Here is a 144,179-nt window from a genome sequence, read left to right on the forward strand (position 1 = left end):
CAGCCTCTATAATCGTAACGGTGGCCAATTTACCATTTCAACTTTGTTGATATATTCAAATTATAGAGTTAAATTCGACTGAGTTTAATTCGCATATTCTATTTGAAATATGATCCACAGGCCCATTTGTACATATTTCGAAAATATTTAGCGATTTTTATCTTTCATCTTGATTTTTTAGCTAAAACGTTCGGTAGTATGCACCTATCGCTTTTTTCGTCGGAAACAAGTTCTTTAATTAATATTCTTTCACTGGAGCTTGTTTTTCGGAAAGGATGATTTTTAAAAATTTACTGCGCGTTGTGTTTGCTTTCTTGGTTTCTCCAAAATTTTGACTTTTCACAGACACGTGTTACACATAAGTGTCGATGGGTTTAATCTATACTGAATGAATTTTTGGCTAAAAATTTTTAATACGTGTAAAGAAATTTTATTGCAAAATTTTCACTTATTCGGAGCTCCGCTTTTAGGGTTGGCTAAATCTATATATTAGAATTATTTTAAAAATGTACCAACAATAGTTAGATTAAGCACCGCGAAAACGGCGAACGCTGAACGTCGGCTAGCCGTTTGTCGCCCGTTCCGTCCGCGATGTTCGTCTGTTTAAGCTTCCCGACGACACGGCAGAACAAATGTTCTCGGTCGCCATTCACTGCGACTAGAAATAATGGATACAAAGAAGTAATGTATTTTCCGCTTGAACTTGAACTGTGTTAGCTTTACAAGCAGTTCATATAGAAGTAAGATGATAAACGAAGCTTAGCTATAAAAGCAGGCGATCAAAATGTAGAAATAGTCGGTAAAAATGGGCTGCAAATACTCACATTTTCGTGTTCCCTACAAACGGGAAAAATGTGCTCCTCGAGTAGAAACGGCGGCCGGCAAAAGGCAAACGCGGGAAATGTCAAGTCCCTCTCTGCCGTTCGCGGGAAAAAAATACGTGGTGCTTAATCTCTCTAATTTCAAAAAAGGCGCCGCTATTTTGAAACCAACTCTGTATTCTGGTGGCACAGGCAGACGCCCCGGAATTCATCTCAGATGGTGGGAAACACACAATTCACAAATGACTGCTACCTTGGTAATTGCCTCCCTGTTTAAGTTTAGGACGCCCTTGGGTTTGAAATGATACGATTTGAGTGCGGCCATGTTTTGGGCTGAAGGACGTTACGTCATGGTAAGTGGCCAGGAAGCTAAGCAATTTTAAAACTACTAGCGCCGTTGCCTTATTTAGCGCAACTTAAAACTATTTCCGCAAAGTCAGGTCAGTCTTTGGAATCTCAAACAACAACACAAGTATTACGATTTGCATTTGGTTTTCGGTAAAGGCAACAAAATATTTTGCGGTGTCTAGAGCTTATGAGCGATTCAGTCCCTTTGGTTCACCATTTCTTGGATGATACAGTTCTTATCACGACCATTCCAATAAAGCTACACGGTGGCAAAATATCACAGAGGCAAAACCACTCTATTGACAGTTTATTGCAAATGTTTTCTAATGATATTTTATGCACAGGGTGCACGTCTATTGAATTCAAAGTTATGATCACTTCATATTCGCATGCTTGGTTTAAGGGTGATTGCATGTAATGCAGATGGTCGAAACGGCTTTAACTCTCTTGTTCACACCGCTAAAGCCTACTAGTGACATCTTGACTAAAGTTATCACTTAAGATGGTTAACCGATAACCGTAAAACGGCCAAGAAACTAGCCGTAAGGCGTAAAAATTGACAAGCTTTAACCATGAGTCGTGAAAAAAGTTAACAATAAAAAAAAAGGCTCCGGTGACCACAATGGAAAGATACTATCTGCCAGGCGTAAAATGGCCAAAATTTTAACCTTTAGCTGTAAAAGCCATCAATCGATTGAGACCCTCTTATTGCCTCTCAGGTGCAGGATTTTGAGAGGGGAACCACAGACGACCTGTCCCTAACGCAGATTTTTTCAGCTGAGGCATCCTTTTCATCTTTTTCCCCTAGTTTACAATCCTCTCTAAGTCTTGTTGTACCGGAAATTGTCGTTTCTATAGAAACATAATTTATGCATGACTTCCACTAACATGGCTCGAAAGTCTTGGAATACTAGCGATTAAAAAATCTGTTTAAATGATACACACATTTAATTATGTACAAAGTAAGGTGGATGTTAAACCGAACTGAAAATGCTGAACAGTTGGAAAAAAGTGTAGAATAAACTGCCTCAAAAAAAATTATGGCAATGAAACAGATATCATTTAGCCAAAAGCTAATGGGAATTTCTTTGAATGACTTATACTGCTTGTGTCGATGGTTAGTTTTGTTTTTAATTGCGTTTACATGCATATGTACCTATTCTATTCGTAATTCATGTCGAAGCATACTGGCGGATCCTGCAGAGTTTCCCTGCAATCCGCGACGGTTTTTTTTTTATGGAAAATCCTTTGTCACATCATCTACGCAAGCAAATTTTCGCCGTTAAAAATTTTCCCGTACAAGTCCTTTTTTAAAATCTGTCAAACCAGACTCTGGGACTGGCCAATGAAAAGCTAGCCCCAGCTTCCATTTAAGCTACTTGAGGAAAATTGCAAGCGCTGATGTGCCAGGATTTTTAGTGTCTTCAATAGTTCACAAGTTGACAGTTCACACCCTTTAACATTGATAGCAAACCTATGTCTGGAGTTGCCGTTTTGTCGCAATGATCAATTTTTTCGCAGATAATATTTTAACAAAATAAGTTGCGTGTTCTTCAGTAAATGGTGAGAGACCTATAAATATTTCTTCACTTCTTAGTGAGATGGATCCTCGGGGGATATCCTCCCTGTGTTTTTATTCTTATTCTTCTTGAGATACAATACGACACCAATGACGAGAGCGATAAACACAAGGCCGCCTATTACACCGCCCACAATAGCCCCTGTCATGCTTTTATCCTCTTTTTCTTTTATTGTCGCTGCAAAACAAGAACGTTAAAATGTTTAAGGTCGGATAAGGAAAATCGGAGAACTTCGTTCGCTTGTAAACAAGAGACAATTATTCTCAGTAGCGCCCTCTAAGATAATTGTAGCCTACAGGAGTACCCTGGCAAACCCATCTGATGATCTGATACGCACGTTGCTAAAGGAGTTGTCTTCAGTTAAAATTCGTTTCTGGATTTTCTTCCGGTCTGTAATTCGATAAGTACGCGACCTAGAAGCTGTTTACATGAAGGTGGCGAGATTACATGACACCTGACGCGCTTACAAATGTAATATGAAATGTTATAAGGACAGGTTCGTTACCCCTCCTAGGCGGATTAAATCACCCACCTGGGGTCTCCCGCCACCATACAAACATGCCCTTAGCATTGTAAAGCATTGTAATTTATTTCCCTAACTACAAGGTTATTGACACCCCATTATGACAGGGGAATTGGAGAAGAGGGTGAATGAGATCCTTGCGAGGAACTTGAAATGACTTGTGTGTGAGAATTTTATTGTTAGGGGGGAGGAGAGAGCAGAAACCTTTTTTACCTTTAACAGTTGGTGCTGCCGTAGTGGTGGCGTTAGTCGCGTTAGTCGCGTTAGTCGCGTTACTTGCATCATGGGACGGAGCAAAGAATGTCGCGTGGGTTGACTGACACTCTAATGTGTTATTTCCTACATCGACGGCAGTCATTCCATCTTTGTCCCAGGCTTTTGTACTCTTTTTGAAGAAGTTGCAGCCATTTCGTTTACCGACCGGCGGGGCCGACACGGTAAATTTCAGGACAAGAGGTTGTGAAAGGCCCTTAACTGGAAGAGGGTTTTTTGAAACTGGGTCTTTTAAGTCAATGCCAAGAACCTGTAAGACACCAAAGTAAGCATGAAGTTAAAATGGGTAAACTAAATAGAAAAGAACTCGGCCATAAGTGATGGTGGCGTCCTCGTTGGAACGTATATCGATTAAGTGTCCTAATAAAGAATTTCGAAAACAAATTAATTACAATATTATTGTCATGATAAATCAATTTAGAGCACGAAGGAAGTATTCGTTGATGACCGAAAGCGCAGGAAACGCGAGGGACTAAGTCACAGTTGGGTTTAGCTTTTGCATCATGGACAAAGCCGCGGCAAGCAGTGAGTTTCAGCGTGGTAATCTATCAATACTGAACTGATTACGACCTAAAAGCATGACGTATAGCTTCACCTGAGTGTGATCAATATCAACTTGGTTATCCTGCCTCTCTTTATCTACTGCAATCAAATCCTTCTTGTACTGGACCACTTTCAGGACCACTCCCTGGCACGTTTTACCTCCATGACACTTTCTTGGACCACTGAAAAGGCCCACGAGGGCTGGGCCAGGATCGAAACTGGGAGCATTAGGTCTGCTGTTTGCCTTCACTACAGTCTTCAAGTTTGTTAACTGCACCTTAACTGATCCCAGTTTTTCATTGTATATTTCCTTTCCCTCGTTAAGGAAAAGATTATTTACCAAATTATCCGCCAGAGAATCAAACGCTGCTTCCACGTTCTGTAAGCGAAAGTAATGAAAGATCAAAACATGTATCTTTCAATAAGCAAAACAGAGGAAAGTATCGAAGCGAGAAACCATCGCCAGATTCGAGAGAAGTCTTATATGATCTACTAGGAACCTTTCGCATGAAACGCTGTTTGCAAGATTCAATAAGAAAAGATGGGAACCTTAAGAAATTCCATGGATCACTTCATATCAGAAGAACACCATGTTATCCAAGGAGTTTCAAACGCTTATTACCAAGCTTTTCTTAAAGCTTATATTTCCTGCTAAACCTAACGTGCGTCAAAAGAGGAATTTCCGTAAGTTGGCCTGTGTGGCTTGTGGAATAATGAAGAGAAAAATTAAAAAAGGTGGAATCCCTACTCAGACGGTGAAGGAAGCTCAGAGTGTACAAGTTGATTTAGTGATCCTGTCATCGCGTGCTCTGGTTAATTTTTTGCTTCGATCAGTGGCTAATAACACCACCCTGCCAAGCAAACCCTGACTAGGTTCTCGTGGATGTACATTCAATAAGGTTTTATAGTTCTGAATTTGCTTCACAATTACCATTCCCCCCCCCCCTCCCCTCTTAATTTTGGAGAGTTTAAAGATGCCATGTTGGAGTATCCTGACCTACCTCTTGTAAGCTGGTGTCATTTTCTACAGAATCGCCAGCAAGGTCGCCGATAAAATCGAGAAATTTATTTGCTTTTTCGATGGGAAGAGGTTTGTCGCCAAATCCATCCAAAATCTTCACTGCCGCAAGAGCCACGCCGGAACTAAAATACATTAAAAAGGGAAGGATAGATTAAATGAGCTTTTCTATGGTCCACTTTAAGGGTTGTGGCGCTCAATTTTATAGCTTATAGCTTACACATTCAAGTCTCCTTCAAAGCCGTTCTCAGACTCGTCACACAACGCTCCTCCCCCCGAATGCCGTTTGCGAAGGAGACCAACATATTCGAGACGTTTTAAGAAGGGCCTCTCTACTCTTTAGAGAGAAAATGAAAATCCTGATTTTTATAATGTTGAAATAAAAAATGCAAATGCTTTGATCGTGTCAATTAAGGTGGATGCCAAATTCTAACGTTGGGATGTTTGAGGTTATATAGCTTCTGCAAATTCGCTTAGCAAAGGCTACCAGGAGTCTTGGATTACAAAGCTTCCCCTTAAATGTGCCACTCCTTTGCTGTTACAACGTTTACTGACTCCCAACTTATGCTCCAACTTCAGAAACTAAAGTTCCATTACTACTACCAAAATGTTTAGCGCTTATGTTCTCATTGGGTTGTCTTTTCTTAACCTTCGGAGCTGACATCACACCCATGCTCTTTGCGAGATAGAGGCACATATGACCATCTATAAACAATCAGAAGCACTAACAGCTAATTTAAAGATAACCTCCAAGATTAAGTAAACATTTACAGATGCATTGCGCTAATACAAAGTCCAAAAGCTATACAAAGTCCAAAAGCTACATGGAAATAAATTGCTCAAAACTAAAGAAACATCAAATTTTAGAATATATCAACAAGAATCCACAAAATCTATATATTTATTTATTTATTTGAGGATTTGTACCAAGTACTGGAGCAGAAACAATAGGACATGGGTCCCCTACGAGGTTTAAGCTCCAACAAAACCCACCCATCCCACCCCAGAGGAGGACATCCATCACATAGTAATCTCGTGGGTGGGAAGTTAACGTCTCCTACCCCTAACCCTGCAGGAGACGTGACCTCCATTTATTCGTCTCTATCCGAGAAGACTAGAATATCTAAATGTCTTCATTTAAACCATGCGACACCATTTGAACGAACATTTGCGACTTTTGGAATCTTGATCATACTGTGTACACTGTTTATCCTTCATAGATAATCCCCGGATGGTTTACCTGTTGCTGGCAGCTTTTGCGTCTGTTTGGACGATAGCAGTCAACATAGGAGCCGCATTATCCTGGTCAATTGTGGTGGTGTCCAAGATTAGTAAAATAGCTCCTTGTGCTTTTCGAGAGATGTTACGCTTCAGATCATCTGAAAAAATTGAGAAATAGAATTCAAAGTTCATACAATGGTTCAGATAATTGGTTCATACACCATCGCTTGGTTTATACGCCATCACTCATTCGCTCACCTGATGTGTTAGTGGAGTCGTCCAAGACAGTCCCTGTTATGCTGATCAATGCTCCCATGGCTTTATCTGTGTCTCCACTCAGTAACTTATCGTCAATAGCATTTTCAAACAAGTTATCCAAAGCAGCTGGATCTAGATCCGCCGGATCCGGCGGGGCAGAAGTGATATTGAACGTTTTGATAGCGTACGATCCGAACTTATCCTCAATCACACAGCATAAGGGAAGGATATTGTTTGGACCAGATCCTGGTGGAACGATGTCTTCCTTTTCTGGTGTAGTAGACGGAGGCCCATACGTCTCGCAGATATCTTGACTGATTAGTCCACCAAATGAATATCGGAGTGGGCCGGCGTCTGAATCAGTTATCCATTGCTTTGCTATAAGTTTGAAAACAAGAACGTAGTTAACCATGTAAGTGAACAAACTCCAACTAACCTCTACTTTCAACACACCACTGCGAAAACTTCAAAACTAGTTTCGTCTACCACCTCGTCAGTTGATAACAAAGTTTAGTTAGATACAATGAATATATGAAGTTCATATATTTGAACCGCGGTATTAAATAAGTATGATGCACGATCCTTCGCAGTAGATAGCGCTATTTATGCAATACTTTATGCAATACAATATTTATGCAAATTTAATACCGCAGTTCAAATATATGAACTTCATACATTCATTGTATCTGATTTATCATCACGGGCTTATTACGAATCAACTTAACGGCCTGCTCCCAGTTGGCTTGTTAGCTCAAGTGGTAGAGCGCTGCACTAGTATCACAGAGGTCAGTGGTTCGAATCCCGTACAGGCCTGATTTTTTTCAGGTCTGATTTTCGCTATTGCATAAATAGCGCTATCTACTGCGAAGGATCGTGCAGTAGATAGATCGTAAATTTTAGTTAGTTGGAGTTTGTTCACTTACATGGTTAATATGGCGTTAAGTAATACTTTCTGGGCTTCGATAAGTAGAATTTCACAACGAAGAACGTAGGTAATGATAAGAAAGTCGCACGGTTTGATTGTCTGGGTGTGTTTCTTCCTGAGGAACTGACTTTTTGGGTGTTGTTCCTCCTGACAAAGTGCGTTTTCGTAGGTAGTGCTGGAGGATTCGACCACTCGAGTGGACGTCATTAGCAAGTTCCGGGTTGTTTTTGGTTCAACAGGTATAGGTCATGTCCATGGGAGCCTGTTAGTTTTTCCTCGATAGTAATGGCTCAAAATTTTAAGTAATATTCCTCAAGTGTAACAAGGCAGTTAAAGTTAGGTGCAAGTAGTTGTTGAGCCCTCTTGAGAGTGCCCAGTCTGTCCTAGGTTTTAGTAAGACAGCATCTCAAGGCCAGTCACTAAATACGCTGACTTCTTTTTACTGCTCCCACGCGAACTTTGAGGAAGAAAAAAAATTCAAAGGGATCATACTGCACGATTGTGCTTTTCGTCACTCACCTGTCATAGTTACGACATCCAGCGCTTGCACAGCAGTCGGGAAAACTTCGAACGAACCGGAACTAGGCCCAGTTCTCACCTCTACCACTACAAATGCTGCACCCTCGTTACTTCCGTCGCTCACTGTCAACTTACATCGATATCTACTGCCCGGTTTTAGAACATACTGAGGGAGGACCATCATTGCAAAGGATATACTTCCACTGATATATTCTTCATCGAGTGTGTATTTGGTCAAGTCAACAGTGGAGAAACCTGAAAGATAAACAGAAGAGAGTTCTTGACTCTACTTCTGAATGCAATGAAATCCTGACTCTGGATTTTGTACAGCAAAACACTGATTCGCTTCGCTTAGAACGTACCTTGTGCCTGAGGGCAAGTCCATTCCACCTTACCAGGCTGGACGCTTGAGTTGTAGTATCCATCTAGTATTACTCTGTCACTTGCTTTGACCTTCATCTGCGCTAAATCCACCCACACAGCTGGCGGATTTCCCTCTACCACGGTCAGCGTTATAGAGGCAGAGGCTGATCGTGATGCTTTTGTTACAGTCACACTGGCAAATAAGAGTAAAGAAATTTTTAGTAAACGACCATCAATTATAAAGTAAAGATGGGAAAAGTTTGCTCTCGGACCTTCATGGCCACAACGCCGCAGCTGATCATCGATTTCGTAGCAGAATGCGATTAGAATTATTGCCATTTCCCGGGCCCTCTTGGACTTCGTTTCGTTTCCCGACAGTTCTCTGGTACTGATCTACATTCTTGGGTGGATAGAAGCGATGTGATAATAAAGTGTCTTGCAGGAAAGTAAACCATGTTTCACCCAGGACTGGAGTGGCACCTCTCAAATGGAGTCTTGAGAACTGTTATCCCTTACCGAACAATTTGTTTCTAACCGTCAAGAAAATAGGGTGGTGCTTTACAGAGCTATTGATTGCGCTTGATATTGTGCCAATCAATTTATGATTCAACAGACAAGTAGAAAAACTTGTGCAAAAGATTATTTCAAATCTTTTCATGGTGTTACTAAGAAAGCTGAAATTGAGATAGCGAAATATCATTGTATTTGAGAGTTACTTGACTGGTTATGCACAAGATCTTTTCATATCTATGGTGTTGAAGCTATACACCCGGTGAGAATGAAAGCTACGCGAGAAGAAACCCCTTTTCCTCTGTTCATGTCAAACAAAGCATCAACATTAGTTCTCTTACTTAAGGTATAAAATCACTTTTGCGAAAATGTTATATGCCATTCATGTAATCTTATTTTAGGTATCCTAGGATATCCTTAGGAAATTTACCGAGGGAAATGTCGGTTAAATGCGGTGTCCCGAGGTGAAAAGGTTATTAACCACGGCAATAGTGCTTCGTACAAGTGTGCAATTTATTTATGTCCAGGCAACTGACCACCCATCCCCTTTTTGTTTCCCTAACACTATATTCGTAGGTAATCCTAAATTAGTAGGAAACGAAGTTCACAGTTGCTGTTTTTGTCAGGTCGTAATCATTATCTTCAAAGGTCATTTGCATTAAATGAGTGCATAGGTTCTAGAGATATGAAGAAGGGAGTGATTTCTGGTTTACTACTGGCATTACTGGTTAGCTCAATTGGGAGAGCGCCGGACTGCTGTGCGGGAGGTCGAGAGTTCAATACCGGCCGGACCAACACTCAGGGTCTTAAAATTAACTGAGAAGAATATGCTTCCTTTCTTTAACATCAAGAAATGGTTAGATATTCTAGTCTTCTCGGATAGGGACGAATAAATGGAGGTCCCGTCTCCTGCAGGGTTAGGGGCAGGAGACGTTAATTTCCCACGCACGAGATTACTGTGTGATGGATGTCCTCCCCTGGGGTGGGATGGGTGGGTAACAGGACCCCCGTTGATACCAGTGTTCACTACACTGAAGGGGCTATCCTGTATAAATATAGATGTCTGTCTGTCTGTCTGTCCTGTATAAATATAGATGTCTGTCTGTCATTAAGTGGGAAGTGGTGGAAACAAGGGAGGTCATATTTGGTACCTTTTCAAACTGATCTTGACCATAACTCAGCCATGTGGTTCCTTCGAGCAGGAAATAGTAACTCGAATCCTACTATGTACCGCTTTTTAGACTCCCGCAACGGAATTACTAAGCTCCTAGTTTTATTCGAGAGACTTTTTAATAATGCTAATGTTGAAGCTGATTGTTACCCATACCTGATTACATAAGATTTTCCTGCTGCAAAGCTTCGGCTCTGCACTGCCGTTACACATGGAGAATCAGCACGTAATATAATAAATTTGTCTACAACTGAGCGGCAGGGAGCCACACCATCTGCACAGCTCCACGTGCAGCTAAAAGAATTTCCGTCAGTATCGTCAAGGTCATCAGGATCCACTGTCAATGTCTTGGCATCGAGTTCTACCGACCCACCGTCGTGACCTATCTGTCGATCACCTGAAAAAGGGAGGTAATGATCTAGTTTATGAACGACCCACTGCAATAGCTTATCCTACTTTGTTAGGTAATCCACAGTATTCTGTCAGGTTTTTTCGAACAAACATCTTGACTTTTATGCTTCTAGATGGAGAGAAGAACTTTAAGCAGAAAGAGTCTCGCACTATGACAAGAACCCCTCTTTGTTATCAACTGAATTTGTCACCAGATGTTTCGCATTCAAACCCTTGGCTATGCCTAGTGAGTATCCACACTTAGATATAATTCCAACTAAGAATGTGCGAACAGACATTAAGAAAATGACATCAGGAAAGAAGATCCACGAAATAGCCCTTACCTCCAGTTATATATGGTTCGAGAGGAGTAGCCAAAGCCTTGATGACCACGCTTACGGAACTCTTAACATTTGCATCGTAGCTCATACTTCCAGTCACGTTGAATGTGCAATTGACGTCCGCTGTCAGTACCCCCACGCTTAACCTGAGAGAGGGCTTATTTTTCGTGTTCTGAAACGAAGTACTGTTTCGCACCTTTTGTTCTGCATTTACGTTGGTACATGTTACCATCCATGAAAAGGTCATTCTAGTATTATTGACACACGGTGCTACCTGCAGAGTATAGATTCTTTTCTCAAAGGTTGATAAAGAGAATACTTAATACACTGTCCCTTACACTGCAACCTAGATCGAGTAATGAAAATCTAGACGATTATTACAGACCTCCAAGTGGACCAATGTGGCACCACCTCATCTAATAATATCCTTGGGATTTTAATTAAAGAAGGGGGACTCCTGTTCCTGAAAAGAATTCCTCAGAAGCTTATATGAATCCATTAGAGTCAAGGTTTCTACTGCGTGGATGTGTTTGTGGAAAAAAGAAAAACGTCATTAGCTGTTACTTAGACCTGGTGATGGAACGCATGATTATGTAATTGTGTTATTAGGAGAGGGCAAAAGAAGGAGCAGGGAGGAGACGCATAGGATGGGGAGGGAAATGTAGAGAAAAGGAAGAAAAAGGGATGGATAGGGAGGAAAAAAGGAAGAAAGAGAAAAAAGATGGGGCAAGGATTGACTGCAGTCGTAGTAAACATCATGAAATTACTTACAATTGCATTTGTTTTGATAGAAAACTCCTCCGATACATAAACCTTCCCATCTATTAGATCGATGCTTGAACTCAGCGTTAAGGCCGGGACGGGATCAGAATTTTTAGTAACTGAATGAGTTGTTTCTTCAAAACCTGACAGGTTAAGAAAGTTTGCCGCTTTAAGCTTAAACGCGTATGTTTTCCCCGATTCAAGTAATTTTCCATTGATCTTCACGCTATCATCATTTGTGAGGACGCTTTCAATGTCTGTTACGTCACCGCCATTAAGAGACGTCACGGACCAATTAAAGATAAGTGGCCGGCCACCACTTCCATAGGATTGGGATCCAGAGAGAGAGAGATTTCCACAGGAGGAAAGAACTTCAGGACCTTGTAAAAAAGAGCCAGTCAGATGCATCAATTCGCAAAAAACGCTAGAAACACTCTTTCCTATCAATATTAGATGGAATTACGAAAATAACAACCAATACAATATTATATCCTTGGTAGTAAACCTCTTTGTCATCATTCGCTGTAAGCTCTACCTTAACATCACTACTAAATTTACCTGTGATCACGGGTGTGGGTCTCAAGGGATCATCAGGTCCCTGGACTGGGACTGAACCAATGTAAAACTCACTGTATGTTTCTCCGTCTGCTTGGAAAACGTTATCCTTAAACACCAAACTGTCGCCAGTAGAAACATTTCCGCCGGCTCCGAGGAGAATAGTTACTTCTCGCCAGCTGCTTAAGTAGCATTTTGCACCAACTCCAAAAATAGCAACTGTTGCTGCATTAAAGAAATTTTCGCAAGTTTCATCGTCATTGGCAATGTCAGTACTGATGTCGAAAAGAACCAGTATCGAGGCGGCTGAGTTACTGAACTTCACAGTGGTGACGTTGGGAGCGCGTGCATAGGCAGTCAGAATAGCGCTACCAACGGTTACGAGTCCGCCATCCATGGAAAGAGACACAGTGAACCGGACAGAGGTAACAGCTGCTTGTGTCTACGAATTAAAGGAAGGTTAAGGTATACAGTTTGACAGAGTAAAATGTGTTATTTATTATTTGTTATTATTGGTGTTCAGGAATCACCAGAGTACTCCTTTGATTTCAAGCATTGCGTCATGTAATGACAATCATGGCTTATCTAACCAAATATGTCGATGTGCGATGATTCTTTTAATAACACTAGTTTCACTAATGAGCATGGCCAAACATGCTAATTATTACTTTGAATGTCTTTTTCATGAGGTTTGTTAAATCGGGTATTAGATCTCATTATCCGCAGGAAAAGATGCAAGGCAATCAATCACAGATGACCACCCTTGGTCAGGTTCTTTGAGGAAGCAGAAGAAAACTTCTTTGCGAGTCAAAATATTCCTCAGTTATCCTTCTAAACAACCATGCTACATCAAAACAACTGATTTTAACCCATCTTCCCTTTCCGGCATAAACACTTACTTTGCATTTAAGATGAGTTTCGTTTACAAAGATGAGATCTTTGCTTTCGTGGGAATCAAAATAACACACGGTCTCTTTCCAATCAAAGAAGCCGTCGCCAATCAGCGTCACGTAATCCGGTAAGTCATCCTTGGGAATTTCGTATGGCGTGACATTCCTCAAAGTGAGATTTGAGCTATTGTAGTAATATACTGGAACTGACTCGTTGACTTTCACTTGCAGTGCACCATTATGGATAAGTATCACTGAGAGGTTGTATTCACCCGCTGTGTAATTGGTCCAGGGTTGAAAAACGCAGCGAGCATGCGTGAGATTTCTTTCGGTGGCTTGAAGGATAATTTTAAGGACATAAGAAACAATTAGTGACAAAAACTCCTGAGGAAGGAAAGTGAATCACTATGCTCGTATTATGTCATCTTAACTTTAAGGGGTTCATAATTGTGGTTGGAGACCCAAGGAGACACAAGGCGCTATCAACCTTTTTCTCTCCAGGCAAGGACCAGGAAGTGAATTTCTCTTGGCAGAAGTTAAACATTTCCAAGCGTAAATGCAATTTACATATATTCTTTCAGTCAGAAGATTAACTTTCCGACTCAATTCCATGACATCATCATAAAAGGCGCCATATTTACGTCTCGTGCGTAAATTTAGAACCGTGTTTCTTTTTATCTTGGCCGTTATCACTTAAGAATAAAGGCTGATAGTTTCGAAAGAAACTGTTTGGGCTGCGTCGGTGGGAGTAAAGAAATAATTTGGATATATCAACAAAGTTGAAAGGGTAAATTGGCCACCGTAACGATTACAAAAGCTGACATTTCGAGTGTTAGCCCTTCGTCGGAGCGAATAGAGGAATTGTGGGTTGTGCGTGCTTTTAAAGGAAGAAAATGGAGCTACGTTATCACTTAAGTTTTTCATTTCCAAGTGAGCGTATGCATTGACAGGAGGAAAGAGCATACAAGAATTTACCCTGGTTTCAACATATAGCGAAATTGTGTGATCGATGAAATCATGTGTTGTATAGGAACTTTTATTAGTTTTAAGCAAACTTCGATTTATTTAGAAGGCAGAGACAATGAACTTTGTTTAAGAGAAGCCTGGTTGGCATTAGGTACCTGTGGTATTGACAACCTCTTCTCCGCTTTCTGGATTGTATAAGGCACACACAGTCTTGTTTCCTGCATCTAATCCAGCACCAATTACCCAGACATTAGGTTGGCTGCTCGCAATGGTTTGTGGAATAGATCTCGCAAGTGCCGTGCACGTTGATCCGTTTCCTCCGCACTTGCCGCAAGCATCGTACACGAGACCGCTGTTTGGTACATCGTCGCATCCTAAGCATGTCGAGTTGGTCCCATTACACACACCTGTTTAAGTTTGGAGGAAATCAAGAGAAGAGGCGAAAAGAGAATATACTTCGTTTCATCAACCCATTAAAATAGCTCATTTGCTAGTTGTGCGCTTTGTTTAGAAGCCTCCGAACAGGAGCGAGGATGCTAAAGTTGACTTCGTGTATTACAAACTTGCCGTCGCCTGCATGTAAATTACCTTTCGTTTTATTTTTGATTCATTTTGAAGGGAATGCTAACCCTCCTTCTAAGTGTTAGTTACGTTTCGCATGAATATATGCTACTCAACAGTCGGGAGATCCGTATTGGGAAAAACTTTGCCCGAAGTCATGGATACCGCCCTCAGCCTACGGCCTTGGGTAGTACTCAAGACAGAGGGCACAGTTTTCCCCCAATATGGGCCGAACTATGCTGGTGAATGACATTTTTATTTTTTTCTAACTCATAAAAAAATGATTGCCAAAAGAACACGAATGATTTAGGGCTACAATTACGAGGTTAATTAAGGGAAAAATACTCCATAAACTTGACAATTTTTTAACGAGTGGATGATAAAGAAAACGCGCTATTCAAAATAAAGAGAAAACTTCCAACGAAACTTTTTTATTTGTAAAGGTAACTTAAAAGGCTTCCGAGCAAAATTTGAAACAGTTCTTGTTAAGTAACTGTCATGATGTGACAGCTGTCGATTAAGGAGAATAAAATCGTATGTACGGTTTTGAATAAACAATAGTACTGGTGTGAGAAACACACACGAGTTAAATGACCATGCGCCGATCTTCTCGTAAAAAAAAAAACAACACTCAGAGGTCTTACGGAAAGTATTGTTCACGTCCAACGACGATTAATCTTCGAAGATTTACCACTGTTTCGTTTTAAAACGTCACGGAAAGTCAAATTGTAACGGTGAATGCCAATGTGTGTTTTGGAGTTGTCAGTCTGCTTGTTTGTTTTCTGCAATGGTGTGTGTAAAATCTCTTTCTTCCGCCGAAAAGTTGCAGTGAGACTCTTTTCAGCTAGACACAAAGGGATTAAATGCGACTTTTAATCATCGAATTCCTTCAATTTCTGTTGTAAAATTTACGGTAGAAATGTCCAAATTCAAGGGACTTGCAAAGGATAGGCGAAGTGTGTTTAAAGAACTCAAAACTTCGCTTAATGTTTCATGTTTCACAAACGAACAAGTTGTGTTGAAGAATTCAGATATTAACGAATGAGAGTCATATCGACTAGCATAACTGTTGACTGCAATTGCCTCTCTGAATTACTTTTTGTGAAGGATTATTAGATAACAAATTGTTTTAAGGCCGCGTTTTAATCTTTTAAAACCAATTTAGTACTACAAAATTTATTTCGTAATAAATTTTTTCGGAAAAACTAAAGTGATTTGAGAGCGAGAGAGAAGAAAGAATTAATGTTATTTATCGTCAAAAAGTCATGACGAGGTCTATGATTAAAAATTCTGCTCAGCCGGCAAAGTAAGATAAATTTGTGAAAAATTGCAACGAAGCTTGAGATGTTCTGCAAAGTGACTCAAGAGAAACGGATACCCCCCGCTATGAGCAGGCCGGATGGGAGAATACTGCCGCTCTCGGAACCAATCAGATCGCAGGATCTGTAGAGTACCGCCCGCTCACGAACTGAGAAAAAAAGATGCACAATACTTTTACTTGATAATAACGAGTTATCGTTTACCGGTTCCAACTGCATACATTATATTACATTTATATGGCGCAGACTTCTATGTGGATATATTCAGTCGCGCTTAACAGTATCGTAAGGTTGAGATCGGACGGCAGCATTTTTATCATCATACATTTTTATCAGCACACTACAAGTCTTCATCAGGCGCCTGATGAAGACTAGCAGAATGCAGTTGATACGTCGCGATTCACATTATGAGTGACCACATCGCAAGACAAACGATGATACTTTATTATTAATGTACTTTACCACGATGACCAAGCACAACCTTTTTAAAAAAATTACTTTTCCTTAATCACAGGGAGCCCATACAAGCGGCGTGTCTGGTCGTTTGTTCGAAATATAAAGGAATGTGTGGGAAAATATTGAAGAAGGAGACAAGGGTATTCGATTCGGAAGCCGGGCGATTCTAATTTCTAGGTGAAAATCGGCTTCGCGCTGGAGCGGTCGAAAAGGAGCTTTCCACCCTCGTCTCCTTCTTATACAGTAAAGTGACAGTCAACGCAAAATCTACCAAATCGATCAAATTCGCCATTTAGAACCACAGAAACGACAATACACCGCAAGTGAAGTAGGTTTATATTTATTTTTGAGCCTTAACATAGACATTCCTTGATATAAGTTTACGATATTACGACTCTTCAATATTCTCCCATACACTTCTTTATATTTCGAACAAACGACCAGACACGCCGCTTGTGTGAGAACCCTGTGCCTTAATACGTCACTATCCAACCATTTTCCTTACGCAGGAAGACGTGGCAGGTTTTTTTTTAAGGAGAGAAACAAAACTTGTAACGAGCTACAAGAACGTAACTCTAGAAACAAAGAAACGGCTATGTAGAAAACTAAAAGCCCAAAATAAATGGACAATGTGACGAAACTAAGATAAAATAAACCTAAAATAGATGTACAGGAACTTACTTTAGTCTAGCTCCTAGAGGAGATAACAGCATGCACGGTAGCAAGAAAACTTTTGGTAGATAGCTGTAGCTCGTAGCCGATCGCAACTATCTCACTGAATACACTCACGTAAACCTGAAACCTAAAACCTAACACGTGTAGGAAAACGGAAAGAGTCCCTACGGAACGAGCTAAATTACGTGATGTATTGACCAGTGAACGAAACGTCATGTAAAACTATTAGCAGGTACCAACACGTAACGAGTAAACGAAATATACAAAAACGCGTTTAAACCTAACAAAACTTACCCTATCTTTGTTTCGAATAGCTTTTTAAAATTTAAAACGGCGAAACAACTCAAAAAAAGTCGAGTCACGCTGATTTTATCAGAAGACTGAAGTTGATCTCAAGCTAAGGAGCGATAGTTATGTTTAATCATTCTCTCAGCACACCGAACCTTATCCTCGCATTACACTTCAAAAGGAGAGACAGAGAGTTATGACAAGGTAGGTAACATACCACATGCGTCGATCAAGTAGTTCGCTATCTTCCCCGTATTGCCACCAGTACACACATTGCAGTCGTCGAGGGTTGCATTCCCGTGACAGTCACCGCGACAATCCTTAAAAACGTTTTTTTCGCCAGGCAAGAGGCATTCATTGCATGTATCGTTGGAAATGTTAGCACCACCACCGCAGACACCGATACAGTCCACTACAGCGCCACCACCACAATCACCTAAAAAAAAAGAAAAAAGAAACACTTCATTTCCACCTGGCATTTTTATAATGAAAGAATACTGATGCAGAAAAAACTTCGACTGGCTGGATGCGAATTACGAACTTGGCGTTCAGTTCGGGTTTACTGAGATAATCCAAATTGCTAGCTTAGCGCTTAGACAACTCTGCCACGAATCCGGCAAGCGAATGAATGAAACAAAGAAAACCACCGCGAAGATTGTTAGAAACAAATATATGGAAAAAACTTTGCAAGATAGGCGTGGAAGACCACCAATCAAACGTAGGCTATACAGACAGACATACAGACATCTATATTTATACAGGATAGCCCCTTCAGTGTAGTAAACACTGGTATCAACGGGGGTCCTGTTACCCACCTAACCCACCCCAGGGAGGACATCCATCACACAGTAATCTCGTGCGTGGGAAATTAACGTCTCCTACCCCAACCCTGCAGAAGACGGGACCTCCATTTATTCGTCCCTATCCGAGAAGACTAGAATATCTAACCATTTCTTGATGTTAAAGAAAGGAAGCATATTCTTCTCAGTTAATTTTAAGACCCTGAGTGTTGGTCCGGCCGGTATTGAACTCTCGACCTCCCGCACAGCAGTCCGGTGCTCTCCCAATTGAGCTAACCAGGCGGCGGTCGATACATAACCTATCGTCATGAAGACGTATAATCATAAGACGTGTAATATGGAATAAAGTTTTGAATTACATAGGCAGCCTATAGGTTGGTATAACAAAATGAATAGATGTGGCACTGTGTAATATGCTTACTGCATCTTATGCAAAAAAATCTTCCACTGGCTGAATGCGAAACAGTTCGTTATTCATCACGAACTTTGCGTTCAGTTCGGATTTAAATAATCCAAACTGCGAGATTAGCGCATAGAAAACTCTGCCACGAAGCCGCTAAGCGAATGAATGAAACAAAGAAAACCACCGTGACGATTTTTATATACAAATAAAGGAAAAAAAACTTTGTAAGAGGTATGGATGAGGATTTCAATTGGGTTAACCGTCAATCTTCAAATGGCCAATATTTATTGCCAACCGTCAAAAATGCACCAATTTTACCGTCAATCGTCAAATGTCTCAGATATCCTTAATTAAGAACTAAACGATTGCCTTAATTGGGATCAAGTTCTGTTATTTATAACTAAAAGCCTTGATATATCATAAAAATACATTTATGCAAGTCCTTTTAAAAACTTCTAGTCGCGAGTAAAACTGGTTAGCGACAGAACTGACTACCGGTGTGGGAACACTTCCGGTGTCTTAAAACGAAGTGAGATCGACAGGATGCTAGAAATTATCGCCCTATTACCTCCCTTATAGCTGTCGACAAGATATTTGAACTCCTGTTGAGCAATCAGGTGACAAGCCATTATGAAGAAACTTTGTACTACAGAATGACAGCTTACAGAAAAAGACAGTTGCTAGACAACCTTGCTTATGCTGATTGAGGACCGGAAACAGGCTCTTGATAGTTAGCAACTGGTATCAGTACTATCTACAGATATGAGTAAGGCCTTTGATTCTCTCAACCACTCTCTGACGTTGAAGAAACTAGAGGCTTATGGATATGGAGGACGATCATTTAACGTTATACGATTATTTTTTGCGGACAGACTAAACCGAGTAAAAATGTGTGATGCTACTAGCGACTGCATAAAGATGGAACGGGGATGCCCTCAAGGATCGTCTTTCGGTCCCTTACTATGGAACATCTACCAGAACGATATGTCAGCTCATGTCAAAGACGTAAATTTAACAATGTATGCTGATGACCATCAAATGTACGTCAAAGGAAGGGAACATGAAATAGTACGATGCAGAATGAAAACACAGGGCCAGAAAGCACTGTCATGGCATTCGAAAACTTTTCTACTGGCCAATCCAGACAAGTTTCAGTCTCTAAACATCAATCCACGAAAACTCGATAAAGATAAGAGCGACAAAATGCTGAGTAAAACGATCTAGCTAATGCAAACACAGAACCAATCAAACTACTAGGAGTTCATATAGATGAAAATCTCAACTTTACTGAACATGTTAGCAAATTATGTACCAAGGTAAGCCAGAAAGTTGGAGTACTCTCACGTCTTCGGAACTTAATACCCTGCAAGGCCAAGCTACTATTGTATAAATCTTTTATATTGCCATATTTAACTTACTGCCATCTAACCTGAAATTTTTGCAAATCATCGGACAAAAGAAAGTTAGAACGATTACAAGAACGAGCCCTAAGGGTTATTTATAAATCCCACTCTGCTACGTATGAAGAACTCCTAAGGGGTGCTGATATACCCTCTTTATATAATGGACGGCTTCAGGATATCACAGTACTTATGTACGAAGTCAAACATGGTCTTGTACCCGACTGCGTTTCTGAATTATTTGTTCGCAAAGGCTCTACACATTCGCTACGGAATAGTGACTTTGTATTACCACTTTTTGAAACTATTTGCTATGGCAAGCCCTCTGTCAGATATCTCGGGCCGTTTTTGAGGTCAAAACTCACTTAAAATCAAAAGGATTCGCCAAGTTTACGTGTTTTCATAAACAAAAGAAGAAAACTGAACCTAGACGAGATTGTAATTAATCGCAGCATTGCTGTAATCTTTGTAGTCAATAGGATTGTCTTAGCTTTCTAAGCTTTAAATTTTATTCATTTTCGTGTAAATATATAATTTTTGTAAGTGTATTTTAATTATAGTGTCCCCAATTAGTCTTCTCAGGCTAAACACATTGACACTTAAATAAAGGTCTTACTTACTTACTTTATTAATAAAAGGTGTCATAAATGAACAGTTCTTTACAAATGCGTCATCATGAAAAATTACAGCCAAATTCGCGCGTCTAGTTTATTTTACAGGCGACATTTCCAAAAATTAACCGTCATAACCGTCAAATGACCTAAAAATTAACCGTCAACTGTCAAAAGGGCTTATTTTCAACTATTAACCTCGACTTAACCCCCTCCCCTCCTATTGAGACCGTTATGGATGACCACCCATCAAATGTAGGTTATACATAGCCTATCGTCATGAATATGTATGATTACAAAACGTGTAATATGGGATAAAGTTATAAATTACATAGGAGGCCTAAAGGTTGGTATAACAAAATAAATAGTTGTGGCACTGTTTGATATGCTTATTGCATCATGTATCACTGTACTCTTGGACCGCGCTACCAGTGAATAAAACAAAAAAAAAAAGCACCGTGAAGATTGTTACATACATCAACTATAGTAGAAAAGATGCAAGATAAGCATGGAAGACCACTCATCACACCTAGTTCAAATGTAGCTTATCGTCTTGAAGAAGTATAATCTCAAGATGTGTGGTTTGGTATAAAGGTATAAATTACAGAGGCAGCTGACAGGTTGGCGTAACATATTGTATATTGATGGCACCTTTTGCTACACTTAATGCAGCACCTACCTTTGCAGTCAAGTTTCCCTGGACAATTTGTTGGTGGAATGGATGATGTTGAAACATAAGACGTTTTAGAGATGCTATGGGTATCTGAAAATTGACCAAAAAAAGCATCGTTAAGATCTACTCAAATGACATAAAAGCTGTATAATCTACAGAATGTAAAGCTCATCTTCATTAATGAAGAGTTTAGGAGCAGGAATTCCAAACTAGAATTAATAATAAGTTTTACTCACGGTTCATGCACTCAATCTCCACCCAACAAGACACATTGGGACAATAAAAAGGCTCAGACACTGCAGAACTCGGTGCGGGCCATGGAGTCGAAGAGTAGCTCATTGGCGTGAAGTTTGCGCTCTGCGTGTACGTCATACTGGAACCTGATGGGGAGGTCCTGACGTGAGATGATACACTCATGGACCCTGAAGACATGCTGTTATGAACGGGGGAGGGCATTGACGCCATGTTGTACATCGCGGAAGAGGAGTTTAATGTCATGTTGTACTTCATGGAAGAAGTGGCATATTCTTTAATAAAAGAAATTAATTGTTAACGCTTTCACATGGTGGATATTACACGCTTCTATTGTGAGGAGAACGGCATTGCTTAATACAGTCTCCAATCATAACTTAATACACAATTTTCCATTTATGAACAATTTTCTCGCGCTCCTCTTCTATGCTGCATTCGCAATATTGTTTTACGTATCGGTTAATCCTCCAATTTCATTATCTCAACTGTTTACGGTTTTCTATAAATTTTAAGAACCTCGTTATGTGTAAATGTCTCAGTCCATTAGAGTTTTTTAACACCAAATACAGTAAAATGTTACTTTCTTAAACTCTCTCCCTAAGGCAACAGGTCCACTTTGTAACAACAGTTGGCATTTCTTTTCCATAAATAACTCACTTAAAACAAATCATTTTGGTCGAATTATTAAGAGAAAAACTAAATTTGGATTCTATCGTTGTCTTTCAGTTGTATTTCTCCACTACTCACCAGCGGAATAGTTGCATTTGCATACATGGTAACAGTGTGGTGGCAGCATAGGCGAAGAGGAAACTGGGACAGAGTTGCTCATGACGTGGGACATTGTACTTGTAACATTCATAATGTCAGCAGTGTAATATTCATTGACCGACCCATTGACTGACCAATGGATTGAATCAGTGACCGTAGAAAAGTTTCCTTTAGCCATGGAGTAACTCGCTGAAAATAAGGACAAGTTTATCAGTTTAGATAGAGTTCTCCAGATTTCTATTCTTCAGAGGAATCCTGCGGGAACTCATACACCTCATACTCAGTCCTTACGTGGAGTCATACACCTCATAAAAAGAAGGATTTGTTGAATTGTTACTCGTTTTCCCACCCTTTTGTGGTCTTCCTCTGGAGACCGCGGGCTTCGATACTTTTTTTTTTTTTCCTGTAGCAGCCATCTTAGATTTGTTATGTTTAGAGCTCGAAATAAATAGTTTTATTTGAAGACTTATTCCTGCTTATTCAAACGTTCTGCTATTGAGTATACACCTCATGGCCGTGACTTGAAATTTCTGACTAGGGCGCAGGAGAAACAATGACGCGAGAGCTAAAGTCTCTTCGCTTGAGCTCATGGAGTTTGGCACTCTCCCCAGTCCCCAGAGTCGTTCAGAATTTTCAATCAAGGAGGCGTGGGTCTTGCAAATGACTGGAGAACTAAAATGATCTACGAAAGGACGATTTTCCTTGTATTTGCTTTGCTTTTGTTTGTCATTTCGTGAAGACGAACCTTTTGGTAGCGAAAATTTCGAAAGATAATATAAAATAAAGGAAGAGACTGAAAGATATGACAAAAATTTCTTCGAATATTTTTGCCCCACTGCCAGCCACGGCTGAATGCTAACCAGTTCGTTACTAATTACGAAATTGCCGTTCAGTTCGGTTTTAAATGATCCAAATTGCGAGTTTAGCGCGTAGAAAACTGCCACGAAGCTGCCAAGCGAATGAATCAAACACAGAAAACCACCGAGAAGATTGTTATATACAAATAATGGAAAAAAACTTTGCAAAAGAGGCATGGATGAGGGTCTCAACGCCGGGTAAAACCGTCAACCATCAAATCACCAAAATATTAATTGTCAACCGTCCAAAGCGCAATATTTTCTGCTTTTCCTACACTTAATGTAGCACCTACCATCGCAAACAAGTTCCCCTGGACAATTTGTGGGTGGAATGGATGATGTTGATACATAAGACGTCTTCTAAAGAGAAGCTTTGAATATATGAAAAAAGTTGAAATGGTAAATTGGCCACCGTTACGATTATAAAAGCTGAGGTTTCGAACGCTGGCCCTTCGTCGGAGCGAATAGAGGAATTGTGGGTTGTGTGCACTTTTAAAGGCAGAAAATGGAGTTACGTTTTTGGTGAGAACATGGCAACGAGAAAAACACGAATAAATTTGTGGAATGAAAAGCGTTCGTTAATACTTGTGGAATTTAAACTGCCGGTTTGAAAGATGAGCTTTTTTTCAAGAGTTTTACGGCTTTCCGTGCTACCTAAGTGTAAGGAAAGACCGCAGATTGCCATATGTTGCTTAGAATGATTAGGTAAATTGAAGTGTCTAGCGACTGGTTTCGATGTGTCCTTGTCATTCCTCTCCACATCGCGAAGTTGTTCTCGGAATCGATCACCAAGTCTTCTGCCTGTTTCGCCGATGTAAATTTTTTTGCAATAAGTGCAAATTATGCAATATATTACATTGGCGGGGTTCCACGTATGTTGATCGGTGATTTTAATGGATCGTTTGGGTTCCGATAGTTTTTCAGTGTTGTGAATGAAAGGACACGTTTTGCATCATGCACGAGCGCATTTAAAAGTGTCTTTTTGGTAGTTAGTCTGAAAAGAACTTCTGACCAAAAAATTGCCTATGTTTTTGTCGCGTTTCAATGAAATGAGCGGAGGCTGCGAAAAGATAGTGCTTGTCTCTGGATCGTTTTGAAGTAATTGAAAGTTTTTAAGAATGATGGATTTAGCTGAGTGGTTGTGAGGGTGAAACGTGAGAGTGAATGGAATGCGGTTGGAATCTTCCTTTTATGACGTTTGTAGTGCTGAATGTCGATCAATAAATTGGGCGCGGTGGTAGCCCGCTTGAACGACAGAATCGGGGTAACCACGTTTATCGAAAAACTGGCACATTGACTCTGGTTTGTGTTGGAAATCAGAGTCATCACTACAGAAACGACAAAGTCTTAGAAACTGAGATGGATGCAATTACGAATACAACAAGTAATTATGCTAGTCGGCAGGTTTGTAATACACACTATTCCATAAACCGTTGCCTTCAGTGGAAACTTTGATGTCTAAAAAGGATAAAGAATTATCAGAAATTTCCCAGGTATATTTCAGATTAGAGATGCTATGGTTATCTGAAAATTAACCAAAAAGGCATCGTTAAGATCTACTCAAATGAAATAAAAGCTATATAACCTACAGAATGTAAAGCTCATTTTCATTCCTGAAGAGTTTAGAGGCAGGAATTCCAAACTATAATTATAATAAGTTTTACTCACGGTTCATGCACTTAATCTCCACCCAACAAGGCACATTTGGACAATAAAAAGGCTCAGACACTGAAGAACTCGGTGCGAGCCATGGAGTCGAAGAGTAGCTCACTGGCGTGATGTTTGCGCTCTGCGTGTACGCCATACCTGAACCAGTTGGGGAGGGGTTCACGTGAAGTGATACACTCATGGACCCTGAAGACATGTTGTAATGAACTGGGGAGGGCATTGACGGCATGTTGTACATCTTGGAAGAAGTGGCATATCCTTCAATAAAAGAAATTAATTGTTAATACTTTCGCATGGTGGATATTACACGCTTCTATTGTCAGGAGAACGGCATTGCTTAATACAGTCTCCAACACAACTTAATATACAATTTTCCATTTATTAAGAGTTTTTTCGCGCTCCTCTTGTCTGCTGCATTCGCAATATTGTTTTACTTATCGGTTAATCCTCCAATTTCTTTATCTCAACTGTTTACGGTTTTCTATGAATTTTAAGAACCTCGTTATGTGTAAATATCTCAGTCCATTAGAGTTTTTTTAACATCAAATACAGTAAAATGTTACTTTCTTAAACTCTCTCCCTAAGGCAACAGGTCCACTTTGTAACAACAGTTGGCATTTCTTTTCCATAAATAACTCACTTAAAACAAATCATTTTGGTCGAATTATTAGGAGAAAAACTAAATTTGGATTCTATCGTTGTCTTTCAGTTGTATTTCTCCACTACTCACCAGCGGAATAGTTGCATTTGCATACATGGTAACAGTGTGGTGGCAGCATAGGCGAAGAGGAGACTGGGACAGAGTTGCTCATGACGTGGGACATTGTACTTGTAACATTCATAATGTCAGCAGTGTAATATTCATTGACCGACCCATTGACTGACCAATGGATTGAATCAGTGACCGTAGAAAAGTTTCCTTTAGCCATGGAGTAACTCGCTGAAAATAAGGACAAGTTTATCAGTTTAGATAGAGTTCTCCAGATTTCTATTCTTAAGTGGAATCCTGCGTGAACTCATACACCTCATACACAGTCCTCAGTTACGTGGAGTCATACACCTCATAAAAAGAAGGATTTGTTGAAGTATCACTCGTTTTCCCACCCTTTTGTGGTCTGCCGCTGGAGAACGCGGGTGTCGATACTTTTTTTTTTTTTCTGTAGCGGCCATCTTAGATTTGTTATGTTTTGAGCTCGAAATAAATAATTTTATGTGACGACTTATTCCTGCTTATTCAAACGTTCTGCTATTGAGTATACACCTCATGGCCGTAACTTAAAATTTTTGACTAGGGGGCAGGAGAAACAATGAAGCGAGAGCTATAATTTCTTCGCCGGAGCTCTTGGAGTTTGGCACTCTCCCCAGTCCCCAGATTCGCCCAGAATTTTCAATCAAGGAGGCGTGGGTCTTGCAAATGATTGGAAAACTAAAATGAATTACGAAAGGATGATTTTCCTTGTATTTGCTTTGCTTTTGTTTTTCATTTCGTGAAGACGAACCTTTTGGTAGCGAAGAGTTCGAAAGATAATATAAAATAAAGGAAGAGACTGAAAGATATGACAAAAATTTTTTCGAATATTTTTGCTCCACCGCCAGCCACAGCCTTGCACCTTACGGCTGCAAAGGATTATTTGCCCAGGAAATAGCGTGGGACATTGTATTATGTATTGGATATGTTCGTTTCTCGAAAGTCCCGCATTCCCGCAATAACTTTACGGAATAAATGTGAGTCTTATCTCCGCCCCAGTCCATCCCACTTTCTTTTGTGCGAGATCTTTATTTTTTGAGTTTCATATCTGTTAAAATCTCAACATAGAAAGAAAATCTGCTTTTCGAGCCCTTTAAAGCAGTTTTTCTATAAACGAACATTTGAACACTGGGTTTTTTTAACGCCCTGTGTTGTCATTTTATAAGGATTTAGTTTGAGCACTAATTGGAAGACACTTCTTGAAGACGATTTCAAATTTGTTTATGAGCCACGTTGCCGTACTAGCCACCTGCAAAACGGATTCCCTGGATGTCCTTTATTTCCTGGTGAGATTTGATGGAAGCCTCGAACATAATCATTCAAACGCGTTAAAAATTAATATGCTACAAAACTGTATTTTATTCGAAGTATTTTTCATTCTTCGCTGGGCATTACAGTTCATTCTTTATAATTCGCTCTATAATTTTGATCGTTTTCGTCAGAAAATGTAGTCAGCACAGCGCTTTTCCATGTGATGGATCAGAGTTCCGTGGTTACTTTGACTTGTCAAGAGGGTGCTTCTCAGAATACTTCGCATATTTTAAAGTATTACCACCTCATAAATTTTCTGTTTCTTTGTTTTCTTCTGAAACGATAACAAAGTCATAAGAAGGCGGTCTAAGAATGGTCGTCATGTGACAACTTCTGGAGCCAAATTATAGCGGCAATTAGAGAAGCAACCACGGTGTAATAAAAATGGGAATACCTTTTGAACAAGAACCGATTACTTGCTGGAGCACCGCGTGGTAGATTCAAGGGTGATGCTTCTTCGAATTAATTCATTACTTTGGAGAACTTAGTTTCATTACATACTGTTTGTCGGCACAATTTTCCCCTTGAAATTAGGATTATTTCAACCTCTAGTGAATTCACAGCTGGCCTTTCATTTCTTTCATTATTGCTTAGGAGGTAGTAAAAGCCCATTTATTGTGCAAGCTATCGTCAATCCAAGTTTAAGTTTCATCATGGCAAAGCATCAAATTCATTTCATTTCTTTGCTTTATGCGAGGAGAAGTGGTAGTTTAAAGTCTGGTTGAAATTTTTCTGTCGTCCATTTTAATTGGTATTATCCACGAGCTTAGCTGGATTGAAACCGAGAGCAAGGAAATACTTTCTTTAAAGATTTATGCAAGAAAATAAGAGAAAACGCTCACAATTTCAAGGTGGCAGTATAGAGTTGGGTGACAATTCAGAAACGTTCTATTAATAAACTCCACAATACTCCTCCGAAAGCAGTATAGAAAAGATTTGTAAATTCCAAGTGTCTAAAACAGATTTCGAAGCGAATTAAATGAATGCCGATATCTCTTGTATTTTCAGCGACGGTTTTATGTGACACCTATTTGTCAGAAGCTAGCGGATTTGGTTCGAACTGGAGAGCTTTTCATCGCGACATAACGTTTGCCTCTCGCTATAGTTTTCTTCGCATTACTTATTGATATGCTATCCATATTCATTAAAAATTCTGCGTTGCCAAGGTAGCCAAAATGTTGCCAAACCTTTATTGAGATTTGTATAAATATGAAAGCGAATTTGTCAAACTATAGTTTAAATAAGGTCAGCAATTTTCAATGTTTGTACAAACATATCTTATCAAACCATTGAGTACTTCAGCATTTTACCCATAGATGATGACACAAAAATTGTCAGACGCGTGCATCATGAAACTTTTGCTCTTGACATGACATGAAATGATGATTAAATTCTGTCCACGTACCACGTATCTGTCTAATTGAGTGAAAAATCATGGTATGGATGCAAAATATCTTACCACGGGCCAATTTTTTTTAACACTTAATTCATTTCCAATAGTGTGAGCGAAATGTTGAAATTTGAAAAAGGACTTTTGCGAAAGGCGAGGGCATCCTAACTGTAGTAAATGATTCAAATTACCTAGCAGTTGTAAGAACTTGGTCAAGTGTATCTTGTACTGTTCTTTGTTTTGTTTTGATTTGGCATTTTTTGCCAATCGACTAATATGTCGTGTTCACTTTTGGTTACAGCCCTCGCTGAAGTATTGTGTAATTCTATTAAGTAGACTGAGTGCTGAAACTGCTTCGCTGCGCCGATTTCACAGATGCCTTGTTTTGAGTGCTTTCCACATTTAATTTCACGATCCATTAGTTTCTTATGGCACTGATTAAACAGAATTTTAAATCAGCGTAATTTCGTTACTCAATTCCTTCCTATCAATCAATTTCTGACTTTTTGAACAAGAACCGATTGCTTGCTGGAGCACCGCATGAAGATTCAAGAGCGATGCTTCTTCGAATTGACTCGGTACTTTAGAGAACTTAGTTTCATAACACACTGTTTGTCAGCACAATTTTTCCTTAGAAATTAGGATTATTTCAACCCTAGTGAATTCACAGCTGGCCTTTCATTTCTTTCATTATTGCTTAGGGTATAGTAAAAGCCAATTTAGTGTGCAAGCTCTCGTCAATCCAAGTTTGAGTTTCATCAAGGTAAAGCATCAAATCATTATTTCACTTTTTTGGTCTCTGTGAGGAGAAGTGGTAGTTTAAAGTCTGGTTGAGAATCTTGTCGTCCATTTTAATTGGTATTGTCCGCGAGCTTGGGTAGGTTGAAACCGAGTGCAAGGAAATTTTCTTTAAAGACTTATGCAATAAAATAAGAGAAACGATCACAATTTCAAGGTGGCAGCACAGAGTTGGGTGACAATTCAAAAACGTTGTATTAATGAACTCTACAATGACTCCTTCTCTGAAAGCACTGAAGAAAAGATTTGTGAATTCCAAATTTACGTCTAAAACAGATTTCAAAGCGAATTAAATGAATGCCGATATCTCTTGCATTTCAAGTGACGGTTTTAGGGATCACCTATTTGTTAGAAACTAGCGGATTTGGTTCAAACTAGAGAGCTTTTCATCCCGACATAACGTTTGCCTCTCGCTATAGTTTCCTTCGCATTATTTACTGATATGCTATCCCTATTCATAAAAAATTCTGCGTAAGAAAAACTTTGGCGTTGCCAAGGTAGTCCAAATGTTGCCAAGCCTTTATTGAGATTTGTGCAAATATAAAAGCGAATCTGCCAAACTTTAATTTGAATAAAACCAACAATTTTCAATGTTTGTACAAACAGATCTTATCAAAACATTGAATACTTCAGCATTTTACCCATAGATGATGACAGAAAAATTGTCAGACAGTCGCTTGCGTTATGAAACTTTTGTTCTTGACATGACATGAAATGATTATTAAATTCTGTCCACGTACCACGTATCTGTCTAATTGAGTAAAAATTAAAATCATGGTATGGATGCAAAATATCTTACCAAGGGCCAATTCCTTTTAACACTTAGGAGCGACTTTCTATAAATACCACGGTAGGTGTGCAAGATGGAAAAATTGAAATCTCCCAAACTTTGTCACATTAAAGCCCTTACTCAGTTCCTTGTGACTGATATTTTCCAAAAAAATTATTTTTTTTAAATTTTCACCTCTGAGAGGCCCTTAAACCTCCGAAAACTGTTTTGGATATATCAACAAAGTTGAAATGGTAAATTGGCCACAGTAACGATTACAAAAGCTGACGTTTCGAGTGTTAGCCCTTCGTCGGAGCGAATACAGGAATTGTGCCGGGTTGCGCGTGCTTTTAAAGGCAGGAAATGGAGCTACGTTATTGGTGGGAACATGGCAACGAGAAAAACACGAATAAATTAGTGGAATGAAAAGCGTTCGTTGATACTTGTGGGATTTAGACCGCCGGTTTGAAAGATGAGCTTTTGTTCAAGAGTTTTACGGCTTTCAGTGCTACTTTCAGTGCAAAGTGTAAGGAAAGACCGCAGATGGCCATGTGTTGCTTAGAATGGTTAGGTAAATTAAAATGTCTAGAGACTGGTTTCGATGTGTCCCTGTCATTCCTTTCCACGTCGCGAAGGTGTTTTCGGAATCGGTCACCTAGTCTTCTGCCTGTTTCGCCGATGTATATCTTTTTGCAATAAGTGCAAGTTATGCAATAGATTACATTGGCGGAGGCGCACGTGAAGTGATCGGGGATCTTAATGAATCGTTTGGGTCCCGATATTTTCTAAGTGTGAAAAATGTGCTTCGCATCCTTGCGCGGTGAAAAGAAACGGAATCAAATACCATGACTTTTCTGATTTCAAGGGCAAGATTCTACAGTATGACTCTTTCTCATAGTTAAATTTTAGAATGTTACAATTTTACATTTTACATTTTAGTAGTATTTAGAATTATACTTGTAACTCGAAGATACTAGCTTATTCTTTAGCTACTCCAAATTCGAGATTAAATAAAGGATATGTATGTATGTATGTATGTATGACTATAGTGATATAAGATGATTTTATAACCCTTTCTTTGTATGATAACGTTGTTGTAATTTCAAAAGATTCCAATCTGAATTTTTAATGTTTTTTCAAAATCACCCTCTAAAGCAGTTTCATCGCGACTATCACTTTTGCCATTTTTCAACGGCAAAAAACCCTTCCTGGTACATGGCTTTCATGCAAATGCTATTCTAGAGAAAGAGCAATCCTTTTTATTTCAAGTTATGAAATAAAATTTAGGGGCAATTCAAACGGCAAGTTTTGAGAACTGAAAACATCAACGGTACTTGCGTGAAATTTACAACTTTTGAACATGCAATTGCAATGAAGAATACAAGCAATACAAGAGTGAACTTGGACAGCAGTTTAAATACTTCAAGAATTCGATCCTTTTCCACCAGTTCAAAAACGAAGCAAACGATTATGACTCCGTAGTGGCAATTATCTAACAGGAAAAACATTTTTATTGCGCGAAATTGAGCTGTAAACCTTTTGACAGCACTTCCCGTATCTAAATATGAAAAGTATTCGTCAAAATGTTCGCATTTCGTCTGAAAGAAATCGTACAAGCAATGATGGAAGAATAGGACAAGCATTTACTCACTTCATATGCATATATTGTTGAAAAACATCAAAATCCCTCAGCTAAACTGAATTGCGTGACATCCTCTTTGACTAAACCTAGGTAGGAGGGTGGGGGTGGGGGTGGAGGGGGTTTGGGCTTGGGCTTGGGCCTGGGTCAAAAGCAGATAAAAACATTCCCTAGTAAATCCCGTAATCGCTAAAAAAAAAAAAAAAAAAAAAAATTGAAAAAAAGGAAGCTGTGTAGGGTTTTCGAAGAAAGAAAAACAAACAAAATCAATCTTGGGACAGGAGCCGATTTCTTGTTGGGAATTAAAATAGTGACGATGATTTATCTTAACGCAACCCTCGTGCGGACACGAAAACAGCGCTAAGGTTTCGGTCCTTTTCCATCTCATGGGTTTTGGCTTATGGACCGTTTGAGATACTTCTATGTATAAAGGCTGATAGTTGCGAAAGAAACTGTTTGGGGCAGCGTCGGTGGGGGTAACGAAATAATTTGGATATATCAACAAAGTTGAAATGGTAAATTGGCCACAGTAAAGATTACAAAAGCTGACGTTTCGAGCGTTAGCTCTTCGTCGGAGTGAATCTTCGTCCTTCGCTCCGACGAAGGGCTAACGCTCGAAACGTCAACTTTTGTAATCGTTACGTTTACGGTGGCCAATTTACCATTTCAACTTTGTTGATATATCCAAAATACTTCTATGAAGTCCCCTGAGGGAAACTGGCACTCAAAGCTGAGCGGCTGTGAATAATCTGGATCTAAAAGACCAAATGAAAATGTAATAAAATGACACAAGTTTCGGTTCCGCAAATGGATAGTGTTTTCTTTTTCTTGGTTTTTGTGTTTGTTGTTTAGGGTTAATTCACACGAAGGATAAGTAATAGGTGGTAAACTAGACTGTAGAGTATGAGTATAACTTCAATAAGAGAAAAAGAGTTTCTTTTCTTGTGTACTGTTTTTCTTTTCTTCTAAAACAATTTAATGCCGTGGACACAGCGTGACGGCAGCATAGAGCGGTGTACTCAACATTTTTAAAGCGTCACTATTCTTTGGAAAATCACCTATTGTATGGATAATGCGTGTTTCTACCAGTCAGAGAAAGTAATATGGACAAGGTCAAAGTATTATACCATGATAAACTACTCTGTGAGGCGAACAACCAGCCATCCGTGAAGGCTGTGTCAAGCCGATTCCTGGTAACAACTGAGGTACTTCCACAAGGGTGAGCTTTAAGATCCTCTAGAAAGGCAACGAGGTTTAGTGATTCCTAGCGACAGTAGCTAGACGCCAAATTTAAAGTAGGGCAAGCAACAGGAGTGAAACTTTATCCAGTGGATGTTGCACGTGACTTGGAAACCAGGAAGGGGAAAAATTGTTCACAGTAAGTGAATTTTTGACCGAACTGGAAATTCAGTCATACTTTTCAAGACGAGCTTCTAAACTCCGGCATTCTCATTCGGACGATCCAGAATCTGATCAAGACGAAATTATGACCGCTAAAGAGGAAATCGCGCACGAAAATGTTCGCGCAGTTGTGTTAGATGAGGTAGGACTAAGCATGCAATTGTTTTCGACACTTTCAACTTATGTGACACGCACAAGGCAGGTAAACTGCGACAGCTAACTGTTTCCATGCTGCATTCCATTCGCAAACATTTTGACAATAAGGTGATGAACATCAAAGGACGACGCAAAGCTTGTCGCGTTGTCAACGCAGTGTTCAACCAAACACGAAGACTATGCAAATCAATGTGTTTTTTTATCTTCGGTGTCGAGTGGTGAAACTACATGCCAATAAAATACAGAAAACGATGAAACGAAAACAGAAGACAGAAAAGACGATAAGGGAAAACAATAAGATAGCAGAAAGATGAAAACTTTCATGGATGGTGCTACGATGAATGATAAACTGACAAACAATGAGGTTGTAAAGTGAACTCTGCCAAAACTAAAGACGCAACACACGAGCCCCTAACGAACGGGCCTGGGAAACTAAGCTGTCCGAGTGGGTCCCAGGGCCCACTGACAAAAAAGGGGCAAAACCTGAAACAAAGCTCCTTACTTGCCCCTACTTGGAGAACGTCTGGTAGCATGCAGTTGTAGTAACAGTTAGGGTCTATACCGACTCATTGAGTGAACATTCTAACATCAACATTCTTTGATTTACGTTTGGAAGCAAAAAACTTATAATTGTTTTGGAAGTACGGCTTAATGAGGGAAATCAGGCCTTCGACTTTTATCAATCTTGTATATTATTACTAAATTAAAGTATAGAAAATTAAGCCTGATGGAAAAATTGTACCTGCCAGGATCCCATGCCGGCAAAATCCTTTAGATCCTAGGCTGTCCGGTTTTTAACTATAAATATTTTTTTATTTCACCACAGAGGCTTAAGGTTTTCTTCCCGGGTAATAAGCACTTTATGGGAGGGAGGTTTGGGATTTGGTGAGATGGAAGGATTCTCTTTTTTTTTAATTCCCAACAGGAGATCGGCTATTGTCCTAAGATTGATTTTGTTTGTTTATTTGTTTTTCGAAAAGCCTACACAACCTTTTTTAAGCGATTATGGGATTTACCTGGAATGTTTTTGTCTGCCTTGGATCCAAGCCCAAGTCCAAGCCCAAGACCAAAATCCCTCAGCTAAACTAGATGTGTGACATCCTCTTTGACTAAACCCAGGTAAGGGGGTGAGGGTGGGGGATTTGGGATTTCTCTGACCGGCAGAACTCACATTACCCATAAAATAAATGATTTTCCAAAGAATAGTGACGCTTTAAAAATGTTGAGTTATCCATTTGCGGAGCCGAAACTTGTGTCATTTTATTACATTTTCATTTGGTCTTTTAGTTCCAGATTAATCACATCCGCTCAGCTTTGAGTGCCAATTTTTTCTAAGGGGACTTCCCAGAAGTATCTCAGGCGGTCAATAAGTCAAAACCCATGAGATGGAAAAGGACCGAAACCTTAGTGCTATGTTTTCTTGTCCGCACGAGGGTTGCGTTAAGATGAATCAGCGTCACTATTTTAATTCCCAACAAGAAATCGGCTCCTGTCCCAAGATTGATTTTGTTTGTTTTTCTTTTTTTTTAAACCCTACACAGCTTCTTCTTTTTTTTTTAGCGATTACGGGATTTACTAGGTAATGTTTTTTGTCTGCTTTGGACCCAAGCCTAAGCTCAAGCCCAACCCCCCTCCACTCCCAACCCTCCAACCTTGGTTTAATCAAAGAGGATGTCACCCAATCTAGTTTAGCTGAGGGATTTTGGACTTTTTTCAACAATATATGCATATGAGGTGAGTAAATGTTTGTCCTATTCTTCCGTCATTGCTTGTACGATTTCTTTCAGAGGAAATGTGAACATTTTGATGAATACTTTTCATATTTAGATACGGGAAGTGTTGTCAAGAGGTTTACAGCTCAATTTCGCGCAATAAAAATGCTTTTCCTCAGTTTCAGATAATTGCCACTACGGAGTCATAATTGTTTGTTTCGTTTTTGAACTAGCGGAAAAGGATCGAATTCTCGAAGTATTTAAACTGCTGTCCAAGTTCACTCTTGTATTGCTTGTATTCGTCATTGCAACTGCATGTTCAAAAGTTGTAAATTTCACGCAAGTACCGTTGATGTTTTCAGTTCTCAAAACTTGCCGTTTGAATTGCCCCAAAATTTTATTTTATAAATTGAAATAAAAAGGATTGCTCTTTCTCTAGAATAGCATTTGCATGAAAGCCATGTACCAGGAAGGGTTTTTTGCCGTTGAAAAATGGCAAAAGTGATAGTGGCGATGAAACTGCTTTAGAGGGTGATTTTGAAGAAACAATTAAAATTTCAGATTGAAATCTTTTTGAAGTTACAACAACGTTTTCATACAAAGGAAGGGTCATAAAATCATTTTATATCGCGATAGTCATGGCATTTGATTCCGTTTCTTTTCACCAAGCGAGGATGCGAAACACATTTTTCGGTGATTTAAGGACCTCTCGGAGGTGAAAATTCCAAAAAAATAATTTTTTTGGAAAATGTCAATCACAAGAAATTGAATCTTGCGTTTTCTAAAATAGTTTGATAAGGGCTTTAATGTGACATAGTTTGGGAGATTTCGATAATTTCCATCTTGCACACCCATCCGTGGTATTTACAGAAAGTCCCTCTTAATTCATTTCCCATAGTATTGACGAAATGCGAGGGCATCGTAACTGTAGTAACTGACTCAAATTACCGAGCAGTTGTAAGAACTTGGTCAAGTGTATCTTTCACGGTTCTTTTTTTTTTAATTTTGCATTTTTTTGCCAATCAACTCTAGTGTCGTGTTAATTTTTGGTTACAGCTCTTGCTGAATTGTTGTGTAATTCTTTGAATTAGACTGAGTGTGGAAACTGCTTCGCTGCGCCGATTTCACAGTTGCCTTATTTTGACTGCTTTCCACAATTAATTTCATGATCCATTAGTTTCTTATGGCCTTGATTAAACAGAATTTGAAATAAGCGTAATTTTGGTGCTCAATTCCTTTTTATCAATTCATTTCTCGCTTGTTGAGTTCAACCGAATAACAGCCTCAGCTAAGATTTAGAAAAAGAAGAAACATTAGGGGAGGTTCTAGTTCAAAAAACGCAAATAAATATAACCTGTTAAAAAAATTATTTTCAAAAGATAGAGACATATCTCTAAATCAACATATTGATGAATATACTACGCAGGGCAGCTGTTTGAATTTAAAAATGAATTTCGATAAATTCAATCATCAATCCTTGGGCGAAGACGTTTTAGAAGACAAGTTTCCGCTTCGAATGTGGTAGAACAAATTAGAATAAACTGCCTCCAAAAAAAATATAGCCAAAAGCTGATGGAAATTTCTTTGAATGACTTATACTGCTTGTGTCGATGATTAGTTTTGTTTTTAATTGCGTTTACATGCATATGTACTCAATCTATTCGTAATTCATGTCGAAGCATACTGGTGGATCCTCCAGAGTTTCCCTGCGACCTGCGACAGCTTTTTTTTCTGAATGGAAAATCCCTTGTCAACCTATATCTGGAGTTGCCGTTTTGTCGCAATGATCAAATTTTTTTTGGCAGAAGATATTTTAGCAAAATAGTTTGCGTGTTCTCCAGTAAATGGTGAGAGACCTATTTAACAAATGGTAAACACCACAGCGTACACTATTGAGTTATGGATGCACGCGGGAGGTTGCAAAGCACGAAAGAAGCGTAAGAGTCGCTCGAGGCGATAACCGAGAGCGACTCTAGCTTGTTGAGTGCTTAGCAAACCTCCCAAGTGCATCCATAACTCAATAGTGTACGCTGTGGTGTTTACCATTTGTTTTATAACATAACATTGATACATTGTAGCTAAAGAGTTCCCTTTTACTTAACAAATCTTGCGTGACCAGAAAAAACAATCGCGCGCGGAAAAATAGTCTTTGTATTTGCTCACGTCAGCAGCCTACACCCATGGGCAAATGGTGGACGCTAAATTGACCAATCAGAGCGCGCGCTTTACTTTGGTTATGTTATAAAAATATTTCTTCACTTAGTGAGGTGGATCCTCGGCAGATATCCTTCCTGAGTTTTTATTCTTTTTCCTCTTGAGATACAATACGACACCAATGACGAGAGCGATAAACACAAGGCCGCCTATTACACCGCCCACAATAGCCCCTGTCATGCTTTTGTCCTCTTTTTCTTTTATTGTCGCTGCAAAACAAGAACGTTAAAATGTTTAAGTTCGGATAAGGAAAATCGGAGAACTTCGTTCGCTTGTAAGCAAGAGAAAATTATTCTCAGTAGCGCCTTCTAAGATGATTGTAGTCTACAGGAGTACAAGCAAACCCATCTCATAATCTGATATGCACTTTGCTAAAGGAGTTGTCTTCGGTTAAAATTCGTTTCTGGATTTCATTGCGGTCTGTAATTCGATAAGTACGCGACCTAGAAGCTTTTTACATGAAGGTGGTGAGATTACATGACACCTGACGCGCTGACAAATGTCATATGAAATGTTATAAGGACAGGTTCGTTACCCCTCCTAGGCGGATTAAATCACCCACCTGGGGACTCCCGCCACCATACAAACATGCTCTTAGCATTGTAATTTATATCCCTAACTACAAGGTTATTAATACCCCATTATGACAGGGGAATTGGAGAAGAGGGTGAATGAGATCCTTGCGAGGAACTTGAAATGACTTGTGTGTGAGAATTTTATTGTTAGGGGGGAGGAGAAAGCAGAATCCTTTTTTACCTTTAACAGTTGGTGCTGCCGTGGTGGTGGCGTTAGTCGCGTTAGTCGTGTTAGTCGCGTTAGTCGCGTTAGTCGCGTTACTTGCATCATGGGACGGAGCAAAGAATGTCGCGTGGGTTGACTGACACTCTAATGTGTTATTTCCTACATCGACGGCAGTCATTCCATTTTTGTCCCAGGCTTTTGTACCCTTTTTGAAGAAGTTGCAGCCATTTCGTTTACCGACCGGCGGGGTCGACACGGTAAATTTCAGGACAAGAGGTTGTGAAAGACCAGCAACTGGAAGAGGGTTTTTTGAAACTGGGTCTTTTAAGTCAATGCCAACAACCTGTAAGGCACCAAAGTAAGCATGAAGTTAAAATGGGTAAACTAAATGGAAAAGAACTCGGCCATAAGTGATGGTGGCGTCCTCGTTGGAACGTATATCGATTAAGTGTCCTAATAAAGAATTTCGAAAACAAATTAATTACAATATTATTATCACGATAAATCAATTTAGAGCACAAAGGAAGAACTCGTTGATGACCGAAAGCGCAGGAAACGCGAGGGACTAAGTCACAGTTGGGTTTAGCTTTTGCATCATGGACAAAGCCGCGGCAAGCAGTGAGTTTCAGCGTGGTGATCTATCAATACTGAACTGATTACGACCGAAAAGCATGATGTATAGCTTCACCTGAGTGTGATCAATATCAACTTGGTTATCCTGCCTCTCTTTATCTACTGCAATCAAATCTTTCTTGTACTGGACCACTTTCAGGACCACTCCCTGGCATGTTTTACCTCCATGGCACTTTCTTGGACCACTGAAAAGGCCCACGAGAGCTGGGCCAGGATCGAAACTGGGAGCATTAGGTCTGCTGTTTGCCTTCACCACAGTCTTCAAGTTTGTTAATTGCACCTTAACTGATCCCAGTTTTTCATTGTATATTTCCTTTCCCTCGTTAAGGAAAAGATTATTTACCAAATTATCCGCCAGAGAATCAAACGCTGCTTCCACGTTCTGTAAGCGAAAGTAATGAAAGATCAAAACATGTATCTTTCAATAAGCAAAACAGAGGAAAGTATCGAAGCGAGAAACCATCGCCAGATTCGAGAGAAGTCTTATATGATCTACTGGGAACCTCTCGCATGAAACGCTGTTTGCAAGATTCAATAAGAAAAGATGGGAACCTTAAGAAATTCCATGGATCACTTCATATCAGAAGAACACCATGTTATCCAAGGAGTTTCAAGCGCTTATTACCAAGCTTTTCTTAAAGCTTATATTTCCTGCTAAACCTAACGTGCGTCATAAGAGGAATTTCCGTAAGTTGGCCTGTGTGGCTTGTGGAATAATGAAGAGAAAAATTAAAAAAGGTGGAATCCCTACTCAGACGGTGAAGGAAGCTCAGAGTGTACAAGTTGATTTAGTGATCCTGTCATCGCGTGCTCTGGTTAATTTTTTGCTTCGATCAGTGGCCAATAACACCACCCTGCCAAGCAAACCTTGACTAGGTTCTCGTGGATATACATTCAATAAGGTTTTATAGTTCTGAATTTGCTTCACAATTACCATTTCCCTCCCCCCCCCCCTTAATTTTGGAGAGTTTAAAGATGCCATGTTGGAGTATCCTGACCTACCTCTTGTAAGCTGGTGTCATTTTCTACAGAATCGCCAGCAAGGTCGCCGATAAAATCGAGAAATTTATTTGCTTTTTCGATGGGAAGAGGTTTGTCGCCAAATCCATCCAAAATCTTCACTGCCGCAAGAGCCACGCCGGAACTAAAATACATTAAAAAGGGAAGGATAGATTAAATGAGCTTTTCTATGGTCCACTTTAAGGGTTGTGGCGCTCAATTTTATAGCTTACAGCTTACACATTCAAGTCTCCTTCAAAGCCGTTCTCAGACTCGTCACGCAACGCTCCTCCCCCCGAATGCCGTTTGCGAAGGAGACCAACATATTTGAGAGGTTTTAAGAAGGGCCTCTCTACTCTTTAGAGAGAAAATGAAAATCCTGATTTTTATAATGTTGAAATAAAAAATGCAAATGCTTTGATCGTGTCAATTATGGTGGATGCCAAATTCTAACGTTGGGATGTTTGGGGTTATATAGCTTCTGCAAATTCGCTTAGCAAAGGCTACCAGGAGTCTTGGATTACAAAGCTTCCCCTTAAATGTGCCACTCCTTTGCTGTTACAACGTTTACTAACTCCCGACTTATGCTCCAACTTCAGAAACTAAAGTTCCATTACTACTACCAAAATGTTTAGCGCTTATGTTCTCAATGGGTTGTCTTTTCTTAACCTTCGGAGCTGACATCACACCCATGCTCTTTGCGAGATAGAGGCACATATGACCATCTATAAACAATCAGAAGCACTAACAGCTAATTTAAAGATAACCTCCAAGATTAAGTAAACATTTACAGATGCATTGCGCTAATACAAAGTCCAAAAGCTATACAAAGTCCAAAAGCTACATGCAAATAAATTGCTCAAAACTAAAGAAACATCAAATTTTAGAATATATCAACAAGAATCCACAAAATCTATATATTTATTTATTTATTTGAGGATTTGTACCAAGTACTGGAGCAGAAACAATAGGACATGGGTCTCCTACGAGGTTTAAGCTCCAACAAAACCCACCCATCCCACCCCAGAGGAGGACATCCATCACATAGTAATCTCGTGCGTGGGAAGTTAACGTCTCCTACCCTTAACCCTGCAGGAGACGTGACCTCCATTTATTCGTCTCTATCCGAGAAGACTAGAATATCTAAATGTCTTCATTTAAACCATACGACAACATTTGAACGAACATTTGCGACTTTTGGAATCTTGATCATACTGTGTGCACTGTTTATCCTTCATAGATAATCCCCGGATGGTTTACCTGTTGCTGGCAGCTTTTGCGTCTGTTTGGACGATAGCAGTCAACATAGGAGCCGCATTATCCTGGTCAATTGTGGTGGTGTCCAAGATTAGTAAAATAGCTCCTTGTGCTTTTCGAGAGATTTTACGCTTCAGATCATCTGAAAAAAATTGAGAAATAGAATTCAAAGTTCATACAATTGTTCAGATAATTGGTTCATACACCATCGCTTGGTTTATACGCCATCACTCATTCGCTCACCTGAGGTGTTAGTGGAGTCGTCCAAGACAGTCCCTGTTATGCTGATCAATGCTCCCATGGCTTTATCTGTGTCTCCACTCAGTAACTTATCGTCAATAGCATTTTCAAACAAGTTATCTAAAGCAGCTGGATGTAGATCCGCCGGATCCGGCGGGGCAGAAGTGATATTGAACGTTTTGATAGCGTACGATCTGAACTTATCCTCAATCACACAGCATAAGGTAAGGATATTATTTGGACCAGATCCTGGTGGAACGATGTCTTTCTTTTCTGGTGTGGTAGACGGAGGTCCATACGTCTCGCAGATATTTTGACTGATTATTTCACCAAATGAATATCGGAGTGGGCCGGCGTCTGAATCAGTTATCCATTGCTTTGCTATAAGTTTGAAAACAAGAACGTAGTTAACCATGTAAGTGAACAAACTCCAACTATTTTCTACTTTCAACACACTACTGCGAAACCTTCAAAACTAGTTTCGTCTACGACCTCGTCAGTTGATAACAAATTTGTTATCAACTGACGAGGTCGTAGACGAAACTAGTTTTGAAGTTAGGTTAGTTGGAGTTTGTTCACTTACATGGTTAATATGGCGTTAAGTAATACTTTCTTGGCTTCGATAAGTAGAATTTCACAACGAAGAACGTAGTTAATGATAAGAAAGTCGCGAGGTTTGATTGTCTGGGTGTGTTTCTTCCTTAGGAACTGATGTTTTGGGTGTTGTCCCTCCTGAGAAAGTGTGTTTTCGTAGACAGTGCTTGAGGATTCGACCCCTCGAGTGGACGTCATTGGCAAGTTCCGCGTTGTTTTTGGTTCAACAGGTAGAGGTCATGTCCATGGGAGAATGTTAGTTTTTCCTCGATAGTAATGGCTCAAATTTTTAAATAATATTCCTCAAGTGTAACAAGGCAGTTGCCATGTATCGGTAAAGTTAGGTGCAAGTAGTTGTTGAGCCCTCTTGAGAGTGCCCAGTCTGTCTTAGGTTTTAGTAAGACAGCATCTCAAGGCCAGTCACTAAATATGCTGACTTCTTTTTACTGCTCCCACGCGAACTTTGAGGAAGAAAAGATAATTAAAAGGGATCATACTGCACGGTTGTGCTTTTTGTCACTCACCTGTCATAGTTACGACATCCAGCGCTTGCACAGCAGTCGGGAAAACTTCGAACGAACCGGAACTAGGCCCAGTTCTCACCTCCACCACTACAAATGCTGCACCCTCGTTACTTCCGTCGCTCACTGTCAACTTACATCGATATTTACTGCCCGGTTTCACAACATACTGAGGGAGGACCATCATTGCAAACGATATACTTCCACTGATGTATTCTTTATCGAGTGTGTATTTAGTCAAGTCAACAGTGGAGAAACCTGAAAGATAAACAGGAGAGAGTTCTTGACTCTACTTCTGAATGCAATGAAATCCTGACTCTGGATTTTGTATGGCAAAACACTGACTCGTTTGGTTTAGAACGTACCTTGTGCCTGAGGGCAAGTCCATTCCACCTTAGCAGGCTCGACACTTGAGTTGTAGTATCCATCCAGTATTACTCTGTCACTTGCTTTGACCTTAATCTGTGCTATGTCCACCCACACAGCTGGCGGGTTTCCCTCTACCACGGTCAGCGTTATAGAGGCAGAGGCTGATCGTGATCCTTTGCTTACAGTCACACTGGCAAATAAGAGTAAAGAAGTTTTAGTAAACGACCATCAATTATAAAGTAAAGATGGGAAAAGTTTGCTCTCCGACCTTCATGGCCACAACGCCGCAGCTGATCATCGATTTCGTAGCAGAATGCGATTAGAATTATTGCCATTTCCCGGGCCCTCTTGGACTTCGTTTCGCTTCCAGACAGTTCCCTGGTACTGATCTACATTCTTGAGTGGATAGAAGCGATGTGATAATAAAGTGTCTTGCAGGAAAATAAACCATGTATGACCCAGGACTGGAGTGGCACCTCTCAAATGGAGTCTTGAGAACTGTTATCCTTTACCGAACAATTTGTTTCTAACCGTCAAGAAAATAAGGTGGTGCTTTACAGAGCTATTGATTGCGCTTGATATTGTGCCAATCAATTTATGATTCAACAGAAAAGTAGAAAAACTTGTGCAAAAAATTATTTTAAATCTTTTCATGGTATTACTAAGAAAGCTGAAATTGAGATAGCGAAATATCATTGTATTTGAGAGTTACTTGACTGGTTATGCACAAGATCTTTTCATATCTATGGTGTTGAAGCTATACACCCGGTGAGAATGAAAGCTACGCGAGAAAAAACCTATTTTCCTCTGTTTATGTCAAACGAAGCATCAACATTAGTTCTCTTACTTAAGGTATAAAATCACTTTTGCGAAAATGTTATATGCCCTTCCTGTAATCTTATTTTAGGTATCCTAGGATATCCTTGGGAAATTTAATGAGGGAAATGTCGGTTAAATGCGGTGTACCGAGGTGAAAAGATTAAAAACCACGGCAATAGTGCTTCGTACAAGTGTGCCCTGACCACCCATCACCTTTTTGTTTCCCTAACTCTATATTCGTCCTACTAATTTAGGTAATCCTAAATTAGTAGGAGACGAAGCTCACAGTTGCTGTTTTTGTCAGGTCGTAATCATCATCTTTAAAGGCCATTTACTTTAAATGAGTGCATAGGTTCTAGAGATATGAAGAAGGGAGTGATCTCTGGTTTACTACTGGCATTAAGTGGGAAGTGGTGGAAACAAGGGAGGTCATATTGGGTATCTTTTAAACTGATCTTGACCATAACTCAGGCATGCGGTTCCTTCGAGCAAGAAATAGTAACTCGAATCCTACTATGTACAGCTTTTTATACTGCCGCAACGGAATTACTAAGCTCCTAGTTTTATTCGAGAGACTTTTTAATAATGCTGATGATGAAGCTGATTGTTACCCATACCTGATTACATAAGATTTTCCTGCTCCAAAGCTTCGGCTCTGCACTGCCGTTACACATGGAGAATCAGCACGTAATATAATTAATTTGTCTATAACTGAGCGGCAGGGAGCCACACCATCTACGCAGCTCCACGTGCAGCTAAAAGAATTTCCGTCAGTATCGTCAAGGTCATCAGGATCCACTGTCAATGTCTTGGCATCGAGTTCTACCCGACCCACCGTCGCGACCTATCTGTCGATCACCTGAAAAAGGGAGGTAATGATCAAGTCTACGAACGAGCCACTGCAATAGCTTATCCTACTTTGTTAGGTAATCCACAGTATTTTGTCAGGTTTTTTCGAACAAACATCTTGACATTTATGCTTCTAGATGGAGAGAAGAACTTTATTAAGCAGAAAGAGTCTCGCACCATGACAAGAATCCCTCTTTGTTATCAACTGAATTTGTCGCCAGATGTTTCGCATTCAAACCCTTGGCTATGCCTAGTGAGTATCCACACTTGATATAATTCCAACTAAGAATGTGTGAACAGACATTAAGAAAATGAAATCAGGAAAGAAGATCCACGAAATAGCCCTTACCTCCAGTTATATATGGTTCGAGAGGAGTAGCCAAAGCCTTGATAACGACGCTTACGGAACTCTTAACATTTGCATCATAGCTCATACTTCCAGTCACGTTGAATGTGCAGATGACCTCCGCTGTCAGTACCCCCACGCTTAACCTGAGAGACGGCTTATTTTTCGTGTTCTGAAACGAAGCACTGTTTCGCACCTTTTGTTCTGCATTTACGTTGGTACATGTTACCATCCATGAAAAGGTCATTCTAGTATTATTGACACAAGGTGCTACCTGTAGAGTATAGATTCTTTTCTCAAAGGTTGATAAAAGAGAATACTTAATACACTGTCCCTTACACTGCAACCTAGATCGAGTAATGAAAATCTAGACGATTATTACAGACCTCCAAGTGGACCAATGTGGCACCACCTCATCAAATAATATCCTTGGGATTTTAATTAAAGAAGGGGGACTCCTGTTCCTGAAAAGAATTCCTCAGAAGCTTATATGAGTCCATTAGAGTCAAGGTTTCTACTGCGTGGATGTGTTTGTGGAAAAAAGAAGAACGTCATTAGCTGTTACTTAGACCTGGTGATGGAACGCATAATTATGTAATTGTGTTATTAGGAGAGGGCAAAAGAAGGAGCAGGGAGGAGACGCATAGGATAGGGAGGGAAATGTAGAGAAAAGGAAGAAAAAGGGAAGGATAAGGAGGAAAAAAGTAAGAAAGAGAAAAAAATGGGGCAAGGATTGACTGCAGTCGTAGTAAACATCATGAAATTACTTACAATTGCATTTGTTTTGATAGAAAACTCCTCCGATACATAAACCTTCCCATCTATTAGATCGATGCTTGAACTGAGCGTTAAGGCCGGGACTGGATCAGAATTTTTAGTAACTGAATGAGTTGTTTCTTCAAAACCTGACGGGTTAAGGAAGTTTGCCACTTTAAGCTTAAACGCGTATGTTTTCCCCGATTCAAGTAATTTTCCATTGATCTTCACGCTATCATCATTTGTGAGGACGCTTTCAATGTCTGTTACGTCACTGCCATTAGAAAACGTCACGGACCAATTAAAGATAAGTGGCCGGCCACCACTTCCGTAGGATTGGGATCCAGAGAGAGAGAGATTTCCACAGGAGGAAAGAACTTCAGGACCTTGTAAAAAAGAGACAGTCAGATGCATCGATTCGCAAAAAACGCTAGAAACACTCTTTCCTGTCAATATTAGATGAAATTCCAAAATAACAACTAATACAATATTACATCCTTGGTAGTAAAGCTCTTTGTCATCATTCGCCGTAAGCTCTACCTTAACATCACCACTAAATTTACCTGTGATCACGGGTGTGGGTCTCAAGGGATCATCAGGTCCCTGGACTGGGACTGAACCAATGTAAAACTCACTGTATGTCTCTCCGACTGCTCGGAAAACGTTATCCTTAAACACCAAACTGTCGCCAGTAGAAACATTTGCGCCGGCTCCGAGGAGAATAGTTACTTCTCGCCAGCTGCTTAAGTGGCATTCTGCACCAACTCCAAAACTAGCAACTGTTGCTGCATTAAAGAAATTTTCGCAAGTTTCATCGTCATTGGCAATGTCAGTACTGATGTCGAAAAGAACCAGTATCGAGGCGGCTGAGTTACTGAACTTCACAGTGGTGACGTTGGGAGCGCGTGCATAGGCAGTCAGAACAGCGCTACCAACGGTTACGAGTCCGCCATCCATGGAAAGAGACACAGTGAACCGGACAGAGGTAACAGCTGCTGGTGTCTACGAATTAAAGGAAGGTTAAGGTATACAGTTTGACAGAGTAAAATGTGTTATTTATTATTTGTTATTATTGGTGTTCAGAATCACCAGAGTGCTCCTTTGATTTCAAGCATTGCGTCATGTAATGACAATCATGGCTTATCTAACCAAATATGTCGATGTGCGATGATTCTTTTAATAACACTAGTTTCACTAATGAGCATGGCCAAACATGCTAATTATTACTTTGAATGTCTTTTTCATGAGGTTTGTTAAATCGGGTATTAGATCTCATTATCCGCAGGAAAAGATGCAAGGCAATCAATCACAGATTACCACCCTAGGTCAGGTTCTTTGAGGAAGCAGAAGAAAACTTCTTTGCGAGTCAATATATTCCTCAGTTATCCTTCTAAACAACCATGCTACATCAAAACAACTGATTTTAACCCATCTTCCCTTTCCGGCATAAACACTTACTTTGCATTTAAGATGAGTTTCGTTTACAAAGATGAGATCTTTGCTTTCGTGGGAATCAAAATAACACACGGTCTCTTTCCAGTCAAAGAAGCCGTCGCCAATCAGCGTCACGTAATCCGGTAAGTCGTCCTTGGGAATTTCGTATGGCGTGACATTCCTCAAAGTGAGATTTGAGCTATTGTAGTAATATACTGGAACTGACTCGTTGACTTTCACTTGCAGTGCACCATTATGGATAAGTATCACTGAGAGGTTGTATTCACCCGCTGTGTAATTGGTCCAGGGTTGAAAAACGCAGCGAGCATGCGTGAGATTTCTTTCGGTGGCTTGAAGGATAATTTTAAGGACATAAGAAACAATTAGTGACAAAAACTCCTGAGGAAGGAAAGTGAATCACTATGCTCGTATTATGTCATCTTAACTTTAAGGGGTTCATAATTGTGGTTGGAGACCCAAGGAGACACAAGGCGCTATCAACCTTTTTCTCTCCAGGCAAGGACCAGGAAGTGAATTTCTCTTGGCAGAGGTTAAACATTTCCAAGCGTAAATGCAATTTACATATATTCTTTCAGTCAGAAGATTAACTTTCCGATTCAATTCCATGACATCATCATAAAAGGCGCCATATTTACGTCTCGTGCGTAAATTTAGAACCGTGTTTCTTTTTATCTTGGCCGTTATCACTTAAGAATAAAGGCTGGTAGTTTCGAAAGAAACTGTTTGGGCTGCGTCGGTTGGAGTAAAGAAATAATTTGGATATATCAACAAAGTTGAAAGGGTAAATTGGCCACCGTAACGATTACAAAAGCTGACATTTCGAGTGTTAGCCCTTCGTCGGAGCGAATAGAGGAATTGTGGGTTGTGCGTGCTTTTAAAGGCAGAAAATGGAGCTACGTTATCTCTTAAGTTTTTCATTTCCAAGTGAGCGTATGCATTGACAGGAGGAAAGAGCATACAAGAATTTACCCTGGTTTCAACATATAGCGAAATTGTGTGATCGATGAAATCATGTGTTGTATAGGAACTTTTATTAGTTTTAAGCAAACTTCGATTTATTTAGAAGGCAGAGACAATGAACTTTGTTTAAGAGAAGCCTGGTTGGCATTAGGTACCTGTGGTATTGACAACCTCTTCTCCGCTTTCTGGATTGTATAAGGCACACACAGTCCTGTTTCCTGCATCTAATCCAGCACCAATTACCCAGACATTAGGTTGGCTGCTCGCAATGGTTTGTGGAATAGATCTCGCAAGTGCCGTGCACGTTGATCCGTCTCCTCCGCACTTGCCGCAAGCATCGTTCACGAGACCGCTGTTTTGTACATCGTCGCATCCTAAGCATGTCGAGTTGGTCCCATTACACACACCTGTTTAAGTTTGGAGGAAATCAAGAGAAGAGGCGAAAAGAGAATATGCTTCGTTTCATCAACCCATTAAAATAGGTCATTTGCTAGTTGTGCGCTTTGTTTAGAAGCCTCCGAACAGGAGCAAGGCTGCTAAAGTTGACTTAGTGGATTACAAACTTTGCAGTTGCCTGCATGTAAATCACCTTTCGTTTTATTTTTGTTTCATTTTGAAGGGAATGCTAACCCACCTTCTAAGTCTTAGTTACGTTTCGCATGAATATATGCTACTCAACAGTCGGGAGGTCCGTATTGGGAAAAACTTTGCCCGAAGTCTTGGATACCGCCCTCAGCCTACGGCCTTGGGCAGTACTCAAGACAGAGGGCACAGTTTTCCCCCAATATGGGCGAACTATGCTGGTGAATGACATTTTTATTTTTTTCTAACTCATAAAAAAATTGCCTAAAGAACACGAATGATTTAGGGCTACAATTACGAGGTTAATTAAGGGAAAATACTCCATAAACTTGACAATTTTTTAACGAGTGGATGATAAAGAAAACACGTTATTCAAAATAAAGAGAAAACTTTCAACGAAACTTTTTTATTTGTAAAGGTAACTTAAAAGGCTTCCGAGAAAAATTTGAAACAGTTCTTGTTAAGTAACTGTCATGATGTGACAGCTGTCGATTAAGGAGAATAAAATCGTATGTACGGTTTTGAATAAACAATAGTACTGGTATGACAAACACACACGAGTGAAATGACCATGCGCCGATCTTGTCGTAAAAAAAAAAAAAACACTCAGAGGTCTTACGGAAAGTATTGTTTATGTCTAACGACGATTAATCTTCGAGGATTTACCCCTGTTTCGTTTTGAAACGTCACGGAAAGTCAAATTGTAACGGTGAATGCAAATGTCTGTTTTGGAGTTGTCAGTCTGCTCGTTTGTTTTCTGTAATGGTGTGTGTAAATCTCTTTCTTCCGCCGAAAAGTTGCAGTGAGACTCTTTTCAGCTAGACACAAAGGGATTAAATGCGACTTTTAATCATCGAATTCCTTCAGTTTCTGTTGTGAAATTTACGATAGAAATGTCCAAATTCAAGGGACTTGCGAAGGATAGGCGAAGTGTGTTTAATAGAAGCTTCGCCTAATGTTTCACGTTTCACAAACGAACAAGTTGTGTTTAGGAATTCAAATATTAACGAATGAGAGTCATATCGACTAGCATAACTGTTAACTGCAGCTACCTCTCGTTTCTGAGTTACTTTTTGTGAAGGATTATTAGATAAAAAATTGTTTTAAGGCCGCGTTTTAATCTTTTAAAAACAAATCTAGTACCACAAAATTTATCTCGTAATCAATTTTTGCGGAAAAACTAAAGTGATTTGAGAGCGAGAGAGAAGAAAGAATTAATGTTATTTATCGTCAAAAAGTCATGACGAAGTCTATGATTAAAAATTCTGCTCAGCCGGCAAAATAAGATAAATTTGTGAAAAATTGCAACGAAGCTTGAGATGTTCTGCAAAGTGACTCAAAAGAAACGGATACCGCCTGCTATGAGCAGGCCGGATGGGAGAATACTGCCCGCTCTCGGAACCAATCAAATCGCAGGATCTGTAGAGTACCGCCCGCTCACGAACTGAGAAAAAAAGATGCACAATACTTTTCGTTGATAATAACGAATTATCGTTTGCCGGTTCCAACTGCATACATTACATTACATTCTTACATTTATACAGCGCAGACTTCTATGTGGATATATTCAGTCGCGCTTAACAGTATCGTAAGGTTGAGATCGGACGTCAGCATTTTTATCATCATACATTTTTATCAGCACACTACAAGTCTTCATCAGGCGCCTGATGAAGACTAGCAGAATGCAGTCGATACGTCGCGATTCACATTATGAGTGACCACATCGCGAGACAAACGATGATACTTTATTATTAATGTACTTTACCACGATGACCAAGCACAACCTTTTTAACAAAATTACTTTTCCTTAATCACAGGGAGCCCATACAAGCGGCGTGTCTGGTCGTTTGTTCGAAATATAAAGAAATGTGTGGGAAAATATTGAAGAAGGAGACAAGGGTGTTCGATTCGGAAGCCGGGCGATTCTAATTTCTAGGTGAAAATCGGCTTCGCGCTGGAGCGGTCGAAAAGGAGCTTTCCACCCTCGTCTCCTCCTTATACAGTAAAGTGACAGTCAACGCAAAATCTACCAAATCGCTCAAATTCGCCATTTAGAACCACAGAAACGACAATACACCGCAAGTCAGGTAGGTTTATATTTATTTTGAGCCTTAACATAGACGTTCCTTGATATAAGTTTACGATATTACGACTCTTCGATATTCTCCCATACACTTCTTTATATTTCGAACAAACGACCAGACACGCCGCTTGTGTGAGAACCCTGTGCCTTAATACTTCACTATCCAATCATTTTCCTTACGCATGAAGACGTAGCACGTTTTTTTTAAAGAAGAGAAACAAAACTTGTAACCTTGAGAGGTTACCTTTGTGGAAAACTGGACTGGTGTAACGCGAATAGTGTCGGAGCTGAATTCGAACGCACGTATAATCATGCCAAAGTCCAAGTTTAATCCAGCAGATGTAAATACACTCAACGTATGATTACTATGCCAATAGTTTGTGACTTCGTGGTTCGAACTATAAACGAAATAGGACGACAACTACCTAAGTATAATGAGCTACAAGAACGTAACTCTAGAAACAAAGAAACGACTATGTAGAAAACTAAAAGCCTAAAATAAATGGACAATGTGAAGAAACTAAGATGAAATAAACCTAAAATAAATGTACAGGAACTTACTTTAGTCTAGCTCCTAGAGGAGACAACAGCATGCACGGTAGCAAGAAAACTTTTGGTAGATAGCTGTAGCTCGTAGCCGGTCGCAACTATCTCACTGAATACACTCACGTAAACCTGAAACCTAAAACCTAACACGTGTAGGAAAACGGAAAGAGTCCCTACGGAACGAGCTAAATTACGTGATGTATTGACCAGTGAATGAAACGTCATGTAAAACTTTTAGCAGGTACCAACACGTAAACGAAATATACAAAAACGCGTTTAAACCTAACAAAACTTACCCTATCTTTGTTTCGAATAGCTTTTTAAAATTTAAAACGGCGAAACAACTAAAAAAAGTCGAGTCACGCTGATTTTATCAGAAGACTGAAGTTGATCTCAAGCTAAGGAGAAATAGTTATGTTTAATCATTCTCTCAGCACACCGAACCTTATCCTCGCATTACACTTCAAAAGGAGAGACAGAGAGTTATGACAAGGTAGGTAACATACCACATGCGTCGATCAAGTAGTTCGCTATCTTCCCCGTATTGCCACCAGTACACACATTGCAGTCGTCGAGGGTTGCATTCCCGTGACAGTCACCGCGACAATCCTTAAAAACGTTTTTTTCGCCAGGTAAGAGGCATTGATTGCATGTATCGATGGAAATGTTAGCAACACCACCGCAGACACCGATACAGTCCACTACAGCGCCACCACCACAATCACCTAAAAAAAAAAAGAAAAAAGAAACACTTCATTTCCACCTGGCATTTTTATAATGAAAGAATACTGATGCAGAAAAAACTTCGACTGGCTGGATGCGAATTACGAAATTGGCGTTCAGTTCGGGTTTACTGAGATAATCCAAATTGCTAGCTTAGCGCTTAGACAACTCTGCCACGAACCCGGCAAGCGAATGAATGAAACAAAGAAAACCACCGTGAAGATTGTTATAAACAAATATAGGGAAAAAACTTTGCAAGATAGGCGTGGGAGACCACCAATCAAACGTAGGCTATACATAACCTATCGTCATGAAGACGTATAATCATAAGACGTGTAATATGGAATAAAGTTTTGAATTACATAGGCAGCCTATAGGCTGGTATAACAAAATGAATAGTTGTGGCACTGTGTAATATGCTTACTGCATCACGTACCATTGCAGTCTGAGACCGCGCTACCATCACAAACACCTAAAAGAAAGAAGAAACACATCATTTTCATCCGGCATTGTTTACAACGAAATATACTTATGCAGAAAAATCTTCCACTGGCTGAATGCGAAACAGTTCGTTATTCATCACGAACTTGGCGTTCAGTTCGGATTTAAATAATCCAAACTGCGAGATTAGCGCATAGAAAACTCTGCCACGAAGCCGCTAAGCGAATGAATGAAACAAAGAAAACCACCGTGAAGATTTTTATATACAAATAAAGGAAAAAAAACTTTGTAAGATAGGTATGGATGAGGATTTCAATGGGGTTAACCGTCAATCGTCAAATGGCCAAAATATTTATTGCCAACCGTCAAAAATGCACCAATTTTATCGTCAATCGTCAAATGTCTCAGATATCCTTAATTAAGAACTAAACGATTGCCTTAATTGGGATCAAGTTCTGTTATTTATAACTAAAAGCCTTGATATATCATAAAAATACATTTATGCAAGTCCTTTTAAAAACTTCTAGTCGCGAGTAAAACTGGTTAGCGACAGAACTGACTACCGGTGTGGGAACACTTCCGGTGTCTTAAAACGAAGGGAGATCGACAGGATGCTAGAAATTATCGCCCTATCACCTCCCTTATAGCTGTCGACAAGATATTTGAACTCCTGTTGAGCAATCAGGTGACAAGCCATTATGAAGAAACTTTGTACTACAGAATGACAGCTTACAGAAAAAACAGTTGCTAGACAACCTTGCTTATGCTGATTGAGGACCGGAAACAGGCTCTTGATAGTTAGCAACTGGTATCAGTACTATCTACAGATATGAGTAAGGCCTTTGATTCTCTCAACCACTCTCTGACGGTGAAGAAACTAGAGGCTTATGGATATGGAGGACGATCACTTAACCTTATACGATCATTTTTTGCGGACAGACTAAACCGAGTAAAAATGTGTGATGCTACTAGCGACTGCATAAAGATGGAACGGGGATGCCCTCAAGGATCGTCTTTCGGTCCCTTACTATGGAACATCTACCAGAACGATATGTCAGCTCATGTCAAAGACGTAAATTTAACAATGTATGCTGATGACCATCAAATGTACGTCAAAGGAAGGGAACATGAAATAGTACGATGCAGAATGAAAACACAGGGCCAGAAAGCACTGTCATGGCATTCGAAAACTTTTCTACTGGCCAATCCAGACAAGTTTCAGTCTCTAAACATCAATCCACGAAAACTCGATAAAGATAAGAGCGACAAAATGCTGAGTAAAACGATCTAGCTAATGCAAACACAAAACCAATCAAACTACTAGGAGTTCATATAGATGAAGATCTCAACTTTACTGAACATGTTAGCAAATTATGTACCAAGGTAAGCCAGAAAGTTGGAGTACTCTCACGTCTTCGGAACTTAATACCCTGCAAGGCCAAGCTACTATTGTATAAATCTTTTATATTGCCATTTTTAACTTACTGCCATCTAACCTGAAATTTTTGCAAATCTTCGGACAAAAGAAAGTTAGAACGATTACAAGAACGAGCCCTAAGGGTTATTTATAAATCCCACTCTGCTACGTATGAAGAACTCCTAAGGGGTGCTGATATACCCTCTTTATATAATGGACGGCTTCAGGATATCACAGTACTTATGTACGAGGTCAAACATGGTCTTGTACCCAACTGCGTTTCTGAATTATTTGTTCGCAAAGGCTCTACACATTCGCTACGGAATAGTGACTTTGTATTACCACTTTTTGAAACTATTTGCTATGGCAAGCCCTCTGTCAGATATCTCGGGCCGTTTTTGAGGTCAAAACTCACTTAAAATCAAAGGGATTCGCCAAGTTTACGTGTTTTCATAAACAAAAGAAGAAAACTGAACCTAGACGAGGTTGTAATTAATCGCAGCATTGCTGTAATCTTTGTAGTCAATAGGATTATCTTAGCTTTCTAAGCTTTAAATTTTATTCATTTTCGTGTAAATATATAATTTTTGTAAGTGTATTTTAATTATAGTGTCCCCAATTAGTCTTCTCAGGCTAAACACATTGACACTTAAATAAAGGTCTTACTTACTTACTTTATTAATAAAAGGTGTCATAAATGAACAGTTCTTTACAAATGCGTCATCATGAAAAATTACAGCCAAATTCGCGCGTCTAGTTTGTTTTATAGGCGACATTTCCAAAAATTAACCGTCATAACCGTCAAATGACCTAAAATTTAACCGTCAACCGTCAAAAGGGCTTATTTTCAACTGTCAACCTCGACTTGACCTCCTCCCCTCCTATTGAGACCCTCATGGATGACCACCCATCAAATGTAGGCTAGACATAGCCTATCGTCATGAATATGTATGATTACAAGACGTGTAATATGGGATAAAGTTATAAATTACATAGGCGGCCTAAATGTTGGTATAACAAAATAGATAGTTGTGGCACTGTTTGATATGCTTATTGCATCATGTATCACTGTACTCTTGGACCGCGCTACCAGTGAATAAAACAAAAAAAAAAAAGCACCGTGAGGATTGTTACATACATCAACTATAGGAGAAAAGATGCAAGATAAGCATGGAAGACCACTCATCAAAACTAGTTCAAATGTAGCTTATCGTCTTGAAGAAGTATAATCTCAAGATGGGTGGTTTGGTATAAAGGTATAAATTACATAGGCAGCTTCCAGGTTGGCGTAATATATTGTATATTGGTGGCACCTTTTGCTACACTTAATGTAACACCTACCTTTGCAGTCAAGTTTCCCTGGACAATCTGTTGGTGGAATGGATGATGTTGAGACATAAGACGTTTTAGAGATGCTATGGGTATCTGAAAATTGACCAAAAAAAGCATCGTTAAGATCTACTCAAATGACATAAAAGCTGTATAATCTACAGAATGTAAAGCTCATCTTCATTAATGAAGAGTTTAGAAGCAGGAATTCCAAACTAGAATTAATAATAAGTTTTACTCACGGTTCATGCACTCAATCTCCACCCAACAAGACACATTGGGACAATAAAAAGGCTCAGACACTGCAGAACTCGGTGCGGGCCATGGAGTCGAAGAGTAGCTCATTGGCGTGAAGTTTGCGCTCTGCGTGTACGTCATACTGGAACCTGATGGGGAGGTGCTGACGTGAGATGATACACTCATGGACCCTGAAGACATGCTGTGATGAACGGGGGAAGGCATTGACGCCATGTTGTACATCGCGTAAGAGGAGTTTAACGTCATGTTGTACTTCATGGAAGAAGTGGCATATTCTTTAATAAAAGAAATTAATTGTTAATACCTTCACATGGTGGATATTACACGCTTCTATTGTGAGGAGAACGGCATTGCTTAATACAGTCTCCAATCATAACTTAATACACAATTTTTAATTTATTAACAATATTTTCGCGCTCCTGTTCTATGCTGCATTCGCAATATTGTTTTACGTATCGGTTAATCCTCTTATTTCTTTATCTCAACTGTTTACGGTTTTCTATGAATTTTAAGAACCTCGTTATGTGTAAATGTTTCAGTCCATTAGAGTTTTTTAACACCAAATACAGTAAAATGTTACTTTCTTAAACTCTCTCCCCAAGGCAACAGGTCCTCTTTGTAACAACAGTTGGCATTTCTTTTCCATAAATAACTCACTTAAAACAAATCATTTTGGTCGAATTATTAGGAGAAAAACTGAATTTGGATTCTATCGTTGTCTTTCAGTTGTATTTCTCCATTACTCACCAGCGGAATAGTTGCATTTGCATACATGGTAACAGTGTGGTGGCAGCATAGGCGAAGAGGAGACTGGGACAGAGTTGCTCATGACGTGGGACATTGTACTTGTAACATTCATAATGTCAGCAGTGTAATATTCATTGACCGACCCATTGACTGACCAATGGATTGAATCAGTGACCGTAGAAAAGTTTCCTTTAGACATGGAGTAACTCGCTGAAAAAAGGACAAGTTTATCAGTTTAGATAGAGTTCTCCAGATTTCTATTCTTCAGTGGAATCCTGCGTGAACTCATACACCTCATACAGAGTCCTTACGTGGAGTCATACACCTCATAAAAAGAAGGATTTGTTGAATTGTTACTCGTTTTCCCACCCTTTTGTGGTCTTCCGCTGGAGACCGCGGGCTTCGATACCTTTTTTTATTTTTTTCTGTAGCGGCCATCTTAGATTTGTTATGTTTAGAGGTCGAAATAAATAATTTTATTTGACGACTTATTCCTGCTTATTCAAACGTTCTGCTATTGAGTATACACCTCTAAAAATGTAAAGTTCATCTTCATTCCTGAAGAGTTCAGAGGCAGGAATTCCAAACTAGAATTATAATAAGTTTTACTCACGGTTCATGCACTCAGTCTCCACCCAACAAGACACCTTTGGACAATAAAAAGGCTCAGACATTGAAGAACTCGGTGCGAGCCATTGAGTCGAAGAGTAACTCATGGGCGTGAAGTTTGCGCTCTGCGTGTACGTCATACTGGAACCTGATGGGGAGGTGCTGACGTGAGATGATACACTCATGGACCCTGAAGACATGCTGTGATGAACGGGGGGGGGGGGCATTGACGTCATGTTGTTCATCGCGGAAGAGGATTTTAACGTCATGTTGTACTTCATGGAAGAAGTGGCATATTCTTTAATAAAAGAAATTAATTGTTAATGCTTTCACATGGTGGATATTACACACTTCTATTGTGAGGATTTCTATTCTTCAGTGGAATCCTGCTCGAACTCATACACCTTATACAGAGTCCTTACGTGGAGTCATACACCTCATAAAAAGAAGGATAATAAAAACAATATTAAGGACAATAAAAAGGCTCAGACACTGAAGAACTCGGTGCGAGCCATGGAGTCGAAGAGTAGCTCACTGACGTGATGTTTGCGCTCTGCGTGTACGCCATACCTGAACCAGATGGGGAGGGGTTCATTTGAAGTGATACACTCATGGACCCTGACGACACGTTGGAATGAACTGGGGAGGGCATTGACGACATGTAGTACATCTCGGAAGAAGTGGCATATCCTTTAATAAAAGAAATTAATTGTTAATACTTTCGCATGGTGGATATTACACGCTTCTATTGTGAGGAGAACGGCATTGCTTAATACAGTCTCCAACACAACTTAATACACAGTTTTCCATTTTTTAAGAGTTTTTTCGCGCTCCTCTTCTCTGCTGCATTCGCAATATTGTTTTACGTATCGGTTAATCCTCCAATTTCTTTATCTCAACTGTTTACGGTTTTCTATGAATTTTAAGAACCTTGTTATCTGTAAATGTTTCAGTCCATTAGAGTTTTTTAACACCAAATACAGTAAAATGTTACTTTCTTAAACTCTCTCCCTAAGGCAACAGGTCCACTTTGTAACAACAGTTGGCATTTCTTTTCCATAAATAACTCACTTAAAACAAATCATTTTGGTCGAATTATTAGGAGAAAAACTGAATTTGGATTCTATCGTTGTCTTTCAGTTGTATTTCTCCACTACTCACCAGCGGAATAGTTGCATTTGCATACATGGTAACAGTGTGGTGGCAGCAAAGACGAAGAGGAAACTGAGACAGAGTTGCTCATGACGTGGGACATTGTACTTGTAACATTCATAATGTCAGCAGTGTAATATTCATTGACCGACCCATTGACTGACCAATGGATTGAATCAGTGACCGTAGAAAAGTTTCCTTTAGACATGGAGTAACTCGCTGAAAAAAAGGACAGGTTTATCAGTTTAGATAGAGTTCTCCAGATTTCTATTCTTCAGTGGAAACCTGCGTGAACTCATACATCTCATACAGAGTCCTTACGTGGAGTCATACACCTCATAAAAAGAAGGATTTGTTGAATTGTTACTCGTTTTTCCACCCTTTCGTGGTCTTCCGCTGGAGACCGCGGGCTTCGATACCTTTTTTTATTTTTTCCTGTAGCAGCCATCTTAGATTTGTTATGTTTAGAGGTCGAAATAAATAATTTTATTTGACGACTTATTCCTGCTTATTCAAACGTTCTGCTATTGAGTATACACCTCTAAAAATGTAAAGCTCATTTTCATTCTTGAAGAGTTCAGAGGCAGGAATTCCAAACTAGAATTATAATAAGTTTTACTCACGGTTCATGCACTCAGTCTCCACCCAACAAGACACCTTTGGACAATAAAAAGGCTCAGACATTGAAGAACTCGGTGCGAGCCATGGAGTCGAAGAGTAGCTCATGGGCGTGAAGTTTGCGCTCTGCGTGTACGTCATACTGGAACCTGATGGGGAGGTGCTGACGTGAGATGATACACTCATGGACCCTGAAGACATGCTGTGATGAACGGGGGAGGGCATTGACGCCATGTTGTACATCGCGGAAGAGGATTTTAACGTCATGTTGTACTTCATGGAAGAAGTGGCATATTCTTTAATAAAAGAAATTAATTGTTAATGCTTTCACATGGTGGATATTACACACTTCTATTGTGAGGATTTCTATTCTTCAGTGGAATCCTGCCTGAACTCATACACCTTATACAGAGTCCTTACGTGGAGTCATACACCTCATAAAAAGAAGGATAATAAAAACAATATTAAGGACAATAAAAAGGCTCAGACACTGAAGAACTCGGTGCGAGCCATGGAGTCGAAGAGTAGCTCACTGACGTGATGTTTGCGCTCTGCGTGTACGCCATACCTGAACCAGATGGGGAGGGGTTCACGTGAAGTGATACACTCATAGACCCTGAAGACATGTTGTTATGAACTGGGGAGGGCATTGACGACATGTTGTACGTCTCGGAAGAAGTGGCATATCCTTTAATAAAAGAAATTAATTGTTAATACTTTCGCATGGCGGATATTACACGCTTCTATTGTGCGGAGAACGGCATTGCGTAATACAGTCTCCAACACAACTTAATACACAGTTTTCCATTTTTTAAGAGTTTTTTCGCGCTCCTCTTCTCTGCTGCATTCGCAATATTGTTTTACGTATCGGTTAATCCTCCAATTTCTTTATCTCAACTGTTTACGGTTTTCTATGAATTTTAAGAACCTTGTTATCTGTAAATGTTTCAGTCCATTAGAGTTTTTTAACACCAAATACAGTAAAATGTTACTTTCTTAAACTCTCTCCCTAAGGCAACAGGTCCACTTTGTAACAACAGTTGGCATTTCTTTTCCATAAATAACTCACTTAAAACAAATCATTTTGGTCGAATTATTAGAAGAAAAACTAAATTTGGATTCTATCGTTGTCTTTCAGTTGTATTTCTCCACTACTCACCAGCGGAATAGTTGCATTTGCATACATGGTAACAGTGTGGTGGCAGCATAGACGAAGAGGAAACTGGGACAGAGTTCCTCATGACGTGGGACATTGTACTTGTAACATTCATAATGTCAGCAGTGTAATATTCATTGACCGACCCATTGACTGACCAATGGATTGAATCAGTGACCGTAGAAAAGTTTCCTTTAGACATGGAGTAACTCGCTGAAAAAAAGGACAGGTTTATCAGTTCAGACAGAGTACTCCAGATTTCTATTCTTCAGTGGAAACCTGCGTGAACTCATAGACCTCCTACACAGTCCTTACGTGGAGTAATACACCTCATAAAAAGAAGGATTTGTTGAATTGTTACTCGTTTTCCCACCCTTTTGTGGTCTTGCGCTGGAGACCGCGGGCTTCGATACCTTTTTTTTTTTTTTTTCCTGTAGCGCCCATCTTAGATTTGTTATGTTTAGAGGTCGAAATAAATAATTTTATTTGACGACTTATTCCTGCTTTTTCAAACGTTCTGCTATTGAGTATACACCTCATGGCCGTGACTTGAAAATTTTGACTAGGGCACAGGAGAAACAATGATGCGAGAGCTAAAGTCTCTTCGCCTGAGCTCATGGAGTTTGGCACTCTCCCCAGTCCCCAGAGTCGTTCAGAATTTTCAATCAAGGAGGCGTGGGACTTGGAAATGACTGGAGAACTAAAATCAACTACGAAAGGACGATTTTCCTTGTATTTGCTTTGCTTTTGTTTGTCATTTCGTGACGACGAACCTTTTGGTAGCGAAAAGTTCGAAAGATAATATAAAATAAAGGAAGAGACTGAAAGATATGACAAAAATTTCTTCGAATATTTTTGCCCCACTGCCAGCCACGGCTGAACGCTAACCAGTTCGTTACTAATTACGAACTTGCCGTTCAGTTCTGTTTTAAATGATCCAAATTGCGAGTTTAGCGCATAGAAAACTATGCCACGAAGCTGCCAAGCGAATGAATGAAACAAAGAAAACCACCGTGAAGATTGTTATATACAAATAACGGAAAAAATCTTTGCAAGATAGGCATGAATGAGGGTCTCAATGCCGGGTAAAACCGTTAAGCATCAAATCACCAAAATATTAATTGTCAACCGTCTAAAACGCAATAGTTTCTACTTTTCCTACCCTTAATGTAGCACCTACCATCGCAATTAAGTTCTCCTGGACAATTTGTGGGTGGAATGGATGATGTTGATACATACGACGTCTTCTAAAGAGATGCTTTGAATATATGAACAAAGTTGGAATGCATATGATACACGATCCTCACAGTAGATATGATCCAAATTGCGAGTTTAGCGCATAGAAAACTATGCCACGAATGGTAAATTGGCCACCGTTACGATTATAAAAGCTGAGGTTTCGAACGCTGGCCCTTCGTCGGAGCGAAGAGAGGAATTGTGGGTTGTGTGCGCTTTTAAAGGCAGAAAATGGAGCTACGTTTTTGGTGAGAACATGGCAACGAGAAAAACACGAATAAATTAGTGGAATGAAAAGCGTTCGTTAATACCTGTGGGATTTAGACTGCTGGTTTGAAAGATGATCTTTTTTTCAAGAGTTTTACGGCTTTCCGTGCTATCTAAGTGTAAGGAAAGACCGCAGATTGCCATATGTTGCTTAGAATGATTAGGTGAATTGAAGTGTCTAGCGACTGGTTTCGATGTGTCCTTGTCATTCCTCTCTACATCGCGAAAGTTTTCTCGGAATCGATCACCAAGTCTTCTGCCTGTTTCGCCGATGTAAATTTTTTTGCAATAAGTGCAAATTATGCAATAGATTACATTGGTGGAGGTCCACGTGTAGTGATCGGTGATTTTAATGGATCGTTTGGGTCCCGATATTTTTTCAGTGTTGTGAATGAAAGGACGCGTTTTGCATCGTGCACGAGCGCATCTAAAAGTGTCTTTTTGGTAATTAGTCTGAAAAGAACTTCTGACTATAACATTGCCTATGTTTTAGTCGCGTTTCAATGAAATGAGTGGAGGCTGCGAAAAGATAGTGCTTGTCTCTGTATCGTTTTGAAGTAATTGAAAGTTTTTAAGAATGATGGATTTAACTGAGTGGTTGTGAGGGTGAAACGTGAGAGTGAATGGAATGCGGTTGGAGTCTTCCTTTTATGACGTTTGTAGTGCTGAATGTCGATCAATAAGTTGGGCGCGGTAGTAGCCCGCTTGAACGACAGAATCGGGGTAACCACGTTTATCGAAAAAATGGCACATTGACTCTGGTTTGTGGTGGAAATCAGAGTCATCACTACATAAACGACAAAGTCTTACAAACTGAGATGGATGCAAAGACGAATACAACAAGTAATTATGCTAGTCGGTAGGTTTGTAATACACACTAGTGCATAAACCGTTGCCTTCAATGGAAAGTTTGATGTCTAAAAAGGATAAAGAATTGTCAGAAATTTCCCAGGTATATTTCAGATTAGAGATGCTATGGTTATCTGAAAATTGACCAAAAAGGCATCGTTAAGATCTACTCAAATGAAATAAACGGTAGATAATCTACAGAATGTAAAGCTCATTTTCATTCCTGAAGAGTTTAGAGGCAGGAATTCCAAACTATAATTATGATAAGTTTTACTCACGGTTCATGCACTCAATCTCCACCCAACAAGGCACATTTGAACAATAAAAAGGCTCAGACACTGAAGAACTCGGTGCGAGCCATGGAGTCGAAGAGTAGCTCACTGACGTGATGTTTGCGCTCTGCGTGTACGCCATACCTGAACCAGATGGGGAGGGGTTGACGTGAAGTGATACACTCATGGACCCTGAAGACATGTTGTAATGAACTGGGGAGGGCATTGACGACATGTTGTACATCTTGGAAGAAGTGGCATATCCTTTAATAAAAGAAATTAATTGTTAATACTTTCGCATGGTGGATATTACACGCTTCTATTGTGAGGAGAACGGCATTGCTTAATAGAGTCTCCAACACAACTTAATATACAATTTTCCATTTATTAAGAGTATTTTCGCGCTCCTCTTCTCTGCTGCATTCGCAATATTGTTTTACGTATAGGTTAATCCTCCAATTTCTTTATCTCAACTGTTTACGGTTTTCTATGAATTTTAAGAACCTCGTTATGTGTAAATGTTTCAGTCCATTAGAGTTTTTTAACACCAAATACAGTAAAATGTTACTTTCTTAAACTCTCTCCCTAAGGCAACAGGTCCACTTTGTAGCAACAGTTGGCATTTCTTTTCCATAAATAACTCACTTAAAACAAATCATTTTGGTCGAATTATTAGGAGAAAAACTGAATTTGGATTCTATCGTTGTCTTTCAGTTGTATTTCTCCACTACTCACCAGCGGAATAGTTGCATTTGCATACATGGTAACAGTGTGGTGGCAGCATAGACGAAGAGGAAAGTGGGACAGAGTTGCTCATGACGTGGGACATTGTACCTGTAACATTCAAAATGTCAGCAGTGTAATATTCATTGACCGACCCATTGACTGACCAATGGATTGAATCAGTGACCGTAGAAAAGTTTCCTTTAGACATGGAGTAACTCACTGAAAAAAAAAAAACAAGTTTATCAGTTCAGACAGAGTTCACCAGATTTCTATTCTTAAGTGGAATCCTGCGTGAACTTATACACCTCATACACAGTCCTCAGTTACGTGGAGTCATACACCTCATAAAAAGAAGGATTTGTTGAAGTATCACTCGTTTTCCCACCCTTTTGTAGTCTGCCGCTGGAGAACGCGGGTGTCGATACTTTTTTTTTCTGTGGCGGCCATCTTAGATTTGTTATGTTTTGAGCTCGAAATAAATAATTTTATGCGACTACTTGTTCCTGCTTATTCAAACGTTCTGCTATTGAGTATACACCTCATGGCCGTAACTTGAAATTTTTGACTAGGGGGCAGGAGAAACAATGAAGCGAGAGCTATAATTTCTTCGCCGGAGCTCTTGAAGTTTGGCACTCTCCCCAGTCCCCAGATTCGTCCAGAATTTTCAATCAAGGAGGCGTGGGTCTTGCAAATGACTGGAAAACTAAAATGAACTACGAAAGGACGATTTTTCTTGTATTTCCTTTGCTTTTGTTTGTCATTTCGTGAAGACGAACCTTTTGGTAGCGAAGAGTTCGAAAGATAATATAAAATAAAGGAAGAGACTGAAAGATATGACAAAAATTTTTTCGAATATCTTTGCTCCACCGCCAGCCACGGCCTTGCACCTTACGGCTGCAAAGAATTATTTGCCCAGGAAATAGCGTGGGACATTGCATTACATAATCGATATGTTCGTTTCTCGAAAGTCCCGCATTCCCGCAACAACTTTACGGAATGAATGCGAGTCTTATCTCCGCCCCAGTCCATCCCACTTTCTTTTGTGCGAGATCTTTATTTTTTGAGTTTCAGATTTGTTAAAATCTCAACATAGAAAGAAAATCTGCTTTTCGAGCCCTTTAAAGCAGTTTTTCTAGAAACGGGCATTTGAACACTGGGTTTTTTTAACGCCCTGTGTTGTCATTTTATAAGGATTTAGTTTGAGCACTAATTGGAAGACACTTCTTGAAGACGATTTCAAATTTGTTTATGAGCCACGTTGCCGTGCTAGTCACTTGCAAAACGGATTCCCTGGATGTCCTTTATTTCCAGGTGATATTTGATGGAAGCCTCGAACATAATCATTCAAACGCGTTAAAAATTAATATGCTACAAAACTGTATTTTATTCGAAGTATTTTTCATTCTTCGCTGGGCATTACAGTTCATTCTTTATAATTCGCTCTATCGTTTTGATCGTTTTCGTCAGAAAATGTAGTCAGCACAGCGGTTTTCCATGTGATGGATCAGAGTTCCGTGGTTACTTCGACTTGTCAAGAAGGTGCTTCTCAGAATACTTTGCATATTTTAAAGTATTACCACCTCATAAATTTTCTGTTTCTTTGTTTTCTTCTGAAACGATGACAAAGTCATAAGAAGGCGGTCTAAGAATGGTCGTCATGTGACAACTTCTGGAGCCAAATTATAGCGGCAATTAGAGAAGCAACCACGGTGTAATAAAAATGGGAATACCTTTTGAACAAGAACCGATTACTTGCTGGAGCACCGCGTGGTAGATTCAAGGGTGATGCTTCTTCGAATTAATTCATTACTTTAGAGAACTTATTTTCATTACATACTGTTTGTCGGCACAATTTTCCCCTTGAAATTAGGATTATTTCAACCTCTAGTGAATTCACAGCTGGCCTTTCATTTCTTTCATTATTGCTTAGCAGGTAGTAAAAGCCAATTTATTGTGCAAGCTATCGTCAATCCAAGTTTAAGTTTCATCATGGCAAAGCATCAAATTCATTTCATTTCTTTGCTTTATGCGAAGAGAAGTGGTAGTTTAAAGTCTGGTTGAAATTTTTCTGTCGTCCATTTTAACATCCACGAGCTTAGCTGGACTGAAACCGAGAGCAAGGAAATACTTTCTTTAAAGATTTATGCAATAAAATAAGAGAAAACGCTCACAATTTCAAGGTGGCAGTATAGAGTTGGGTGACAATTCAGAAACGTTCTATTAATAAACTCCACAATGACTCCTCCGAAAGCAGTATAGAAAAGATTTGTAAATTCCAAGTGTCTAAACAGATTTAGAAGCGAATTAAATGAATGCCGATATCTCTTGTATTTCCAGCGACGGTTTTATGCGACACCTATTTGTCAGAATCTAGTGGATTTGGTTTGAACTGGAGAGCTTTTCATCGCGATATAACGTTTGCCTCTCGCTATAGTTTTCTTCGCATTACTTATTGATATGCTATCCATCTTCATTAAAAATTCTGCGTTGCCAAGGTAGTCAAAATGTTGCCAAACCTGTATTGAGATTTGTATAAATATGAAACCGAATTTGTCAAACTTTAATTTAAATAAGGTCAGCAATTTTCAATGTTTGTACAAACATATCTTATCAAACCATTGAGTACTTCAGCATTTTACCCATAGATGATGACACAAAGATTGTCAGACGCGTGCGTCATGAAACTTTTGCTCTTGACATGACATGAAATGATGATTAAATTCTGTCCACGTACCACGTATCTGTCTAATTGAGTGAAAAATCATGGTATGGATGCAAAATATCTTACCACGGGCCAATTTCTTTTAACACTTAATTCATTTCCAATAGTATGAGCGAAATGTTGCAATTTGAAAAAGGACTTTTGCGAAAGGCGAGGGCATCCTAAGTGTAGTAAATGATTCAAATTACCGAGCAGTTGTAAGAACTTGGTCAAGTGTATCTTGTACTGTTCTTTGTTTTTTGTTTTGATTTGGCATTTTTTGCTAATCGACTAATATGTCGTGTTCACTTTTGGTTACAGCCCTCGCTGAAGTATTGTGTAATTCTATTCAGTAGACTGAGTGCTGAAACTGCTTCGCTGCGCCGATTTCACAGATACCTTGTTTTGAGTGCTATCCACATTTAATTTCACGATCCATTAGTTTCTTATGGCACTGATTAAACAGAATTTTAAATCAGCGTAATTTCGTTACTCAATTCCTTCCTATCAATCAATTTCTGACTTTTTGAACAAGAACCGATTGCTTGCTGCAGCACTGCATGAAGATTCAAGGGGGATGCTTCTTCGAATTGACTCGGTACTTTAGAGAACTTAGTTTCATGTCACACTGTTTGTCAGCACAATTTTTCCTTAGAAATTAGGATTATTTCAACCCTAGTGAATTCACAGCTGGTCTTTCATTTCTTTCATTATTGCTTAGGATATAGTAAAAGCCAAGTTAGTGTGCAAGCTCCTGTCAATCCAAGTTTGAGTTTCATCAAGGTAAAGCATCAAATCATTATTTCACTTTTTTCCATGAGATGGAAAAGGACCGAGACCTTAGTGCTATGTTTTCTTGTCCGCACGAGGGTTGCGTTAAGATGAGTCAGCGTCACTATTTTAATTCCCAACAAGAAATCGGCTCCTGTCCCAAGATTGATTTGTTTGTTTTTCTTTTCTTTTAAACCCTACACAACTTCTTTTTTTTTTTTAGCGATTACGGGGTTTACTAGGTAATGTTTTTTGTCTGCTTTGGACCCAAGCCTAAGCTAAAGCCCTACCCCCCTCCACCCCCACCCTCCAACTTTGGTTTAATCAAAGAGGATGTCACCCAATCTATTTTAGCTGAGGGATTTTGGACTTTTTTCAACAATATATGCATATGAGGTGAGTAGATGTTTGTCCTATTCTTCCGTCATTGCTTGTACGATTTCTTTCAGAGGAAATGTGAACATTTTGATGAATACTTTTCATATTTAGATACGGGAAGTGTTGTCAAGAGGTTTACAGCTCAATTTCGCGCAATAAAAATGCTTTTCCTCAGTTTCAGATAATTGCCACTACGGAGTCATAATCGTTTGTTTCGTGTTTGAACTAGCGGAAAAGGATCGAATTCTCGAAGTATTTAAACTGCTGTCCAAGTTCACTCTTGTATTGCTTGTATTCGTCATTGCAACTGCATGTTCAAAAGTTGTAAATTTCACGCAAGTACCGTTGATGTTTTCAGTTCTCAAAACTTGCCGTTTGAATTGCCCCAAAATTTTATTTTATAAATTGAAATAAAAAGGATCGCTCTTTCTCTAGAATAGCATATGCATGAAAGCCATGTACCAGGAAGGGTTTTTGCCGTCGAACATATCAAACTGTTTCCCCACTTCGATGGACATTTGTTTTTGTCGGTTCCAGCCTGGCGCGGCCGCTAACCCAGATGCCCTCCTGAGCAAATTTTAAAAATGGCGGACAAGCCAAAGAGAGAGATAAGAGAACCAAAGCGATTCTGCAACGAATACTCAGCATACACCCCTGTTAAAAAGGTCATTTCATAGAGAAAAGATACAAAAAAAATTGTATGATATTGAAGTCACGGAGGTTGACAAACCCAACAAGAGACTGAAAATTCACTACATTGGCTACAGTACACGCTTTGATGAGTGGAGACCCTTCGGGGTTCTGTCATCGTGTACCGGTTCACAAGAGCCAATACAAAAGACCAAACAAAACACAATAGCTAACCGATATCTCCTAAACAAAGAAAGAACAATGGTAATTCCCTTGTAAACCGGTACACCAGGACAGAACCCCCTTCGGGGACGGTGAAGCATCTGAATAATTTCCTTCGAAATTGTATAGATTAGTAGGCTGCAACAAAAATTTATGGGACGACGTTTAGGGTAAAAACAGCAATCTAACCTGAAAAAAATGTATTTATTCCGACTCTTTCGGAAAATAACTTTACAAATCTTACTTGTTTATCTCGTAAGTAAACGATGGTAAAGCGCTTTCCGAGCTACTTGATTCTTCTCCCAATGCTTTCACGCTTATAAAACAGGAAACGAGCAAAAGGAGGAAGGTGTGGCTGTTTTGACTAGCCATTTGATGAGGTTCAATCTGCTCCTTGTTCGACAATTTACATATCAAAACAAAGGAAATTTGTTCCTCTCTTTGATTTTGGCGGTACATTTTCAATTTGCGCTTGCGTAAGAGAGAAATCGCCCAAGACTCCTTGCTCGGTCTTGTTTTGACCACGAACGCCTCCTTAATTTTGACAGACCCGCTCGGGAAAAGGTGAAAATGACGAGGGAAAAACTTTACTTTGTAGTACGAAAATACACAAAATGGAAAGCCATGATATTATAGTTCAATATTTCGGTGGTACATTGTTAACTCTTTATACAGAGAGTCAGCAAGATGATATAACATCCAAAAATCGCACTCGATTGAGTGGGCGGATGAAGTGGGCGTGGTCACGAAATTCAGTAAGAGACTATTTGTACCCCGTGAGTTTGATATGAAATGGCAAAAGTGATAGTCGCGATGAAACTGCTTTAGAGGGTGATTTTGAAAAAACAATTAAAATTTCAGATTGAAATATTTTGAAATTACAACAACGTTTTCATACAAAGGAAGGGTCATAAAATCATGTTATATCGCGATAGTCATGGTATTTGATTCCGTTTCTTTTCTCCAAGCGAGGATGCGAAGCACATTTTTCGGTGGTTTAAGGACCTCTCGGAGGTGAAAATTCCAAAAAAATAGTTATTTTGGAAAATATCAATCACAAGAAATTGAATTTTGCGTTTTCTAAAATAGTTTGATAAGGGCTTTAATGTGACATAGTTTTGGGAGATTTCGATTTTTTCCATCTTGCACACCTATCCGTGGTATTTACAGAAAGTCCCTCTTAATTCATTTCCCATAGTATTGACGAAATGCGAGGGCATCGTAACTGTAGTAACTGACTCAAATTACCGAGCAGTTGTAAGAACTTGGTCAAGTGTATCTTTCACGGTTCTTTTTTTTTAATTTTGCATTTTTTTGGCAATCAACTCTAGTGTCGTGTTAATTTTTGGTTACAGCTCTTGCTGAATTGTTGTGTAAATCTTTGAAGTAGACTGAGTGCGGAAACTGCTTCGCTGCGCCGATTTCACTGTTGCCTTATTTTGACTGCTTTCCACAATTAATTTCATGATCCATTAGTTTCTTATGGCCTTGATTAAACAGAATTTGAAATAAGCGTAATTTTGGTGCTCAATTCCTTTTTATCAATTCATTTCTCGCTTGTTGAGTTCAACCGAATAACAGCCTCAGCTAAGATTTAGAAAAAGAAGGAACATTAGAGGAGGTTCTAGTTCAAAAAACGAAAATAAATATAACCTGTTAAAAAAATTATTTTCAAAAGATAGAGACATATCTCTAAATCAACATATTGATGAATATACTACGCAGGCAGCTGTTTGAATTTAAAAATGAATTTCGATAAATTCTGACGAATCATCAATCCTTGGGCAAAGACGTTTCAGAAGACAAGTTTCCGCTTCGAATGTGGTGGAACAAATATTTGCAAACTCAGGAATAAATTACAAGTGAGAAAGGAAGTCTGACTGAGTGACTACAGTTTAAATGAAAGGTAGATTTTCTTTCAGTATACACCGAATGCAAATATGGCGTCCAATTTGAATTGCCATTGTTCTAGACTGAGTAGCCTCGTCTTCACGTGGAAATACAAAACGATTATTACATGTGGAGAGGCTAGTCAGTCCAGAACAAAGGCAACTCAAATGGCAGATATCAGATCTGAGCCCGCGTAAAAGCGGTTTTTTTAAAGATGCACGCAATCGAGGCACTTGGGTCAAAGGCTTGGTAAATTCTCAAAGGCATCACTGTATATTTTAAAACAACTCGCATTTTACGCTTTTTTTACTCTTATCGACAATCTGAAGCATTCAAAAGGCAAAGATAGCAATGGGTAGACGTGTATTGCATTCGGATGCAACAACCTGCGCGGTAAACCACATTGCAAGCATCTTTCGTGGCATTCACTGCCACTGAACATAGTTAGTAGAGGTGGTCCCCTCTACTAACTATGCACTGAACAACAAGAAACTTCTGGCGACTTGGCTAGTCAAGATCAAACGGGAAAACACGCCCGTGAGTAAAAATTCCTTTTTATGCAGTGAACATTTTGAAAAGGAATGCTTTTCCAAGTCATATTCGATTCCATGCACCTTTAAACAAAACCGCTTTTACGCGGGCTCAGATCTAATATCTGCCATTGGACGCCATATTTGCATTCGGTGTATGGTGGACTTTAACCTTGTAATACCTACCCGAAGAACTGTCACCATTTGCCGTAGATGAGAAGGCGTTAAAAATCCATATCTTGACCATTAGTGACAGAGGAAGAACTACGATAAAGAAAGGCAAAAGTTCTTCTCCTTCAGCAATTATGTCCATGATACGGCCTTACGAATCAATGAAACATTAAATAGTATATTTAAACAATTTTTTTCAGATACGAGATAAACTACTGATAAAGGTTCACTGTGTCTACTTTACGATGACAAGATACTTTATAGAGGCAAATACAGGACGAGAAGAGGTTACACATACCTTTTTTGGCATCCAACATGTCGTGCGTTTTAAATGCTCACTGAATGGCTTAACCTATTTCTTTCCTTTCTACTTCGTTTCTCCCTTTTACTGATCAACCCTGAATTAGTGGAGAGACTCTATGCAGGTGTGTACTGAGTATTTCAATTACTTCCTTAGCAAAATCTTCGTTTCCATAACGCTGAGCAAAAATACACCGGCTTTTTGTGGCCATCGGCGAAATGTTAATAAAACCCAATAGCCCATTTGCGAATTACCCTTGGCCTCATTTTCAAAACGAGTCCTCATGCTCAACCATTCTTGTTAAAATGAGTTTAATTTGCGTGTGAATGGAAACTTATTATCATATGAAAGGATTAGCACGAAGAGTCGTTTTGAAAATGAGGCCAAGGGTAATTCGCAAATGGGTTATTTCCCGGGACCCCATGCGGCTTTGTTTACGTAAATTGTGGTTGTAACTAAGGTAACCAAGGTAACAAGTGTGAGAAATGTAATTGACTAGGATGAAAACGACTCATCAGGATTAATAAAGTGATTATGGTAAGTCTGTGGGATGCGAATGCGCTAAAACAATTAAGAGTGAACGACTTTGCTTGAAAAAGTAATTTCTTAAAAGTGCAAGTGTTTAAGCGGCATTGTTGCCACAGGATTAAAAGATAACGTTGCAAGAGCACACGCTGAAGTGAGCCAACATTATCCCGTGATAACATTAGCGAACCGCTCGGAACTCCGAGATTAAGGCCTCGTTTGCGTTTGCTTCGCTCTCTTTTTGCCTGATACGAAGGACTTCGCCGAAAAGGAGGGACTGCTCGCATTCAAGAATCGAATTCTTGGATTCAAATGGGAATATCGTCTTTCATGATCAATTGTGTTTCTATTTCGATGAAGCACTCTCTTTTTTAACCAATCATAGAGCTCGTTATAATGGCCCTCTATTGTTGGAAAATTAATGAGCCAAGAAGATGATAAACCTAATTGGAAGTATGTATAGTTAAAGAAAGTTTTATTCAATAGCTTTAACCTTTAGAGCGACTGGCTTCTTATTTTACCCTTACATTATTCAGTTTTACCCTTGAATCAGTTGTGGAGGCCATGAAAGTAAGGGAAGTGGTTACTAATTTAAGAAGCTCCTGATAGTCAAACAAGTTCTCCTCTACCTTAGGAAATGTGAAGAGAAGAGTGTGGAGAATGTGAATATTAATGTCAAGGATTAAAGCGCCAACACCGCCTGTGAAATTGTGCAACTAAAATTGCTTTGCGTGCTGACCTTCGTAGGCATTAAAGTGTATCAAAGTACATTTGTTTGTATACCACATTAGAACTACCGTTCTAAGAATGTTGTAAAACAATTAGTTTATGTGTTTATTGTGCTTTCATAAAGATACGAGGCAGCTGGGAAGTTTAGAGAGTACAAAAGAAGTTAGAGTTACCTCCAGCTGTGGCTCGAGAAACTCTAACGCAACTTTCGTGCTTTCCAAACTTCCTGTGTGCTTCAGATCTCGCTAAAAGCGCGCTGAAACTTCAACGATAGGCTAATCAACTGATCAATACAGATCATTGTCACGTGATCTCGATAAAATCGAACAATAACCTATCCGACTGAAGTTTGCCGCGTTTCCTAACCAGTCCCCTCTACTAACTATGGACATGAGGAGTCATTTAGCTTTCGCCGACTATAAATTAACTTTTCATCACGGCTCTTACACAAACTTGTTTGTCTGAAAAGTGATCGTGTTTTTCTGACATGAAAATAAAATAAATCTTGACGTGCTTAAGTGAATATCGAGTGGTTAAGTTAAAAATTATTTAAAGGGACATTTACGAAATTATCCCAGTTTTAATGTGTGGACTTACTTGCAACTGAAGTCATTATCATCATCATAGTAGTCTGTCAGGGGCGACAGTGACTATTTCATTTAGGCCCGATCAAATTCCTCCGCGCGGCTCTTGTTGAAGTCCTAAATTATAAATGCAGATTTAAAAGACAAAAACCTGCGACTAGCTGTTGAAGAATCAAGCATGAAAACTGAAAACTCTTAACCTTGGGATCCTAAAGGAATTTATGAGAAGACAAATCCGAATTTGCGGAAGCATTGTAGCAGTTATAAACGAACGATGTAGTTAATTTAATATTACCACTAGTGCTGTTTACCCATTCAGACTAGGAACAATCTAGGACGTGTGAAAGAACTGAGGCGGAAACTGTTTCCAAACAGAATTTACATAAACTTCAACATTGCCTATATTCAGGGATACAACCCGTTAATCGACAGCAGATAAAGGCGTATTCTTTTCATTTTCTTCTCAATACATAGGACATTGTATTTTAATTTCTCCTTACCGTCTTCCAAAATATACCACAAGCTGCGATGGACATTATGTTGGAAGAAATCGAAAGTGATGACGCAGGAATATTGGCAGCTGAAGGCTTTTGAAAAGTCCCGCAGTTATGTACTTTCCTTAGTCTTAAAACCCATTAAATGGTCTTAACTGCAACCCTTTGCCTCTACTGTTAGACTTCGAGAGATATTTCTTTTACCGTGCGAAAAAGGTTAGAAAATGTTCTTGTTTTCCGCGATGAGCCATCGTCACAGTCGGTATTTGGTGAAGGTACTTGCTTTCTCTTTTCTATTAAGACTGTTTAAAAAGAGACTAACGAGGGACATCGATCAGAAAGCGACAACACGTAGCGATCTTTCTTGTTCTGTCAAGAAAGATGCATCTAAATGGTGGTTAGTCTTGTTATGTACCTACCTTGAAAGTCAAGTTTCTTGGCGGTGCCCAATGAGACTGATTAGCGTAATGATAGGAAGGCGACTGAGGTTGCACTCCGACCGAGTCCTTCTATTGTTCTTGAGAAAGAGTAAAGGTAGCGTGATGTGCCTTTTGAATTAAGACAATTCATCGCAGCGGTATTACACAATCCGCGCCGGATACTCTGAAATATGACCTTGAGAACGGACAGACAGAAATTCAAAGAAAAAAATTATTTTAAAACCTTTCAATCTTAGCACGGGTTTAAAAATGAGCCGTTTACAAAGCAAAATTATAGTTTGAAAACCAAATGTTTTAGACAGTAGATGATCATCGGGGTAAATAAGCACCGTCCGCTAAATTAATGTTCCTGATGTTTTGAACAGATGATTTTGAGGGTAGGGAAGGTATTCTTTTTCAGATTAACGCTTGAGTGGGTATGATAATTTCAGCGTGAGAAAATTAGCCAAATTGAAAGAAACGACGGTAAACGACTTCGAGTTAAGATAGATTTTATCTTTGGCATAGTCAATGAGGGATTTAATATAAGCAAAAATATTTCGCTCTAACAAGAACCAAGAATGATTTGTTTATTTTGAGAATCGAGAAAGAGAGGCAGCTATGTTTGTAGCACAATAAACCCAAGAGGGTCGTTTAAACTTTTTACTTTGTTTTGACTGTCTAGCCCTTCTACCGCTTTCTGCGAGTTCGTCGCAGACATTGTCCAAAAGTTACAATCAACCACACAAGCGAGTAAGTCATTGTGCGTTAGAAGCGCAGAGGCGTTTTGATAGTGAAGCTTAGGATAAAGTATTTGAATAAGCTTTGCGTTTGAAAAGTGTCCAGTTTTTCTTTTCCCTTCTTTTAATTGCTTTTGCAGATTTCTATCAATTTTCTTGTACTTATTAGGTAACAGTGGCTGATTCTTAATGTTTTCGTTGAAAATTTTGCGCGGAGAATTTGTGCGCGGCTGGCCAGATCGATCCACTGGCACATGCCCAACGTTCGACCGCTGGTTTCAATTGTTGTGCAGTTATGCTGTACAGTCAGAATACTCGGGACCTACCGCCCCACCTGCGTCTAATTTTAGTTACCACCAAGCCCCACATTTACGACCGCAATTACAAAGAAGCATAATTGCAATGTGACATTCCACATCTCTTCTCGCCCCAAATAAGTCGCTGTCTACGTCTAAAATAAACTAAACATCTACTAGCTCATCACCATCGTTGACTATGCCTTTGTCGGCTTTATTGTCTAGTTCTCGGCGCCAATCATGGCGGCCACGTTTAGAGTAGCTCTAGTTTCTATCACTATTTTATCCTGTTTAAACGCTGCATTTCTAAACCATTTATTATCCTTCGAGGCTACTTTTAGGCTACCCCTGCACACTGGTGTTCAACTCAAGAAGAAATGCACTTGTATCGTCAAACATGGTTTTCATCGATCAAGAGTTCCAATGCAGAAGCACACTAAACACGGGTTTGTCTCCTTAGTCATCCCTGGCCACGACCCTCCATTGGACATCACGGTATACGGTGATATTTCGACCAACCCCGGTCCTGATCAATCTATTATCGCCATTTGTAGCCGGCAGAGAGCCACTCGAGATTTAATTCGGCAACTTGGTTCTCCAGTTCGCCAAACAACGACCCCACAGTACTCTCGGCGTGAACTGGTGTCACTCCGGAAAAATTACAGCCTTCAGGAAAGACAGTCAGTTTTATTTAAGAACATTCGGGCGGATGGAATTTTTAACGGTCTGGAAGACCGTTTCCCTCGGTAAAATCCTCGGTAAAACACAATTAAATACAGGTCGAAGCAAATATTCTTCAGAAACGAATGATTTTTCCACCTTGAATAGTTATTCACAGTCGAACAATCACACATTACCGGGGCTTTCAGTAATTCCCGTGAGAACAACTACGCGCGTCATCTCCAATAGTTACACAAGACAAATAACTGTTAGTTGCTATAACTCTTCCACCTTGAATGAATTTTTACACTTTACCAAGACCTTCAACAATCCCCGTGAGTGTAACTACGCGTGACTCCTCCAGCCGTTACACAGAACAAAGAGCCGTCAATTTCAATAATCTGGCTATTATCAAGCCTAAGAGAAACATCGACGCCAGCAAAAACACCTTGCAGTTCGTACCGTCAATAGCTGTGTCTAATGTAATGATTTTGGCGCCAAAAATAGACGAACTTCGTATTTTTTTTTTAACACCCACAAGTTTGATCTTTGTTGTATAACGGAGACATGGCTGAAAGATTCTATTGATGACAGCGTAGTTGACATTAGTGGCTACAACATCTTACGCAAAGATAGGACCCACAGGCTACATGGGGGTGTGGCTCTATATGTAAAATATTCCATCAAATTCTCAATTCTACGGGACTATGAGTTCCCTGACCCCGAGGGCCCTGAGGTTTTATGGGCCCAACCGATTGCCCCAGGGTTATAGCTGCCTTATCATTGGTACAGTATACCATCCTCCACCGCCTGCCAAAGATGAGTCCCTCCTTGATTACATGATGGATTCTCTCTCTAGGATAGGGAGTGATATCCCTGGCGCAGGTATAATTCTCGCTGGCGACTGGAACAGGGCAAATGTTTCACCAATTATTAAGCAGTTCCGCCTTACGCAAGTCGTCCATTTTTCCAACAAGAGGGGATCGTACACTCGACAAAGTGTTAACTAATCTTACAGAACACTACGAGAAACCTTCTTCATTCCCGTCCTTCGGACTATCCGATCATTGTACTGTTAGTTTGTTTCCAAAAGTTAGATCGAAGGCCAATATTCCTGCAAACAGAACGGTTACTACACTTGCTGTTAACGCTGAGTCCAAACAGGCTTTTGGTCGTTATATGACGGGGCTCGACAGGTCATTAATCGACGCTATGGATAGGGTCCAAGAACAGTATGCTCACTTCAGTCACCTAATTCACATAGGGTTAGATTCTATGCTTCCCAAAAAGTGAGTTAAGTTCCACCGAAACGACGCACCCTGGATTTCACCCAAACCCAAGGCACTTATAGCACACCGTCAAAGAGCATATTACCAAGACAACAAACCATTGTTCCACTACTACCGGAACAAAGTAAACAGGGAACGGAAGCTGTGCAAACGCTATTATTACAACACTAAAGTCAGCGTTTTGACCAAAAACAATCCTAAAATGTGGTGGTCCGAATGTAGGCGGTTATGTGGAATGAACAAAACATCTACAAGTGTCACAAATCAGCTCCTAACAAGTAAACCAGCTACCTCAATCAACCTTAAGATCTTGGCTAATGAAATCAATACAGCTCTGCTAGAACCTAAAGCTTCGTTTAACCCACTTTTAGATGATATCGAAACTGTGAGCACTGAGGGTTTTAAAACTCCCATTATTTCACTGGAAGCTACCTTCAAATGCCTTAGTACGGTCATCTCCTCCAAAGCTGGGGGCCCAGATAGTATCCCAAACTGGGTCTTGCGTGACTTCGCTCCTGAGCTCGCTCAACCCCTTCGTTGTATCATCAATTCCTCTATTAGTCAAGGGACTTTACCGGACATTTGGAAATGTGCAAACATCACCCCCAAAACAAAGATAGCTGAGGATGCGGCGAAAGATTTGAGACCTATTTCATTGACACCAACGTTGTCCAAAATTGCCGAGCACTACGTCGTCCATGAACATGTGAAACCAGCACTTCTGAAACGCCTGGAACCCGATCAATTTGGGTGTATTCCAGGATCCTCCACTGCGCACGCATTGATAAATCTGATGCACAATTGGGCGAAAGCAACAGACGGAACAGGGAACACCGTGCGGATCTTTGCGTTGGACTATAGAAAAGCCTTCGATCTGACAGATCACAGCCTCTTGCTATCGAAACTCTCGACCAACAACATCAACCTTTACATCATTAGTTGGATAATAGCCTTTCTTAAAGATAGGAAACAAAGGGTCAAACTTGCACATGATTGTCTCTCAGAGTGGGGATCGGTCCGAGCAGGAGTACCCAGGGATTAAAATTGGGACCGTGGCTATTCTTGGTTATGATAAACGATTTAAAAGTACCATCAGCCAGTGATTGTATAGAATATGTAGATAACACGACAGTGTATGAAATCATAAGCAAGAGTGGTCCTAGCAATGCTCAGTCTATGATAAACGAAGTAGCTACCTGGTCAACACTCAACTCGTTTCAAATCCATCCGAAAAAATGTAATGAGCTAAGAGTTCCCTTTGTGCGCTCCCGTCCTTCCTACGATCTCATAGAAATTAATGGCTCTAAGGTTAGTGCCGTTAGTGTCGTGAAATTACTGGGTGTGTATTTTCAAGACAACCTCAAGTGGAACACTCACGTTACTGACACAATTAAAAAGGCCGCTAAGCGCCTTTACTTTTTAACTCAGTTAAAGCGAGCTAAGATACCATCAGCAGAATTAGTAAATTTTTATGTTGTTTGTATTCAGTCTGTCTTACTTTATGGATGTCAGGTCTACCATTATAGTCTCCCCAATTATTCGAGCTTAAGTTTAGAGCGTGTCCAAAAGAGAGCCTTGAAAATTGCATACGGTTATGATAATCATTATATAGAAGTGCTTCAGATGGCAGAACTGAAACCCCTAAGGGATCGGAGAGAAGACCTTTGCTTAAAATTCTTTAACAACATCGTCTCCAATCCCTTGGATTGTTTGTACCAGTTACTGCCTTTCGATAACCGAGATCAACTTATGGAGTTACGACGACGCCGACCATTTAGAATTTCCTTTAAAACAAATCGGTTCAGAGATACTTTCATTCCAGCAAGCGCAAGACATTTTAACTAACATTTATTACAAATGTATATGTAAATTATTTCCCTTTTAGGTTTGATTTTATTGTATAGTTCTATTACATAATTTGTACACCTTTGCAATTCAGCTTCCAGCTGCTATTAAGGTATTCTTCTTAATAAACGTCTATCTGTCTATCTATTGTCCCACAGAGAGAAAGCCAGCATCCCCGCACCAGGTTCTTTCGCCTTTTCAAATTCTTCAACTTCTACTTTGTCCACCTCAGAGGATTTTAACATTCGACGCCCCTCGTAATATTGTGCGTTATCACCATGGTCTCAGTTCTTTGACTGATATCCTTTCGCCGGCTTTCCAGTATCGCAGGGCAGCTACACGTATTCAACAAGGTCGAGCAGGGCTTCATAGACGTCGTCTGCTAAAGCAGAGGGTTTCCTGTTCCCTTCGGAGTTTTCGCGATCTTTATGAGCCACAGACCTATCCCGCAATAATGCTTGTAACGCTATGAAAACCATAACGGCTAACATATTCAATCTTATGTTAAATCAAAGCAAGTATTAGCGTATTACATTCGAGGTAGATCTCAAAGAAAACTTCCGGAAATATTTCACAGGCTCTTGAAATGTTTTTCGCACTTATTGCTATTTTTATCATCACCAATCAATTGTTGCTACATGAACTCAAGAATCTTTTCAAAGTCAGTTAAACCAGTCGATAAAACGTTAATGGGCAAATCTTTTGTGTTACTGCCAGGTAATTTGAAACGGAAAATTTATGCCCTCTACGCGCATGTCACTCTCACGGTGCCGATTCAGTGGACGAAAAGTCCGTTTCAGGGTCAGGTTATGCTGTTTTATTTAATGCTTGATCGTTAAGGAGATCAGCGCGTCGAGAGAACCATGTTTCTCTATTTTTTCTTTAAATCAATTATTAGACCATTAAAAACGGCTCATGCGATTAGTTTTACTCACATCTCAGAGAAAGCAAAAGCACAATTTTTTGCGTGAGTTTTTGGGGATCGGTACATCATTAACAACCTTTGACATAGACAAGCATTTTGAATGTGCTGGTCAGCACATTTACACCTGTTAAATGTAAGTCACTGAGTATATAATTTGATGCAGATCCACGCAGTACCTTTTTTGTTTGTTGGATTTGTTGCATGCATTTCAAGATCAAGAAAACACAATTGTTCCCAATTATCTTCGCTCGGGGAGAAAAATTATCGCGTCCCTAATCATATAACGAAAGAAATATTCAACGATTTGAAAACAATAACTTTCTGGAGAGCTGTCACGAGGTCCGAATTGGGAAACAAAATGTGCCTGCTAACAAGTCCTGGTCTAAAAAGTAAAGACAAAAGATTCATATCAAATCCCGCAAATTGTCCGACCTACGAGTCCTACGACTTCTAAATGCGAGCGCCCGAATCACCCTTTGAGAGCTACAAGTCAAAGGGAATTTGTTCGATTGCTCTCAGATTTTGACAGTAACTAGTTTTACATATAAACAACAAAAATGTGTTTCCAAATTTTTTATTTCTAAATACTTTTTTACAAGAGCGATTATTGTAGGATCATTCCACATATTTTTAATCCTATTTCAAAAATGTTCTGTAACTTTTCACTGAAATTGAATATGGCGAATCGCAGACACTTTTTTTTAGCGCTTTGGCCCCGGAAACGGAGGAAGACATTAAATAAGCGAAAAACAAAATTCGCACAGTGACATGTAACGTTTAAAAGGTGATTCGGGCGCTCGCATTTAGAAGTCGTGAAAAACTCGACGATTCATTTCTTTTCAAAATTTTTGGTATAGTCTGATAGCCAGTCCTATAAGCTTTAATTTGATATAGGGTTTTAGATATCTACAGCTGTTTAAACCGGACGCGCTACATCGCTTACACTTGAGACACCCCTGAAGGTGCATGGTAACCTTAATTTGGTTTATGACTTGTACCTCCATTACTAATCACACAAGTATAACGTTATCACATTTTTCCAAAATCTATTGTACTTAAGAGTCTGAGCCAGTGATACATAGTGGTATTGGTCAGCGTACTCATTGTTTTGCCAGCTGTCACTAGATGCTGTCAGTATAACGGACTCCAGCCAATGCTACTCGACTTGCGAATAGTAACTAAAAAGATGCTGGTTGATATCAGCGAGCCCGCAATGTTACATGAATACTGGTCAGAGGATATTTTGGTGCAACAGCTGTCACTTTAACACTTCAGTATGGATGTCCGCTTTAACCACAATGCATTAGCGCAGTGGAACGATTGTATTAGAGGCTTATTACATTTAGGACCAAATGTTATTACATTTAGGACTTTATTACATTTAGGACCAAGTGTTATTACATTTAGGACTTTTAAATTTAGGAAAGTTATTACATTTAGGACTTCAACAGCTCTATCCTTCGCTTTCCTCTCATCATGTAGGCGTGAAGTATCTGTACCTGCACCCTGTAGACCGTCCAAGTCTTAACACCCTACCATGTAATGCAGGGTTCGACATCTCCGCTTGCCCGGTAGCCCGAGGCTAGTAAAAATTTGCCAATAAGTTTAGAGGAAGGTTTGCGTGTTTGGGGTTGAAGTAGACCTCGAGGGAAATTGATCCTTGCTACCAAGTTAATTGTGTTTCGGGCTAGTAAATTTTAGAAATCACTGGCCCGGTGGCTAGTAATGCAGGTAGCCAAGTGTCGAACCCTGCCATAGAGTAGCCAGTACTGCATTTCGGTTATCGAATTTCAGACCCAGCCACCCTGCCCGAGGTACAAAAATGTGAAAATTGTACAAAAATGTAACCCCTGTCGGGACCCCAAAGGCGCTACTTTGTACTTCCGGCGGATGTCGTAGCCAAGATCGACCAATAAGAATCGAGAAATTTTTTGTAAACATTCTCAGGAAAACCCTTTAAGTGTTTGATACGATAACTGAAACGCATGTTTGGAATTCCTTTGATGACCTCTAATGTCCGGATCTTTAGAAGAGCTCCAAATCTACGACTTTGCGTTCCATTTTCTCGTAAACCGTTGAATGGAATGATTCAAAACCGAGTCACCGTAACATCTGGATAATCCTTCCGTGACCTGTTGAATTTCGGTGGGAAAATAATACCTAGAAGGTAAAACATTTTTGTCTCGAGTACGAGGTGGTGTGTGATCTGGATACAGAAGCTGCCTGCCTTGTCGCGTTTTTAAACTATGGAGAGCGAGCCGAATTAACCGCCAAACTTTGAAAGCCCCAAACGAGCGATTTTGAGGCTTTCTGGCAGAAAAAAAACACTTCCAAATAAGTAATGAACGATTAAGCTTTATTCGAAGCTGAGTTTTTTTGAAGACTGACTATTAGCGAAAGATTGTAGAGGCAATATATTTGAACTACATTTATAACGGCCATGTAAATGCAACAGGACCCGTTACCATAGAAACCCGAAACCACGGATATTTACGATGGTAAGCCTGTGATCAAATTTAAAAATATGGCTTCTAAGCGGCCGACTCTCAAAATTTTCAGGTCGGATTGTTCGTTTATTTGCGATCGAGTTAGACCTTGTGAGACTCAGAATGTAAAGTTACAATGCTATGGAATACTCTGCTTGGAAAAGAATAGATATGAAGGTCTTAAAGGTGACAAAATAAGCTCTCGAGTCATCGACACTACGATCCTCTAAGGCTATGCGAATTATGGACGTAAACTGAAAACCGAACTTTCGGACTTCAAGGAGGGCCTAGCGACAATTTGACGATTCGATGGCCCGGTAAACATTATTTTCGAGTAACAATGTGTTCAAAAAGTATTGTTTAATAGAAGATTTTGCGTCAAATCGAAGTTTTTACAGAATTTTCAACATAACGCTGCGCAATTTCTGGCCGTGAAAGCAAGTACAAGGCAAGTAAACAACAGAACAGAACAGAATTATTTTGCACTATCTCAAGAGAGTGCAGCAAAGATTACTATAGATTACAAAAGTAAAAATAAACAAGAAACAAGAAATTACATAAATAATAAAAAAATAAACAGTGCGCAGTGACCAAAGCAGTTAAGGTGGCTCGTACCGGTTTTCATCTTTTTGATGGTTTGTAACTTTGAAAGAATACAACAGAAAGACTAACCAAGGCCAGATGAACACTTTTACGGGGTTGAATTATGTAATAATTGGTCATCCAAAAATAGATGTCATTTCGTCACTAGCATTTTCCATGGCAACGCTTTCATAGGCGTATTGAGACGCATTTTTTGCTTGTGGCTTAAATAATTCAAAAACTAATCCGGTGACACCGTGATATTTTTCGGTGATTGCTTTTGGCACTTGAAAAGGAAAATGCACAAAGATTTTTAAAAAACTCTACGGAGCGGAATTTCAAAAATCTAGAAAAAAGGCAATTTTTACACATCTCAGATTTCCTTCCGTAGAATTTTCTATTTTTTTTTCTGATGATTCCTTTCGACGTTATTATCATATTGGAACAATAAAAAGAAGGGGTCACCGGACTTGTTTTCATGCAATAGCTTTCGTGAGTTTAGCAATTTCCACGCGCGTTCTCGCGCATTTAAAAATCTGGATTCTATAAGATCGACATTTGCTCATAATCTGTTATAGCTACCACTGAAAATTGCGTGTGCTCGCGCGAGCGCCTACGATCTGATGTTTACAGACGTTTACTGCTAAGAAAATCATTAAACAGCTGTCAAAGACAGCCTCCCGGGCTCATCTTAAAAATCCTACACACGACTTCTGGCTATATCATATTATTTTACTTTAAGTTTCAAAGTCTTCTTCCACTTCAGGTAGATTATCCTTCACTTGAGTTCTTCTTTTTTCGCCGTCGCAAGATTTCATATCGGTTGATTATTTCTTTTACATGTGAAGTAAAGCAACCTTTACTTCTTCGAAAATCGTCTTTTTATCTTAGTTTCTATCTCCTGCATTCACAGTGGCCGCTCAACACATCAAATACACACTCTTAGGTGAACTTCTCACAAAAGTAGAAAAAATCCTTGCGCCGCCATCTTTGTTGTAAATTTTCGTCTTTTAATCTCACGCTTCTTTCGCACGTTTCTCTCGCGCGTTACGCAAGAGTTATTTGTTCCCCGCGGGTGGAAACTAGTACGAGCCACCTTAAACTTTCGAGTTGGTCACTACCACTTGTAACTAACTGGCGTACTTTACATTTATATAGAATTACAAGTAATGAGTAGCGGACAAAGTAAAATTATAACTGCATACATTCTTACTATTCATGTGGTAACATTAATAGAATAATAATCGAAATAGAAATGATTACTAATAGTAACGGCAGTAAATTTAAATAATACTCATTGGGTATTTAGAAGGTACTGTTTGTACTGCTCATAGAAATTATTGTAAGAGAGAGATTTTAATTTAGAGGGAATTTTTTCCCAAACTTTAGATCCAGCAAAGGAAAAAGTAGCAGCTCCATAACTATTGTTTTTCCTTGGCCGATAAAAATTATGTTTGGATACAAATCTGGTGTTGTAGCTGTGAACCTCGGAGACTTGAGTAAGGGTTCCTTTGAATATGGAAGAGACATTTGATGTGTCATTAGTTATTTTATGTGTGAAAATGGCTACTTTGAATTTGTAAATGTTTTCAAGAGTTGGGAGTTCTAAAAGTCTGAAGTAAGGCATAGCATTGTCTCTGCTAGTAGCAAAGAAAATGCTACGAACACATTTATTCATTCTAGTTTTAATTTTATGTAACCTGGTCTTGCAAGCCCTGCCCCAGCTTGCAATACGATAGGTTATATATGGATAAATGAAAGAGAAATACAACTGCCTTAAAGTATGAAGGTCAACATAATATCGTAATTTATTAATGATGCCTACATTCTTCATTAGTTTGTTGTCAATACATTGAATCTGCGGTCCCTAATGTAAGTTTTGGTCAAGATATACACCTAGATATTTTATTTGCCTTTTACATTCAATATTACGTATCAAGTTCATACATCGATTAGATCTTGAAGAGGAAATTAACATATAGTTTGTCTTAGCAAGATTTATGGATAATTTATATATGATGCAATATTTGAAAACTAATTCCAGTTCCTCATTCATAACTGTTTCAAGATGTTGTAGCTTATCACTTGTGTAAAACACATTTGTGTCATCGGCAAAAATTCGAAATGATAGTTTCTTGGAACAATTTGGCAGGTCATTAATATAAAGTAAAAATAAGAGTGGACCCAGCGTTGAACCTTGCGGTATACAATAGTTTCGTAGTTGGATTTAGTATTATCAATCTTAACAAACTGGGAGCGATTGTATAAATAGTTTTTAATCTAGTCAAGAGGAGTTCCACGTACTCCATATTGGTAGAGTTTAGAGAGCAGAATGTCATGATTCATATTATCAAATGCCTTAGAAATGTCTAGAAAGAGACCACAGGTAACTAATTTTTTTATCCAAAGCTTTTCTAAGTGTATCAGTGATTTCTAAAATAGCTTGTTCAGTTGAGTACCCTTTCCTAAAGCCAAACTGATACTCATAATTAAATGCTATGTTTTCCCAAGAAGTCATATAGTTGATTATAAATTAATCTTTCCAAAACATTACTGAAAGGTGATAAAGTTGAAATAGGTCTGTAGTTACCTGGGTCAGTGGCATCACCATTTTTGTAAACTGGAGTTACCTGTGAGACCTTCAGTACCGATTAGGTACTATGCCTGTTTCAATTGATTGATTGTAAATTTGAGTAAATGGTATTGCTAATGGATCAGCAGCGAGTTTTATTAGATTATTAGGTATATGAATTGATGACTTGTTAGCATCAAGGTTTTTAAACAAATTAGAGACCTGAGTTTCAGTGACAGAGGACATAACAAAGCTATTGATTGGAGATGATGTTATTTACTGCCTAGGGTTTTCGTTGGTATTCATTATTTTGCTGGCTAGAAGTGGGCCAACATTAACAAAGTCTTTATTAAACTGGTCTGCAATATCAGCATTGTTAGTATATGTTCTGTTATTCCTTACTATTCTAAGAGGTGCAGTTTGGCCCTTGGCCTTCCTTTTAATCAATGCCCCAATTAGCTTCCATGTAGCTTTTAAATTTCCCTTACACCAATCAAAGTGTTTGTGAAGATAAGCTTTCTTACTGATGTTCTTAAGGTAGTTCAGTCTATTTTAATATTTTTTCAATTCACGGACTTTGGTTGGTTCATTAGATAGAAAATGCGTTTTAAACAGCGTATGTTTAGTTTTAATAGATTTGAGGATCCCTTTTGTTATCCAAGGTTTTTGTAAGAGTCTTCGTTTATTTCTTGAGGCTTGCTTCATGGGTGCATGTTTGTCAACAACTGACTGGAGTGCATCAATAGTGCAGACAGTTATTTCATGTAAATCACTACACTGCCCAGTAATGCCATTCCAGTCAATTGCATAGATATCTTGGAGGTATAAATCTGCATCAAATGTACTATAGTCCACTAAAATATATTTGATGGTTTAGTTTTTTTAGTTTTATGTCAACGAGGCAGAAAACTGGCAGATGATCTGAGATGTCGAGAGTCGTTATTCCAGAGACCAAACTATTAGCTGTATTTCTGTATAAATGATCAATCAATGTTCCAGTATGATTAGTGATTCTAGTAGGTTTAGTTATGACAAGTAGAAGATTATGATCAATCAATGTTGCAGTATGGTTAGTGATTCTAGTAGGTTTAGTTATGACAGGTAGAAGATCATGATCAATCAAATGTTGAAGTATGATTAGCGATTCTAGTAGGTTTAGTTATGACAAGTAGAAGATCATGATCAATCAATGTTGCAGTATGATTAGTGATTCTAGTAGGTTTAGTTATGACAGGTAGAAGATCATGATCAATCAATGTTGCAGCATGATTAGTGATTCTAGTAGGTTTAGTTATGACAGGTAGAAGATCATGATCAATCAATGTTGCAGTATGATTAGTGATTCTAGTAGGTTTAGTTATGACAGGTAGAAGATCACGAGAGTAAAGCATATCAAGATATCTGCCTGTTTGTTGGTGTGTGTGATACTTCAAAAGATCTATATTCATGTCTCCTAGGATGTATGCAGCATACCTAGTTAATTTCATTCCTGTTAAAAGTTCTTCAAATTTCAGTGTAAATTCATCTACATTTACAGATGGGTGTTAATAAACACATCCAACAATAATGTTTTTCTTGCTATTACAAGTGTCAATTTCAACCCAGCATGATTCAATTAATGGAAGATCAATTCTCAAATCTGGTCTGGGAATAACCTTGAGGTTCTTGCTAACATAAAGAGCTGTACCACCCGCGAGATTGGGTGAATCAGTATGAAAAGGGTGATAATTAGATAGATCTACATTGGAAATTGAATTTGGATTCAACCGGGTTTCATTAATGACTATTATGTCAGGCCTGGAGTCTAATGAGTATAGCAAATCATTTAAAAGGGTTAGGTTTTTTGTTAGACATCTTCTATTACAGTGAAACAGGGAAATACCTTTGCCTTGGCAATTACTTAATTTATTGTTAACCTCAGATAAACCAAAATAATCAGAATTAGGGTTAATAAAAATCATATCGGACTCAGCTTCATCATTTTTGTCTAGGTTAGGTAGTAGATTATAGAAATCGAACTCTATTAGATCAGGAAGTTGCCTACAACAGATATTATTAACGAAGCTGAATTCCTTCTCATCTAATTCGTAAAAGGGCAATAACTGTAATGTGTTCAGACAATTGAATTTGCCTATAAATGTTTACATAACTTCAAAAAATATTACATTACTCCAGTTTAACCCCTGTTGCCTATCTGATCAAGGTACTCTTCAAATGCTTCATGTGTCGTGAAAACTTGAGTCGCAGATGTTTCATTCATTTTCAGCATGACCTTGCCATTACTGGTCCACAGAAACTTCGCATTGCTCTTCTGTTTAAATTCTTTGATTCGCCCGAAGAATCGCTTGCGATAGTTAAAGATTCATTTATGAATATCTTGCTATTTCCAGTACTTGTTTCGGCAGCCGATTGTTAAGGCAGATGGCTAGTGTTTTTTCCAACCAAGTTCTTTCGCTTTTTGTTAACTTCCTCTCTCTTTTCTCTCTGTAGAAATTCAACTATCATGCGATTTTTAATTTTCCTCGAGTTAGGAAGTTTGTTTGCTGCAGAAATCTTGCTGTCTTCGATCTCTACTCCAATAAGCGAGCCAATCTCCTTAACAATCTGTTTGGGGTTATCATCAGGCTTGATTGTTTCACCAGTAAATTCTAGGCTGTTGGATGTTTGTAAAGCTTCGATGATGCTATCATAAAATGTTGAAATAAAATGTTGCGATTTCTCAAGAGCAACAAATCTTTGAGTCAGAGCGTCCATGCTTGATTTCAGCGCCAATATTTCTGCCTTAATTTCTTGTCTGATACTCGGTAAGAATTCCTCTTTCTATAATCTTCGTGAGTCCTTTATAGTGAGTTTGTTTTCAGTAGGCATAATCGCTGCTAATCTTGTCACGCTTTGCTTGTACGTGCGAGTTAAAACGGAGCGCAATCAGACACGAGTCGCCGCCATCTTGCTTCATGCAACGATCTAAGCATGATGAATTTTACCTCGTGGGCTTTGTACATGTAAGGCCCGGTTAAAACGTCGAATTTCACATGTGCCGAACTTAATGCGAGAGTTAAATGCATGTGAAGTGCGACGTTTGAATCAATTAAATTCGACTGTTTTAAATTTAATGCGACTTTTGCCGTATCTGCGACTGAAACAGTCGAAGATTCGACTTAGGTTCGACTTTTGATTCAAACGTCGCATCTTAATGCACGAATTACAGGAAATTATTATAATTCATTTATTACTCACAACTCGCCAGGAATTCTATGAATACCATGCGTGAAAAAGCCGAAACAGCACAAAAAAGTGGTGGGAGACGAAGGAATTTGTAGTTCTTGCTTTGAAAAGACAAAATACAGTTGTTTGACGTGCGGTAATTACTTTTGTATGAGGTGTTCGGTTTTTGAAAACGAACAGGGCAGTCTAGGGTGGAAAGTAGGAAACTCTGTGGCATATTGTGGGTCGTGTTTCAATGAAACGATGGAACTTAGATCAAGTGAAAGTATCGTGACGAAAAGCCAAGATGAAGAAGCAAAAACAAACAGAAAAACAAGAGTATCAGGGAAGAAATTAAGCAAACGCTCAATAGACGTCTTCGTCTAGCAAATAAGTAGTGCGCCTGGGGATATCGACAGCGAACAGAGTTAAATTCGTAAAGGCTGATAGTTTCTAAAGAAACTGTTTGGGACTGCGTCGGTGGGGATAACTCTCTAATTTGAATATATCAACAAAGTTGAAATGGTAAATTGGTCACCGTCACGATTATAAAAGCTGACCCTTCGAGCGTTAGCCCTTCGCTCCGACGAAGGGCTAACGCTCGAAACGTCAGCCTCTATAATCGTAACGGTGGCCAATTTACCATTTCAACTTTGTTGATATATTCAAATTATAGAGTTAAATTCGACTGAGTTTAATTCGCATATTCCATTTGAAATATGATCCACAGGCCCATTTGTACATATTTCGAAAATATTTAGCGATTTTTATCTTTCATCTTGATTTTTTAGCTAAAACGTTCGGTAGTATGCACCTATCGCTTTTTTCGTCGGAAACAAGTTCTTTAATTAATATTCTTTCACTGGAGCTTGTTTTTCGGAAAGGATGATTTTTAAAAGTCTACTGCGCGTTGTGTTTGCTTTCTTGGTTTCTCCAAAATTTTGACTTTTCACAGACACGTGTTACACATAAGTGTTGATGGGTTTAATCTATACTGAATGAATTTTTGGCTAAAAATTTTTAATATGTGTAAAGAAATTTTATTGCAAAATTTTCACTTATTCGGAGCTCCGCTTTTAGGGTTGGCTAAATCTATATATTAGAATTATTTTAAAAATGTACCAACAATAGTTAGATTAAGCACCGCGAAAACGGCGAACGCTGAACGTCGGCTAACCGTTTGTCGTTTGCCGTTCCGTCCGCGATGTTCGTCTGTTTAAGCTTCCCGACGACACGGCAGAACAAATGTTCTCGGTCGCCATTCACTGCGACTAGAAATAATGGATACAAAGAAGTAATGTATTTTCCGCTTGAATTTGAACTGTATTAGCTTTACAAGCAGTTCATATAGAAGTAAGATGATAAACAAAGCTTAGCTATAAAAGCAGGCGATCAAAATGTAGAAATAGTCGGTAAAAATGGGCTGCAAATACTCACATTTTCGTGTTCCCTTCAAACGGGAAAAATGTGCTCCTAGAATAGAAACGGCGGCCGGCAAAAGGTAAACGCGGGAAATGTCAAGTCACGTGACCCTCTCTGCCGTTCGCGGGAAAAAAATACGTGGTGCTTAATCTCTCTAATTTCAAAAAAGGCGCCGCTATTTTGAAACCAACTCTGTATTCTGGTGGCACAGGCAGACGCCCCGGAATTCAACTCAAATGGTGGGAAACACACAATTCACAAATGACTGCTACCTTGGTAATTGCCTCCCTGTTTAAGTTTAGGACGCCCTTGGGTTTGAAATGATACGATTTGAGTGCGGCCATGTTTTGGGCTGAAGGACGTTATGTCATGGTAAGTGGCCAGGAAGCTAAGCAATTTTAAAACTACTAGCGCCGTTGCTTTATTTAGCGCAACTTAAAACTATTTCTGCAAAGTCAGGTCAGTCTTTGGAATCTCAAACAACAACACGAGTATTACGATTTGCATTTTGTTTTCGGTAAAGGCAACAAAATATTTTGCGGTGTCTAGAGCTTATGAGCGATTCAGTCCCTTTGGTTCACCATTTCTTGGATGATACAGTTCGTATCACGACCATTCCAATAAAGCTACACGGTGGCAAAATATCACAGAGGCAAAACCACTCTATTGACAGTTTATTGCAAATGTTTTCTAATGATATTTTATGCACAGGGTGCACGTCTATTGACTTCAAAGTTATGATCACTTCATATTCGCATGCTTGGTTTAAGGGTGATTGCATGTAATGCAGATGGTGGAAACGGCTTTAACTCTCTTGTTCACACCGCTAAAACCTACTAGTGAAATCTTGACTAAAGTTATCACTTAACATGGTTAACCGATAACCGTAAAACGGCCAAGAAACTAGCCGTAAGGCGTAAAAATTGACAAGCTTTAACCATGAGTCGTGAAAAAAGTTAACAATAAAAAAAAGTCTCCGGTGACCACAATGGAAAGATACTATCTGCCAGGCGTAAAATGGCCAAAATTTTAACCTTTAGCTGTAAAAGCTATCAATCGATTGAGACCCTCTTATTGCCTCTCAGGTGCAGGATTTTGAGAGGGGAACCACAGACGACCTGTCCCTAACGCAGATTTTTTTCAGCTGAGGCATCCTTTTCATCTTTTCCCCCTAATTTACAATCCTCTCTAAGTCTTGTTGTACCGGAAATTGTCGTTTCTATAGAAACATAATTTATGCATGACTTCCACTGACATGGCTCGAAAGTCTTGGAATACTAGCGATTAAAAAATCTGTTTAAATGATACACACATTTAACTATGTACAAATGCTGAACAGTTGGAAAAAAGTGTAGAATAAACTGCCTCAAAAAAAATTATGGCAATGAAACAGATATCATTTAGCCAAAAGCTAATGGGAATTTCTTTGAATGACTTATACTTCTTGTGTCGATGGTTAGTTTTGTTTTTAATTGCGTTTACATGCATATGTACCCAATCTATTCGTAATTCATGTCGAAGCATACTGGCGGATCCTGCAGAGTTTCCCTGCAATCCGCGACGGTTTTTTTTTTATGGAAAAATCCTATGTCACATCATCTACGCAAGCAAATTTTCGCCGTTAAAAATTTTTCCCGTACAAGTCCTTTTTCAAAATCTGTCAAACCAGACTCTGGGACTGGCCAATGAAAAGCTAGCCCCAGCTTCCATTTAAGCTACTTGAGGAAAATTGCAAGCGCTGATGTGCCAGGATTTTTAGTGTCTTCAATAGTTCACAAGTTGACAGTTCACGCCGTTTAACATTGATAGCCAACCTATGTCTGGAGTTGCCGTTTTGTCGCAATGATCAATTTTTTCGCAGAAGATATTTTAACAAAATAAGTTGCGTGTTCTTCAGTAAATGGTGAGAGACCTATAAATATTTCTTCACTTCTTAGTGAGATGGATCCTCGGGGGATATCCTCCCTGTGTTTTTATTCTTATTCTTCTTGAGATACAATACGACACCAATGACGAGAGCGATAAACACAAGGCCGCCTATTACACCGCCCACAATAGCCCCTGTCATGCTTTTATCCTCTTTTTCTTTTATTGTCGCTGCAAAACAAGAACGTTAAAATGTTTAAGGTCGGATAAGGAAAATCGGAGAACTTCGTTCGCTTGTAAACAAGAGACAATTATTCTCAGTAGCGCCCTCTAAGATAATTGTAGCCTACAGGAGTACCCTGGCAAACCCATCTGATGATCTGATACGCACGTTGCTAAAGGAGTTGTCTTCAGTTAAAATTCGTTTCTGGATTTTCTTCCGGTCTGTAATTCGATAAGTACGCGACCTAGAAGCTGTTTACATGAAGGTGGCGAGATTATATGACACCTGACGCGCTTACAAATGTAATATGAAATGTTATAAGGACAGGTTCGTTACCTCTCCTAGGCGGATTAACTCACCTATCTGGGATCTCCCACCACCATGTAAACATGCCCTTAGCATTGTAATTTATTTCCCTACTTACAAGTTTATTGACACCCAATTATGATAGGAGAATTGGAGAAGAGGGTGAATGAGATCCCTGCGAGGAACTTGAAATGACTTGTGAGTGAGAATTTTATTGTTAGGGGGGAGGAGAAAGCAGAATCCTTTTTTACCTTTAACAGTTGGTGCTGCGGTGGTGGTGGTGTTAGTCGCGTTACTTGCATCTTGGGACGGAGCAAAGAATGTCGCGTGGGTTGACTGACAATCTAATGTGTTATTTCCTCCATCGACGGCAGTCATTCCACTTTTGTCCCAGGTTTTTGTATTTTTTTTGAAGAAGTTGCAGCCATTTCGTTTACCGACCGGCGGGGCTGACACGGTAAATTTCAGGACAAGAGGTTGTGAAAGATTTGCAACTGGAAGAGGGTTTTTTGAAACTGGGTCTTTTAAGTCAATGCCAAGAACCTGTAAGGCACCAAAGTAAGCATGAGGTTAAAATCGGTAAACTGAATGGAAAGGAACTCGGCCATATGTGATGGTGGCGTCCTCGTTAGAACGTATATCGATTAAGTGTCCTAATAAGTAATTTAGAAGACAAATTATTACAATATTATTATCATGATAAATCAATTTAGAACACAAAGGAAGAGCTCGTTGATGACCGAAAGCGCAGGAAACGCGAGGGACTAAGTCACAGTTGGGTTTAGCTTTTGCATCATGGACAAAGCCGCGGCAAGCAGTGAGTTTCAGCGTGGTGATTTATCAGTACTGAACTGATTACGACCGAAAAGCATGATGTATAGCTTCACCTGAGTGTGATCAATATCAACTTGGTTATCCTGCCTCTCTTTATCTACTGCAATCAAATCCTTCTTGTACTGGACCACTTTCAGGACCACTCCCTGGCATGTTTTACCTCCATGGCACTTTCTTGGACCACTGAAAAGGCCCACGAGGGCTGGGCCAGGATCGAAACTGGGAGCATTAGGTCTGCTGTTTGCCTTCACTACAGTCTTCAAGTTTGTTAACTGCACCTTAACTGATCCCAGTTTTTCATTGTATATTTCCTTTTCCTCGTTAAGGAAAAGATTATTTACCAAATTATCCGCCAGAGAATCAAACGCTGCTTCCACGTTCTGTAACCGAAAGTAATGAAAGATCAAAACATGTATCTTTCAATAAGCAAAACAGAGTAAAATGTCGAAGCGAGAAACTAAGATTGTGTAGGAAACCATCGCCAAATTCGAGGGAGTCTTATATGATCTACCACGAGCCTCTCGCATGAAACCTTGTTGGTAAGATTCAATAAGAAAAGATGGGAACCGTAAGAAATTCCGTGGATCGCTTCATATCAGAAGAACACCACGTTATCCAAGGAGTTTCAAGCGCTTATTACCAAGCTTTTCTTAAAGCTTATATTTCCTGCTAAACCTAACGTGCGCCAAAAGAGGAATTTCCGTAAGTTGGCCTGTGTGGCTTGTGGAATAATGAAGAGAAAAATTAAAAAAGGTGGAATCCCTACCCAGACGGTGAAGGAAGCTCAGAGTGTACAAGTTGATTTAGTGATCCTGTCATCGCGTGCTCTGGTTAATTTTTCGTTTCGATCAGTGGCCAATAACACCACCCTGCCAAGCAGACCCTGACTAGGTTCTCGTGGATGTACCTTCAATAAGGTTTTATCGTTCTGAATTTGCTTCACAATTACCATTTCCCCCCCCCCCCTTAATTTTGGAGAGTTTAAAGATGTCCATGTTTGAGTATCCTGACCTACCTCTTGTAAGCTGGTGTCATTTTCTACAGAGTCGCCAGCAAGGTCGCCGATAAAATCGAGAAATTTATCTGCCTTTTCGATGGGAAGGGGTTTGTCGCCAAATCCATCCAAAATTTTCACTGCCGCAAGAGCCACGCCGGAACTAAAATACATTAGAGGGGGAAGGTAGATTAAATGAGCTTTTCTATGGTCCACTTAAGGGTTGTGGCGCTCAATTTTATGGCTTATAGCTTACATATTCAAGTCTCCTTCAAAGCCGTTCTCAGACTCGTCACGCAACGCTCCTCCCCCCGAACGCCGTTTGCGAAGAAGACTAACATATTTGAGAGGTTTTAAGAAGGGCCTCTCTACTCTTTAGAGAGAAAATAAAAATCCTGATTTTTATAACGTTGAAATAAAAAATGCAAATGCTTTGATCGTGTCAATCATGGTGGATGCCAAATTCTAACGTTGGGATGTTTGGGGGTATATAGCTTCTGCAAATTCGCTTAGCAAAGGGTACCAGGAGTCTTGGATTACAAAGCTTCCCCTTAAATGTGCCACTGCTTTGCTGTTACAACGTTTACTAACTCCCAACTTATGCTCCAGCTTCAGAAAGTAAAGTTTCACTACTACTACCAAAATGTTTAGCCCTTATGTTGTCCTTGGGTTGTCTTTCCTTAACCTTCGGAGCTGACATCACACCCATGCTCTTTGCGAGAGAGAGAGGCACATATGACCATCTATAAACAATCAGAAGCACTAATAGCTAATTTAAAGATAACCTCCAAGATTAAGTAAACATTTACAGATACATTCATCACATAGTAATCTCGTGCGTGGGAAATTAACGTCTCCTACCTCTAACCCTGCAGGAGAAGGGACCTCCATTTATTCGTCCCTATCCGAGAAGACTAGAATATCTAAATGTCTTAATTTAAACCAAATGATACCATTTGAACGAACATTTGCGACTTTTGGAATCTTGATCATACTGTGTACTCTGTTTATCCTTCATAGATAACCCCAAATGGTTTACCTGTTACTGGCAGCTTTTGCGTCTGTTTGGACGATAGCAGTCAACATAGGAGCCGCATTATCCTGGTCAATTGTGGTGGTGTCCAAGATTAGTAAAATAGCTCCTTGTGCTTTTCGAGAGATGTTACGCTTCAGATCATCTGAAAAAATTGAGAAATAGAATTCAAAGTTCATACAATGGTTCAGATAATTGGTTCATACACCATCGCTTGGTTTATACGCCATCACTCATTCGCTCACCTGAGGTGTTAGTGGAGTCGTCCAAGACAGTCCCTGTTATGCTGATCAATGCTCCCATGGCTTTATCTGTGTCTCCACTCAGTAACTTATCGTCAATAGCATTTTCAAACAAGTTATCCAAAGCAGCTGGATCTAGATCCGCCGGATCCGGCGGGGCAGAAGTGATATTGAACGTTTTGATAGCGTACGATCCGAACTTATCCTCAATCACACAGCATAAGGCAAGGATATTATTTGGACCAGATCCTGGTGGAACGATGTCTTCCTTTTCTGGTGTAGTAGACGAAGGCCCATACGTCTCGCAGATATCTTGACGGATTAGTTCACCAAATGAATATCGGAGCGGGCCGGCGTCTGAATCCGTTATCCATTGCCTTGCTATAATTTTGAAAACAAGAACGTAGTTAACCATGTAAGTGAACAAACTCCAACTTCACAATTACTTTCAACACACTACTGCGAAAACTTCAAAACTAGTTTCGTCAACGGCCTCGTCAGTTGATAACAAATTTGTTTAGTTAGTTGGAGTTTGTTCACTTACATGGTTAATATGGCGTTAAGTAATGCTTTCTTGGCTTCGATAAGTAGAATTTCACAACGGAGACCGTAGTTAATGATAAGAAAGTCGCGAGGTTTGATTGTCTGGGTGTGTTTCTTCCTGAGGAACTGATTGTTTGGGTGTTGTTCCTCCTGACAAAGTGTGTTTTCGTAGGCAGTGCCTGAGGATTCGACCACTCGAGTGGACGTCATTAGCAATTTCCGCGTTGTTTTTGGTTCAACAGGTATAGGTCATGTCCATGGGAGCCTGTTAGTTTTTCCTCGATTGTAATGGCTCAGATTTTTAAGTAATATTCCTCAAGTGTTACAAGGTAGTTGCCATGTATCGGTAAAGTTAGGTGCAAGTAGTTTTTGAGCCCTCTTTAGAGTGCCCAGTCTGTCCTAGGTTTTAGTAAGACAGCATGTCAAGGCCAGTCACCAAATATGCTGACTCCTTTTTACTGCTCCCACGCGAACATTTAGGAAGAAAAGATAATTAACAGGGATCATACTGCATGATTGTGCTTTTTGTCACTCACCTGTCATAGTTACGACATCCAGCGCTTGCACAGCAGTCGGAAAAACTTCGAACGAACCGGAACTAGGCCCAGTTCTCACCTCCACCACTACAAATGCTGCACCCTCGTTACTTCCGTCGCTCACTGTCAACTTACATCGATATCTACTGCCCGGTTTCAGAACATACTGAGGGAGGACCATCATTGCAAACGATATACTTCCACTGATATATTCTTTATCGAGTGTGTATTTGGTCAAGTCAACAGTGGAGAAACCTGAAAGATAAACAGAGGAGAGTTCTTGACTCTACTTCTGAATGCAATGAAATCTTGACTCTGGATTTTGTATTGTAAAACAACGATTCGTTTGGTTTAGAACGTACCTTGTGCCTGAGGGCAAGTCCACTCCACTTTAGCAGGCTCGACACTTGAGTTGTAGTATCCGTCCAGTATTACTCTGTCACTTGCTTTGACCTTCATCTGCGCTAAATCCACCCACACAGCTGGCGGGTTTCCCTTCACCACGGTCAGCGTTATAGAGGCAGAGGCTGATCGTGATCCTTTGCTTACAGTCACACTGGCAAATAAGAGTAAAGAAATTTTAGTAAACGACCATCAATTATAAAGTAAAGATGGGAAAAGTTTGCTCTCCGACTTTCATGGCCACAACGCCGCAGCTGATCATCGATTTCGTAGCAGAATGCGATTAAAATTATTGCCATTTCCTGGACCCTCTTGGACTTCGTTTCGCTTCCCGACAGTTCCCTGGTACTGATCTGCATTCTTGGGTGGATAGAAGCGATGTGATAATAAAGTGTCTTGCAGGAAAATAAACCATGTATGACCCAAGACTCGAGTGGCACCTCTCAAATGGAGTCTTGAGAACTGTTATCCCTTACCGAACAATTTGTTTCTAACCGTCAAGAAAATAAGGTGGTGCTTTACAGAGCTATTGATTGCGCTTGATATTGTGCCAATCAATTTATGATTCAACAGAAAAGTAGAAAAACTTGTGCAAAAAATTATTTCAAATCTTTTCATGGTATTACTAAGAAAGCTGAAATTGAGATAGCGAAATATCATTGTATTTGAGAGTTACTTGACTGGTTATGCACAAGATCTTTTCATATCTATGGTGTTGAAGCTATACACCCGGTGAGAATGAAAGCTACGCGAGAAAAAACCTCTTTTCCTCTTTTTATGTCAAACAAAGCATCAACATTAGTTCTCTTACTTAAGGTATAAAATCACTTTTGCGAAAATGTTATATGCTCTTCCTGTAATCTTATTTTAGGTATCCTATGATCTCCTTGGGAAATTTAACGAGGGAAATGTCGGTTAAATGCGGTGTACCGAGGTGAAAAGGTTATTAACCACGGCAATAGTGCTTCGTACAAGTGTGCCCTGACCACCCATCCCCTTTTTGTCTCCCTAACACTATACTCGTCCTACTAATTTAGGTAATCCTAAATTAGTAGGAGACAAAGCTCACAGTTGCTGTTTTTGTCAGGTCGTAATCATCATCTTTAAAGGCCATTTGCTTTAAATGAGTGCATAGGTTCTAGAGATATGAAGAAGGGAGTGATCTCTGGTTTACTACTGGCATTAAGTGGGAAGTGGTGGAAACAAGGGAGGTCATATTTGATACCTTTTCAAACTGGTCTTGACCATAACTTAGCCATGTGGTTCCTTCGAGCAAGAAATAGTAACTCGAATCCTACTATGTACCGCTTTTTAGACTCCCGCAACGGAATTACTAAGCTCCTAGTTTTATTCGAGAGACTTTTTAATAATGCTGATGATAAAGCTGATTGTTACCCATACCTGATTACGTAAGATTTTCCTGCTGCAAAGCTTCGGCTCTGCACTGCCGTTACACATGGAGAATCAGCACGTAATATAATTAATTTGTCTATAACTGAGCGGCAGGGAGCCACACCATCTGCACAGCTCCACGTGCAGCTAAAAGAATTTCCATCAGTATCGTCAAGGTCATCAGGATCCACTGTCAATGTCTTGGCATCGAGTTCTACCGACCCGCCGTCGCGACCTATCTGTCGATCACCTGAAAAAGGGAGGTAATGATCAAGTCTACGAACGAGCCACTGCAATAGCTTATCCTACTTTGTTAGGTAATCCACAGTATTCTGTCAGGTTTTTTCGAACAAACATCTTGACATTTATGCTTCTAGATGGAGAGAAGAACTTTAAGCAGAAAGAGTCTCGCACTATGACAAGAACCCCTCTTCGTTATCAACTGAATTTGTCACCAGATGTTTCGCATTCAAACCCTTGGCTATGCCCAGTGAGTATCTACACTTAGACATAATTCCAACTAAGAATGTGTGAACAGACATTAAGAAAATGACATCAGGAAAGAAGATCCACGAAATAGCCCTTACCTCCAGTTATATATGGTTCGAGAGGAGTAGCCAAAGCCTTGATGACCACGCTCACGGAACTCTTAACATTTGCATCATAGCTCATACTTCCAGTCACGTTGAATGTGCAATTGACGTCCGCTGTCAGTACCCCCACGCTTAACCTGAGAGAGGGCTTATTTTTCGTGTTCTGAAACGAAGCACTGTTTCGCACCTTTTGTTCTGCATTTACGTTGGTACATGTTACCATCCATGAAAAGGTCATTCTAGTATTATTGACACAAGGTGCTACCTGTAGAGTATAGATTCTTTTCTCAAAGGTTGATAAAAGAGAATACTTAATACACTGTCCCTTACACTGCAACCTAGATCGAGTAATGAAAATCTAGACGATTATTAAAGACCTCCAAGTGGACCAATGTGGCACCACCTCATCTAATAATATCCTTGGGATTTTAATTAAAGAAGGGGGACTCCTGTTCCTGAAAAGAATTCCTCAGAAGCTTATATGAATCCATTAGAGTCAAGGTTTCTACTGCGCGGATGTGTTTGTGGAAAAAAGAAAAACGTCATTAGCTGTTACTTAGACCTGGTGATGGAACGCATAATTATGTAATTGTATTATTAGGAGAGGGCAAAAGAAGGAGCAGGGAGGAGATGCATAGGATGGGGAGGGAAATGTAGAGAAAAGGAAGAAAAAGGGAAGGATAGGGAGGAAAAAAGGAAGAAAGAGAAAAAAATGGGGCAAGGATTGACTGCAGTCGTAGTAAACATCATGAAATTACTTACAATTGCATTTGTTTTGATAGAAAACTCCTCCGATACATAAACCTTCCCATCTATTAGATCGATGCTTGAACTGAGCGTTAAGGCCGGGACTGGATCAGAATTTTTAGTAACTGAATGAGTTGTTTCTTCAAAACCTGACGGGTTAAGAAAGTTTGCCACTTTAAGCTTAAACGCGTATGTTTCCCCCGATTCAAGTAATTTTCCATTGATCTTCACGCTATCATCATTTGTGAGGACGCTTTCAATGTCTGTTACGTCACTGCCATTAGAAGACGTCACGGACCAATTAAAGATAAGTGGCCGGCCACCACCTCCGTAGGATTGGGATCCAGAGAGAGAGAGATTTCCACAGGAGGAAAGAACTTCAGGACCTTGTAAAAAAAGAGACAGATGCATCAATTTGCAAAAAACGCTAGAAACACTGTTTCCTATCAATATTAGATGCAATTACGAAAATAACAACTAATACAATATTATATCCTTGGTAGTAAACCTCTTTGTCATCATTCGCTGTAAGCTCTACCTTAACATCACCACTAAATTTACCTGTGATCACGGGTGTGGGTCTCAAGGGATCATCAGGTCCCCGGACTGGGACTGAACCAATGTAAAACTCACTGTATGTTTCTCCGACTGCTTGGAAAACGTTATCCTTAAACACCAAACTGTCGCCAGTAGACACATTTGCGCCGGCTCCAAGGAGAATAGTTACTTCTCGCCAGCTGCTTAAGTAGCATTCTGCACCAACTCCAAAAATAGCAACTGTTGCTGCATTAAAGAAATTTTCGCAAGTTTCATCGTCATTGGCAATGTCAGTACTGATGTCGAAAAGAACCAGTATCGAGGCGGCTGAGTTACTGAACTTCACAGTGGTGACGTTGGGAGCGCGTGCATAGGCAGTCAGAACAGCGCTACCAACGGTTACGAGTCCGCCATCCATGGAAAGAGACACAGTGAACCGGACAGAGGTAACAGCTGCTGGTGCCTACGAATTAAAGGAAGGTTAAGGTATACAGTTTGACAGAGTAAAATGTGTTATTTATTAATGGCAGATATTAGATCTGAGCCCGCGTAAAAGCGGTTTTGTCTGAAGATGCACGGAATCGAGGCACTTGGGCCAAAGGCTTTGTAAATTCTCAAAGGTATCACTGTATATTTCAAGATAACTCGCATTTTACGCAATGTTTTTACTTTTATCGACAATCTGAAGCATTCAAAAGGCAAAGATAGCAATGGTTAGACATTGTATTGCATTTGGATGCAACAACTGGAGTGATAAACCACATTGCAAGCATCTTTCGTGGCATTCACTGCCACTGAGCAACAAGAAACTTCTGGCGACTTGGTTAGTCAAGATTAAACGGGAAAACACGCCCGTAAGTAAAAATTTCTTTTATGCAGTGAACATTTTGAAAAGGAAGACTTTTCCAAGTCATATGCTGGCCGGAAAGTAAGTCGTAAGTCAGACTCAGTTCCGACAATATTCAGTTTCTCCGAGCAGAAAACCAAAGGGAAGGCTCCGAAGGAAAGATGCTCGATTGATGATGACTTTCCGGCCAAGATGTTGCAGCGTGGTTTATCGCTCCGGTTGTTGCATCCGAATGAAATACAATGTCTAACCATTGCTATCGTTGCCTTTTGAATGCTTCAGATTCTCGATAAAAGTAAAAAAATAGCGTAAAATGCGAGTTGTTTTTAAATATACAGTGTTACCTTTGAGAATTTACAAAGCCTTTGGCCCAAGTGCCTCAAGTAAAAAAATAGCGTAAAATGCGAGTTGTTTTTAAATATACAGTGTTACCTTTGAGAATTTACAAAGCCTTTGGCCCAAGTGCCTCAATTCCGTGCACCTTTAAACAAAACCGCTTTTACGCGGGCTCAGATCTAATATCTGCCATTGTTATTATTGGTGTTCAGGAATCACCAGAGTACTCCTTTGATTTCAAGCACTGCGTCATGTAATGACAATCATGGCTTATCTAACCAAATATGTCGATGTGCGATGATTCTTTTAATAACACTGGTTTCACTAATGAGCATGGCCAATCATGCTAATTATTACTTTGAATGTCTTTTTCATGAGGTTTGTTAAATCGGGTACTAGATCTCATTATCCGCAGGAAAAGATGCAAGGCAATCAATCACAGGTGACCATCGTATGTCAGGTTCTTTGAGGAAGCAGAAGAAAACTTCTTCGCGAGTCAAAATATTCCTTAGTTATCCTTCTAAACAACCATGCTACATCAAAACAACTGATTTTCACCCATCTTCCCTTTCCGGAATAAACACTTACTTTGCATTTAAGGTGAGTTTCGTTTACAAAGATGAGATCTTTGCTTTCGTGGGAATTAAAATAACACACGGTCTCTTTCCAGTTAAAGAAGCCGTCGCCAATCAGCGTCACGTATTCCGGTAAGTCGTCCTTGGGAATTTCGTATGGCGTGACATTCCTCAAAGCGAGGTTTAAGCTATTGTAGTAATATACTGGAACTGACTCGTTGACTTTCACCTGCAGTGCACCATCATGGACAAGTATCACTGAGAGGTTGTATTCACCCGCTGTGTAATTGGTCCATGGTTGAAAAACGCAGCGAGCATGCGTGAGATTTCTTTCGGTGGCTTGAAGGGTAATTTTTAAGGACATAAGAAACAATTAGTGACAAAATCTCCTGAGGAAGGAAAGTGAATCACTCTGCTCGTATAATGTCATCTTAACTTTTAGGGGTTCATAAATGTAGTTGGAGACCCAAGGAGACACAAGGCGCTTTCAACCTTTTTCTCTCTAGGCAAGGACCAAGAAGTGAATTTCTCTTTACGGTGGTACAACATTTCCAAGCGTAAATGCAATTTGCATATATTCTTTCAATCAGAAGATTAACTTTCCGGTCCATTCCATGACGTCATCATAAAAGACGCCATATTTACGTCTCGTGCGTGAATTTAGAACCGTGTTTATTCTCATCTTGGCCGTTATCACTTAAGTTTTTCATTTCCAACTGAGCGTATGCATTGACAGGAGGAAAGAGCACACAAGAATTTACCCTGGTTTCAACATATAGTGAAATTGTTTGATCGATGAAATCATGTGTTGTATAGGAACTTTTAGTTTTAAGCAAACTTCGCTTTGTTTAGAATGCAGAGACAATGAACTTTGTTTAAGAGAAGCCTGGTTGCCATTACGTACCTGTGGTATTGAAAACCTCTGCTCCGCTTTCTGGGTTGTATAAGGCACACACAGTCTTGATTCCTGCATCTAATCCAGCACCAATTACCCAGACATTAGGTTGGCTGCTCGCAATGGTTTGTGGAATAGTTCTCGCAAGTGCCGTGCACGTTGATCCGTCTCCTCCGCACTTGCCGCAAGCATCGTTTACGAGACCGCTGTTTGGTACATCGTCGCATCCTAAGCATGTCGAGTTGGTCCCATTACACACACCTGTTTAGGTTTGGAGGAAATCAAGAGAAGAGGCGAAAAGAGAATATTCTTCGATTCATCAACCCATTAAAATAGCTCATTTGCTAGTTGAGCGCTTTGTTGAGAAGCCTCCGAACAGGAGCGAGGCTGCTAAAGTTGACTTCGTGGATTGCAAACTTGGCAGTTGCTTGCATGTAAATCACCTTCCGTTTTATTTTTGTTTCATTTTGAACGGAATGCTAACCCTCCTTCTAAGTCTTAGTTATGTTTCTCATGAATATATGCTACTCAACTGTCGGGAGGTCCGTATTGGGAAAAACTGTGCCCTCTGTCTTGGATACCCCCCTCGGCCTACGGCCTAGGGCGGTACTCAAGACAGAGGGCACAGTTTTTCCCCAGTATGGGCCGAACTATGCTGGTGAATAACATTTTTATTTTTTTCTAACTCATAACAAAATTATTGCCAAAAGAACCCGAATGATTTAGGGCTACAATTACGAGGTTGATTAAGGCCCCGTCCACACGTGTCCGGATATTTTTTAATCCGCAACTTTTTCTTTCCGGATACGAAAATATCGGTGTCCACACGTTATGTGATCACAGCGTATTTGCCCGTCCACACGTCTTCGGATTCACTCCGTATTCACTTTAGTACCCAGGATGACTCTATATGTGTTGGTTACGGTGCATGCGCTGTGGCATTTAGCAGCCGCGGGAATTCGATGTTTCAGTTTACGTGCACCAGTTCAAACAGTTAAAAGCATGTCGAAATCAGGCAAGAAAGCTAAAAAGAATGAGGGGAACAAGCCAGAATCATTCATATGGAGCGACGACTAGGAAGAGTTGTTATTGAACGTAACAATATAGTACAAAGCTGCAAAATCTATGGAGAACCTTGAGTGGGAGTCGCGCCAGAGTAAATATGGCAATATTTTAGATCGTTTCGTAAATCACTATTTACCTTTTGATCGGCGCCCATATTTAACTTTACGCGGTAAACAGTGGCCCCAATTTTGTGAGGTCATCGTATCAGAAAAAATCCAGATTTGATCGTCCACACGTATCCAAAATGTTATCGGATTAAAAAATTTCCACTCTGGAGAGCGGATTAAAAAATATCCGGATTTGCTTGCGAATTCGCCGGATACCTGTGGACGATAGCCGTATCCGGGAAGAAAAAGTTGCGGATTCAAAAATATCTGGATACGTGTGGACGGGGCCTAAGGGAAAATGCTCCATAAACTTGACAATTTTTTAGCGAGTGGATGATAAAGAAAACAGACGTTATTCAAAATAAAGAGAAAACTTTCAACGAAACTTTTTTATTTGTAAAGGTAACTTAAAAGGCTTCCGAGCAAAATTTGAAACAGTTCTTGTTAAGTAACTGTCATGATGTGACAGCTGTCGATTAAGGAGAATAAAATCGTATGTACAGTTTTGAATAAACAATAGTACTGGTATGACAAATACACACGAGTTAAATGACCATGCGCCGATCTTGTCGTAAAAAAAAAAAACACTCAGAGGTCTTACGGAAAGTATTGTTTATGTCCAACGACGATTAATCTTCGAGGATTTACCACTTTTTCGTTTTAAAACGTCACGGAAAGTCAAATTGTGACGGTGAATGCAAATGTCTGTTTTGGAGTTGTCAGTCTGCTTGTTTGTTTTCTGCAATGGTGTGTGTAAATCTCTTTCTTCCACCGAAAAGTTGCAGTGAGACTCTTTTCAGCTAGACACAAAGGGATTAAATGCGACTTTTAATAATCGAATTCCTTGTATTTCTGTTGTGAAATTTACGGTAGAAATGTCCAAATTCAAGGGACTTGCAAAGGATGGGCGAAGTGTGTTTATAGAAGAACTCAAAACTTCGCTTAATGTTTCACGTTTCACAAACGAACAAGTTGCGATGAAGAATTCAAATATTAACGAATGAGAGTCATATCGATTAGCATAACTGTTAACTGCAACTACCTCTCGTTTTAACTTTCTGAGTTACTTTTTGTGAAGGATTATTAGATAAAAAATTGTTTTAAAGCCGCGTTTTAATCTTTTAAAAACAAATTTAGTACTACAAAATTTATCTCGTAATCAATTTTTGCGGAAAAATTAAAGTGATTTGAGAGCGAGAGAGAAGAAAGAATTAATGTTATTTATCGTCAAAAAGTCATGACCGAAGTCTATGATTAAAAATTCTGCTCAGCCGGCAAAATAAGATAAATTTATGAAAAATTGCAACGAAGCTTGAGATGTTCTGCAAAGTGACTCAAGAGAAACGGATGAGCCATCCGGCATGCTATGAGCAGGCCGGATAGGAGAATACTGCCCGCTCTCGGAACCAATCAGATCGCAGGATCTGTAGAGTACCGCCCGCTCACGAACTGAGAAAAAAAGATGCACAATACTTTTCCTTGATAATAACGAGTCATCGTTTACCGGTTCCAACTGCATACATTACATTACATTTTTACATTTATATAGCGCAGACTTATATGTGGATATATTCAGTCGCGCTTAACAGTATCGTAAGGTTGGGATCGGACGTCAGCAGTTTTATCATCATACATTTTTATCAGCATGCTACAAGTCTTCATCAGGCGCCTGATGAAGACTAGCAGAATGCAGTCGATACGTCGCGATTCACATTATAAGTGACCACATCGTTAGACAAACGACGATACTTTATTATTAATGTACTTTACCACGATGACCAAGCACAACCTTTTTATCAAAATTACTTTTCCTTAATCACAGGGGGCCCATACAAGCGGCGTGTCTGGTCGTTTGTTCGAAATATAAAGAGATGTATGGGAGAATATTGAAGAAGGAGACAAGGGTGTTCGATTTGGAAGCCGGGCGATTCTAATTTCTAGGTGAAAATCGGCTTCGCGCTGGAGCGGTCGAAAATGAGCTTTCCACCCTTGTCTCCCTCTTATACAGTAAAGTAACAGTCAACGCAAAATCTACCAAATCGCTCAAATTCGCAATTTAGAACCACAGAAACGACAATACACCGCAAGTGAGGTAGGTTTATATTTATTTTAGGCCTTAACATAGACATTCCTTGATATAAGTTTACGATATTACGACTCTTCAATATTCTCCCATACACTTCTTTATATTTCGAACAAACGACCAGACACGCCGCTTGTGTGGAAGCCCTGTGCCTTAATACGTCACTATCCAACCATTTTCCTTACGCATGAAGACGTGGCAGGTGTTTTTAAAGAAGAAAAACAAAACTTGTAACCTTGAGAGGTTACCTTTGTGGATAACTCGACTGGTGTAACGCAAATAGTGTCGGAGCTGAATTCGAACGCACGTACAATCATGCCAAAGTCCAAGTTTAATCCAGCAGATGTAAATACAATCAACCTATGATTACTATGCCAATAGATTGTGACTTCGTGGTTCGAACTATAAACGAAATAGGACGACAACTACCTAAGTATAATGAGCTATAAGAACGTAACTGTAGAAACAAAGAAACGACTATGTAGAAAACTAAAAGCCCAAAATAAATGGACAATGTGACGAAACTAAGATAAAATAAACCTAAATTAGATGTACAGGAACCTACTTTAGTCAAGCTCCTAGAGGAGACAACAGCATGCACGGTAGCAAGAAAACTTTTGGTAGATAGCTGTAGCTCGTAGCCGATCGCAACTATCTCACTGAATACACTCACGTAAACCTGAAACCTAAAACCTAACACGTGTAGGAAAACGGAAAGAGTCCCTACGGAACGAGCTAAATTACGTGATGTATTGACCAGTGAACGAAACGTCATGTAAAACTATTAGCTGGTACCAACACGTAACGAGTAAACGAAATATACAAAAACGCGTTTAAACCTAACAAAACTTACCCTATCTTTGTTTCGAATAGCTTTTTAAAATTTAAAACGGCGAAACAACTCAAAAAAGTCGAGTCACGCTGATTTTATCAGAAGACTGAAGTTGATCTCAAGCTAAGGAGCAATAGTTATGTTTAATCATTCTCTCAGCACACCGAACCTTATCCTCACATTACACTTCAAAAGGAGAGACAGAGAGTCATGACAAGGTAGGTAACATACCACATGCGTCGATCAAGTAGTTCGCTATCTTCCCCGTATTGCCACCAGTACACACATTGCAGTCGTCGAGGGTTGCATTCCCGTGACAGTCACCGCGACAATCCTTAAAAGGGTTTTTTTCGCCAGGTAAGAGGCATTGATTGCATGTATCGATGGAAATGTTAGCACTACCATCGCAGACACCGGTACAGTCTACTACAGCGCCACCATCACAATCACCTAAAAAAAAAAAGAAAACAGAAACACTTCATTTCCACCTGGCATTTTTATAATGAAAGAATACAGATGCAGAAAAAACTTCGACTGGCTGGATGCGAACTTGTTCGTTATTCATCACGAACTAGGCGTTCAGTTCGGGTTTAGATAATCCAAATTGCGAGCTTAGCGCTTAGACAACTCTGCCACGAAGCCGGCAAGCGAATGAATGAAACAAAGAAAACCACCGTGAAGGTTGTTATAAACAAAGATAGGGAAAAAAACTTTGCAAGATAAGCATGGAAGACCACCCATCAAACGTAGGCTATACATGACCTATCGTCACGAAGACGTATAATCATAAGACGTGTAATATGGAATAAAGTTTTGAATTACATAGGCAGCCTATAGGTTGGTATAACAAAATGAATAGTTGTGGCACTGTGTAATATGCTTACTGCATCACGTACCATTGCAGTCTAAGACCGCGCTACCATCACAAACATCTAAAAGAAAGAAAATACACATCATTTTCATCCGGCATTGTTTACAACGAAATATACTTATGCAGAAAAATCTTCCACTGGCTGAATGCGAAACAGTTCGTTATTCATCACGAACTTGGCGTTTAGTTCGGGTTTAGACAATCCATATTGCGAGATTAGCGCTTAGACAACTCTGCCACGAAGCCGGCAAGCGAATGAATGAAACACAGAAAACCACCGTGAAGGTTGTTATAAACAAAGATAGGGAAAAAACTTTGCAAGATAAGCATGGAAGACCACCCATCAAACGTAGGCTATACATAACCTATCGTCACGAAGACGTATAATCATAAGACGTGTAATATGGAATAAAGTTTTGAATTACATAGGCAGCCTATAGGTTGGTATAACAAAATGAATAGTTGTGGCACTGGGTAATATGTTTACTGCATCACGTACCATTGCAGTCTAAGACCGCGCTACCATCACAAACACCTAAAAGAAAGAAAATACACATCATTTTCATCCGGCATTGTTTACAACGAAATATACTTATGCAGAAAAATCTTCCACTGGCTGAATGCGAAACAGTTCGTTATTCATCACGAACTAGGCATTCAGTTCGGGTTTAGATAATCCAAATTGCGAGCTTAGCGCTTAGACAACTCTGCCACGAAGCCGGCAAGCGAATGAATGAAACAAAGAAAACCACCGTGAAGGTTGTTATAAACAAAGATAGGGAAAAAACTTTGCAAGATAAGCATGGAAGACCACCAATCAAACGTAGGCTATACATAACCTATCGTCACGAAGACGTATAATCATAAGACGTGTAATATGGAATAAAGTTTTGAATTACATAGGCAGCCTATAGGTTGGTATAACAAAATGAATAGTTGTGGCACTGTGTAATATGCTTACTGCATCACGTACCATTGCAGTCTAAGACCGCGCTACCATCACAAACACCTAAAAGAAAGAAAAGACACGTCATTTTCATCCGGCATTGTTTACAACGAAATATACTTATGCAGAAAAATCTTCCACTGGCTGAATGCGAAACAGTTCGTTATTCATCACGAACTTGGCGTTCAGTTCGGGTTTAGATAATCCAAATTGCGAGATTAGCGCTTAGACAACTCTGCCACGAAGCCGGCAAGCGAATGAATGAAACAAAGAAAACCACCGTGAAGGTTGTTATAAACAAAGATAGGGAAAAAAACTTTGCAAGATAAGCATGGAAGACCACCCATCAAACGTAGGCTATACATAACCTATCGTCACGAAGACGTATAATCATAAGACGTGTAATATGGAATAAAGTTTTGAATTACATAGGCAGCCTATAGGTTGGTATAACAAAATGAATAGTTGTGGCACTGTGTAATATGCTTACTGCATCACGTACCATTGCAGTCTAAGACCGCGCTACCATCACAAACACCTAAAAGAAAGAAAAGACACGTCATTTTCATCCGGCATTGTTTACAACGAAATATACTTATGCAGAAAAATCTTCCACTGGCTGAATGCGAAACAGTTCGTTATTCATCACGAACTTGGCGTTCAGTTCGGGTTTAGATAATCCAAATTGCGAGATTAGCGCTTAGACAACTCTGCCACGAACCCGGCAAGCGAATGAATGAAACAAAGAAAACCACCGTGAAGGTTGTTATAAACAAAGATAGGGAAAAAACTTTGCAAGATAAGCATGGAAGACCACCCATCAAACGTAGGCTATACATAACCTATCGTCACGAAGACGTATAATCATAAGACGTGTAATATGGAATAAAGTTTTGAATTACATAGGCAGCCTATAGGTTGGTATAACAAAATGAATAGTTGTGGCACTGTGTAATATGCTTACTGCATCACGTACCATTGCAGTCTAAGACCGCGCTACCATCACAAACACCTAAAAGAAAGAAAATACACATCATTTTCATCCGGCATTGTTTACAACGAAATATACTTATGCAGAAAAATCTTCCACTGGCTGAATGCGAAACAGTTCGTTATTTATCACGAACTAGGCATTCAGTTCGGGTTTAGATAATCCAAATTGCGAGATTAGCGCTTAGACAACTCTGCCACGAAGCCGGCAAGCGAATGAATGAAACAAAGAAAACCACCGTGAAGGTTGTTATAAACAAAGATAGGGAAAAAACTTTGCAAGATAAGCATGGAAGACCACCCATCAAACGTAGGCTATACATGACCTATCGTCACGAAGACGTATAATCATAAGACGTGTAATATGGAATAAAGTTTTGAATTACATAGGCAGCCTATAGGTTGGTATAACAAAATGAATAGTTGTGGCACTGTGTAATATGCTTACTGCATCACGTACCATTGCAGTCTAAGACCGCGCTACCATCACAAACACCTAAAAGAAAGAAAATACACATCATTTTCATCCGGCATTGTTTACAACGAAATATACTTATGCAGAAAAATCTTCCACTGGCTGAATGCGAAACAGTTCGTTATTCATCACGAACTTGGAGTTCAGTTCGGATTTAAATAATCCAAATTGCGAGATTAGCGCATAGAAAACTCTGCCACGAAGTCGCTAAGCGAATGAATTAAACAAAGAAAACCACCGTGAAGATTTTTATTTACAAATAAAGGAAAAAAAATTTGCAAGATAGGCATGGATGAAGATCTCAATGGGGTCAACCGTCAATCGTCAAATGGCCAAAATATTTATTGCCAACCGTCAAAAATGCACCGATTTTACCGTCAATCGTCAAATCTCTCAGATATCCTTAATTAAGAACTAAACGATTGCCTTAATTGGGATCAAGTTCTGCTATTTATAACTAAAATCCTTGATATATCATAAAAATACATTTATGCAAGTCCTTTTAAAAACTGCTAGTAGGGAGTAAAACTGGTCAGCGACAGAACTGACTTCCGGTGGGGGAACACTTCCGGTGTCGTAAAACGAAGGGAGATGGACAGGACGCTAGAAATTATCGCCCTATCTCCTCCCTAATAGCTATCAACAAGATATTTGAACTCCTGTTGAGCAATCAGGTGACAAGCCATTATGAAGAAACTTTGTACTACAGAATGACAGCTTACAGAAAAAGACATAGTTGCGAGACAACCTTGCTTATTGATGACTGGAAGCAGGCTCTTGATAGTAAGCAACTGGTATCAGTACTATCTACAGATATGAGTAAGGCCTTCGATTCTCTCAGCCACTCTCTGACGGTGAAGAAACTAGAGGCTTATGGATTTGGAGGACGATCACTTAACGTTATGGGATCATTTTTTCCGGACAGACTAAACCGAGTAAAAATGTGTGATGCTACTAGCGACTGGATAACGATGGAACGGGGATGCCCTCAAGGATCGTCTTTCGGTCCCTTACTATGGAACATCTACCAGAACGATATGTCAGCTCATGTCAAAGACGTAAATTTAACAATGTATGCTGATGACCATCAAATGTACGTCAAAGGAAGGGAACATGAAATAGTACGATGCAGAATGAAAACACAGGGCTAGAAAGCACTGTCATGGTATTCGAAAAAATTTCTACTGGCCAATCCAGACAAGTTTCAGTCTCTAAACATCAATCCACGAAAACTCGATAAAGATAAGAGCGACAAAATGCTGAGTATAAACGATCTAGCTAATGCAAACACAGAACCAATCAAACTACTAGGAGTTCATATAGATGAAAATCTCAACTTTACTGAGCATATTAGCAAATTATGTACCAAGGTAAGCCAGAAAGTTGGAGTACTCTCACGTCTTCGGAACTTAATAATAATAATAATAATAATAATAATAATGAACGTTCTTAATACGCATTTAAGAATCTCAATGCGCTTACAATAATATTTACTAAGGTTGAGATCGGACGTCAGCATTATCAGGCGCCTCTGGCAGCCGCTTTAGTCCATGTAACGACCTCACCTTTTCCCACCCATCCCACCCCAGGGGAGGACATCCATCACACAGTAATCTCGTGCGTGGGAAATTAACGTCTCCTACCCCTAACCCTGCAGGAGACGGGACCTCCATTTATTCGTCCCTATCCGAGAAGACTAGAATATCTAACCATTTCTTGATGTTGAGAAAGGAAGCATATTCTTCTCAGTTAATTTTAAGACCCTGAGTGTTGGTCCGGCCGGTATTGAACTCTCGACCTCCCGCACGGCAGTCCGGCGCTCTCCCAATTGAGCTAATACCCTGCAAGGCCAAGCTACTATTGTATAAATCTTTTATACTGCCATATTTAACTTACTGCCATCTAACCTGACATTTTTGCAAATTATCGGACAAAAGAAAGTTAGAACGATTACAAGAACGAGCCCTAAGGGTTACTTATAAATCCCACTCTGCTACGTATGAAGAACTCCTAAGGTGTGCTGATATGCCCCCTTTATATAATGGACGGCTTCAGGATATCACAGCACTTATGTACGAAGTCAAACATGGTCTTGTACGCGACTGCGTTTCTGAATTATTTGTTCGCAAAGGCTCTACACATTCGCTACGGAATAGTGACTTTGTATTACCACGTTTTGAAACTATTTGCTAAGGCAAGCACTCTGTCAGATATCTCGGGCCGTTTTTGTGGACAAAACTCACTAATAATCAAAGGGATTCACCAAATTTATGTGTTTTCATAAACAAAAGAAGAAAACTGAACCTAGACGAGATTGTAATTAATCACAGCATTGCTGTAATCTTTGTAGTCAATAGGAATATTTTAGCTTTCTAAGCTTTAAATTTTACTCATTTTCGTGTAAATATACAATTTTTATAAGTGTATTTTAATTATAGTGTCCCTAATTAGTCTTCTTAGGTTAAGCCCAAAGACACTTAAATAAAGGTCTCACTTCATTAATAAAAGGTGTCATAAATTAACAGTTCTTTACAAATGCGTCATCATGAAAAATTACAGCCAAATTCGCGCGTCTGGTTTGTTTTATAGGCGACATTTCCAAAAATTAACCGTCATAACCGTCAAATGACCTAAAATTTAACCGTCAACCGTCAAAAGGGCTTACTTTCAACTGTCAACCTCGACTTAACCCCCTTCCCTCCTATTGAGACCCTCATGGATGACCACCTATCAAATGTAGGTTATACATAGCCTATCGTCATGAATATGTATGATTACAAGATGTGTAATATGGCATAAAGTTATAAATTACATAGGCGGCCTAAAGGTTGGTATAACAAAATAAATAGTTGTGGCACTGTTTGATATGCTCATTGCATCACGTATAACTGTACTCTTGGACCGCGCTACCAGTGAATAAAACAAAACAAAAAAAAAGCACCATGAAGATTGTTACATACATCAGCTACAGGAGAAAATATGTAAGATAAGCATGGAAGACCACTCATCAAACCTAGTTCAAATGTAGCTTATCGTCATGAAGAAGTATAATCTCAAGATGTGTGGTTTGGTATAAAGGTATAAACTACATAGGCAGCTTACGGGTTGGCGTAACATATTGTCGATATTGGTGGCACCTTTTGCTACACTTAATGCAGCACCTACCTTTGCAGTCAAGTTTCCCTGGACAATCTGTTGGTGGAACGGATGATGTTGAGACATAAGACGTTTTAGAGATGCTATGGGTATCTGAAGATTGACCAAAAAAGCTTAGTTAAGATCTACTCCAATGACATAAAAGCTGTATAATTTACAGAATGTAAAGCTCATTTTCATTCCTGAAGAGTTTAGAGACAGGAATTCCAAACTAGAATTATAATAAGTTTTACTCACGGTTCATGCACTCAATCTCCACCCAACAAGGCACATTTGGACAATAAAAAGGCTCAAACACTGAAGAATTCGGTGCGAGCCATGGAGTCGAAGAGTTGCTCACTGGCGTGATGTTTACGCTCTGCGTGTACGCCATACCTGAACCAGATGGGGAGGGGTTCACGTGAGGTGATACACTCATGGACCCTGAAGACATGTTGTAATGAACTGGGGAGGGCATTGACGACATGTTGTACATCTTGGAAGAAGTGGCATATCCTTTAATAAAAGAAATTAATTGTTAATACTTTCGCATGGTGGATATTACACGCTTCTATTGTGAGGAGAACGGCATTGCTTGATACAGTCTCCAACACAACTTAATATACAATTTTCCATTTATTACGAGTCTTTTCGCGCTCCCCTTCTCTGCTGCATTCGCAATATTGTTTTACGTATCGGTTAATCCTCCAATTTCTTTATCTCAACTGTTTACGGTTTTCTATGAATTCTAAGAACCTTGTTATGTGTAAATGTTTCAGTCCATTAGAGTTTTTTAACACCAAATACAGTAAAATGTTACTTTCTTAAACTCTCTCCCTAAGGCAACAGGTCCACTTTGTAACAACAGTTGGCATTTCTTTTCCATAAATAACTCACTTAAAACAGATCATTTTGGTAGAATTATTAGGAGGAAAACTGAATTTGGATTCTATCGTTGTCTTTCAGTTGTATTTCTCCACTACTCACCAGCGAAATAGTTGCATTTGCATACATGGTAACAGTGTGGTGGCAGCATAGGCGAAGAGGAGACTGGGACAGAGTTGCTCATGACGTGGGACATTGTACCTGAAACATTCATAATGTCAGCAGTGTAATATTCATTGACCGACCCATTGACTGACCAATGGATTGAATCAGTGACCGTAGAAAAGTTTCCTTTAGACATGGAGTAACTCACTGAAAAAAAGGACAAGTTTATCAATTTAGATAGAGTACTCCAGATTTCTATTCTTCAGTGGAATCCTGCTTGAACTCATACACCTCATACACAGTCCTTACGTGGAGTAATACACCTCATAAAAAGAAGGATTTGTTGAATTGTTACTCGTTTACCCACCCTTTTGTGGTCTTCCGCTGGAGACCGCGGGCTTCGATAATTTTTTTTTTTTCCTGTAGCGGCCATCTTAGATTTGTTATGTTTAGAGCTCGAAATAAATAATCTTATTTGACGACTTATTCCTGTTTATTCAAACGTTCTGCTATTGAGTATACACCTCATGGCCGTGACTTGAAATTTTTGACTAGGGCGCAGGAGAAACAACGATGCGAGAGCTAAAGTTTCCTCGCCCGAGCTCATGGAGTTTGGCACTCTCCCCAGTCCCCAGATGCGTTCAGAATTTTCAATCAAGGAGGCGTGGGTCTTGCAAATGACTGGAGAACTAAAATGAACCACGAAAGGACGATTTTCCTTGTATTGGCTTTGCTTTTGTTTGTCATTTCGTGAAGACGAACCTTTTGGTAGCGAAAAGTTCGAAAGGTTATATAAAATAAAGGAAGAGACTGAAAGATATGACAAAAATTTCTTCGAATATTTTTGCCCCACTGCCAGCCACGGCTGAATGCTAACCAGTTCGTTACTAATTACGAACTTGCCGTTCAGTTCGGTTTTAAATGATCCAAATTGCGAGTTTAGCGCATAGAAAAACTCTGCCACGAAGCTGCCAAGCGAATGAATAAAACAAAGAAAACCACCGTAAAAGATTGTTATATACAAATAACGGAAAAAAACTTTGCAAGATAGGCATGGATGAGGGTCTCAATGCCGAGTAAAACCGCCAACCATCAAATAACCAAAATATTAATTGTCAACCGTCCAAAACGCAATATTTTCTGCTTTTCCTACACTTAATGTAGCACCTAACATCGCAATCAAGTTCCCCTGGACAATTTGTGGGTGGAATGGATGATGTTGATACATAAGACGTCTTCTAAAGAGATGCTTTGAATATATAAACAAAGTTGAAATGGTAAATTGGCCACCGTTACGATTTTAAAAGCTGACATTTCGAGCGCTGGCCTTTCGTCGGAGCGAATAGAGGAATTATGGGTTGTGTGCGCTTTTAAAGGCAGAAAATGGAGCTACGTTTTTGGTGAGAACATGGCAACGAGAAAAACACGAATAAATTAGTGGAATGAAAAGCGTTCGATAATACCTGTGGGATTTAGACTGCCGGTTTGAAAGATGAGCTTTTTTTCAATAGTTTTACGGCTTTCCGTGCTACCTAAGTGTAAGGAAAGACCGCAGATTTCCATATGTTGCTTAGAATGATTAGGTAAATTGAAGAGTCTAGCGACTGGTTTCGATGTGTCCTTGTCATTCCTCTCCACATCGCGAAAGTGTTGTCGGAATCGATTACCAAGTCTTCTGCCCGTTTCGCCGATGTAAATTTTTTTGCAATAAGTGCAAATTATGCAATGGATTACATTGGTGGAGATCCACGTGTAGTGATCGTTGATTTTAATGGATCGTTTGGGTCCCGATATTTTTTCAGTGTTGTGAATGAAAGGACACGTTTTGCATCGTGTACGAGCGCATTTAAAAGTGTCTTGTTGGTAATTAGTCTGAAGAGAACTTCTGACCAAAAAATTGCCCATGTTTTTGTCGCGTTTCAATGAAATGAGCGGGGGCTGCGAAAAGAGAGTGCTTGTCTCTGGATCGTTTTGAAGTAATTGAAAGTTTTTAAGAATGATGGATTTAATTGAGTTGTTGTGAGGGTGAAACGTGAGAGTGAATGGAATGCGGTTGGAATCTTCCTTTAATGACGTTTGTAGTGCTGAATGTCGATTAATAAGTTGGGCGCGGTGGTAGCCCGCTTGAACGACAGAATCAGGGTATCCACGTTTATCGAAAAACTGGCACTTTGACTCTGGTTTGTGGTGGAAATCAGAGTCATCACTATATAAAAGACAAAGTCTTAGAAACTGAGATGGATACAAAGACGAATACAACAAGTATTTTTGCTAGTCGGTAGGTTTGAAATACACACTAGTGCATAAACCATTGCCTTCAATTGAAACTTTGATGTCTAAAAAGGATAAAGAATTGTCAGAAAGTTCCCAGGTATATTTCAGATTAGAGATGCTATGGTTATCTGAAAATTGACCAAAAAGGCATCGTTAAGATCTACTCAAATGAAATAAAAGCTATATAATCTACAGAATGTAATGCTCATTTTCATTCCTGAAGAGTTTAGAGGCAGGAATTCCAAACTAGAATTATAATAAGTTTTACTCACGGTTCATGCACTCAATCTCCACCCAACAAGGCACATTTGGACAATAAAAAGGCTCAAACACTGAAGAATTCGGTGCGAGCCATGGAGTCGAAGAGTTGCTCACTGGCGTGATGTTTGCGCTCTGCGTGTACGCCATACCTGAACCAGATGGGGAAGGGTTCACGTGAAGTGATACACTCATGGACCCTGAAGACATTTTGTAATGAACTGGGGAGGGCATTGACGACATGTTGTACATCTTGGAAGAAGTGGCATATCCTTTAATAAAAGAAATTAATTGTTAATACTTTCGCATGGTGGATATTACACGCTTCTATTGTGAGGAGAACGGCATTGCTTAATACAGTCTCCAACACAACTTAATATACAATTTTCCATTTATTACGAGTCTTTTCGCGCTCCTCTTCTCTGCTGCATTCGCAATATTGTTTTACGTATCGGTTAATCCTCCAATTTCTTTATCTCAACTGTTTACGGTTTTCTATGAATTCTAAGAACCTTGTTATGTGTAAATGTTTCAGTCCATTAGAGTTTTTTAACATCAAATACAGTAAAATGTTACTTTCTTAAACTCTCTCCCTAAGGCAACAGGTCCACTTTGTAACAACAGTTGGCATTTCTTTTCCATAAATAACTCACTTAAAACAGATCATTTTGGTCGAATTATTAGAAGAAAAACTGAATTTGGATTCCATCGTTGTCTTTCAGTTGTATTTCTCCACTACTCACCAGCGAAATAGTTGCATTTGCATACATGGTAACAGTGTGGTGGCAGCATAGGCGAAGAGGAGACTGGGACAGAGTTGCTCATGACGTGGGACATTGTACCTGTAACATTCATAATGTCAGCAGTGTAATATTCATTGACCGACCCATTGACTGACCAATGGATTGAATCAGTGATCGCAGAAAATTTTCCTTTAGACATGGAGTAACTCACTAAAAAAAGGACAAGTTTATCAGTTCAGACAGAGTTCTCCAGATTTCCATTCTTAAGCGGAATCCTGCTTGAACTCATATACCTCATAAAAAGTCCTTACGTGGAGTCATACATCTCATACACAGTCCCTGCGTGGAGACATACACCTCATACACAGTCCCTACATGGAGTCATACACCTCATAAAAAGAAGGATTTGTTGAAATATCACTCGTTTTTCCACTCTTTTGTGATCGGCCGTTCGAGACCGCGGGCCTCGATACTTTTTTTTTTCTGTAGCGGCCATCTTAGATTTGTTATATATTGAGCTCAAAACAAATAATTTTATTTGACGACTTATTTTTTCTGCTATTGAGTATACACCTCATGGCCGTAACTTGAAATTTTTTGACTAGGGGGCAGGAGAAACAAAGCGAGAGCTATAGTTTCTTCGCCGGAGCTCCTGAAATTTGGCACTCTCCCCAGTCCCCAGATTCGTTCAGAATTTTCAATCAAGGAGGCATGGGTCTTGCAAATGACTCGAAAACTGAAAAAAACAACGAAAGGACGATGTTCCCTTATTTTCTTTGATTTTGTTTGTCATTTCGTGAAGACGAACCTTTTAGTAGCCAAAAGTTCGAAAGATAATATAAAATAAAGGAAGAGACTGAAAGATATGACAAAAATTTCTTCGAATATTTTTGCCCCACCAGGAGCCATGGCCTTGCACCTTACGGCTGCAAAGGACCATTTGTCTAGGAAATAGCGTGGGAGATTGTACTAGGTATTCGATATGTTCGTTTCTCGAAAGTCCTGCATTCCCGCAATAACTTTATGGAATGAATACGAGTCCTATCTCAGCACCAGTCCATCCCCCTTTCTTTTTCGCGAGATCTAATTTTTTTAGTTAAAGATCTGTTAAAATCTCGACATAGAAACAAAATCTGCTTCTCGAGCCCTTTAAAGCAGTTTTTCTAGAAACGGGCACTTGAACACAGGGTTTCTTTTTTTAACGCCCTGTGTTGTCATTTCATAAGGGTTTAGTTTGAGTACTAATTGGAAGTCACTTCATGGAGACGATTTCAAATTTGTTTATGAGCCACGTTGCCATGCTAGCCACCTGCAAAACGGATTCCCTGGGATGTCCTTCATTTCCCGGCGCGATTCGATATGGAAGCCTCCAACGAAATCATTCAAACGCGTTAAAAATTAATATGCTACAAAACTGTATTTTGTTCGAAATATTTTTTATTCTTCGCTAGGCATTTGAGTTCATTCTTGATAATTCGCTCGACAATTTTGTTCGTTTTCGTCAGAAAATATAGCCAGCACAGCGCTTTTCCATGTGATGGATCAGAGTTCCGTGATTACTTTGACCTGTCAAGAAGGTGCTTCTCAGAATACTTTGCATATTTTAAAGTATTACCACCTCATAAATTTTCTGTTTCTTTGTTTTCTTCTGAAACCATAACAAAGTCATAAGAGGGCGGTCTAAGAATGGTCGTCATGTGACAACTTCTGGAGCCAAATTACAGCGGCAATTAGAGAAGCAACCACGGTGTAATAAAAATGGGAATACTTTTTGAACAAGAACCGATTACTTTCTGGAGCACCGCGTGGTAGATTCAATGGCGATGCTTCTTCGAATTGATTCGGTACTTTAGAGAACTTAGTTTCATTACATACTGTTTGTCAGCACAATTTTTCCTTTGAAATTAGGATTATTTCGACCTCTAGTGAATTCACAGCTGGCCTTTCATTTCTTTCATCATTGCTCAGGAGGTAGTAAAAGCCAATTTATTGCGTAAGCTCTCGTCAATCCAAGTTTGAGTTTCATCATGGCAAGCATCAAATTCATTTTATTTCTTTGCTTTATGCGAGAAGAAGTGGTAGATTGAAGTTTGGTTGAAATTCTTGTCGTCCATTTTAATTGGTGTTATCTACGAGCTTGGCTGGGTTGAAACCGAGTGCAAGGAAATACTTTCTTTAAAGATTTATGCAATAAAATAAGAGAAAACGCTCACAATTTCAGGGTGGCAGTATAGAGTTGGGTGACTATTCAGATACGTTTTTTTAAACTTCACAATGACTCCTCCGAAAGCAGTATAGAAAAGATTTGTAAATTCCAAGTGTCTAAAACAGATTTCGAAGCGAATTAAATGAATGCCGATATCTCTTGTATTTCTAGCGATGGTTTTATGTGACACCTATTTCTCTGAAACTAGCGGATTTGGTTCAAACTGGAGAGCTTTTCATCGCGACATAAAGTTTGCCTCTCGCAATAGTTTACTTCGCATTACTTATTGATATGCTATCCATATTCATTAAAAATTCTGCGTTACCAAGGTAGTCCGAATTTTGCCAAACCTTTATTGAGATTTGTGCAAATATGAAAGCGAATCTGTCAAACTTTAATTAAAATAAGGTCAGCAATTTTCAATGTTTGTACAAACATATCTTATCAAACCATTGAATGCTTAAGCATTTTACCCATAAATGATGACACAAAAATTGTTATACCGTCGCGTGCGTCATGAAACTTTTGCTCTTGACATGACATGAAATGATGATTAAATTCTGTCCACGTATCTTGAGTGAAAAATCATGGTATGGATGTAAAATATCTTACCACGGGCCAATTTCTTTTAACACTTAATTAATTTTCAATAGTATAAGCAAATGTTGAGATTCGAAAAAGGATTTTGCGAAAGGCGAGGGCATCCTAATTGAAGTAAATTATTCAACTTACCGAGCAGTTGTAAGAACTTGGTCAAGCGTATCTTTTGCAGTTTTTTTTTTTTTTTTTCTGATTTGGCAATTTTTTGCCAATCAACTCATATACCGCGTTCCTTTTTGGTTGAAATGTTCTGTAATTCTATGAAGTGAAGTGAATACTGAAACTGCTCCGCTGCGCCGAATTCACAGATGCCTTATTTTGAGTGCTTTCCACAGTTAATTTCGCGATCCATTAGTTTCTTATGGCATTGATTCAGTAAAGAGAATTTTAAATTAGTGTAATTTTGGTATTCAATTCCTTCCTATCAATCGTTTCCTGACTCGTTGAGTTCAACTAAAAAACTGCCCCAGTTAAGATTTAGAAAACGAAGAAACCTTAGGGAAGGTTTTAGTTCAAAAAGTGGAAACGAACATAACCTGTTGGAAAAAAATGTTATTTTCAAAAGCAAAAAATACATCTCTAAATTAACATTTTGATCAATGTGCTACTCAGGCAGCTGTGAATTTAAAAATGAATTTTGATAAATTCTGACAAATCGTCAATCTTAGGGCGAAGACGTTTTAGAAGACAAGTTTCCGCTTCGAAGGAGGTAGAAAAAACATTCGCACACTCACAAATAAATTTCAAGTCAGAAAGGAAGTCTTACCTGGGGACTACAGTTTAAATGAAATGTAATTTTCTTTCAGTGTGGTAGACTTTAAGCTTTTAATACCTACCCGAAGAGCTGTCACCATTTGCCGTAGATGGGAAGGCGTTAAAAATGCATATCTTGACGATTAGCGACAGAGGAAGAGCTACGACAAAGAAAGGCAAAAGTTCTTCTCCTTCAACAATTATTTCCATGATATTGCGTTACGAATCAATGAAACATTAAATAGTATATTTCAACAATTTTTTTTTTAGATACGAGATAAACTTCTGATAAAAGTTCAGTGTGTTGGTTTACAATGACAAGATACTTTATAGAGGCAAGTATAGGACTATAGGACGTGAATAGATTACACGTACCTTTCTTGGCATCCAAAATCGTGCATTTTAAATGCCCCATTGCTTTACCGATTTCTTTTCTTTTTGCTTCGTTTCTCCTTTTTACTTATCAACCCTGAATTAGCGGGAAGAATCTATCTAGGTATGGACTAAGATTTTCAAATACCTTTTTGGAAAAATCTCAATTTCTTAACGCTCAACAAAAATACATCGGCTTTTTGTGGACATTGGCGAACAATTAATGAAACCCGAATTTCCTCGGGCCCCATACGGCTTTGTTTACGTAAATTTTGGTTGTAACTATGGCACCAAGTGTGAGAAATATAATTGACTGGGATGAACACGATGCATTAGAAACAATGAAGTGATTATGGTAAGTATGTGGGATGCGAAAGCGAAAAACAATTAAGAGTGAACGACTTTGCTAGAAAAAGCAATTTCTTAAAGTTCCAAGTGTTTAAGCCCGTTGTTGTCACAAGATTGAACCATAACGTTGCAAGAACTCAAGCTGAGGTGTACCATTATGATTATGATTATTGGCTAATTATACGTATGATGCACGATCCTCGCAGTAGAGAGCGCTATTTATGCAATAGCGATAATCAGACCTCAAAAAAAAAATCAGGCCTGTACGGGATTCGAACCACTGACCTCTGCGATACTAGTGCAGCGCTCTACTAATTGAGCTAACAAGCCAACTGGGAGCAGGCCGTTAAGTTGATTCGTAATAAACCCACACCCGTGATGATAAATCAGATACGATGAATATATGAAGTTCATATATGAACTTGTATATAGGCTAATTATGTTTCAAAGTATAAAGTGAAACATGAAGAGCTGCAAGAGACAGCTTAACTCAATACTTAAAGCTTAGTGAACCCGTACTCGCGCTGGAATATCTCTAGATACCGATACTGCAAGGTCATTATCCCGTTATAACATTAGCGGGCCGTTCGGAACTTTGGGATTAAGGCTTAGTTTGCGCTCGCTCCGCTCTCTTTTTTCCTGATGCGAAGGACATCGCCGAAAAAGAAGGACTGCTCGCATTCGAGAATCGAATTCTTAGATTGAAACTGGGAAGATCGTCTTTCATGACCAATTGTGTTTATATTTCGACGAAGCACTCTCTTTTTGAACCAATCATAGAGCTCGTTATAATAGCCCTTTATCGTGGGAAAATTAATGATCCAAAGAAGATGATAAACTTAATTGGAAGTATGTATAGTAAAGAAAACTTTCATTCAATAGCTTTAGCCCTTAGAGCGACTGGCCTAATTTTATCCTTACCCTTATTCAGTTTTACCCTTAAATCAGATATGAAGGTCATGAAAATAAAGGAAATGATCACCAATTTAAGAAGCTCCTGATAGTCAAACAATTATTATATGTGTTTATTGTACTTTCATAGAGATATAAGGCACTGAGTTGGGAAGTTTAGAGAGTACAAAATAAGCTAGAGTTGCCTCCAGCTGTGGTTCGAGAAACTCTAACGCAACTTTCGTGCTTTCCAAACTTCCTGTGTGCTTCAGATCTCGCTAAAAGCGCGCTGAATCTTCAACAATTGGCTAATCAATACAGATTAGACAGGATGAGTTATTTAGCTATCGCCGACTTTTGATGAACTTTTCGTCATGGCTCTTACACAAACTTGTTTGTCTGAGGAGTGATCGTGTATTTCTGACATGAAAATAAAATAAATCTTGACGCATTAAAGTGAATATCGAGTGGTTAAGTTAAAAATTACTAAAAGGGACATTTACGAAATTATCCCAGTTTTCATGTGAGGACTTACTTGCATATGAAGTCATTATCATCATCATAGTAGTCTGTCAGGGGCGACAGTGACTATTTCATTTAGGCCCGAGTCAAATTCCTCCACGCAGCTCTGTCGTTCACTTTCCTCTCATCATGTAGGCGGGAAGTATCTGTATCTGCACCCCGTAGACAGTCCAAGTCTTAACACCCTACCATATAATGCAGGGTTCGACATCTCCGCTAGCACGGTAGCCAGAGGCTAGTAAAAATTTGGTCGGGCTAATAAAAACCACGTTTAATAGCCCGCTGGCTAGTAAAAAAATTGAAAGAAATTTAAAAACAAAAAACAGGAAATTTTAAGTTGTAATGATAATAACAATAAAGAAATTTGTTTACATTCGGCGGAGCTAAACTGTAAGTGGCAGTGACAAAGAATGTAAATATTTTCCTATTGGTATGTTAGCACGTGGGCCGCTTGGGCTTTAATTGAGTCTTTTGTTGTATGGCGTATTTAAGTATGACATTTGTAATGTATTCATCTCAGCTCTCGAACTTTTCTAGTTTTATGTTAAATTTTATCTTGAACGTAATTAAGCTGTTTTACCTCTAACCCCCAGAGGTCGGTGCGCCTGCATTTGCATGTGGTATACGTTCCCATTTTTCCCATTGGGATTTTTGGGTTTTCGTATCAGGCCGCGGCACACAGAACGTTTTAGCCCGAGAGGTCATGACTAGTTGATTACTACTCTGTGTAACTTTGTCGGACGGCATTAAATACTCGGGCTCTTAGTTCGAGCTGCACACCCACTCTTGTGTATGAGCCATGAATTTAAATAGGAAGGCATAAATCTTTCATCTTCTGGCGTCTTTTTTGGTCTTGCGTGTCGATCGTAAACATCGCTAGATCCCAGTGCTTAATGGTCACTGTCTTCCCCCGTCTTCTCCCTACCAATGTGGCGATACTTTGCACATCACCTCGCACGATCGCCTCGCACTTGAAATTTACTTAGCTTTTTCCTTTAATAGCACATTATGTTATCACAACGAAACTTGAAAAACGCCATTCTTTATCATTTTGAAAGACTTTGCTAATAAGTTTAGAGGAAGGTTTGCGTGTTTGGGGTTGAAGTAGACCTCAAGGGAAATTGATCCAGGCTACCAAGTTAATTGTGTTTCGGGCTAGTAAGTACAGGTAATCGCATGGGGCCGAGTAAAATTAAGGATTAATATCACGCGTGTTTTCGGAAGTTGCTGAAATTGCACGAGTCGCTGCGCGACTCGTGCAATTTCTGCAACTTCTGAAAACGCAAGAGATATTAATCCTTAATTTTACGAGGAACCATGTGACTACTTTTTTATAATATAAGGGGCAAAATGTTTTCTTACTGATCTCGCGCAAAACGGGACGCCATTGTTACAAAACAAACAGAAATTTCTTTACCTTGGCAGCCGTTGCTAAGTGATTTTCAGCCAATCGTTTTCAAGTAATTTTGCCCCGGGCAATTACAAAAATTAAGAAAAAATGCCCTCTGTCTTGACCAATCACAATTCAGTAATTTTTCCCCTTATATGATAAATTTTAGAAATCACTAGCGCGGTGGCTAGTAATGCAGGTAGCCAAGTGTCGAAACCTGCCATCGAGTAGCCAGTACTGTCGATCTGTACACTTAAAGTACAATACTTCCAAAAGGATATCTAAATTATTCACCAGACGAGAGGTCCCTATTGGACAGACCTAGGCTGGTATTTAGGGCCATAATTACGATTTTTTTTGTATTTTATCACAGGCAGTCTATTTAAAATAAGGAATCTAGAACTCTGTACAAACTGGCCTAATTACTCAGATATCTCTTTTTTATACTTGTATATATATTTAACTCCTCGTTTTTGTTTTTGTTTTGATTAACTGTGTAATTGAATTTGAGTAAATAAATAAATAAATAAATCACGGGAAGCTCCTCCATAAACTGAACAATATTTAGTGAGTAGATGATAAAGAAAACAGAAGTTATTTAAATTAAAGAGAGAGGCTTCACCGAAACATTGAAATTTACATTGCATTTATTGTACCTACTGGTACAAGTAAAAAGGCTTCCAAGCCAGCTTTGAAACAGTTTTAATTGGTATCTGTCACGACCTGAAACTGAAGAGCATGTACACTTTTGAATGAAAAACAACACTGGTATGGCAAACACTCGACTGAGTTAAATGATCGTAGCGACGGTCTTCTTTAAAAAAGGCCTAGAGATCTTGCAGAAAGTACTGTTTATTTCCAAAGAGGATTAATCTTCGAAGATTTATCTCTGTTCAATTTTAAAATGTCACGAAAGTCAAATTATATAAGTGAATGCAAATGTATGTTTTGAAATTGTGAGAGCCTGCTCTTTGTTTTCTGCAATGGCGTGTGTAAAATCTTGTCTTTCTTCCACTGAAAAACCGAAGTCAAATGAGACGCTTTTTATAGCTAGCCTGACAAGGGGATTTAATGCGACTCTCACTCATCGAATTCCTTCGGTTTCTGTTGCGAAATTTGCGGCAGAATCGCATCATTGAATAAAATCTCGCATCTGGTTGGTTAACAAAGCGAGGTTAGCGTGGAGTTAGGAGTTGAAAACGAGGGCAAGCGATATTGTTTCGCATCTACGTATACAAAACAACCATAACTAATGCTGTTTCTTTTTTTTCTCTTTTTTTTATTCGGTTATGCGATTCAAGTAAAATCCATTACTTTATTCGTGATTTCCGCGTTAAATTGCTCTTGAAAACCAATATCGCATTCATCGCTTCGCGATTCGATAACTTTTACGCCGTAGAAAACTGAAATAGTGGTTACCACTGACGATTCTCCAGATTTAATGCCGTTGAATTTAGCCCTACCATTGTAAGCTTCAGAAAAACAAAGTACCGTGGTTTCTAAACAAATCTTGACACAATGTTTAGTTCCTTGATGACCTTTCACTTTTTCAAAGTAATTTTATGAAGTCATTCCTTTGTTTATAAAGCTTGGTTGAAAATAATATGACTAACCAATCCTTTTTCCTTCGGCTTCACTTTGACAGCGTTTCGACAGACCGATACTTTTCATGATTTTGATACGCGAGTTCGTAAAGAAGAGATAATTTTTTTTCCTACCTCTGAAAAAAATAATAAGCACTGAAATACGCAAGCGGCATATTTAAACTGGAGGCCTTTCTACTTTTCTATGGTCACCAGTGATAAAATACAAATAAACAAAATCGCGAACCCGTCATCTCCACTTACAGATGCTATTTATTCCAATTTTCTCGCAAAATCGTCGTGATCGGTTGTTTTTCTCTACTAATGAACCTACCATAGTAACATCAAAGGACTCCAACCGACACAGCGAGAGTCATCAGACACTATGCGTCATAATCAACGTTATTTACGAGGAGAAGTGGGTATTTTTTTCTCCAGAAACTTCGAGTTTTGGTTCAGCTTGAGCTTCAAGGATCATTACAGTAAAAAACAAGAAAAATAATTTCTAAACCACTTTGAGTGGAAATTCTTGCCTTGTTTGTACCGGAATTTGTGTCTGGAAGGAGTCACGAAGGGTCAACGAAGACGAAACGCTACTAAATGATGGATCTTCCGAAAGGTTGGTTTAAATTTACCTCACGTTATTTCATGATGCGAAAGACCAACCTTCATAAAACATATAAAACTTTATGCATTTCCATGAATGGGCTCAGAGAAAATGTCACAACACAACACAACTATTTAGTTACGATGGCGCTCCATAACTGTTACTCTTTCAACTTTCAAATATTTCAGTCTTTTATCCACCACCTGACGAACGCTGGGGAATTGGATCCACACTCATCAAAATCTGGATATTTGCTACATTTATGCCATTTGGAAGCGGCAGCACCACTTCAAGTAATTTTCAAGTCAACTTTTGTCATACTAATACGTATCTTATCTCACGCTATATGAATTAAGGGATTCTCGGTATTCCGTAACTTTCTGTTTTTTTTGGGTTTTCTTTTCATTAATTTTTTATTGCTTTTCTTATTTTCTTAATGAGAATCATGATCCAAATCGCACAGGGCTCCTTCCATAATTTAGAGATAAATCAGCTTTATAACAATTATTTGAATGCTAAGCGCTTCGTGTGCGAAAGCTTTGGTGTTTACTATTCGAACTTTATAGAATATAAGAAACGACTCTTTATGAGAACGATTTGAAGAATACTTTAAATTAGGAAGACTTTTTTATTCCCTGCTAAAGAAACTCTTTAAATATGTGATGTTGATAAGTATGCTAAACGTTAGTAGTAGTCACGTCATATAATAATCTGAACATTTTCAACCTTCTCCACTCGAACATTTTTAACTTTATAGCACTTGTAAACGCTAATCTGCTTTGAACTGTTTTCACAGCAAACAATCAAAGCTTGGACGCCGATTTTCAATTTATATTTGATGATAGCCCATGTAGCGATACCTTTTTTGAGTGAGCAAAAATCAATTTCAATTTTGATCTTTAATCAGGAATGACTGTCACTTAGCATGGGCAAAAATGTTATGTACACATGTACAAAACTGCCTCACGAAAACAAAGAGCATTGCGACATAAGAGAATTTTGATGTGGAAGGATCGTATAGGGTAATGCCCGATCATTGTTGAAAATGTAATGACTGTCAAAATGTAGGCGGGACATCAAAACTCATGAGAAGACACACGGGGCTCGCGCTGTAAGTATCTCGGAGAGCTCCATACAATTTCTTATAAAAAAATTATAAGGAAATGTGTTATTTTAATTTTCGATCCTTTATAGGCTATATATATGTTTTGGTTTATGGACGCTCAAGCTGACATTTGAAGTCAATGATAAAGGGATAACGGACACACTTTTTTATAAAGAAAAATTATTTACCTTTTTCAGTTCTCGACATGCGGGAAATTTGACGTAACATTTAACTTTAGAGAGGTTTTCAATGACATATAGGTATGACTGTCTAACTGACCCATACTGACAGGCATACAGACGTCCAGGCTCCGGTTGTTCAAAGTGCGGATGACGCTATCCAACGGATAAATCGCTATCCTGCGGATAAGTGTTACCAAAACGTACTGCGCTATCCACCGCATAGAGATTTATCCAGTGTATAGCGTTATCCATCCTTCGAACAACCGGGGCCAGATTAGTAAACAGACAGAGGGGCAGACAGATAGACAGAAGTATAGAAAAACAGGTAAGCACGCGCAGATAGACAGACAAACGCATAGCCACACTAAAGAAAGAGAACAGACCAAGTGTATGACTGTCTAACTGACCCTGTGATCATGCGTCTATTTCAGTTATTTCAACGTCTCGATCCCCCGTAACTACCCTCCCGGTTACTTCAACAGTTACTCTCTCCAAACCTTTATCTCCTACTTCTTCCATTTCATCATCTCCTTCGACTTGGTCTCATTCGTCGAACTGTCATGATGTCTGCGTATGCGTTGGTTCCGAAGGTGAGTGAGTTGGGCGACTTTCTTCGCAGGGTATAATTATTTCAATTGAAGTTTTTGTGCAGTTGGCTAAAACGACGGTTAATAGAAGCATAATGATAAGGGAACAGCCAGCTCCTTTCATGTATAGGACGAAGAAACAAGAAAAAGAAGGATAAATTTGACGAAAGATAATGAAATCAAATTAATCTAAAAAAAAGCTTTCCTTTGAAGAGACGAACGCCTGAGCCCCTCTCTTTATTGGACTTTATCAACAGATGAAAAAAGTTTGCAACTGTCCTATGCCAATAGGAAACTTCTTGAACGTTTCTTTTAACTTCGAGTCACGTGGAAAATATTATGGCGTGACATCAAAGAGGAAATTATAAAAATTAAAATTATTTTTCTTCAAGTTATTTTATTCTCATCATATTAAAATCCACTATCGATTGAATTTCAGTTTCTGAATCAGTTCATCCAGTCAATTGCAAACAAGAAAACCTGCAGGCTATGCGATTAGAACGATCGATGTTGTACATAGTTGAACTTAGAGGCCAAAAGAACGTATTTCTAATAAAACTCTTAGACACTAATGCCTCGAACAAATCTTCCAAAAATTACTAGGGATATTGATATTATCTTGGTTTTCACGTGGCGTCCCAAAATTAAAAAACAAGGAATTATCAATCCTTTTGAGATTTTAGTTTAGTTAGTTTTTAGGACAGCTGAAGATTTATCTTTTTACAAAGATAAAGCAAGGTTGAATTTCTAAGATTTTTCTTTGACACGACATTAAAATGGCGGCGGAAAATGCTGTCCCTTAGGTTAAAAAAGTGCCTTATCCGCTGAGATTTCGCAATCTGAACAGTCACTGTATGAGAATAAGTATTTGTATAGATGTTTATGAGAACTCAGAACACAACTACGAGCTTTTTATAGCAAAACTCGATGACATATGTTTTCCTTCGCTCCCGGCCGCCATATTTGTGTCTCTCAGAGGGACACAAACATGGCGTCTCTATACAAAGCACTATACGTTTGAAGAAAATACTTCTTCGAAAATATCCCGCTCAAAATATCGCACAGACTTGAATCTCTGCGAGACTGTTCGAATATTTGTCTTCTCAGAAGAGAAGACAAATATTCGAAGGATCGATGTATTTATCAAAGAGATATATATTTATATCAGAGAGATAAAGTTGATTCTTGACTTTATTCGTTGAATGGTTTTGATGATGGTGTGACAATGAAACCGGCAATTAGTGAGCGTGTTGAAAGTGCTGTAATGTTAAACTTTGAAGTCAAAAGTATGACGTTTCTGGTCACACTGAGAGTGATACATACGTTTTATGATGTGGACATTCAAACTTTCTCAAGCATCATCCAACATCATGCGTCATCGCTCAACATGGTGGCCAAATCAGTGGAATACTTTGTTGGATGATGTTGCACTAGAATGTTCGATTCTTTTAGAAGGGCCTTCTGGGCTTATAAGCTTTTTACAAAGTTTTCTGTCATACTAATTAGAACATCTGTTCTTTAAAAGGTAATACGACTGCCTCCATAACAGCATTCGCCACCTCTATCCTTGCAAGTTCTCCTTCGTCCAGCGTCAACATGTCATATTCAACAGGTACAGGTCACAGTTTTCCAACAAGCAACAAAACCTCTTCTTTTCAGCATCATACCTCATCCTCCGTGGCATGTTACCCCACCACCATCCTTGGGAGTCCTCTCTCGTCTAGTGTCAGCATGTCGTATTCAACAGGTACAAATGTCTTTCGATCAGACTACACCTTCAAATGTCTTTCCATCAAGCGATAGCTTCTTTTTTCGGCTCTCTCTGAGTTCTGCGGCTTATCTTCTCTCGTCTAAGGCTTCTATGCTTACTGAAACTTGCTGGATCGAAGTCTCATGCAACACTAGTAAGTAAATGAACTCATAACAGACATAATTTGTTCTTAGAAAATGTTTTTCTTGGATGTCAGAGCACGGTAAATGAAATAGGAAACTGGCGACGTAGAAACAATCCAACGATAAAATAATTCGTTTCCCTGTATGTGAAACCTGACACACGCACATTTCAGAGAGTGTCCCCAGTATGTCCACTAAAATAAACTTTAATTTATTTCCAGATTTTTCTTCTGTATCGGCAGCCTTTAATTCAGCGACCGTGTATGCTCCGCCAGTGGCTCCATCAGCAGGTATCATGACTATATTACTTAAATATGTCACCAAACATTTTTATCAGGAATTACGATGCACCCAATCAATACAATCTGAAAGCAAACAATCCTAAATTGACTAACAATGTATCGTGCCAAATATCAGGTAAAAGTCTAAGAAATTAGACAGTAAAAATCCTTTCGATACCAACTAATGTCGGGCCGGACATAAAAATAACCCACCAAGTAGGTAAATGACGGAGTAAGTAACAGACCGACTAACTAAAATGGTAATTTGGTTTTATCAACAGAGTTGATAATGCAAATTAAAGAGTTTGAAAGCTGACCTTTCGAGCGTTAGCCTATGGTCAATGGGAATGAAGAGGGAATGAAGGGGATATGAAGGGCATATGCGTAAAACGTTAGCTTTGAAACTCTTTACGGTGGCAAATTAGCATAATAAACTCAGTTAATAAAACCAAAATTACTTTGTTATACTCTACCACCGACGCAGCACCATAGTTTCGCTAGAAACTTACCCCCTCTATTCATTCCCTAGACTAGTAGGCTTACTGACTGACAGAAGCGCTTTTAAGACCAAAAGACTAACTGATCAACTGCTGACCATTTGGTTTTATCAGCTGAGTCGATAATGTATTTTGACCACCGTGAAGGGTTTCAAAGTTGAAGTTTCGAGCGTTAGCCCTGTTAGAGCGAATTGTAGCCGGTTCTGTGCGTGTATATATCCAGAAAATGGAGCTACGCTATTGGTGGGAACATGGCGACGAGAGAAAGAAGAACGAATCAGCTGAATGAAAAGCGTTCGTTGATACCATGGGGATGAAGAGTGGTGATTTCAAAGTTAAATATCTCCTGTAGAGTTTTGCTGATAAGCCAAAAGATGCTGCCGAAATGAGGGAACTGAGGGAGGGAGTAACCAACCCACTTTCGAAAAGTAAACACGGTCAGTTTCAAACAAAAGCATCTAACCGTAACTTTCATTTCAGGAATGTCGAGTATTGCCACATCCGTCGTCGCGCATACTTCTTTAACACCGTCCATGGCTACTTCAACAGGTTCAGAAAATAGATTGAATTCTCCAGTGTTACCTAATTCCTTTGCGTCATCTACTGTTGAAGTTAAATGTACCGCTATGTCGAGCTACGATGCCTCGGAATCTGATTCATTACATTCTACTGCTCCTATGACAACTTCCCCAACTGCCTTGACATCTTCATCATCTACTGTTTCTCACGAAGTTAGTAGGACTATGAATTCTGAGGCTGCCGCGAAATCCACGACGGAAACCATTCCAACACAGTCTACAGCCAGTATGAAAACGTCAACAACTTTCACGGTGCCTCCGACTTCTTCTTCTTTAATTTTGTCAATTTCCTCAGCTGCATCCACTAATAGCCATGGCTTTACAACAGTTACCTCGACCCATGGTGCTGAGACATCCTCTACAGATACTTTAATAAGCTCAGAATCTTCCTCTTTGCCTTTAGCAACAACTTCTAAATCGTCTTCTCTTACTCCTTCAGTATCGTCAACTTTCTCAACACTCTCGATTTCACCTTCGCCCTCAACATCCTCGATGACCTCAGTGACATCTACCACGGTATCCTCAGCGGCCAGTCCTTCCTTGTTAACAACCTCTTCGACTCCCTCTACAAGCGAATCAGGTAAAGCGATAATATGCCTTTATTTCCCTGATGCTACGCTGAATTTAAGTTTCAATTTGGCCGGCTGGAGTTTTTGGCCCAGATGTCTCAAACAACATGTGACCCCCGATTTCTAGAGCAAAAAATTGTTCATTGGCTTAGCGTTTTCACGATTAGCTTATTATTCATATTGTAAAAGATGTCAAATTTACGGCTTGATCATCAACTCAAGAGGGATGGCATTCGTCAGTCACAATTAGGTTACGATAAATATATCTTATTAGACGTTTTGTTGTGTAGTATCAATGAGTATTTTTACGAGTTGTGCCGTATTTTGACGAGTCCGTAGGGCGAGTCAAAATACAAATAACGAGAAAAATACTCAGCGATACTACACAACAAAACGTCCAATAAGTTATTTATTATCCAACACACCAAACTGTTATTTCAGTGCGGGCGAATTTCGCGGATGTTTATATACGGGGAGTGCGTGACAGAAGTATGCAAACCTTAACGGAATTGGCGCGTTGTTGTGCTGCTGTTTCTATTTTGTTCATTGAATGAAGAAATTTTCTGGTCGTCAAGCTGTTTTTCTTCGTACGATTCATCTAATGAACTTGGATCTATACATGCCAGCCATTCTGACTCTTCGTCGTCGGAAATATGATTCAAATTTTCCGCCATTTGTTTTTTTTTTCGTAACTACAATCCAAATCTTCGCTTGCTCGATGCGAGAAAACCTGTTTAACCGGTACTACAATAGAAGAGTACAAATACCGCGTGATATTTGTACTCGTCTCTGGGTTTATTTGTACTCGTCTAGGTGTAGTTGGATAATAAAGACTCATATCCAAGTACTTGTGCCTTATTTTGTACGGTCATCAGGAATTGAAATGAAATCTACACTTCGTTTTTCAGCTGGTCCAAAAAGCCATTCGAGCTTAATCTGCAAAAGTGTCACGAATGCTTATTTACTTTCAGCTTCTTCTTTTACATCCACGACTTCTCCAGACTCCACTTCTGTAATTTCACCGACCGCCACTGCGACCGTAGTAGCATCGTCTACTGCTCCGATTGTTTATGCGCCCCCACCGCAAGTTACCAGCGTGAAGTTCAGTAAGACAGCCACAAAAATTCTGATTCAGTTTAATGTAGAGGTGCAATTTGTCAGTGCAGAGGAAACCTGCGACGAGTTCTTTACCAGTGCGACAGTAACAACGTTAGGTGGTGATGCCGTGTGTTCCCTGGGCCATACGCAAGAGGTAGAAATAATCCTTGGAGAGGGTGCAACCATAAATGTTGGAGACCCTATAAAGTTTAAGGCTGATGTGTTCAAGGCCCATAATGAAGAGAACGGCAGGTTTCTCAATGGTTCGTCCTCAGTTGATTCACCAGATGTTCATTTAAAACCAGTGCCAATAATCAAAGGTGAGCCATTGGAAGCCCAAGGAATCCAACGTCTGGTAACAAGTGTTTCCACAACTCCATTCAGTGAAAACCAACGTTAATATGTGTATGTGTGTATACCATGTGTATACCATGTGTATACCATGTGTATACCATGTGTATACCATGTGTATACCAAGTGTATACCATGTGCATACCATGTGTATATGGGTATATCATTATTTCTAGCTCCTTCAAATTCAGCGAAACAATGCAATGTTTTTCTTTCAAAAGTGAAAAAAATGTAGGTGTAAGTCACTTAAATGCATTGAGCTGAGTTGAGGTAAAGGTGATTTTCCAGTTCTCTTGGCAAAGGCTGAATAGGTCCTTGCCTTTTCATACGCGTCCGTAATAAGTTTATAAAATTTTCCCAGTATTCGAATAAACTGGTGACAAGAAAGGAAAGTGATGAAAAAAGGACCCAGTTTAGGGATATTACCTTAATAATATTTACATTTCCAGGTGAAGGTTTGTCCACAAAATTAGTCCTCAGGTAGGGGATGCGAACCGGTGGATTGTATCATTCTCGTTATGTCACAATTAATTTAAAAATAAGATATACATAAAGAGGCCAAGAATCAATTTAACTGACGATTCAAACGCTTATTTCCATTTATTTATTTTTTTACTCTTTAACCTCTTAGGTCCCAATGTTCTTTCGTCTTGTGGAAATCTCTCCCTCTCTGGATCTCAGTCTTTTGGAAGCGGTGGCAGGCCACTCATTTTCAAATGGTCCCTGATATCGCCTAATGCTGGAAGTAACGTCTCAGCTATAACAGATATCCTCAGTAATCTAAGTTCAAACAGTGACCGTGTTGAAATCCCAGGTTCTCTGGTTGAGTCTAACGAAACGTACTTGTTCAAGCTCGAGGTGGCCAACTTCCTAAACACTTCAGAATTTGAAGAAACTACTCATTCAGTTATAAAAGTGTCTGATCCAGTCCCAGCGCTGACTTTAAGTTCCAGCATCGATCTTAGTGAAGGGAAAATGTTTGTTTCTGAGGAGTTCCATATCAGGGCAACAGTGATTGTAAGTTTATGCCTCTCTCCGTTGATTTTATTTGTAGCCTTCAAATACTATAACAGTAATATTTTGTCAAGTAGTAACCTCTTCGTAACTCTAAATCCAATCTTTCTGTACAATAGACTGGCGGTATTTCGGCAAATTGGTAAAATTCGCCATATTCTTAAAATGGCCCGGTGATGCCCCATGACAATTTGAACAGCTGAAGCTTGAGGCGCCTGATAAACTTACGCATATCTACTCTGTTAAAAAAAAAAAAAAACAATTGTTTTCATATATTTCCATTAAGAAAATTTCTATTCGGGAAATGAAACCAATCACCTTTATTACTTTTGAGAGAAATTTTCTTTCTAGTACAAATATCTTTCAGCCTAGCGGTGGACAATCCCTAAGGACTTTGGGCTAGGAGGCGTTTAATTTATTCTTTCTTCACCGAAATAAGCCAGCAAAATGAGAGTTGAACGCAATGCAAATAAGCTGTGGGAAAATCTTTTTGGCGAGAAAAATTTCCGCTGCCTGTGCAACACTTGAAAATTAGAAAATATTTTGCTTATTCCAACTCTCACTGCCTCACTTACTATGCAGGTTGCTCCTTGTGCGAGCGACGCCAGAGTACAAACTTCCTGGGCTGTGACATGCAGTGATCCTAGCGCTAAAGACAAGGTTGAGTCCAGTGATGGGTTCCGGGAAACTAAAAATCAAAACACCCTCAAGATAAGCAAGGGCGTGTTTACCAGTGACGTCAACTGTACATTTACTGTGACTGCAAGTATGAAATACGATCCTAGTGATAAGACCTCCATCAGCCAAGACATCAAAGCCTTGCCCAGTCCTCTGGAAGCCGCCATACTTGGAGGTAAGAACAATTTTGTGATTTGTACAAAATGTGAAGAAGAACACGAGCTCGTACTCTATCGGTGGGTGTTGATGGAGGACTTAATCGCTGTTTCTGAAGAGACAATACTTTGAACCTCAAGTAAGGTTGACCTACTTGGTTTTATGGGATTCAGATCCACGTCAAAGTAGCTGATCTTGAAGGAAAATTAATTTGAAATGTTTCCCTATGAACCTGTAGAATTACCTCTCGATTGAATGTCATTAAATCGAAGCTAAGTGGAGTGAAGCCTACAATCGGTGACAAAACTGTTGATACATGATACATTAACCTTTCCAACCCCTCATTCCTAAAACATTGTTGTATCGTGATCCCATGAACCTTAAGCTACATACAGGCAACATTGAATAGGGGGCTGGGGGGGAGGCGGAGTGTCTTGTTAATGATTTATACCAGAGTGTGGTAGAAACAGGAGTGTTATATCCCACATAGATAGAACTTTTCAAACATGATGTGTCAACTAATTTTGACGCTGATTTTAGGTAAATCTTACATGAAGATCGCTTAAATTCAAAATACTTCTACTTTAATGGCTTCAATGGGGAAGAAACTTCACGGAAACTTCGCGAAAATTTTATCTTCTATTTAGATTTTTTTATTTGAATTGAAAATTATGCTGGATTGAAAGAGAATCAATTCATCAGAGCACATTTTTTCTCATCTCATGATCCACCAACACCATGATTTTTCTGTTCCCAGGCGATCGACTTATTGGTCGTAACAGCGGTGCAATTAAACTGGACGCCAAAACATTGACCATCGATCCTGATGGAACGAACCATGAGTTATCTTGCAGCTGGAGTTGTGCAGTTCTTGGCGGTGGCTTATGTAATGCCACCGTGGATAACGACTTTATACTTTCTACTGCCAATGGCTGTATAACCGAAGTGCAGAGTAACCATTTCTTCGCTGGGAAAACTTATGTAATCAGGTTTGTCCCAATATAAAGACTAGCTGTTTAGATCTTAAAATAAATAGAAAAAAATAAAAGGAAAATCAGAGAAATCTGGCAATGTTATAAGCTAGTGATAATATTATCTCGCAAGCTTTTACGTCTATTGAGTTTCTATTATTTACCTTTACCAAACGGCTGTATTTTAAATTTATAGAGTTACTTACCGAGTTCTCTTATTAAGGAATAAGTGTAGAGCTCATTTCTGAAATATAATTATGGACAGGGTGCTCGGTAAGTAGTAACGGTGTTCATCTCCCTTGAGGCATTTTCAGCGGACACTTGCAAGGTTAAAAAAATCCCTACAAATGTATTCACTAAACGAAAACAAACGGTGTTTAGTATTTCAACCTTTTTAAAAAGTTGAAGGAAGTGTCAGTTTGAAAAGTATTGGAAGTGGTTTGCCCTGAATGTCCGACGAAAAAAGAGGTCTAAGTACGTTTTTATGATAAAAGCGCGGATCAGCGTAATGTCCCTTTTACGTTTTTAAGCAGTTTTTCCACTTTCAATAACTTTAATGTCACTCTGAATTTCCACGCATTTTTAATAATTTATATCCAGTGTGGATGTTACAAAAGGTTCCCGGTCTGCTGCGGCCTCCATAGAACTAAATGTGGTGGAAGGTGAACCACCAGCTGTGTGGGTGGATGTAGCAAACATAAAGATGAACCCAAATGACAGACTGACACTGCAGGGATACTACAAAACAAACACAGAGCCTACTAAGGTGGAATGGAGCTGTTCAGAAGAACAAGGTGTGTTGAATGGAGATGATGAACATAACTCAACGTGGCATTGGCCTTCGTGAGCGACTTTGATCTTCTGTCATCAGGAAATACCTCACTTGGTAGAGATTTGGGAAAAGTTCCATTGGACCCCTGGTTTTGAGCTAAGAAATCTGAAAGTCTTGCACGAGTACAACACGAATGACCTAACAAGAATTCGAACCCGTACCTTTCGGGCTCCATCGCTCTATCAATTTTGCCACCACATCCTAAATTACTGCTGACCCTGTCGGTTCAAACGCTTTTTCTGTGCCAAAGAGGTGCCACATTTACCAGCGATATTTTTTTTTCTCCTTTCTGCAGGATTTTCTTTTGTGGAACTGAGTGGGTACAATCCTGTCTCCTCGTTTAACCCTGGCAACAACTCATTTGTTCTTTTGACGTTGCCCATAAATCTTCTCAAACCTGACTCAAAATATCGATTCAAGCTGACAATAAATGAAGGAAATGAAGAAGGTGAAGCGTCTCTGGCAGTACACGTGAGAGCAGGACCCACTGCCGGCCCGTCTGCCGGTTTGTCTGTGTCGCCAATCTCCGTCCAAGCACTGAATGTTGTTACTCTGTCAGGTGAGTCTGTTAAGGAAAATAATGAGGCAGAATTGAATTGGAAAAATAGAAATGTATGAAAACAATTGTTTTTTTTTTCAACAGAGATGATATGCGTAACTCTATCATACACCTCTAGTTTCACTTTAACGAGGAAGATGCAGTCGAAGTGTGAAATTGTTTTTTGCACGTAGTTTCGTTCACCATAGGGTGAACAAATTTCAGTCTTAAGCCTTTTTGTAAAGGGGTCTGCCTAAGATTTAATCATTTGGGAGGTTTTAAAGATTAATTGTATTTCCTTCAGGTTATCACAATTCAGACTCCTTGTTTGAAATAGGATCTCTCTTAAGATGCCTGTGTTCATATTTAGTGGCATTTTTCGCTCTGTTTTGATTGGCTGATCTGAATCTTCGACTTAATTTTTAAACAAGCGATACTTCATAATTCGTTCAGGCAACACGAAGCCGCTCGAGGGAAGCATGGCGATGTCCACAAATCGTACTATACCTCGTAAATCAACTATATTGAGTGTTGCTTATGCCCCGAAAATGTCTCTCTTATTACTTCCATAGGAATTCTGCGAGTTTATTTAAGAGCAATGTTCAATGATTTTGTTTATACTCCTACAGATTAGACGTATTTAGTGATGTATCCTAGCCCGTCTGAACCGTGTCACCGTATAAATTCTATTATCGGTATCTTTTGTTTCATTTTGTTTCGCCACTATTTTCTGCAGCTTCTGGATGGGTAACTGACCAGGATGCTTATCCTATACGATACTCATTTGGCCTGCTGGTCGAAAAAGATGTTTGTGAGGCCTTTGGAGTTCCCTCAAACGATCTTGAACGAGAACAGATAGTGCCCCAGGGATCCGGTTCAGATTACATCCTTTCTCTGTGTGTGGTGGTCTTGGACAAGTTTAACTCGTTTGCCATAAGGACGTTTAACATCACCTCAAGTCCACCAAGTAGCGATGATTTGACCCCAGATGCTCTGGAAAGCTTGCTTCAAAGTACCGTAGACAATCCCTTACAGAGTGGTAATGTTGATGGAGCCCTTGGCGCTGTAATGAGTATCGTGGACACAGTGCAGACGTCTAATGAAACTACAGGTAAATCGCCATATTGGAGTTGTGCTGTGAAATGTATATCTAAAATAACGATATGAACCTTTAAGCTGAGCCGCAATCAAAGAAGTTGTAGAATAGATGATAAGAAACATTCAGGCTTCATCGAAATGTGGCTTCACCGCTCAGTTGGCTATAGCACTAGACTAGCATTTGAGAAACCTGGACGTTTTGCTTAAACTGAAGCTGACCTGCGAGAATAATTTTTTTACTTATACATCATCCGCAGGTCAAAATATCATGCATATTCCGTTAAATAGAGGATAAGATATTTATTAAAGGGAATGTAACTGGAGACACCAACTTGGAGGCCAATTAACGTTGTTAAGATCGTTATCGACTAACAGGACTGAAATTATTTTTGCGTCAATGCTTCAGTTTTTACGCATACAGGTAAGAACATACATGAAGCAAGGCCATCCGACATTAAATGAGAAAAGTACGACAAAAGCCAACAATCGCTTTCCTCTGAACTTTCTCTTGTTTAAATGTGCCGTTGTAAATAGAGAAAAAATTCACCCATTGCTTAAGAATGGAATGACTCCCTTTGCTTAGGTGATCATTTTTCAGATATGCTTGTTTCTTTTAAAACACCAAATTTCAGATGAGGTTAAGACCAACATTTCTCGAAGAACAGAAGAAGTTGTGCTGGATATTGTTGAGTCCACTGTGATCGACCAGGATTTAGCATTTCCACTTTTGACTGTTCTCGTCAAGACGAATATAACAGCATCGGAGAACAGGTAGACTAGAAGACATGATATTTTGAAACTAAGGATTTATCAAATGTATTAATATATCCATTGTCCTTGAGTATTTCCAACCCAATAAAATCCTTATAATTGCGGTTAGAAAACAATCTTGCTTTTCGAATACTGATTTATGCTCCGTTTCAAGTTGAATTTGGTGTTAAACCAAATCCGAGTTTTAAAGCCAGGATTCTGGCAAATTTGAGAGATTAGAAAACGGTTTTGACAGTTATAAATCTTTTGCGACTTATTATTTCTCACGCTGTCTTTTTAAGGTCGTCATCGCGATCTTATCTTTAATTCCTTTATGATTCACATTTTACTATCTATTTTGACTAGATATATTAGACACAGTAAATGACTCGTTCAACTTTCTTGAAAACATGGAGATCTCCCCACCCCATACGTTTCTTCAGTTGTGTGATTGGTCATATGAAGGTGAACGTAACTGAAGAAATATTAACGCGAAGTATTTTACAGTTCTAGGACGGCTAACGCTGCATTGAAAATTCTGCAAAAACTAGACGATAAACCACTATCGGATGATTTAGCAGGGGACTTTTACACATGGGTTGCTGACCTTGCGGATGATTCTATTGACAACAACGACGGCTTGAAAGAGGTAAGAAGTGATATACGTGTAACTACTGACGTGTTAGCCTAAATACTTTTGATTAGTATATACTAAAACAGTGTATAGCGTTGAAGGCGCGCTTTGATTGGCTAGTAAAACTCCGAATATCCTCTGCTATTTACCTCCGAGCAACTCGGGAAAAAATGGCGTCCCAGCTTGCATCCCTGACAAGCGAAGAAATCGCTCAGACAAAAATTAATTTTTGGTGGTATATATTATCTCACTGTTTTAGTATATACAACTATTCACCTCAGTGTCAGTGGTTAGCGGTTGATATTTACCAGTAACCACCTCCACTTCGGTGAATAGTTGTTCAATATACAGCATACTATGCGGCAGCACGTGGATGCCATCTTTTATTCGAATGGTGACTTTATCCGTCATGAATGACCGAAGGGACCGAGTTAGAGACACTATCAGCTTGCGAAGATAAATTCGTAGAAACTGGCAAACATGAAATTATTAAAGTAACATTCGATTGAAAAATATTCGCAAAACATATCACGAAAGCATCAAATGCAGTAATTACCTATTTTTTTTACTCTTTATCTCCTGTTGGTGATGAACTAAAGCCAGTCATAAAAAGTAAAAACGCTAAAACGCAAGAATAGTATCATTGAGGCAAAATAAAAGTTCTATCAGTTTGAACCCCTTTAACTTTAATAGTAATACGTAAACCTCTCCTTCGACCAACACAGAACTAGAGAGAAAGAACTTATTTCTGTGCAAAATCACTCTTAAAAACCCGCTCTTTTTTTAACTATGAAATTGGCAGACTGTAGGAAATGCATTGGAGAAATTTGCGGATAACATTGGGACGGAATTAAAGTGCGGGGATCCTCCCAGGGAAGTATCCGATGACAGACTGGGATCAGTCAAGGTGCAGGTGGCGGAATTAAAAGAAGAAATCGTATCAAGCAGTAGGCCTGGAGCCCCAAGATTTGACCCGGGCCCACAACTATCTAAAGAGTACAGTGGTACGAGGGAGTGCGGAGGGGGAAAACTCTGCTGTGGTGTGTTTTTGAAGATGATTCGGTACGAGAAGAATCTAATTGTAGCAGATGAAAGCAAACAGACTGATGACTCTCAAGTTGTCAGCTCTCAGGTTTGTATCAAAAGCAGCAAGGCTTAGGTAGTCCAGTGACCATTGATGTCGGAGCTTAGGTAGCCTAAGGGAGACTAGAAATCCTTTTAATTCTGCTGAATGTAAAGATGGCCAAAAAACGTTATTCATTCTGTCAGGCGTCCCTGAGTTGAGGGAGGCATACTGATGGCAGAGTCTCAAGATTAAGGCTCAACAAAAACCTAAACTCTCCAACCGCAGTTCAGCGCACCAACCAATAGGTGAACGACCATACAACAGCAACGCCTTTTGACAATTTGATGGCTTTTTCTCCTTTCCAAATAATGATGCAAAAGTCGCACCCCGAAATTGTTGTGGAGTTTTGATTTAGTAAAACCCCGATTTCGAGGATCCCAGGACAAGCTATGAATTCCGCATTGGCTGTTTCTTTTGGCATTTGAGAGCAAAGTCTGTGTACTACTGTTCTTTCATTCCCTTATGAATTGGTCTTCATGGAAAGTGAAAAAGGAAGAAATGAACATTCTTATAAACCAAATTTCTTAGCAATTTCATCCCTAAAAGCCCTCGAAGTTCGTAACGTTGTCAAGAAGAAATCTGAGGTATGTTTTAACCAGATAAAACTCATAGCATACAGATGATAAAGATGAAAATGTGGAAGTTTTAAAAAACAAAATGATTCTGGCATTTTATCATTCATTTTCAATGTTTTTTTTATTATTTTTCGAATTCTAGATTATTGGTGTGGATCTGCGCGATCCTATTACGAAGACTCCGCTTGTGATTCAAAGCCTTGTACACCCTTTGAAGCTGTTCTTTTTCATACCATCAGTACCGAAAGAGAAAAAGCTTGGGTGTGTCTATTTCGATGAGGATAAAATGGTCTGGTTAAAAACCGGTTTGAAGGCAGTAGGACCTGTTTCTAGCAATTTTACTTGTGAGTCTACGCACGCCACCTACTTTGCTCCGTCTCACGATTCAGTCTTGACTAAAGGTAAGTTTAGTGAGGTTATGAATCAAGCCTACTGGCTAAACGGATGACAAAAGACACGGAACATCTTAACCCATTAAAGTGTCCCTCACCACTATTTTTCAAATTTCTTTTAAAAAATAAGACATAATTTAGTGAAGATAAAAAAGGAATTGACTTATCCATTAAATCCTCGCACATCTATGAAGGTTTGAAGTTGCGATATTCTGGTTCACGGCCGCGCGAAAGGAGATCTGGGACCTAATGTGCCTGTGACGTCGGCCGCGGAAGCTAATTTCTTAACATTCGATAAGATCGTGCGATCAGCTGGGTTTTATCTGACATTTCTGACTTTTAGGTTGCTTATCTTGACCCTCAGTCACCGATATCATTTCAAACCATCAAGAAATGGCGAGAGACCAAATAGAGTCCAACTATTTGATTGAGTCCGAGGACTGTGATGTCTGTTCCCCTTCCCCCCCCCCCCCCCTCAGAGTATGACATCGAAGTTGAAGATCGCGACTAGCGTCTAATTTTCCAAGCAATAACATCCCCGAATCAAACATTGTCGAAACGAGATTGAGGCTAATTCTCCTGGTCAGCTCCTTAGGAAATTTATAAAGAACAGCTTGGGGAGTATGCGTACTGATGTTAGATTGTAATACATATGGTTAATAAAACGTTAAGGATTTTATTGCATTTCCTCACAAAATGTTCCAAAAGGGTGTTAAAAATGGATGAATGTTGCGTGGAAACGCGGCAAAATTAAAAAAAAGGGCAACACTTTCTTAGATGCGAAAACACTGATGTTTCTTCTGCAGGCTCGCGAAATAAGAAGTCTTGTTGTATTTTTTGCAGAACAATCCTCAACTGACGCTACAGGCGCCATCGTTGGTTTGGTGATGGGTTTACTGATGGGACTTTTGGCTGTCCTTCTTGTAATTTTATTCATCTTGTGGAAGAAACATCAAAAAGTAACCACAGAGCTTCCACAACTCGAGCACAGACTTTGATATTCTGGCGAAATCAACTCAACAAAACGACAGTGGTTTAGCGTGGTCTGTACTCTTATCGACAAAGATATTCGTCGACACAGTGGTCAAAATATTGTGTACTCAGGCATGACGTGTAGTTGAGTGAGTTCGTGACAAATATTGAGCGCTGTAACGACGAATATCCTTGTTGATAAGTGTACAAACTGCGATAAACCGCTGTCGATTTGTTTTTTGCCACAATATCGCCTTCAACATTTCTGGGGCACTGCGTAAAACTTTGACCCCAGTAGCGTCGTCTGTACTCTTATCGACAACGGCAGATTGGCCAATCAAATTGCGACATTGTGGTAAAATCATAAATTGTTTCCTCTACTTTATAACTTTTGTCATTTATTCATTTTTGGTTGCTAAAGAGCCTTGCCTCGAGATATGAGACCTCTTGGTGTTTCTTTGCTCTAACACACGCTGCCGAATAGCTATTTCCATCGCCGTCTTCGTCGGTGATAAACGCTTTAAACTGTAAGGATTGGAAAGTCTCTAGGGAAAGGTGTGAACTCGAAATTATGGTTGTTTAATTCTCATTTACTGAGGAGTAGTTTTGGCGACGTAAATCAGATGTAATGGTAGACTAAGACTTCAGATGGGTAAAGTAATCAGGTGGAAACGTTGAACAGTTTTGTTTTGCCTACATTTGTAAATATTTTCATAGAGTTTTTCCTATAAGTTAAGTATAACTAAGCATCGATGAGCGAATTGGAGCTCGCTTAGGCCCGGTTCAAACGTCGAATTTCACATTTTCCGAACTTAATGCGAGAGTTAAATGCCTGTGAAGTGCAACGTTTGAATCAATTAAATTCGACTGTTTTAAATTAAATGCGACTTTTGCCGTATCTGCGACTGAAACAGTCGAAGATTCCACTTTGGTTCGACTTTTGATTCAAACGTCGCATCTCACATGTGCCGATAATAATCCATGAATTACAGGAAATTATTATAATTCATTTATTACCCACAACTCGCCAGGAATTCTATGAATGCCATGCGCGAAAAAGCTAAAACAGCACAAAGAAATGGTGGGAGATGAAGGAATTTGTAGTTCTTGCTTTGAAAAGACAAAATACAGTTGTTTGACGTGCGGTAATTACTTTTGTATGAGGTGTTCGGTTTTTTTAAAACGAAGAGGGCACTCATGGGTGGAAGTAGGAAACTCTGTGGCATATTGTGGGTCGTGTTTCAATGTAATGATGGAACGTGAATCAAGTGAAAGTATCATGACGAAAAGCCAGGATAAAGAAGTAAAAACAAACAGCAAAACAAGAGCATCAGGGAAGCAATTAAGCAAACGCTCAATAGACGTCTTCGTCTAGCAAATAAGTAGTGCGCCTGGGAATATTGACAGCGAACAGAGTTAATGCGACAGAGTTAAATTCGACGTTTGAATCAAACGCCGTATTTAACTATTTTAGTCGACTAAAATAGGAGTTAAGTTCGGCACATGTGAAATTCGACGTTTGAACTGGGCCTTAGCGAGTTTACATTGACTACATGATAAATCATTGTTTGAAATAATTGAGTTGTTGATTATCAAGT

General features: G+C 39.4%; 4 protein-coding genes, 1 non-coding gene and 3 pseudogenes across 13 annotated transcripts in view; 1 reads left to right on the top strand and 7 right to left on the bottom strand.

Annotated features, from left to right (window-relative positions):
- Positions 1–1,461: 1,461 nt before the first annotated feature.
- Positions 1,462–25,647, bottom strand: LOC148735692 (uncharacterized). The gene is made up of 21 exons (XM_088752678.1): positions 25,439–25,647; positions 24,709–24,966; positions 22,163–22,372; positions 21,400–21,690; positions 21,096–21,253; positions 18,074–18,080; positions 17,494–17,688; positions 14,133–14,384; positions 13,021–13,346; positions 12,125–12,563; positions 11,576–11,946; positions 10,808–11,078; positions 10,230–10,470; positions 8,392–8,585; positions 8,030–8,284; positions 6,586–6,963; positions 6,347–6,485; positions 5,090–5,231; positions 4,141–4,467; positions 3,486–3,795; positions 1,462–2,926 (listed from the first exon to the last, which is right to left on the bottom strand). The coding sequence occupies exons 1-21, from the start codon at positions 25,635–25,637 to the stop codon at positions 2,763–2,765; spliced, it is 5,127 nt and encodes a 1,708-aa protein (XP_088608804.1). The 5' UTR covers positions 25,638–25,647; the 3' UTR covers positions 1,462–2,762.
- A 10,335-nt stretch (positions 25,648–35,982) lies between these two features.
- On the bottom strand, positions 35,983–72,841 carry LOC111319339 (uncharacterized). Its single transcript, XR_015998551.1, has 30 exons — positions 72,742–72,841; positions 71,842–71,945; positions 69,705–69,782; positions 62,406–62,504; positions 61,677–61,934; positions 59,050–59,259; positions 58,459–58,578; positions 57,896–58,186; positions 57,282–57,491; positions 56,691–56,810; positions 56,125–56,418; positions 55,512–55,721; positions 54,749–55,039; positions 54,519–54,602; positions 51,756–51,791; positions 51,103–51,321; positions 47,541–47,792; positions 46,429–46,754; positions 45,534–45,972; positions 44,986–45,356; positions 44,218–44,488; positions 43,637–43,878; positions 42,197–42,390; positions 41,835–42,089; positions 40,720–41,097; positions 40,480–40,618; positions 39,223–39,364; positions 38,276–38,602; positions 37,603–37,930; positions 35,983–37,055 (listed from the first exon to the last, which is right to left on the bottom strand). It is a non-coding gene; the product is annotated as an uncharacterized LOC111319339 (transcript).
- An 11,571-nt stretch (positions 72,842–84,412) lies between these two features.
- On the bottom strand, positions 84,413–86,097 carry LOC148735693 (uncharacterized; annotated as a pseudogene).
- A 215-nt stretch (positions 86,098–86,312) lies between these two features.
- LOC148735694 (uncharacterized) lies at positions 86,313–87,004 on the bottom strand (annotated as a pseudogene).
- Positions 87,005–89,421: 2,417 nt separating this feature from the next.
- LOC111331585 (uncharacterized) lies at positions 89,422–120,571 on the bottom strand. 8 transcript variants are annotated; one of them, XM_088753779.1, is made up of 28 exons: positions 120,367–120,571; positions 120,075–120,152; positions 116,433–116,531; positions 115,704–115,961; positions 113,155–113,253; positions 112,426–112,683; positions 112,198–112,281; positions 109,018–109,053; positions 108,544–108,579; positions 108,070–108,105; positions 107,595–107,630; positions 107,121–107,156; positions 106,647–106,682; positions 105,982–106,200; positions 101,673–101,924; positions 100,782–101,107; positions 99,035–99,473; positions 98,489–98,859; positions 97,721–97,991; positions 97,143–97,383; positions 95,702–95,895; positions 95,340–95,594; positions 94,264–94,641; positions 94,025–94,163; positions 93,007–93,148; positions 92,045–92,371; positions 91,409–91,700; positions 89,422–90,859 (listed from the first exon to the last, which is right to left on the bottom strand). In XM_088753779.1, exons 1-28 carry the CDS (start codon positions 120,404–120,406, stop codon positions 90,696–90,698), a joined length of 5,142 nt encoding a protein of 1,713 aa, XP_088609905.1. In that variant the 5' UTR covers positions 120,407–120,571; the 3' UTR covers positions 89,422–90,695. The 8 variants fall into 8 exon arrangements, with proteins under 8 accessions (XP_088609905.1, XP_088609913.1, XP_088609906.1 ...); XM_088753787.1 differs by having other exon boundaries at positions 116,433–116,642; XM_088753780.1 differs by lacking the exon at positions 106,647–106,682 and having other exon boundaries at positions 120,367–120,570.
- Positions 114,565–115,640, bottom strand: LOC148735695 (uncharacterized; annotated as a pseudogene).
- A 4,923-nt stretch (positions 120,572–125,494) lies between the features above and the next one.
- The window catches only part of LOC111331613 (uncharacterized), an 18,975-nt gene continuing 290 nt past the window's right edge, over positions 125,495–144,179 (top strand). The window contains exons 1-18 of the mRNA XM_088753972.1: positions 125,495–125,716; positions 125,893–125,997; positions 127,423–127,581; positions 129,104–129,325; positions 129,693–129,761; positions 130,730–131,407; positions 132,368–132,814; positions 133,477–133,862; positions 134,442–134,712; positions 135,451–135,682; positions 136,265–136,458; positions 136,792–137,055; positions 137,771–138,145; positions 138,765–138,903; positions 139,390–139,531; positions 140,319–140,648; positions 141,360–141,618; positions 142,453–144,179. The exon at positions 142,453–144,179 is cut by the window's right edge and continues 290 nt beyond it. Coding sequence (XP_088610098.1) covers positions 125,698–125,716; positions 125,893–125,997; positions 127,423–127,581; positions 129,104–129,325; positions 129,693–129,761; positions 130,730–131,407; positions 132,368–132,814; positions 133,477–133,862; positions 134,442–134,712; positions 135,451–135,682; positions 136,265–136,458; positions 136,792–137,055; positions 137,771–138,145; positions 138,765–138,903; positions 139,390–139,531; positions 140,319–140,648; positions 141,360–141,618; positions 142,453–142,607 — 4,446 coding nt within the window. The 5' untranslated portion in view covers positions 125,495–125,697 and the 3' untranslated portion in view covers positions 142,608–144,179. The remainder of the gene's footprint in view (positions 125,717–125,892; positions 125,998–127,422; positions 127,582–129,103; positions 129,326–129,692; positions 129,762–130,729; positions 131,408–132,367; positions 132,815–133,476; positions 133,863–134,441; positions 134,713–135,450; positions 135,683–136,264; positions 136,459–136,791; positions 137,056–137,770; positions 138,146–138,764; positions 138,904–139,389; positions 139,532–140,318; positions 140,649–141,359; positions 141,619–142,452) is intronic.
- LOC111331629 (uncharacterized) overlaps positions 135,314–144,179 on the bottom strand; it is a 21,987-nt gene continuing 13,121 nt past the window's right edge. The window contains exons 3-4 of one of the 2 annotated variants that reach the window (XM_088753973.1): positions 136,658–137,061; positions 135,314–136,020 (exon numbers count right to left, since the gene is read on the bottom strand). The gene's annotated coding sequence lies outside the window, so the exon portion shown is untranslated. Of the gene's footprint in view, positions 137,062–144,179 lie in introns of both variants that reach the window. The other variant, XM_022936781.2, reaches the window with a different exon arrangement.

Source organism: Stylophora pistillata, chromosome 3 (assembly GCF_964205215.1).
Source record: "Stylophora pistillata chromosome 3, jaStyPist1.2, whole genome shotgun sequence".
NCBI classification, from domain to species: domain Eukaryota; kingdom Metazoa; phylum Cnidaria; class Anthozoa; order Scleractinia; family Pocilloporidae; genus Stylophora; species Stylophora pistillata.

What these genes read in the sequence shown, in the direction of transcription:
- LOC148735692 (XM_088752678.1), bottom strand. Translation starts at nt 25,637, where the DNA reads ATGGCTAAAGGAAACTTTTCTACGGTCACTGATTCAATCCATTGGTCA. An exon ending in CAAATGCAACTATTCCGCTG is followed by an intron (nt 21,691 to 22,162) that starts GTGAGTAGTGGA and finishes CTTTTATTAAAG; the next exon opens with AATATGCCACTTCTTCCATG. An exon ending in GGAGATTGAGTGCATGAACC is followed by an intron (nt 21,254 to 21,399) that starts GTGAGTAAAACT and finishes GTCAATTTTCAG; the next exon opens with ATACCCATAGCATCTCTAAA.
- LOC111331585 (XM_088753787.1), bottom strand. Translation starts at nt 120,406, where the DNA reads ATGGGGCATTTAAAATGCACGATTTTGGATGCCAAGAAAG. An exon ending in CGCGGTCTTAGACTGCAATG is followed by an intron (nt 108,580 to 109,017) that starts GTACGTGATGCA and finishes TCTTTCTTTTAG; the next exon opens with GTGTTTGTGATGGTAGCGCG. An exon ending in AAACTCACCTTAAATGCAAA is followed by an intron (nt 99,474 to 100,781) that starts GTAAGTGTTTAT and finishes TTTAATTCGTAG; the next exon opens with GCACCAGCAGCTGTTACCTC.